At 45.0% G+C, this 144179-nt stretch overlaps 1 protein-coding gene across 1 annotated transcript; it reads left to right on the top strand.

The window, feature by feature from the left end:
• The first annotated feature begins 80620 nt into the window (after window positions 1-80620).
• LOC147700623 (NKG2-C type II integral membrane protein-like) lies at window positions 80621-124053 on the top strand. The gene is made up of 4 exons (XM_086929144.1): window positions 80621-80879; window positions 99554-99634; window positions 112919-113112; window positions 123946-124053. The coding sequence occupies exons 1-4, from the start codon at window positions 80621-80623 to the stop codon at window positions 124051-124053; spliced, it is 642 nt and encodes a 213-aa protein (XP_086785270.1).
• Window positions 124054-144179: the final 20126 nt, after the last annotated feature.

Below are 144179 nucleotides of genomic sequence, written 5' to 3'. Positions count from 1 at the left end.
TTGAACAGAATAACTCCTCAAATTGACATTTGGCTGCACTTTTTGGTGCAAGGAGTCCATTTTTGGAGGGGGTGGGAGGGAGTCTCCAACTTCCTGTCCCTATCCAGCAGGCTCCTCCCAGTGCTTTGTCCATGTCCTGGTCACTTTTGATTTGTATCTGGAGCTGGAAGGATTACTTTTTGTGGCTGCTGCTGGATATTTGGATTTGAGGACTTTTTCGACTTTGGAGTTTGGATCACTTTTGGACTTGAGATTTTACAAGTAAGTTGGTGTTGGTTGTTTGGGGCATTGCAGTTGCTGCAACTACAGTTTTAAAACTTTTTTCATAACTTAAAAAAAATATATATCGTGGGTAGCCACAGTATCCAGTAGGCCCAGGGTTAGTCATGGGTGCATGATACAACTGTTTCTGTGATTGTTTTTTAAACTTAATTCTCATTTATGTCATGGAATTTTAGCTCACTGTTATATGTTGTTGTTTTTTTAATTTTGGGGTGCCTGTAAAGCCTCACTAGCCAGTAGCCCCAGGGGTAGTGAGTGGTGCATGGACAAAGTCTTTCTGTGGGGTATCTTTAATTTAGACATCATTAAGGGCATGGATGGCATTGGATTGTGGTGATTTTTGTGTGTTTTTTTTACTTTTTGGGGTGGTGTTGGGACCTGGCCATGTGGGTGGGGGCTATTTTGAGGCCTGGTCCAGGCAGGGCCTGGCCAAGTTGCTGGGGGTCAAGGGGCCATTTTGAAGCCAGGCAGTGTGCTCAGGCCTCTACCCAGTTTGCTTTGCTTTCTTACATTAGGCTCAGGGGTAGTGAGTGCTGCATGGACCAAGTCTTTCTGTGGGGCGTCTTGAATTTAAACATCATTGAGGGCATGGATGGCATTGGATTGTGGTGATTTTTGTGTGTTTTTTGACTTTTTGGGTAGTGTTGGGGCCTGGCTATGTAGGTGGAGGCCATTTTGAGGCCTGGTCCAGGCATGGCCTGGCCATGTGGCTGGGGGTCAAGGGGCCATTTTGAAGCCAGGCAGTGTGCTCAGTCCTGCACCCAGTTTGCCTTGCTTTCTTCCATTAGGAACAGGGGTAGTTAGTGGTACATGGACCAAGTCTTTCTGTGGGGCGTCTTAAATTTAAACATCATTGAGGGCATGGATGGCTTTGGATTGTGGTGATTTTTGTGTGGTTTTTTTTCGACTTTTTGGATTGGCGTTGGGGCCTGGCCATGTGAGTGGGGGGCATTTTGAGGCTTGGTCCAGGCTGGGCCTGGCCATGTGGCTGGGGGTCAAGGGGCCGTTTTGAAGCCAGGCAGTGTGCTCAGGCCTGCACCCAGTTTGCCTTGCTTTCTTCCATTAGGCCCAGGGGTAGTGAGTGGTGCATGGACCAAGTCTTTCTGTGGGGCGTCTTGAATTTAAACATCATTAAGGGCATGGATGGCATTGGATTGTGGTAATTTTTGTGTGTTTTTTTACTTTTTGGGGTGGTTTTGGGGCCTGGCCATGTGGGTGGGGGCCATTTTGAGGCCTGGTCCAGGCAGGGCCTGGCCATGTGGCTGGGGGTCAAGGGGCCGTTTTGAAGCCAGGCAGTGTCCCCAGGCCTGCACCCAGTTTGCCTTGCTTTCTTCAATTAGGCCCAGGGGTAGTGAGTGGTGCATAGACCAAGTCTTTCTGTGGGGCATCTTGAATTTAAACATCATTGAGGGCATGGATGGCATTGGATTGTGGTGATTTTTGTGTGTTTTTAGACTTTTTGGGGTGGTGTTGGGGCCTGGCCTTGTGGGTGGGGGCCATTTTGAGGCCTGGTCCAGGCAAGGCCTGGCCATGTGGCTGGGGTCAAGGGGCCATTTTGAAGCCAGGCAGTGTGCTCAGGCCTGCACCCAGTTTGCCTTGCTTTCTGCCGTTAGGCCCAGGGGTAGTGAGTGGTGCATGGACCAAGTCTTTCTGTGGGGCGTCTTGAATTTAAACATCATTGAGAGCATGGAAGGCATTGGATTGTGGTGATTTTTGTGTGTTTTTTTTACTTTTTGGGGTGGTGTTGGGGCCTGGCCATGTGGGTGAGGGCCATTTTGAAGCCTGGTCCAGGCAGGGCCTGGTCATGTGTCTGGGGGTCAAGGGGCAATTTTGAAGCCAGGCAGTGTGCTCAGGCCTGCACCCAGTTTGCCTTGCTTTCTTCCATTAGGCCCAGGGGTAGTGAGTGGTGCATGGACCAAGTCATTCTGTGGGGCGTCTTGAATGTAAACATCATTGAGGTCATGGACGGCATTGGATTGTGGTGATTTTTGTGTGTTTTTTTACTTTTTGGGATGGTGTTGGGGCCTGGCCATGTGGGTGGGGGCCATTTTGAGGCCTGGTCCAGGCAGGGCCTGGCCATGTGGCTGGGGGTCAAGGGGCCATTTTGAAGCCAGGCAGTGTGCTCAGGCCGGCACCCTGTTTGCCTTGCTTTCTTTCATTAGGCCCAGGGATAGTGAGTGGTGCATGGACCAAGTCTTTCTGTGGGGCGTCTTGAATTTAAACATCATTGAGGGCATGGATGGCATTGGATTGTGGTGATTTTTGTGTGTTTTTTCGACTTTTTGGGGTGTTTAACTGATGTTCCTCTGGCTTCCATTGCTCTTAGGTGCACAAGAGAACCACCAGTGCCAGGAAGACGTCCTGCAGCGGTGTGTACAGCACATCGTCACATGATGTTACGTGTGGCCACAGACAAGACAACTCTGCAACTCGTGCAACTGCGGCTTGCTGTTCTGATATCTGAAGAAGATGGGCCCAAAGAAAGGTGGCCGTAGCACTTCAGTGAAAAAAGTTGTCAGTGCCACTGCCAATAAGAAGGAGCAGAAGAAGCAAGTGGCACCACCTACCAAGAAGACTGGTGGCTCACTGACACCTTTTTTGGTAAAAAAAAAACTACGCCTGCAGCACCAGCGGTGTCCATGGGGACCAAGCTGGAATCAGCACCTCCGCTTCATTGGGCTCAGTGCCACCACGCCAACTGAGGTCCAAGACCATGAGTGCTGCTGAGGCAGCCACTTTACTTTTTCAATCACCATCGACCAGTGATGTTGGCTCATCACAAGAAAGTACCATCCAATCAACACCGGGTGTAACTCAGCTGACGAGTTTTTAACAACCACAGCCGCAACGACGTCCACAGGTGCAACTAGTACAAGCGCAAGTACATGGGCAAGGAGAGGCGCAAGGAGAGGCGCAAGGAGAGGTGCAAGGAGAGGCGCAAGGAGAGGCACAAGTAAAGGCGCAAGTAGAGGCGCATAGAGAGGTGCATGGACAGGTGCAACTAGAGGTTCACGGAGCGGCACAACTGCATACAACGCTTGTTGCTCCAGAAGTAGGGGCACATCAGGAAATTGATATTCAAGCGGAGGTATCATCTGAGGAAGCCACTCCTCCTGATGATGATCCATTGTCTTCCAGATCCCCAGCAAGAAAAAGGTCAAGAAGGGCTACTAATACTACTACTACTACAAGTTTTTCTTCAAGCCCCCTTCATTCTGATGACCTTGATCTTGATTGGAACCCACCAATGCACTCTGAGAGTGAGGTACGCCATGAGCCGACAAAGGTAGCTAAGCCTAAAAGGAAGGTTCCCTCAAGGCTTCCACTTATGGGTGATGACGACGAACAAGAAGTGGTGTATTCTGCTGCTGATAAACCGTCTGACGATGACCCAGTCATCACAGTCGTCACTCCAGCCCCAGCGGGCATGCAGCAGACAGACATTTTCACCCTATCCCGAATGGCTGCTGAGCGTGATGTGGGCGGCCTGGCTCTGGTACCACCATCAATGCAGTTAACTACAACACCAACACGACCTACAGCTTCCATATTTTTTAGTCAGAAGGGCCGGCAGGGACCTCCATCCAGCTCTACCTCCATTACCTCAAGCAGTGGTGCTGTAAGTGAACAACAGAAACAAATTCAGCCACGCCAATCCTCCACTTCATCTGACATTGAAACTCAAAGTAGCACCTCCACCACCAGCAGAAATCTCCAGTCCCCAGTTTGGGACTTCTTTACTGTTAGCTGAAGGGCGGAAAACATGGCTGTTTGTTCAATTTGTAAAACATTAGTTAGTCGGGGTAAGCTTGGTACCAACTATGGTACCGGAGGCTAGAGAGGTCATCTAAAAAAACACCACACTATCGAGTGGGAGGCGCACCTAAGAAAGATCCAGGAAGCCAAAAGAAAAACAAATCAAAATGTATCCATCGATATTGCATCAGATGATGACGAGGGGCTGACCGTGCAGGGGGGAAGTGAAGAAGCGAAAGACATTTTTTTCTGGTATACCCAGTACCCCTGGCAGCAGCACTGCAGCGGTATCGCCCACACCCTCTACCCTGCAACATGTATGAGGCACACTAAGAGTCTGGGAGAGACACCAATGCGAACAAGCACATCACTGGGCCTAACTGGTTTGAAGAAGTCATCATCTTCATCACGTAAAATGGTCCAGCCCACCATTAGCAGAATGTTTTGGTCGGAGGCGCCATTTGAATGCAACCACCCAACGGCACGTCTGTATAACGCAAAGCTGGCTAAAATGTTAGCGCTGGACGTTCTCCCTTTTTCTTTCGCGGAAGGGGTGGGTTTTCTAGAATTTATGGCATTAGTCTGCCCTAAATAGAAGGTTCCTGGCCGGTCCTATTTTGCCAGAGTTGAGGTTCCAGCAATACATCAAGATGTGCTGGGGGTGTTTGGGGCAGCTTTGCAGAAGAGTGGTGTTCAAACTACCCACCTGACAACAGGCATGTAGACCAGTTGCCAAGCCCTTGATTACATGTGCATCACTGTACACTGGGTCTCTTTTGCTGGGGTTAAAGACAAGTCAAAAGTAGGTGTTGACACAGACACAGTTTTTCAAGCTACTCAGAAACATGCAACAATAGCGATGTTTGCCATTGAGAAAACTCATACTGCACCTAACCTTTTGGAGGAGTTTGATACGAAGGTCAATGAATGGCTGCCTCCAAGAAATCGCATGATTGGTTATGTTTCCACAGATAATGGCAGTAATATAGTTAAGTCCATGCAGCTAGGTGACTATTTCAGAGTGCCGTGTTTGGCACACAGTATTAACATTGTTGTGAAAGATTTCTTGAAAAAAGAAACCACAGTCAACAAGTTACTGACCACCTGCCAAAGAATATGCACACATTTCAGCCATTCTTTTAAGGCCCAGAAAGAGATGAGGAGCATTCAACATGAACGTAGACTGCCAGTCAAAGGACTCATCCAGGGGGTGGCAACGCGTTGGAACTCAACCTTTCACAAGCTTGAGCGTCTGTCTGAGCAGTGGGGGGTAATAAATGAGTATGTCTATAAACTGGGTTCTACTATGAAAGACATGAGGCTAGAGTTGGAGGAATGGAAGCTAGTTGCAAGCCTGACAGACATGCTTCGTCCTTTTGAGGTCTTCACGTGTGAAGTCAGAAGGGAGGACTGTTCCTTGGGCAAAGCTATCCCATTGTTGCGCATGCTAGAGCACCAACTGAAGGTGGTTGGTGTCTTCAACGTTCCGAAATGATGCTGAAAAGCCAGACACATATCAGTTGGTGGAGAGGTTATTAAGCCGCCTAGTTGCCAATGAAAGGCTTCACAACATACATACAGCACAACATTACATTTGTGCCACTATTCTGGATCCACGGTACAAAAAGGCAGTGGCCAGCAAAGCATTCATTCCTTTCGATGAAGCAGATGTTTTAAAGTACAAACAATGGCTAGCTGTGTCAGCCACTCTGTTCGAAAAAGATCGGCAGAAAATTGAAGGAGCCGGCAGAAGTACAACTGAATCAGCAGGCCATCCGGCGTCAAGTTCCCCTTCTGAATCTGTGGCCGGAGGGAGTCACTTTCCCTCAGAGCCCTTAACGACACCAGCAACCGTATAATCATCCTCACCTGCACCAGGCCCAGCCATAATATTGTCGGAAGCGGATTGGCTAACTCATCAAGGGTTTGCTTGTTCCAGTGCTGCAAAGGCCACAGATGGTATGCAAAGTGGAACAACCCTGGAGAACCTTGAGTCGATGGTGCAGGCCTATCTTGATAACCCAACAGAGGTCTTTGTTAATCAGAACCCATTGCTGTATTGGTATAGGAAAAGGCATCTATGGCCACTGGTCACCAACCTGGCTGTAAATTATTTGTCTTGCCCACTCGCAAGCGTGTCTTCTGAACGTGTTTTCAGTGCTGCTGGTGCCATTGTAACTTCAAAAAGGACCCGCCTCTTGCCCAAAAATGTGGAGAGGTTAACACTGGTCAAGATGATTCAGCACTTCATACCACCAGATTACAAAACAGGAAGAATAGGACACCAACTTAGGTGACGGAAGTTCTTCTCTGTTAGCTGACCTCCTCCCGTCTCAATTCATAGAGTTTGAGGACGAGCTCTGCTTCCCTGACACCAAGGCCTGAAAATGACTTCCTTTGTTTTCGTCCTTGTTCACTTTTATTCCTGTGTGTCTTTCTTTGTTTTGCAACTTTTACCACAACAAAACTCTAATCACCTAATCACAACAAGTCCATCAGCAGCACTGTCTTCATCTTATTTTCCTTATTGATTTGAAGGTGCCGCAGTCTGCATTCCTGAGGTTCACAAGTTCACAACTCAATCATGCTCCTCTATCCTCCTCCTCCAGACTCCCCCTATGGATTGGGAAGAATAAAGAAACTTTGTCTTCGTAGACGAGTCCCCTCAAGTGGGACCGAAATTACTGACTGACTACATGCTTGCTGATTGATGACAGAGTTACTTCTGAAATTGACAGGAGAGGCTGTCCTGTGGGCCCTCATTTTCCGAAGAAGATGCGGACAAAAAGTAGAATAGGTAATGAATAATGAGAAGATGGCATGCAGTGGACAGCAATGGCTGTCTGGGTCTGATGAAACCAATTGCTGTTTGTTTTTTGTGCATGAAATGAATCATATGTCTTGTCTTAGTATTATTTAATCTTTTACACAGGAATTGTAACTCATGTATACTACTCTGTTTTTTTTACCTTGTTTAATTCAAATTGTACTTCAACTTCAGGGGGCCACAATGTTGCATTTTCCAATATGCATAATGTACTTGGAGTGGACTCACTTACCAATATACCATGATGATTGATTAAATAATATAGGTTGCTTCACTCAGTGATGCCTGCCTTGACCGTCTGCATGGCCCTGCCTCAAGCTTGGGCCAAACATCCGTTATGTTTGCGAAATTTGCTGGTTTTCGTTTTTTCGTGAATCTAGCGAAATTACCGAAAATTCGCAAATTCTTGAGCGGAATGGATTTTTGGCCCATGCTTGCAGCAGGGCCATGCAGACGGTCAACACAGGCACCACTGAGTGAAGCATCCTGATGTAGCATACCTAGGCTCTTTGACTAAGACAGACAAAGCATATCTAAGGTTTAGGGTTAAGTGCGATGTACTAGGGTTTTTGGGTTTAAGTTGGTAGGGTTCCTGCTGAGTCTAGGGCTCAGGGCATGATGCAGGCTCACTCATAATGATGTTGGCAAAGTTTTAGCGGGGTTTGGCGTTCTTAGGTCCAGAATTGGCAGAATTTTGGCCTTTTTTAGTGTTTTGCGGGCGCGTGTGTTTGGGTGAAAAGTGAAAACTAGCGTAGACCTTCTTCTTCTTCCTCTCCTTCAAAGAGCTCAGTGGTTCGATTTTGTTCTGCCTTGCTGAGATGCTTGGGAATCGCTGGAACAAGTGTCCAGGTAAGTTTCAAGAGGATCGACGTAGTGGAAGTGCTGAAAACAGCAATTTTTTGTGAACAGCGCAATTTGCCATGTTTTGGATAAACCAGTATTGCATGTTTTTGGGGGGCTGTTTGGGGGTGTTCTAGATTTGTGGGGGCTGGGTCGGGGGGTCTTGGAACACTGCTGGGAAGGTCTAATTTTGATTGCAAGTGGTTTCAAGAAAATCCATGATGGAAAAGGGGGGTTTGGGCCTAGTGCGAACAGCGTTTTGGCACGATTTAAACGGAGGCCTAGTAGTATTGCGTGTTTTTGGGGGGCTGTTTGTGGGGGTTATAGGTTTTTGAGGGGTGGTCTGGGGGTCTGGGAGCACTGCTGGGAAAGTCTAATTTTGATTGCAAGTGGTTTGAAGTAAATCTATGGCGGAAAAGGGGGGTTTGGGTCTAGTTGCAGACAGCGTTTTGGCACGATTCAAACTGAGGCCTGGCAGTATTGCGTGTTTTTGGGGGGCTGTTTGGGGGGGTTCTAAGTTTTTGGGTGGGGTGTGGGGGTCTGGGAGCACTGCTGGGATAGTACAATTCTGATTGCAAGTGGTTTGAAGAAAATCCATGGTGGAAAAGGGGAGTTAGAGCCTACCTGCAGAGCGCGTTTGGAGTGATTTGTCAAGTAGGCCTAAAATTTTCTAAGTGTCACATTTTCCATTTCTGCTTTTGGCCTGTTTGGGGGCGTTCTACTTTTTTGCGGGTGGGTTGAGGGGTCTGGGGGCATTGCTGGGAAGGTATAATATTGGATGCAGGTGGTTTGGAGAAAATCCATGATGAAAAAGTTTATCCTGTTTTGCTCACCTGTGTGTTTTTGGGGGGCTGTTTGGGGGGGTCCTAGGTTTTTGGGGGTGGGTTTGGGGGTCTGGGAGCACTGCTGGGATAGTATAATCTTGATTGCAAGTGGTTTGAAGAAACTCCATGGTAGAAAAGGGGAGTTAGGGCCTACCTGCAGAGTGCCTTTGGAGTGATTTGTCAAGTAGGCCTCACATTTTCTAAGTGTCACATTTTCCTTTTTTGCTTTTGGCCTGTTTGGGGGCGTTCTAATTTTTTGCGGGTGGGTTGAGGGGTCTGGGGGCATTACTGGGAAGGTCTAATATCGAATGCAAGTGGTTTGGAGAAAATCCATGGTCAAAAAGGGGGGTTTGGGCCTAGCCCTAGTTGCAGAAAGCGGTTTGGCACGGTTGAAAGTTAGGCCTAGTAGTAGTGTTGCATGGTTTTGGGGGGCTGCTTGGGGGGGTTCTAGATGTTTGGGGGTGGGTTGGGGGGTCTGGGGGCACTGCTGGGAAGGTCTAATATCGGATGCAAGTGGTTTGAAGAAAATCCATGGTGGAAAAGGGGGGTTTGGGCCTAGCCCTAGTTGCAGAGAGCGTTTTGGCACGGTTGAAAGTTAGGCCTAGTAGTATTGCATGTTTTTGGGGGGCTGCTTGGGGAGTTCTAGATGTTTGGGGTGGGTTGAGGGGTCTGGGAGCACTGCTGGGAAGGTCTAATTTTGTTCTAAAATTGCAGTTTACACTTTACATCTAGCTGGAGGGGAAAGATCCGCAAATTTCGCCCACACTTATTTATCCTTGAAAAGGAGACTCAGAGTACGCACTTTCGAAATGATGCTTGTATGTATTGTGAATTTGTAATACTGTCGACTCTGAAAGTGTTATTTTTGCATTACACAGCGTACCTTATATTTTTTTCTCCGTGGTGTTTTAATATCACTTCCTGTTTTTCCATCAACAATTACAGGCCAGCTTTTACCCTGTGCAATGGCAAAAAGGATGAACTCAGGCTTACAATTAGCGACCTGCAATTCAGCATCTGCCAGGCAGGTAGTGGACAAGGTGTCTTCTGGTCCCCAACATTGATCGACAGAGCGTCAGATGGAATGGAGGAGTACCAAGAAAAAGAGGAATGACTGGATGCATGCAACTTCCCAAATTCAACAAGACAACTATAACAACATACAGTTACAGTATCCATCTTAATTTCTACTTATCTTTTAAGTAATGTTATTGCTCTGAACTTCTTTGAGTGTGACTCTGTGCATTTGTTTGCTCTCTGCTTCAATTCATCCCTCCAGCCATTGTATACTTTTGTCTCTGCTATTTTTTAAACTAATTTAATGTACTAAGTGGTTCTTCTCTCTGATGGCAGATAGGCAAGTGAAATTGCATAATTACTGCAGCCCTGTACTGTCACATTGTTTATTCATAGTTAGTACATTGTAGAAAGTACTACTTACTTTTCAGTAATCTATCCATTTAGCAAACAACTTCATGCATTCAGTAGTGCATGCACTTCCTTTATGTCCCTTAAAAGATTTATGGATAGCTTCGTGTCCAAAGATTTGTTTATCTTCATTTGTTGTTTGTCCATGCTGTGTTTTTTTCCCTCTCTCCACAAAACTTTCTCCACAAACCCCATTCCCATCCAAGTTTCAAACCCTAACCCTCTTCCCCCGGGCTGTGTGGTTTTCATTAAGGTGTGAGTAAACTACAACAATAATTCCACACACTTGCTGGGGAGGATTAGGTGCAAGCAACTTCCTCCAATCAATTTTAAGGCAGCTAGATGACTCCTAGGATATTGTAATTAAGGTGAAAAAATAAACAATGAGTATTTTAAAATAAATTCTGAATTTCATGCCCACCATCTATCGTATCCATCGTCAACATCATCCTCCTACATGTCAAAAAGACTTGTTGTTACGCTGCTGTGTCACTGTTCTTGTTGTAGCCATAATCATCCATGCAATTTTTTTCCCCATACTTATCTTCAGCATTGCTTAGGCTACTGTTCCTTCTTATACTACTCTCAGGCCACTCAATGTCTCATTTTTTTAATTTTGTTTTTCATATGCTGCTACTGCTAGTGTGGTAACACTCCTACTAACACCACAACAACGGAATTTCGGTCTGGGAATTTTCTGATTGACCCACACAGGCAGTCATTTCTTATTTCTCCTCCAACCATCCTTGCTTCAAGCAGCCATACATCTGATTCCTTTCTATCAGCCACCTCTGCCTGCATTCAAAAACACGTATCATTCTTTAGTCATACATTTTACGCTCGTCCTTCCATTGACCCTAAGTTCTTTCCCTTTTCATTCATCACATCCCTCAAGTTCATCTGATATGACTTGGCTTCACGATAATAGTTTCCCAGCTGATTTGAAGTCAAATAGAGGGGGCCATTACGTACTCGAGAACTACCGCCGCTAATGCTATTGCTAAGTCAAGGGTGACTGTCTTCTCCGTGATTGGCTAATAAAATGTAGTTCTAAATCAGTAACTGTTCTTAACAGTACAGTGTACTTGTAGTAGTGTACTGTCTACTGTACAGTACATCATACACTCCTTTGCAAGCCTACTCTAAAATGTCAATAACTAAGTAGTATAATAATAACTTACGGCTGTCCGCCGCTGGTGAGCCATCCCCCTCAGCTCCTCCTGGTGGCGCCGCCGCATCCGCTGCTTGAGTGGACCCCTCCGTGCTGCTGGCCCCGGCACTGGTGGTGGCAAGTGCTGTATCTGATGTTGTGATGCCTAGAAAAAACATGTCATATTTTTAAATGCCATACACCACCCCCTACTTCGTCTCGTAATGGAAGAGAAAATGTTGAACAATTTTTAATTATTGGGACTGAAAAGAAGTCACGGTTTTGGGATGGGTGCCAACTTATATGCTTAGCCATGACATGCAACTCTTTTTGGCACAACTGATGAATGCTTTCTCTTTAACGTGCAACATTTTTATAATTACAGACAGAACCAACTACTCCTCATCACCACCAGGAGAACTTGAAGTTCCAACAAGGTGAGGGCTCCCGAGTCCAGCACAGTTACATCTAGCTGAGGTATTTGGAAAGTCGAACTGTACCTATCATCAACAATGTCCTATTTCTCTTGTCCATACTTTTGTATGTGCAGAATAGTCCATGAAACACTAGCGGTATGGTATGTGCTACTATCAAATCAAAAAGCCAACTACTAGCTTATTCTTGGTGGACATTGACATTTTGTTGTTGGAAATTGTCAAAGCACTAACATTAGGAAGACTAGAATAGACAGCAAGGGCAACCCAGAGGACTGCACTGAGTGCTTCTAGAGCTATTGCTGGATCAGAGTTTTGTTTAACACTGTTTGCCGACTGGGCAAGCTTAGCTACCTACACAGACCGACTCATAAATAATAGTAAATAGTAGTAGCACAGAGAGTGATGGTAGAGAGGCAGTATAAGAAAGTAGAAACAGTCTACAAGTAGATCAAAGACTATTTTGTAAGAAATAGAATTAGGAAACAGTTTGGAATGAATAGTAGCTGTAAAAGTTAGGGAAGTATAATGATATTAACAACAGAACAACTTACTGGGGCCAGCAGAAGAGCCTGCAGAGGACCGTTCCTGCCCAATCTGTTCCGCCGGAGTCTGGGATTTTGCTGCCTTGCCCTTGGGAGGTGCTGATGATCATGAAATAAACACAAACATGGATGATTGTTTTTTGGAAATATGTGATTTCTTTGACCACAATCTAAAATTATCTTGGGGAAACAAATTAGCAACAATTGCACTACATGTATTGACCTATCTGATCTGGTCAACTAGGAGGATACTAGTACAGTATTGCTGGATTCGGAGACCGTCCACTTGGAAAGTTATGTAAATCACTAACTAAACCAACAACAAAAAGGTTCTACTACGACTGCCAGCACTCAGCAGCACGCGACGTGACAGACACAGTCCGTCATCATGATTTCAGAGCACTAAAAAATGTCCTACTACTAATATCAAGTCATAATATACTCAATCTATCAATCCATCACTATCTCTTCTTCTTAGTGGCAGCAGGAGTACAAAGTAAGGACTAGACTTGAGTCTCTAGTCTCTCTAGCATTACACATGGCCACCACTTGCACCCCCCTCAAACTCCCGCATGGGAGCCGGGTGCGGAGTTTGGGACCCTTCCCTTACTCTTCCCGGCTGCCTTTGGCATGGTCCTGGACAGCTGAAGAAAAAAAATATGAAAGAATAGGGAAAAAGTAGCTTTAAAAGTAACGAAAAGTTGAAAAAAACACAAAATATAGATGTAGAAAAATAGAGGGATTGATAATGAGTAAAAAAGACCAAAAAAAAGTTCAAAGAAACAAAGGATTGCAGAGATTAGGGGAGGATAGGAAAAGACATGCCCAGAACCATACCAATGAATGAAAAACAAGATAGCCGCGCCCATTGAGCACTGTGTGGGCCAGTTCGCGCGATATATCCCCTGCGAGCATGCAAAAACACACACAAAATCGTAATAGCGCGCCGCACACAACGCAAACTTGCCAAGTGCGCCCGCAAACGGAAATACGAAACACGCACAAGATGGCCACGCCCATATACGACCGCATAGGTAACTTGGCGGTCGGTGCGCTGCAAACGGCCCGCGAATACACAAAAAACCCTGCGAACACACACAAAAAAACCCTGGAAATTTGCACAATTTCGTGGATTCTGCAAATCGCGAATTCGATTGTGCATGAATTCGCGGACCGCAAATTAGAAAATTTCTCCCATACTTAGGGGCCCATTAGGATGTCGGGCGGGCGGAGGCATCCTTCCCTGCATTCCCCCCGCCATATTACGATGGCGGAGGGGACCGCAGCGGTGAGAAAGACCGCCCGCCTGTTTTCCGCCCCGGTCGCATAGCGGCCGGGGCGGAAAAGTGAGAACATGGTGGCGGTGTCTATCAGACACCGCCAGCCATATTAGAATAGGCATTTGTCAATGCCTTTCCGTGGCGGCAATGCCGCCACGGAAAGGCATGCGGTGTTCACTCTGGGGGGCCCCTGTGGGCCCCCAGAGTGACGGGCAAAGGGGGGTGGCACACGGGGGTACCTGTGGTACCCCCCTGCATTTGCATAATCGCAGCGGCAGGCACCGCGCGGTGCCTGCCGCCTCGGTTATGCAAATGCGTGCATTTGTTTTGAACATTGTGGCGTGCGGTGCAGTGAGCACCGCCCGCCACAATATTAACTTGAGGAATGCGCCCGCCACTGTGGCGGGCAGATCCTAATGCCATTGTTGGGACCCCCGCCCTTTAGGCGGGTGGTCCCGATCTCCGTTAGGGTGGCGGGCGGACTGTTTCCGCCCGCCATCCTAATGGACCCCTTAGTATTTTCACATTTGCAACTTCAAATTTGACTACACCATAAGTTGTAATTTGAAATTGGGAGTTCTGAGACACCTAACTTGAAAAGCCTGTCCTTTCAAAATTGGGAATTACAATCAAAAGATGTAATAAGGAAATTCTAATTTGATCCGGTGAGATAGATTGGCCTTACAGTAGTGAAAAACAAATTTGGGAGTTTCACTAACAGGAACTGTAAATCTTAAAAAGTATGTGTCTTGACTTTTAAATACATTCCACCCTGCCCTCTGGGTTACCCAGGGTCTACCTTAGGGGTGACTTATATGTATATAAAGGGACGGTTTAGCCCTGGCAAGAAGTTTATCTTTTAATGTAGAAAAATGGGGGATTAGATGCACTCCGGTGTACTCAATATTAATCATTTTGCACTTCATTAACTTGCTGAATGCATGCAAGTTGCTGCAATCAAACTGAACGGATCACTGACATAATATTGATAACATTAATATAGAATTACACAAATATTGAAGTAAAAATATTGAATACAAACATATCGAATTCCTATCCACAAACAGGTAAGTACAAAAAGGTCGAATCAAAAATATTGTTTAAAAAAATATAGTTAGTCAAAATATCGAATTTTTTTAAATGTCTTAAAAATAATTTAAAATTAATGCAATATTAAAAATAATTAACTAAAATATACTTAAAAATACTTAACCTTAAAATTAATAAATAATTGATTTAAGTTATAAAAAAACATAAAATGTTATTTTTCAAAACATATATATATATATATATATATATACATATATATATATATATATATATATATATATATATATATATATTAACATAATATTAATAAACAAACATACAATATCTTTACCGTAGGATAGCGGGAGGGTAACATTTACTATTACCACTCCAGTGAGTACAACATTAGGGAAAGTGTTGGATAACGTAGGAGTAAAAATTACTATTCCCACTCCAGTGAATGCAATAGTAGGGAAAGCGTTGGATAGCGTAGGGGTAAAAATTACTATTCCCACTTCAGTGAGTGCAACAGTAGGGAAAGCGTAGGATAGCGTAGGGGTAAAAATTACTATTCCCACTCCAGAGAGTGCAACAATAGGGAAAGCGTTGGATAGCGTAGTGGTAAAAATTACTATTCCCACTCCAGACAGTGCAACAGTAGGGAAAACGTTGGATAGTGTAGGGGTAAAAATTACTATTCCCACTCCAAAAAGTGCAACAGTAGGTAAAGCGTTGGATAGCGTAGGGATAAAAATGACTATTCCCACTCCAATGAGTGCAACAGTAGGGAAAGCGTTGGATAGCGTTGGGGTACAAATTACTATTCCCACTCCAGTGAGTGCAACAGTAGGGAAAGCGTTGGATAGCGTAGGGTAAACATTACTATTCCCACTCCAGTGAGTGCAAAGGTAGTGAAAGCGTTGGATAGCACAGGGGTAAAAATTACTATTCCCACTCCAGAGAGTGCAACAGTAGGGAAAGCGTTTGATAGCAAAGGGGTAAAAATTACTATTCCCACTCCAGAGAGTGAAACAGTAGGGAAAGCTTTGGATAGCGTAGGGGTAACAATTACTATTCCCACTCCAGGGAGTGCAACAGTAGGGAAAGTGTTGGATAGCGTAGGGGTAAAAATTACTATTCCCACTCCAGAGAGTGCAACAGTAGGGAAAGCGTTGGATAGCGTAGGGGTAAAAATTACTATTCCCACTCCAAAGAGTGCAACAGTAGGGAAAGCGTTGGATAGCGTAGGGGTATAAATTAATATTCCCACTCCAGTGATTGCAACAGTAGGGAAAGTAAATACTTCATATATTAATAAAAATAATTAAATATTAATATCAATTACAAATTAATTAAAAGTAATTACCAATTTAATATAATATAATAATTAATCAATTAAAAATACAAATACAAAGGAATTTTTAAAAATCATTACCTATTAATACAAATTAATGACCAATTAACAATTAATTAGTTAGTAATTGAAAAATAATTAACAGTTAATTCAAAATAAATACCAATAAATAAATTAAAATATTTAATTAATTACAATTAAATTACTTCCCACGCTATTCCCCTATAAACTCACAACCCGCTAGGGGAAAAAAATGTATACAATTAACAGAATTATCACTTAATCAATTAATACAAATTATTTCCCAATTAAAAGTGTATTACTTACCAATTAAAAATTATTAACAATAATTCAAGATAAAGACCAATAAATAAATTTAAATATTAAATTATTATTACTAAATTACTTCCCACCCTATTTCCCTGTAAGCCCATAACCCGCTACGGAAAATAAATTAATTAAATAAACATAATTATCAATTAATCAATTAATAAAAATTAATTACCAATGAAAATGTAATTAATTACCAATTAAAAATTAATTAACAAATAATTCAAGAAAAATACCAATAGACAAATAAAAAAATGTAATTAATTATAATTAAATACTTCCCACCCTATGCTCCTATAAACCCACAACCCGATACGGAAAATAAATAAATAAAATTAAAATAATTATCAATTAATCAATTAAGTAAAATTAATTGCCAACTAAAATATAATTAATTACCAATTAAAAATTAATTAACAATTAATTCAAAATAAAAACTAATACATAAATTAAAATATTTAATTAATTACAATTAAATTACTTCCAACGCTATTCCCCTATAAACTCACATCCTGCTAAGGGAAATAAATGTATACAATTGACATAATTATGACTTAATCAATTAATACAAATTACTTACCAATTAAAATGTAATTACTTACCAATTAAAAATTAATTAACAATAATTCAAGAAAAATACCAATAAATAAATGTTTTTAATTAATTATAATTCAATTATTTCCCACCCTATTCTTCTATAAACCCACAACCTGCTACGGAAAATAAATTAATAAAATTAAAATAATTATCAATTAATCAATTAAGTAAAATTAATTGCCAACTAAAATGTAATTAATTACCAATTAAAAATTAATTATCAATTAATTCAAAATAAATACCAATAAATAAATTAAAATATTTAATTAATTACAATTAAATTACTTCCCACGCTATTCCCCTATAAACTCACAACCCGCTACGGGAAATAAATGTATACAATTAACATAATTATCACTTAATCAATTAATACAAATTAGTTACCAATTAAAATTTTATTACTTACCAATTAAAAATTAATGAACAATAATTCAAGATAAAAACCAATAAATAAATTAAAATATTACATTAATTATTACTAAATTACTTCCCACCCTATTACCCTATAAACCCACAATCCTGGCTTGCCAAGAATCACCTCAAACTCAATGCGCTGAAGACTGAGTTCCTCCTGATCTCACCTCCCGCAAAAAACTCTACGACCCAAACATGGCTTAAGCACTTAACGGCTCTAAATGTACAACCTACCGTCGTAGACTCAGCAAAATCTTTAGGCATAACACTTGACGCCAATCTCAACATGCAGCATCACATCGGCAAGGCAACCAAAGGAGCGAACTTCCAAATCAATACCTTGAGAAAACTTAAACCCTTCCTTTCTGCCAAAGACTTCCAAACTGCAGTACAATCTATAGTCATCCGGCATATAAAATATGGTAGCACCGCCCTCTGCGGGCTTCCCCTAACTACAACGGCACCCCTAAGAGCGTCCCTTAACGCTGCAGCGAGACTCATCACTGGTTCAAAAAAACACTCGCATATTTCCCCTGACTTTAAATCCCTGAACTGGCTACCTTTTGAAGCCAGAATACATCTGAAAATCGCCTGCATGACACACAAGGCTGTACACATGAACTCACCCGCCTACCTCTCTCAAAAGCTAACAATCTCGGGTGGCTCTAGAACTACTAGAAGCACAAACAATCTTCTGCTGAAGCCTCGAAGATTTCAGAAAGAAAAAACCTATAAACGCTCCTTTTCAGGACTGGCACCCAGGATCTGGAACTCACTCCCACCTGAATCCAGGCTCATCTCCTCCAACAAACTTTTTAAGAAAGAAGTAAAAGCGATCCTCATGGCTAAATACACATGATCTACTATTCTGTATCTCTCATGAATCTGCTCTGTAAGACCTGCTTGACCCCTTGGTCTATCTGTATTATTTGTATTATCGACTTATTTGATTGTATACGTTCCCTCGTTGTATATTGATTGTATACGCTCCCTCTCTGTATATTTTTATATTTTTGACGCACCTTTCTGACTTTGCACACTGTATATATTATCGGCGCAACTGCTTGTATATGCACCTTGTATCGACACTACCTCACCTATGACCTACCTCATGTTTTTGACCTACCTATGTATCTACGCACCTTGTACCTAACTACCTCAACTATTACATTGTATTACTCTATCACCCCCGTGTCCTGTAAAGCGCTCTGATATCTGCAAAGATCTTGTTCGCGCTATATAAAACTTTCAAAATAAAATAAATAAATAAATAAAAATACATAAACATAAATATCAATTAATCAAAATTAATTACCAATGAAAATTTAATTAATTACCTATTAAAATTAATTAACAAATAATTCAAGAAAAATACCAATAGATAACTAAAAAAAATTAATTAATTATAATTAAATTACTTCCCATCCTATTCTCCTATAAACCCACAACCCGCTACGAAAAATAAATTAATAAAATTAAAATAATTATCAAGTAATCAATTAAGTAAATTTAATTGCCAACTAAAATGTAAGTATTTACCAATAAAAAATTAATTAACAATTAATTCAAAATAAATACCAATACATAAATTAAAATATTTAATTAATTATAATTAAATTACTTCCCACCCTATTCCCCTATAAACCCACAACCCGCTACAGAATTAAATCACGCAAAAATTAAATACCATAACATTCATTACTTAAAATAAATTATAAAATAAATATACACTTTTCACACATATACTAACATATAAAACACTTTAAAAATGTGATATTATTAAAACATCAATATATTTAATACCTATATTATTTACTTCGATATTTTTACTTTCTATATTTATGTAAATCGATATTAAATTACTTACCTTAAATTCGATATTTTTGTTCACTATATTCTGTTCATTCGATATTTTGTCCATTCTATTTTTTGACTTCGATATTAGTGCAATTCTATAGTTTTGATTCAATATTTTGTCTGTGTACCAAACTGGACAACGGAGTGACCTGAGTTAGGTACCAAATCAAACTGCACAGCCACGACTATTGTAGGATGAATCCAATCAATGAAAGCTACATAATTCTTCATTGTTTTCGTCTTTGATTCTTCATAATCTTTTACATCTTGCTCAAAAATATTTTTCAATTAATTTTATTCATCCAGATGCCATAAACAGATGTAAACAAAGCGCAGTAGACGAAAAAACCAATCCAAATGCAACGATTTTATTAAAACATATCTTCGTTGTTCAGTTTGATTGAAGCGCATTTCGGCGGAGGCGAAGCAAACTTGCACACATTCAGCATGTTAATGAAGTTCAAAATGATTAATATTGAGTACACCGGAGTGCATCGCATCCCCAGTTTTTCTACATTAAAGGATGTTCTGCCCAAAGAAGAGATGGCACCCAATGATACAGTGTTGATGAACAAGAAATAAACTTAAGAAGTGAAAGCAAAATTATACACTGGTCATTAAGACTGTCCTGATTTCCACAGGAGTCGAGTTTTTTTTACATGTTTCCACCATCAACATTTTAAATGAAGTGGCATCTGCCTGTAACATCGATTGTAATATTGATATTACAATTGCCTGGATTCATGTTTAAATCCTGTATGATACACTCATGAATACGAATTGTGTATACCTTATGAGAGCAATTATGTACTAGTATACTTTCTTCTAATATCATGTGAAGGATTGTTTGTGGGTAGTTTCAACATTGAACAGTTTTTTCTTCTTTCTGGAAGTTGACAGACAAGACAATTTGATACTGAACAGAAGATGTTGTTTATGATATTTCTGGAATAAATGTGAACACGTCACTATAATCAGAATCTGGTCTGCCGATTTTTCTTGGGATAAAACTCAATTATGGACTGATATAATTATGTATACTTAGATGTAGCAATTGAATATATTTGTAACTAGGCCTGAGCGAAATTAAAATGGCGCTGGCATCATTTGTGTAATTTTTTAAATGTTGTGTTATGATTGTCATGCAAAATACCTGAATATTGCAATGTCTATTAATTACACTCCATTTGTGTAAAAAACTTACTGTAATTGCACAATTTGTGGTAAAAATTTACAGTGAATGCATAGGAAGAACAGAACGTGAGCTGCTGTTTGCTATGTTTTTGTATTTTGCACTCTTCAATCAATCAATCAATACAATTTGTAGAGCGCACTACATACCTGCAAGGGTTCCAAGGTGCTGGGGTGGAAGAGGGGTGCTGTTGCTACTGATCGAACAGCCAGGTCTTGAGTTGTCTCCTGAAGGTTAGAAGGCCTTCGATTCGTTGTAGGATGAGGGGGAGGGTGTTCCAGGTTGTGGCGCTGCGGTAGGAGAAGGATCTGCCTCCGGCTGTGGCTCTACGGATGCGTGGGACGGTGGCCAGGGAGAGGTCTGCGGAGCGGAATTTCCTGTTGGGTGCATAGAAGGAGAGTCGACTGTTGAGGTAGGCCGGGCTGGTCTTGTGGAGTGCCTTGTGTGCGTGGATCAGGAGCTTGAAGGAGATTCTTTTGTCGACAGGGAGCCAGTGCAGGTTCCTGAGGTGGGGGGTGGTGTGGTAGCAGCGCGGGACGTCGAGAATCAGGCGTGCAGATGCATTTTGGATTCTTTGCAGTCTGTTGATGAGCTTGGTCGGTGCGCCGGCATAGAGGGAGTTTCTATAGTCAAGTCTGCTGCTGACTAGGGCCTGGGTGACTGTTTTCCTTGTGTCTGTCGGGATCCATCTGTACATTTTGTGGAGCATACGGAGGGTGTTGAAGCAGGTGGAGGAGACAGCGTTGACTTGTTTGGTCATGGTGAGTTTTGAGTCGAGGATGACTCCCAGGTTGTGTGCATAGTTGGTGGGTGCGGGGGGGTGTCCACAGTGACGCGGACCACCAGGAGTCGTCCCATGCTGAGGGGTTGGGCCCAAGGATGAGGATCTCCGTCTTGTCTGTGTTCAGCTTAAGGTGACTGTCCTCCAACCATTCGGCGATGGCCTTCATTCCCCGGTGGAGGTTGGATTTGGCTGTGAGGGGGTCCTTGGTGAGAGAGAGGATCAGTTGCGTGTTGTCGGCGTAGGAGATTATGTTTAGGTCGTGATGTCGGGCGATGTGTTTGAGGGGTGCCATGTAGAAGTTGAACAGCATCAGGCTGAGGGAGGAGCCCTGCGGGACGCCGCAGATGATCTCCTAGGCTTCGGATCGGAACAAGGGGAGGCGGACTCTCTTGGTTCTGCCGGAGAGGAAGGAGGAGGTCCAGTCCAGGGCCTTGTCTCAGATCCCTGCGTCGTTGAGTCAAGTGCCTAGTGTGCGGTGGCAGACGGTGTCGAAGGCGGCGGAGAGGTCCAGAAGGATGAGGGCTGCCATTTCGCCGTTGTCCAGTACTGTCCTGATGTCGTCTGTGGTGGCAATGAGGGCGGTCTCGGTGCTGTGGTTGCTGCAGAATCCTGACTGGGAGGGGTCTAGCATGTTGTTGTCTTTGAGGTAGCGGGTAAGCTGGATGTTGACTATCCTCTCGATGACCCTAGCTGGGAATGGAAGCAGGGAGATGGGCTGGAAGTTTTTGAGTTCGCTTGGGTCCGCCTTGGGTTTCTTCAGTAGGGCGTTGATCTCGGCGTGCTTCCAGCTATCAGTGAAGGTTGCGGTCTCGAAGGAGAGGTTGATGATGTTGCACAGGTGGGGTGCGATGGAGCTGCCAGCTTTGTTGAAGATGTGGTGTGGGAAAGGGTCAGACGGTGAGCCGGAGTGGATTGTGCCCATGGTCTTGATTGTGTCTTCGATGCTCATGTAGGCCCAGGTTGTCAGGGGGTCGTGGTCGGTGGGGTGAGGTGGGTCCGGCGTGTTGGGGCCTGTTTGGGTCGTCCAGGGGTTGAAGCTGTCATGGATGTCGGCGATCTTGCGGTAGAAGAAGGTGGCAAAGGTGTCGCACAGGGCTTGCGACGGCGGGATGTCGTTGGGGTTGGAGCTGTGGTTGGAGAGTTCTTTGATGACGTTGAAGAGCTCCTTGCTGTTGTGTGCATTGTTGTTTCGGCGGTTTTTTGAAGGAGGTTCTCTTGGCGGTCCTGATGAGGTGGTGGTGGTTGCGCATGGCGTCTTTGTGGGCGGTGCGGCTGCTTGGTGACTTCTCACTGTGCCATATGTTCTCCAGCTTCGGGCAGGTGCGCTTAGATGCTAGTAGTTCCCGGGTGAACCAGTGGCTCTCTTGCTGGTGTCCTTGAGGGTATGTTTTTTCAGCGGGGCAAGGGTGTTGGTGCAGTCATCCATCCATCGTCTGACGGTGCGTGCACCGTCGTTGGGGTTGGCGGGGTTGGTCAGAGGATTGAGTGCGAGGTTTGTCTGTAGTTGTGCTTCGGCGATTTTGCCCCAGCGGCAACAGGGGATCTGTGGGGTGCGGTGATGTGCGACGGGTTTCCAGAAGGTGAAGTTGATGCAGTGGTGGTTGGTCCTGCTGGGTTGGGCGACGTGGCTGAAGGAGACGTGGGGGCTTGAGGAGTAGATGACGTCTAGAGTGTGTCCGGCTATGTGGATCAGCGTCGTGACGAGCTGTTCCAGTCCGAGGTTGGTGAGGTTGTCTATCTGGGTGGAGGAGTAGCTGTCGTTGTTGTTCTCCAGGTGGAAGTTTAGGTCTCCGAGGAGGATGTAGTCGGTGGAGGTCAGTGCGTGCGTGCTGATGAAGTCGGCGATGGCGTCGCAGAATTGTGGTCAGGGGCCAGGTGGTCTGTAGACGAGGGTGCCTCTTAGGGCGGTCTTGGGGTCCGTGTGGATCGCGTGGTCTCTGCGGGCGATCTTGTATCCATTGGGGATGGCTATGGCGATGTCTGGAGAGGAGGCTTCGTTCATTCAGGTCTCGGTCAGGAAGTTGTCGTCTGGTGATGTGGTGTTGAGTAGGTCCAAGAGCTCAACGGCGTGTTTGCGTGCAGTGCGGGTGTTGATCAGGATGCATCGGAACTTGTTGTGTTCTGTCGTGGCGGGAGTCTTTGTGTCTTTGATGCAGGAGAAGCTGCAGTTCAGGCAGGTGAAGGGACCGTGGGTGCGCTTTGGGGTGGCCCTGCAGCAGGTGGGGGTCCGTCCTAGGTTGAGAGCAATGATTGTGCTGGCGTCGTTTCTAAGGCAATCATCGTGGTTGGTGAGGGGGCCAGGGGTTCTGGCACTGGGCGCAGTCCAGGCACGGACAGGCGCAGACGGGCTTGTCTTAGGCGAATCTTTGGTGCGCCAGCGGCGTGCCCGCTGAGCGCTGCTGCCATTAAATGGGGAGGCGGGAGGGAGGAGCAGCTGGGAGGCGGGAGACGGGTGGCATGGGTGAGACGAATGGGCGCGAGGGGGGGCAGGGCCGCAGGGGCAGCAGCAGCGGGAACTGCGGGCGGCGAGGGAGCGGGGGTGCGAGGGACAGAAGGGAAAGAAAAAAAAATGGAAATTGGGCACCCAGGAGGAGAATGGGCCCACAGGAGCAGAACACTGGACACAGCGGAACGGAGCACAGGGAAATACAGGCGCTGGTGGAGCTGCAGCGGGAGTGGGGGGCGACCCACCTGGCAAGGTCAAGGGTCACTCTCCTCACCGTGCAGCGGCCGCCATTAAATGGGGAGGTTGGAGGGAGGAGCAGCTGAGAGGCGGGAGGAGGGTGGCAGGCGTGAGATGAATGGGCGCGAGGGGGGGTAGGCCGGGCCGCAGGGGCAGCAGCGGCGGAAACTCTGGGCGGGGAGGGAGCGGGGGTGCCAGGGACAGAAGGGAAAGAAAAGAAAATGGGCTCCCAGGAGGAGAATAGGCCCACAGGAGCAGAGCACTGGGCACAGCGGAACCAAGCACAGGGGCACACAGGCGCTGATGGAGCTGCAGCGGGGGGAGGGACCTACCTGGCAAGGTCAAGGGTCGCTCTCTTCCGTTAACGCAGAATGCACCCTTGCATCAGCAATTGATGAAAGGAAGCATTTTGCGCAAAAATATAGTGCAAAATTCAGCATTTACATTTCATGTAACTTTGCAAAAGTTTCATAAAACTAAGCATAAGCTCCCTCAAAATTCTGAAGGCTCAGAAATCGGGATTTCCTACAGATCCCCATGCAGCCGGACTCTTGGCCTCTGTTTCAGATTGTATTAACCCAGAGGTCTATCTGATCATTAACATGTCGCTGCGGGAGGCCCTTGTTCGTCATCCTGGAAGCAGGCAAAAATTCTTTCCCTCCTCAAAGAACGATCTCTGGACCTATCTATTCCTGGAAACTACTGGCCCATCTCATTGCTCTCCAGCCTGGCCAAGGTCTGTGAAAAGGTGGTTACTAACCAACTCACCGAATATGTAGAGACCTTTGGCCTGCTCCACCCTGCGCAATCGGGGTTCTGGGCGGCCCATAGCACAGAGTCTGCTCTATTGGAGGTGGCTGAGGCAATTTGAGAGTGCCTTGATGCTGGCGAGAGGGCAGCTCTGGTCATGCTGGACCTCTTGGCAGCCTTTGATACTGTGCCCCATGCCCTTTTGCTGGATTTATCTCCTGGAGATCGGAGTTTCTGGGGCCGTGTGGGGTTGGATTAGGTCCTTCTTGGAGGGCAGGTTTGGATTCCACCGTGTGCCTCTGCTCCTCAAGCGATGGCCACTGGTGTCCAGCAGGGGTCATCCCTTATCCCCTTTCTCTTTAACATCGATGTTACCCCGCTGGTCTATCTTGCGGAAGCATTAGGGGCTAAGGTGATGGCCTATGCTGACGACACCCAACTGCTGTTTTCCTGGGGCCGTGACAAGGACTCGGTGCTCCCCGCCCAACGTTGTCTGTCCTCGGTCTTTCAGTGGCTTGCACAAGCACAGCTCAAATGCAACAAGGAGAAATCAGAGATCCTCTTGTATGGGGCTTTCCCTGCCGACTTCAGAGAAAAGCTATGGCCCCCTCCTGGTTCCCCTCTTCCTAGCTCTACAGGTAATTCTATAAAAACTCTTGGCATTCAGCGAGAATCTGATCTTCTCATCGCAGGTTAAGAAACTGGCAGGCTCCTGTTTTAGCATCCTTAAGTCTCTGAGGAAGTTTCTTCCTCTCCTCCCTCAGTCGGCGAAGGAGACGTGATTCATACTTTAATTCTCTTGTGCCTCGATTATGCTAATGTGTTGTACGCTGGCATTCCGGGCTACCTGTTGGTTAAATTGCAGGTGATTCAAAACTCAGCTCCCGGCTCCTGTTGGGTCTTCCCAGCAGGTGCAGTGTGCGCTCTCATCTGCGATCTCTGAATTGGCTTCCGGTCAAGTCTCAGATAAAATGTAAAATCTTGTCCATTGCTCAGAAAGCCCTGTATGGGCTGGGTCCCATCTATTTACAGAATACGCTGGCTTTCTACAGTCCGGCAAGACTGCTGCGTTTGGCTTCCCAAGTCTTGGTGCTGATTCCTTGTTTCAAGCGGCAAAGGTTTGGTGGAAGATGTTTTGGATGGCTGGCGGCGCAGGCTTGGAATGCTCTGCCATTGGCCAGCTCGCAGGTCAGGCTGCTTCCTACGCTGCACAGCACCACCAGGGAGCCTGTGTCTCTTCCCCGCTGCTGCTGCTAGTTTGCCGCTCCCCCATGCCTCCTGTGCATTGTTGCTCCCATGTGCTGGTAACTACTGTCTGTATTTGCTGATTTTGTAGTTTATGTTGTAGTATTATCTGCTGTGTGCCTTTTCTCCTACTGCTGCTCCTGCGTTGTTTATTGTTTGCACCCCCTTCTTTCCTTCTGTACCCCACCCCCTTCACCGTTCCTGCCGCTGCTTCCCTGCGGCCCCGTCCCCCTGCCTGCCCATTGGTGCCCGCTCTTGCCTTCCAGCTGCTCCTCCCTCCCACTTCCCCTGTATATGGAGGCTGATGTGTGGCCAGGCCGCTGGCGCACTGAAGGCGCGCCAACGGTAAGCCCATCTGCGCCCGTCCGCATCTGGACCGCTCCCAGTGCCAGAACTCCTGGTCCCTGCGGCTGCCTCAACGCCAGACTCCGCTACGACACCAGCACCCTCCACGCACTCAACGCCGGTCGAGACCGCAGCTGCTTCCAGGCCCCCCCCCGAAACGCACCCCTGGTCCTTTCTCCTGCCGCAAATGCAGCTTCACCTGCGACAGAGCCGCCAAACCACCAACAAGGACCGGACTCAAACACCTCCGCTGCATACTCCTGAACACCTGCTCTGCACAGAAACACGCTGTTGAACCACCGCACCCAATAGATGCCCCGCCACTGCTGGAGCAAATTCACCAAAGAACACCTAACCACAACCCTCACACAGAACCAACCCACAGACCCCGACACTGCCGCACACAACCTCAGACAATAGATTGACGACTGCGCCAACACCCTCGCCCCTCTCAAGAAACCCTCCAACAGCCACACCAGCAAGAAAGCCAACTGGTTCACCGGAGACTCCAGGCCTCCAAACGAGCATGCCGGAAACTGGAGAAGAAATGGCTCCGCGAACGAACACCGGACAGCTGCACAACCCACAAGACCGTTACCCTCAGATACCACCACCTCATCAGATCAGCCAAAATATCCTCATTCAAAGACCGCCTAGACAACAACGCACACAACAGCAAAGAGCTCTTCAACATCGTGAAGGAACTCTCCAACCCCAGCTCCAACACCAACAACATCCTACCCTCACAAGACTTGTGCGACAAGTTGGCCACCTTCTTTCATCGGAAGATCGCCAACATTCACGACAGCTTCAACGTTACGACCAGACCGACAACAACAGATTCCATCCCCCCGCGTCCACCACCCGCACCAACCGCCTGTTCTCCTGGACCAACATCAGCGACGACGACACCCGCATAATCATGAACTCCATCCACTCAGGATCACCATCAGATCCATGCCCACACCACATCTTCAACAAAGCCGACACAGCGATCGCACCTGAACTCCAGAAAGTGATCAACATCTCCTTCGAGACAGCAAACTTTCCGGAAAGCTGGAAGCACGCCAAGATCAATGCCCTGCTCAAGAAGCCCAAGGCTGACCGCAAGGACCTCACAAACTTTACGCCCATCTCCCTGCTCCCGTTCCTAGCGAAGGTCATCGAGAAAATCGTCAACAAACAACTGACCCACTACCTCGAGGAGAACAACATCCTGGACCCGTCCCAATCTAGTTTCCAAAGCAACCACAGCACCAAGACTGCTCTCATCGCCACCACCGATGACATCCTGACCCTGCAAGACAATGGAGAAACAGCAGCCCTCATCCTCCTAAACCTATCAGCCGCCTTCAACACAGTCTGCCACTGCACTTTACAAATACGTCTCCACGAATCCAGGATTCAAGAGAAGGCCCTGGGCTGGACCACTTCCTTCCTCTGTGACAGAACACAGAGCATCTGCCTCCCCCCCTACCACTCCGAAGCCACCGAGATCATCTGCGGCGTACCCCAGGGTTCATCCCTCAGCCCGACGCTGTTCAACATCTACATGGCTCCTCTCGCCCACGTCATCCGACAACACAACCTCAACATCATCTCCTATGCTGACGACACCCAGCTGATCCTCTCCCTCACCAAAGACCCTCAGACCGCCAAGACCAACCTCCATGAAGGAATGAAGGCCGTCGCAGAATAGATGAGGAACAGCCGACTGAAGCTGAACTCGGACAAGACGGAGGTCCTCATTCTCGGAACCACCCCCTCAGCCTGGGATGACACCTGGTGGCCGACCACACATGGGAACAGCACCAACATCCTCCGACCATGCACGCAATCTAGGAATCATCCTCGACTCCACTCTGTCCATGACTAAGCAGGTCAACGCCGTCTCCTCCTCCTGCTTAAACACCCTCTGCATGCTCCGCAGGATCTAGAAGTGGATCCCCACCGAAACGAGAAGAACGGTCACTCAGGCCCTCGTCAGTAGCAGGTTGGAGTACGGAAACGCTCTCTAAGCAGGAATTCTGGCCAAACTCCTGAGGAGGTTTCAACGCATCCAGAACGCCTCGGCACCTGAGACACCTTCACTGGCTCCCCATCAGCAAGAGGATCACCTTCAAACTCCTCACCCACGCACACAAGGCACTCCACAACACCGGACCAACATACCTCAACACACGACTCACCTTCTACACCCCCACCTGCCATCTCCGCTCTGCCGGCCTCACCCTCTCTGCAGTCCACTGTGTAGTTTTCTGATGGCTTGGGAGGCAGATTGAAATGTAGAGATTCCTAACAGCAAGCGTGTAGTCCCATTTTGCAGCGTTTGGAGTTTGTTCACGAATTGCTGTTGCATATTTAGGTATAGACCATTGCAATATTCTTTTTAGGAGAACACTAAGGATATGACAACTGTTTATAGTGAATCAGGGGGAATTTATGAAAGGGTTTCGTTTTATTATCTTTAATTTGTGAAAAGAGAAAGAAATTACAGCATCGACCTGATCACCATAGGTGAGCTTCTTGTCAAGTAACACTCCTAGATTTCTAGCCTTCCTGGCTAGAGTCAGGAGAATGTCCTGCTCCTGTAGCCACCAGGACGGGGATCAGGACTTCCCAGAATTAAATTTCAGGCGGTTGTTGTTCATTCAGCCACTCACTGCCCTCATACAGTTATGGAATCTTGTTCCAGTGTCATTGTCACTGTTGGAATGGTAGACGACAATCTGTGTGTCTTCAGCAAAGGATATGAGTGAGAATCTGAAGGTTCTGACCAGACTGGCCAGATAGGTGACATACAGGTTAAACAATATTGGGCTTAGCGAAAGTCTCTGAGGGACACTGCATGACACTGAAAGGGGTTACGAAACAAACTCTTCAGAGCCATCAATGGTTCTTGTCCAAGAAAAAGGCCAGCGTGCCCCTCTGATCCCTCCTTTATGAAGACGGTTAATCAACAATTCGTGATTGACCATATCGAATGCTGCTGACAGATCGAGTAAGACAAATGTTCTTCTCTGCCCAGGAACACCCACAATTGGGTGCACCCAGCACAGACCTACATAATATGCCATTTTACAAACAATGTGCTGTCCCGAAGACAGGTGCTAGCTTTTAGTTGTTAAAGGGAGAGTGTAGAACCTAAAGGCAAACAAGTGGTTTGACGCAGCCAGTCCACCTTTCAAAGTTGATGGCCAAAAAGAGGAACTTAAAAGAAAGTGCAAGGATCCCTCCCACAGATGGATGCAGTGTGTAACTGCACACGACAGTGGGGTTGGCCTGGTGAACCCCAGAAACCTCTGCCAAACGATGCCCATAGGTGGCACACTAATTGTTCATCATGTCATATGTGGCATACAATCAGAACACCTCTACACAGCTTTCTTGCCCTTACTCCACAACTGTAATATGGTGCAGAGGCAAAGTAAAGGTCACCCTCATTTCCAGAAGCCCTCGCTGCCTTTGAAAATGAGGGAACATCTCTTGAGGATGAAGATGGTGCACATTTCGCTCTTGCATGATCTATATTATAGAAGGAACATCAGAAGCATCTCCAGCTACTCCTGTAATTGCAAATGCTGAGAATCAAAATATCCCCCGCATAGCTCTGTAAAGTGTGGTCCCCTACTTTGTGCTACATTTTTAATGAAGTCACTTATGCTTTTGTAGGAATTCAGACGGTAGGATGCCTTCTTGCCTCTCCTGTAAACATCCCATCTAGTCCTCTTTAATAGGCACATTGCTTCATCTATGTGGGATATTAAAGGAGATTGCTTTCTTAACCTGCATGCATGAAGGAGGGTAGAGAGAGAGCAAGAGTGTGTGTGTGTACCTATGTTGTTTTGTATGTGCCTTCGTAGTGACAGCAATCCAGATAGTGACTCCTGTGTATGCATTTCTGACAAGATGGAGACTGGTAGTGAGCCAGTTCAGTTTCACTGTTGATAATGGAAGGTCCTTCAACATTCCACAGCAGCCGATTTGCAGTCAGACTGGATCCTGCAGAGTGGATGTGATGGATAAACCCTAACCATACCAGGGTACCAAATGGATCTGCAGCCTCAGGACAAGTCCACTCTAATTCTCCAAGGAAATCGTGGAAACAGGTCTACCCTTTTGTTGTTACTCAGGCAAGGCCACAGGAGACATAAGCAAGATACACATTGGCTTTTCAAACATTCATTGAAGCAATGTTAGTATTTTGTATAAAAAATGTGAGCAGCAATTATTAGTAGGATGAAATATAGCAATGTAACTAGCATCACAAGTATGGTGAAAAAGAAAATACAGTTCAACCTCTATACCAATACTTTGTGATTATATGATTATTTGCATATATAATGATGTAGAAATATATATCTTTATATCTATATATATCTATTCATATAATCATATAATCACAAAATATTGGTATAGAGGTTAAACAACCTACAGTAATGACCAAATTTGTGCTGGGTGCGTGAATCCGGGTGAGAAAAAAAATGTAAGAGCTTTGTTGTAGTTAAGCACCCAGGTGGACAAGTCCTGGGATCAATGCTAAAGTATGTAGCAAGGGCCCACAGGTGCCCCCCCCAGCCATTCAACGTGAAATCACCTTTTTACAAATCTACATGTAACATCCGACTAGTTTCCATGATCATGTCTCTATCTTTTGCAGATGCACCCACTTCTATATCTGAAGTAGGGTAGGGTAGATGTCACCTGTTCCCCCTTCTCTTTAGCGTCGTGAGACCCAACCAAAGATGTAACAATCACTACAGTTATGACAATAAGCACCACAACAATAAGGGTACCAATTATACACTTCTGCTTGCATACTGAGTTTCCAGACTTCATTTTGAACCACTGTTGGATTTATTGAGGCACAAACCAAAATAAATAAAGTCTCTTTGCTTCTTTCTTTGCCTTATCTTGTTATTTACAATGTCTTACTATTTCGGTTTTTCATACGATTATTGCAATTGTCAGTCCAACAATACTAATCTATTGAAGAGATGTAGTCAGCGCTAGCCCTTAATGCTTCTTCTACTGAAAGTCCCTACTTTACATCTTCTTCCACTGGGGTCTAGGTTATCTTGTTTCTAAGGCTAATAGGTTCTTCTTTCAGAGTTCAAGCTTCATCGTTAATGATATTACATCCAAGCATAGCCAGAACAAGCTGTAGGATTTCAGCACAAATCTCTCCCATTTCCTGTGCAGTGGGCTGTCGACCAAAGGTAGGGAAAGCAACCTGTTTAAGGATCAGAAATCACAAACTACTCAGCTTTGGTGGATCAGGAACTGTCAAAGACAGAATTCCAAAAGCATCAACTCCAGAGACCAGCATCTGAATATCAATTTTTTTGAGAAGGTACTCTCTCTCTTCTGGATCGTCTTAGACCATCCGGTCTCTCTTCTGCTTCACTTTGATCTGATTCAGACGTTTTAGCAATCAGAGCTAGATTTTTCTCAGGTGCAAGCCTTATATTCAGCCTCTCTTTTCTTGCTGGCCAAATTTCTGTTTCGGCACTTGCTCTCCTCTCTTCCTCTCGATCTGATCCCTCTGCACCAGACTGTTCCCTCAGATTTGGTTCAAAGTTCACTCCTGCAATCTCATCTATTTCAGAATCTGAACTCAACTCTGGAGCAGTGTGATCTCTTTTCCTTTGCTCAGTGGATTGTTCAGCCTCATCAGGAATTCATACGACTTGACTCATTCCGTCCTCTCCTATTGCATTTTCAGTTGCACTTCTCAGAACAAGAGGAGTTGTTTTTTCCACAGGCTCTGGAACTCGAGGAGTATGAGAAGGGTGTATCCAGTTTGGCAATCCTCCACACTTCACCGCTGTACTTGTGACCAAAATCACTTGGTATGGTCCTCTCCAGCGAGCATCAAGGTAGCTATTCCTCACATGCTTTCGTACAAGCACCCAGTCACCAGGTCATGCAGCAGGTCTCTCGAGGTGGATGCAGTTGCAGCCTTGACCTGGTGGGACTCAGAATTAACCACATCAGCCAATCCCCTACAATAATCCAGAACCAAATCATCTATGATGTTTTATCAATGCTGTAGCTGGCACCGTAGGCAATCGCATAGCTCTTTCCATTAATATCTCATGGGGAGAAAGCCCTGTCCTTTTATCAGGAGTGCTACGCAGACTCACCAATACCAACGGCAGCGCATCTGGCCATTTCAAAGAAGTTGATGAACAAACCTCTGACACCCTCATTTTGATTGTGCCATTTATCGGGAAACAGCCATTACAACGCAACTTTCACATTGCACTACCTTTACAACTAAACTTTTACAATGCAGGATCCATTACAATGCATGCCATTGCTACGCATGCCATTACAACACAGATGCTATTACAACGCATGCCATTACAACGTAAGTATGGGTAAGTATTTAATTTAATTTTAACCCCTACACTATCCAACACTTACCCTACTGTTACACCTCCCTGGAGTTAGAATAGTAAGTTTAACCCATACACTATCCAACATTTACACTACTATTACATTCACATGAATTAAAATAAAATAAAATACTTACCCATACTTACGTTGTAATGGCATGCGTTGTAATAGCATCTGCGGTGTAATGGCATGCGTTGTAATGGCATGCGTTGTAATGGATCCTGCATTGTAAAAGTTTTGTTGTAATGGTATGTGTTGTGAATGTATGCGTTGTATCGTCATACATTCCATTTATCTGCTCCACAAGACAAGATGCCTCAGGCCTGTAGCTACAGTGCAATCTCTGATCAATTTTCAAAGCTGTGCACAACAATTTAATGAGTTCGCTATGGAAATGTGTTCCTCTATCTGTCTCCACTGATGTTGGAAATCCAAAAACACAGAATCAGTTCCGGTAATAGCAATTTTGCCACTGTGAGACTGTCACATCGTCTAGTTGGATATACCTCAACTGAACGTGAATAGAGACACACCACCACCAGAACATATCTCAGACTGTTACACCTCGGCATCTCAATAAAACCCAACTGTATCCTATTGAAAGGTCCACCTGATCTTCCAATGTGACTCATCGCAACCACAGTTCTCTTTCCAACATTCATTTGTTGACTTGTAACACACCGGTGGCACACTGCTTCAGCATTCACACCAAAATGTGGGTTAAACCAGGTTTGCCTAAATACTCGCACCATGCATCTCTCCCAAGATGAACTGCTCCATGAATCTGCCTTGCCATTGGGCTCAATAAACAGTTAGGTAGTACTGCTCTGCCATCCGTCAACACCCAAATGCCAGCTTCTCTCTTTTCACCGCCTGCTCTAACCTATGAGCGAGCTTCCTCTTCTGGGACCTCATCCTGAAACTGCTTTATCTCATCCCAAGTATTGGCTACAGCTAACATCATGCTGAGCTCGGTCTCTTCTCTGCTCTTTTCTACATATTCTCCATTGAAAACACAATCATGTGTAGCACAAAATCGAGCTACTTTGTCTGCATAGTTATTGCCTTCTGTAACAAAGTCCTCTCCCTTTCCATGGGTTGCACATTTCACTACTGTAATCTCTTCAGGGTTCTGCAAGGCATCCGATAATTGGCTCACATATTCTCCATTACCGATTGGGGATCCCGAGGAAATTAAAAATCCCCTCTGAGACCACAACGGTCCAAAATCACGAACCACTCTACACCCATATTGGCTGTCCTTATAGATAGTCACTCGAACTCCATTCGAAATGGTACAAGCACGTATCAGAGCAATAATCTCGGCCACCTGAGGAGAGTATACTCTTTTCAAACAGGCAGCTTCCCCGACCCCCAAGATAGTGCACACAGTAAACGCTGCTCTCAAACACCCTTCATTGTCTCTTAAGCATGATTCATCAACAAAAAGGATCAAATCAGATTCAGGCAGATGTTCATCAACAATGTCAGGTCTGGGTTTGGTAGATAGCTCAGTAACATCTAGACAGTCATGCTCCTCACAATCCTCTCCTTCCTCTTGCGGAAGAGGCAACAACGTGGCAGTATTCAAGGTGGTACAGTGTTTCAAAGTGACATTTTCAGAAGCCAATACAACCTGCTCATACTTTGTAATACAGTTATTTGTTAAATGCTGTGTCTTGGTTCTTGTCATTAACAGTTCTATTGAATGTGGCGCATAAGCAATAACTGGACGACCCATCACTATGCTTTCTCATCTCTCAATGCTGACACCTGATGCTGCAACAGATTTGAGACATCCCGGCAACGCAGAAGGGACTGGATCTAATGTAGCTGAAAAATAAGCCACTGGTCTACGGGCACCCCCATGTATCTGTACAAGGACTGCTAATGACCATCCCTCCTTCTCACAGCAGAAAAGCGAAAATGCTTTGTTTTAATCTGGCATTCCCAAAGCTGGAGCACAATACAGGCTCTCTCTTAGCTAGTGGAAGGCTTTCAAATATTCATCGCCCCATGGTACTGGATCACTAACATCCTTTTGAGTGAACCTCAATAGTGGCTTTGCTTGCAATGAAAAGTTTGGGATCCACTGTCGACAATAGCCAACCATTCCCAAAAACATACAGACTTCTTTCTGTGTTTGCGGAGTTCCCATTTACAGAATCGTCTCTTTGTGATCTGGTGACACTCTTCGCTTTCCCTTCTCAATTCGGTGATCCAGATACTGAACTTCAGTCTGACAATACTGAAGCTTGTTTGGGGACACTTTGTGTCCATTCTCTGCCAAATGATTCAGCAAAGTCACAGTGCTGATCCTGCAAGCATCCTCAGTCTCTGAAGCGACCAACAGGTAATCTATATACTGAACCAGAACTGAACTCTGGGGAATCACAAGCCCTTCGAGATTCTTTTTCAAACTCTGTATAGTTTAACAGCTGGATTTGGTATCACAGGACAACATGGGATCACGATTTCATTAACCCTTCGTAAATCCTGCACTATTCTGTACTTGCCACTAGGCTTCTGTAGTCTCATAATAGGTGAATTGCAGGGACTTCCTTTTATCTCCTTCAGAATGCCTTGTGCAATCATAGACTAGATTACAGGTCTTAATACAGCCACAGTTTCTGGAGTCAATTTATACTGCAGAGTTCGTGTAAATACAGCATTTGGTTAGATCTGTATCTTAATAGGTTCAACTCCTCGAATCAATCCTATCTCCTCACCCGTGAAATCCCACACTCTCGGAGAAACCGAGTCCCTCAAATCATGTGGTAAGTCCTCTGTCGTAAGAACCACAAACATTTCTGTGTACAAGCTCATATTGTCCATTTTGAAATTGGCATCATCATCAGAGGTTTGCAGCTCCACACCTCTTGGATTGCAAGATATGGTACAGTTTAGCTTACACAAAAGGTCTCGTCCCAATAGACAGACTGGGTTTGAATCGCATATCACGAATTGATGTCTACCTCGGAACGGTCCTATTCTCACAGGTAACTCACCTGTTAATGGGTTAGTCATTCTCTGAATGGTAACTCCCACCACTTGAATCGATTGTCCTGAAAGGGATAAATCGGGGATCACTTCTGTCCTCTACCAAAAAGGTAACAGGATGACCATCCACTTCTGCATCTACAAACGGTCCACTCTGATCTACTTCAAGGGCGACACTTAAAGTGCATTCCTCTTGCACCCCCCCTCTGACACTCTTGAGAATCTTAAGTTTGGTCAAATCTGTCTTGAATTTCAAAAAATGGCATCTGATGATACACCTGATTATTTATTGGTATTCTCGGAGGATGAGGTATCTGTATGTGTGACTCAAAACCTCCTCTATACATGGCTTAGGTCGAGTCACAATATTCAAACCCTCAGACGTCTGTCCTTCTCCTTCATAATGCATTTGATTTGCAGGATTTAATCGACACTCAAGCTTCCAGTGCCCGATAGTGTGACAATAATGACAAGCAGTGACCTTCTTTTGATTCGCCACGCAATCACCTCCTGTAATTGCATCCATTCCCCCTCCTCTTCCCTGTCCAGGTTGTATTACCATATGTTGACCCATTAACCTGCCACTTCCTCTTCCTCTACTCATCGATCCTCCAACCCCTTGCAACAGATCAGGCCTTTCAGAATTCCTCAACTGCACCAACATCAACTTGTCTTTTATTTTATTTTGTGCCGCCTCTACCTGCTCACTGCAGTATTTTGCATAGCGCAGAATCTCGTCCACCGACTTATTCTGCCAGCGTATCAGGTGATGCTGTACCATTAAGCTAATATCAGATTTCAATCCCAGCACAGACTTCGAAACAAATGGTCCCATATATTTCTGCTCAATAGTGTCCAAACCACTATTCTGTTTAAAAGCCACTAAAAGTCTTGCATAATAATCAAGTACCGACTCTTTAGGATCTTGGGTGGTCCGATCGATTTTAAGCCAATCAACAGTCTGAGGAGCTATTCAGATTGTAACCATGTAATCACCTGCTCATATTTCTTCATTATCTCGGGTGAAGGACCTTGAGTCATCGAATCTCTATCTGGTTCTTCAACAGGCCACTCAATGGCTATTTTACATGTCATCCACTAATCACCCGGGACCACTATATCAAAAAAAGTATTCAAATCAATCCATAAGGCCTTCTAAATCTTGACAAACCGGCCTATTTGTTTATACCATTCGGCAGGTTTTTCTCTGAGCTGAGGAATATCATTAGTGAATGCTGCCAAATCACCCCTGCTCCATGGCACATGTACATATCCCCCATTTTGCACTTCTCTTAGAGGCAAATGTCCTATTTGTCACGTCCTTCCACTCGGAGGCGGAGTATCTCCTACCACCTTCTTGGTACTTTTCTTTCTGGCCCATATCTCTTCCTATTTGTCTAATTCTCTCGATGGTCACATCGCTATCACCAATTCTCTGATTTGTGCCTTTAATCCTGTCGTTCACTTTTCTTCCAGGTCTTTATCAGTATAGTTCAATCTGCAGCTTCCCTGCAACAATTTTGTCTTTGTCAAATCCAACTCATACCTTTGTGCCACCTGTATCAATGCTTTTTGAGCTCGCTTTGTCTTTCTAGTAACGTCTCTAGCTACGAATAACAACTCACTTGGATCATGTTTCAATTCTGTCCAATGGTTGATTCCCTTCTATCTCTTCATGCATTTCTGCTTTTAATTTTAACTCATCTAACAATGGTGCTTTCATTGCGACTTGTTAACTTTCACTTCCTGATTCCTCCCTGTCACAACTGTGTGTTCTCCTTGGACCCTCACTCTCCTCTATTCTCATAACTGGGCAACTTTCTCTCTCACAACTTCGGCTTCTCCAGTGGTTGCCCGCACACAAACTCTGTGGGTGATTCTTGTCTCATCCCCATTTCATCTTTCCGTATCATTGACTCCCTCACCGGTGGAACCCATATTCTAATATCTAACCTAGAGTCTGCCAAAGTTGCTGTTCATCTTGGTTCCGACCCACTGTCCATCCTCAACGGGTCAGCTGTAGCTGGCAGTTGAGTACTAGTTTCCACTGGTACCTACACCAGACCCATTCCACTCATTATAAGACTTCCTTCATATATAGTCTCTTCCCCTTCTCCTGTTTGCTGTTGACTTTCAGTGGGTCTTTCTCTAGGGTTATATATTGCAACAGGTCCAATGGTAACTGGTACTGTAAGAGATTCTGGTAACTGCATGGTAAATGCAATTTCTCCTGTCTCATGATCTGTGTACCCTATCCCTCCAGATCCTCTTGGAATTCTAGTTCCCACTGAAATCCTCCCTCTTACTCCTGTTGTCTACTCCTCTGAACCCATTTGCCCCGTTCCTAATATTTCCCCTATGTGGTGCGTCTTCTCGGTCTCCAACCTAGAGTCACAGGGAGGAGGACATTCTGATAGCAATCTTTCAAGAAAACTTGAATGATTGCTGTACCACTGTCCTCTTCTGTCTTACATTTTCCTCCAGACCCTCCTTCTAGCATCCAAAATGGAAACAATCATTCTCCCTCTATAGTATCTATTCTCTATCTCTTCAACTGTGCATCCTACTTGGCATCCTGATATGCCTTCATTGTTTCCTTCATTCTTTGATGTGAAGCTTCTCTCCTCTTAGCCATTGCTACTCTCATCCATGCATCTAATGCCTCAAATTGTGTTGGTCTGGGTGGAGGTTTCAGAGAAGACATCACTCCTATCAGCTGGTACAGCACCTCCATACGAAATGACCCATAACGAGAGAACGCCAGTTCTACCTCTTTCTCTGTAATTTTAGTCCAATTTTTAAGCCACACTATGGTATGGAGTCCTACACTTCTTGCCATATAATGTGCCAGGGTATCCTCTGGTGGAGCTTATTCTCCTACCTGAGTCACCACCCCTGTGTCGCCTCTACACAAATCTCCCAACACCTTAAAACATCGCATTGTTAAAATCAATTAGTTGCAACCCAATTTTCACTGTTCAACTTCGGACGAATCCCAACCAATCCCAGTGCGGCATTACACCAACCGACCAATCCCAGCGCGGCGCACACTAACGTGACTGCACCTTCTTCACAGCGGTTTACCCTCTCTTACAATTTCACCTTGTACACTCGCTCACACATTCGTACTAACAAGTAACTGTATATCAAGAAGCAATTTAACCAAGTAACTGCTCCTAATGCAGCAACTTACAGTCACATAAAACAAGTAATTGTCTATCCGCTAAAAGATCGATAGAACACACTTATAAGAACATTCCTTTGCTGTGACCCCCGACCAACATTATTCACTCAATCGCAGTAGTCCACCTGCGGTACATGAGGCTTTCTTCCCGTAAAATACTCCTGCATTCACAAAAAGTTCCCTGTCAGATGTGAATCGTCTATAGTGCTTCACGACAGTATAGGTCAGACAATTACAAATACAAAACTATCACGGGATCTTGGACTCGTCTTGAGTGAGCTAACCAAACTTCCCGATCCGCACATGTCCGGACCAGTAAACCGATAAACCCACACTCACTCAACGTACATTCCACCTTCGCAAGACATCACACAATTAAGTCATCACCGCAATCTAACACACCACACAGTTTCATATTCACGCTACCACTGTTTCCGCCTCACCGTCAATGTCCGCTGACTTCCATCTTTCTTCGCCATCATCTACTCCGTTCAAACATGTATTTTTTTTATCCTACTCCTAATTTCTCTTTTCTCCCCTCACTTTAAGAGGCTAAAACATCATCTGCTACCATTTGATTATGCTAAATTATACTCCTTGTCTTCCCTACTAAATTCAAATCAGATGGTCTTTTTATAGCCGCTAAAAGTGTTTGAGGGGAGCAAAACAATGCAAGGTTATACTTTCAATTAGTCATGATTTTAAAGGACCAAAGACTCCAAATTTCAGTTTTGTGGATTTATAATAATGCCAAAAATAATTGAATATAAACACACCTTAATATCAAAGTGTACAGACATATTAAAATCAATACAGAGCCGAATCTATGCATATAGTTCATTGGGCACAAAAGGCTTAATATGATGACCTCCAAAATCAGAATGCAACAAAGAATAGAAGCTGAGTCTAATTCTCTTTTCATTAGAGAGGAAAAGAAAAGTATCGTTCCCTACACTGCTCTGCATGGAAATCCTACCTATTTCCCTGACTCTATCCCAAGGTGTCAGCACGTGTTAACTTCCTAAGAAGTACTTACATCAAATGGGTCTGATAGATTAAAGCAATGGAGCTTGTTCTAAGATGCTCCTTCTCCTCCTCCCAAAAATAAGCAGAAGCCTCTCAAATCTGTTCCTGCGCATCATACAAAAAGGCCATGTTCAACGCACAATATGTCATAAGATAAACCTTTCCAATTGCAACATGTTCTGTAGGTTTCTACAGAAGCTCTAATTAAATTTGTTCAATGTTCAGTGGCCTTGGGTTTCAGATAGGCCCGACACGAAACGCGTCCTCCCTTTTCGCCTTCCAGCCTTCTTCAAAGACATTCCAGGTATCTCCTAAAATTTAAGAATAACAAGGTCGAATTCCTGCACCTGCAGTAGGATGAGAACATACTGTCTTCGAACACAAAAAGGATTCAATTAATTATAATTCTTGAGCAATCCAAGGAGAAACGAAACTCAAAACAACTTGCAGTTTGGGCCTATAATTCAGGTAACTTAAACTAGACACAAATTACATTACATGAAGTAATATTTCATCCTGCAAATCATTCATACAGGAATTATAGGTTTCTTTAATACATACAAAGTCCCACTTAAATGTGCACACTAAATTTTGATACGAATATAACTTTGAATAAATGCATGGTAATAATCGTGAAATACTACAAACTATAAAATACATGTGAGTGCGTTTAAACCATGAGTATAGTGCACCTATACAATTTAGAGTGCTGTAAGCGCTCTATCCGAACTAAAACATCTATTTTTTGGTGTGATTGTGTGAACATAGACATCAAAGAAGTCTGGCATTGCCATTCGCACTACAACAAAGAAAACAAAGCAGAAAACAGCTGGCACTACAACTCACATCTGTTATCGTAACCATTTGCTAAAATGATTATGGCGAGCTGCGTTTTGCCTGCAGTACTGTTTTTACTCTCAGTGGCATTGTATGTACATGCTATGACTTCTTACTAGGTTGCCCATTCTGTCCCCCTCTTTCTGAGTGACTTTACTTAAAAACCTTTTACCAGGCATTAAAGAATTGACCTATTTATGAGGAGCTATTTTTGCTACAGTACACTCAATCATACTGCTTCGCCCGTAAGTTTCCAAGTGAACTGAGACCATAGAGGGTTGAAGGAGCAAGATGTTGGGCTGACACCGCCACGGAGCACACCGCACGGGGAAAGCCTCTCCACACTCGGCGGTGTATTGAATTGCGTTTATTCCCAAGCGGGGGAAATAGCGGTGGAGTAATGGATTGAAAACTGCTTTATTCATCAGATCTAAAGGCTGACTTGCCCGCAATATTCTGGGTTTGAAGAAACCTTGAGGACTCGAGGACGTATGCAAGTGATTGGTACTGCTAGAGGCAGACGCGGGCTGCTGGCATTCAGGCTGCAACGCTGGCTGTCTGGCTGCCGCTCGACATGCAACTGGCCAGGGCTGCTTCTCAGCTTTCCAACAACGCTGCTTACGAAGTGGGACATGGTGCCCCCAAAGAATCCACTGAACGGAACATGGGCTGGTCGTGCCCTTGTCAATTCCAACACAGGAGGGGATACGAGTAAGTCTGCTGCTGCTGGGAGTAAGGCTGGAGGCTCGGCTGTCGGTAAGCCAATACTGCGTTTATTTCAGACAGGGAAAGCTGCTGAGCTGCTTGCAACCGGGTCAGTGAGTCAGATGGACAATAGAAACAAATTATCTGAGACATTGCTGGAGGCTATACCGACGTGTCTGAGTGAGATTAAAAATATTTCACTGCCAGGGACACAATGTAGCACGGAGACAATGGGATACAAAAAGAAGGAGAGACTGATCTGTCTATAGAGGGTAGCCAGCCTACTCCTACGTCAGTAAGTTCGCCAGACATGGATGAATTAATGAGTCAGTCTCTAATGGAGTTGAGAGGCAGAATTTCTGATAATAATAATCTGGTGCTTGTAGTTAATATTGTAATCAACAATGATGGTGTTGACAGTGGAGAGACACATAATAACGCCTTAGAGCAATGGGAAGAGCTGGCATCTCATAGCGATGATACTCTAGCAGACACCCCAGAGGTAGGAAATTTTACAGCAGAGCTCATCTCAAACTAATATGTATGGGAATTGGTATACGACGTTTACAACGCGAGCGTTACAACGATGTACCATTACCACGCGGTTATAACAACGAAAGTTGTTACAACGAATTGCGCTGGGTGGCGCTCAAGGATAGTAAATCATTTAATTTACTATCCCAACACCTTCCCTACTATCCACGGGGACTGGTGTTGGAATAGTAAATACATTTTTTTAAATTTGCGCCCCCCCCAACGCAAGTCGTTGTAACGACTTGCGTTGTTACAACCGCGTTGTAATGGTACGCGTTGTAAAAGTGTGCGTGGTAGTGACGTACATCCATGGGAAATGTAACTCAGAAAATAGCTCTGTCCGTAAATGGGTTCAAGCTGGTCTCCCGAATCACTGACAATTGTCCTAACGAAAATAATACAGTGAGTAATACGTCTAGTGATAATCTAGTCGAAAACAAGTGGAGAAAGGGGACAGCTCCACTGAAAAACGAATGGAGATGGGAGCTAACACTCAACTAACATCTATCACAGCAGCAGCCACAGTAGCATCATTTCCAGTGGAAACAACTCAGCCTTCGGATACTCTGGCAGACTCCGACCCGACACTTGCCTTGATAAGGCAGTTTTTGAGAGATCAACGAACTGAAGCTCAAGATCACTATATACAGGTGAAATCAGATACAGATAAAATGTCACAATTGTTGCAGGAGATGTCAGTGAAAGTTGGAGCTCTTGCTAATTTACAACAGAGAGCTGGAAAGACGGAACGAACTGTAAGCCTTACAGACACCACGGTTAGGAAACAGGCCACTCAAATTTCAGTCCTTCAGCTTAAGCTTGAGGATTTAGAAAATCACCAGTGCCGCGATAATCTGCGCATATTTAGTATTCCTGAAGGAGTGGAGGGGGTGGATCCCAGGGCCTACCTTGTACAGTTATTCCAGAGGGCTTTCCCTGAACTATCCAACTGGGACTGGGATTGTCACCTGCAGAGATTACATAGGCTCCCAACTGTTAAATGCAACCAGGAAAGCAGATACCCTCGTCCATTCATTGTTGGTTTTTGGGAGAATTTTTTATTAAGGCAGACAGTTGCTCTGAAAGCTCTACCCAATATACCGGTTACTATGGAATCTCTTACTTTTTTTGTTAGATCAGATCTCTGTAAAATCACTATGGATAGGCGTTGGCAGCTCTGCCAGTAAATCGATCTGCTTAAAGCTCTTGGGGCCCAAGTGTTTCTACAAGAACCAGCACGCCTGAAGGTCTTCAAAGATGGACGGCCTTACTTTATTAATGATGATCATGAGGTTAAGTCGGCCATTTCCAAATGGCAAACGGAAGCTGCTCAGAAGTCTCCAAAAATGATATATTTGTTTCACTAGTGATACAATAACTATTTTTGGGATTAGTGTAAATGATATTGCTCATCTTCAGTTTTCTCTTTTCATTTGGGGTGTGTGTTCGGGTGTGGGGGGGGCTACCATAGAGGCGGTGGCTCTGGAGTGCTGCCCATTCAGGGGCAGCTGGTTAAAGGGAGGATTCTTCCTTCAAGTAACCGGGAGGGGGTGGGGTTTTCTAGGGTCTCTCGGGTCAAAGGGAAGACTGGATGGGGTATGGGGGCGGGTGGGCAAAAATTAAAAAAGGACATCACTAGGGTAAAATGTAGCTATTACAAGAGATCACTAATAAGTCATCAGGTTTTGCTTTCTTTGCAATTTTTTTTTAGGTTAATTTTTGTTTGTAGGGGGATATTGATAAGGAATATAATTCAATATGGCTAAGATAAAATGTATGGTATGGAATGTGGCCAGACTTAATCGTTCCAATCAAATTGGTGCAGGAAGAGTTCAAATTGCATCAACTGCACTTGGTTTTTATAACTGAAACTCATTTGGCCTATAAAGACCGTCATTTGTTTAAACATCTGGGATATGATACAATTGTCTGTACTTCCCAAACAATATCCACGAAAGGGACTGCTATATGAAAAGATAAAAGGTTCTTTTGCAAAATAGCTAAGACAATGGCTGACTCAAAAGGTCGATGGGCATTAGCTCAAATAGAAATCTGTGGCAACAAATATGTATGTGGCTCAATATATGGACCAAATACTGATAATTCTGGTATATTTGATTTTCCTAATTTAGAGTTGCTGAATTGGGATGGGGAACATTTGATAATGGGTGATTTTAACAGTGTTAGATTATAACATTGACTCTACAAAAAGAGGGGGTACTAGTAGAATGTGAAAAATTAGGGCAGCTATACTTGAAATGGCGCAATTACAATTTTTGCAGGATGCTTGGAGGCAGATATATCCACTTATTCAGGGTTATACTTATTATTCGGCCTGCACAAATCTTATTCTGGAATCGATATGGCCTGGGTCTTTGGCAGTCTGGTATTAGGATTGGACATTGCAATATGCCCTTGGGTGGCATCAGCCCCTAACCCTATTCTGCTATCATTTACAGCTATTCTTGAAGCCAAAAATGTTAGGCCATTTTATTTTCCTAGATATTTGCTTACTGATGGGGAATACGTATGCAGTATGAGGCAACAACTAGAGGTTTTCTTTGAGGAAAATGCAGGGACAGCTTCCCCATTGATCGTCTGGGATACCATGAAAGCATATGTTAGAGAAATGACCCAACAGTATATTTGGCGTCGGAATAAGCAAAGGAAAATAACATAGATAAACTGATTATGGCCTTACAAAATAGGGAAAAACAACATGTTGAGGCGGTAATATGATATCAACCCATCTTCGCAAGAAACCTCAAAACCTGGCTCTTCGACAGACCCCCTCCTTGATGGAATGGAACCTGCACATTTGCTCTTTATATAGAGCCGTTTATACATACCCTACAAGCTAACAAACATATCAAATCATTAAGGACTACTTCTAGCAGTCTGAAGATAACAGCATACGTGGATGATTTGGCAATTTTTTCTATTAATCCTGTAGAAGCTGTTCCAGTTATTGAGAGGGCTGCAATTAAATTTGGATTCATTTTGGGATATAAACTGAACATTAATAAAACACAGGTTCTCATTAATTTTAAACCCAGCTCTCCAATTTCGGGGAGTTGTTCTACAGCTACTTATTTGGTGGTCAAGGTTTCTGCTAAAGCAGGCCAAATAATATCTCTAAATTATACTCCTTTATTAGACGAAACTGTTAAAATTCTAAAACAAAATGGCACAAACTCCCTATGGGGCTTTTGGGGAGATGCTAATTAATAAAGATGTAAATACTCCCCAAATTCTTATATTTGTTTAGATCTATTTTCTTACGTCTTCCTAATATATATTTTTTTAATTGGATGGAGTCCTGAGTAGTTTTATTTGGGGCTTTAAGAAGGCTCGGCGGGTCATTGACTTGCTTAAATCACTCTGTAAACAAGGTGGCCTTGGTTTATCAGACTTTAGATTTTATTTTTGGGCAGCGTTCGCCGGGCGCTTCCGTAGTCTCCTGGGGATGGATCAGAAAGATTCTCTATATAGACTGACCTTGGGTGAGGATAGTTTATTTTTTTCTATATCGCATCAATGATCTAAACTATTTTAAACGTGTCAAATTTAAGAGAGTTAGAGACAGTGTTTTTATATGGCGGGCTATGGCTGCCAAAAGTAATTTGTCATTAATCCACACCAAGTTCCCATTCTGGGGAAACCCAATGCTACCAGAAATATTTCCAGATTATAGAGGCAGATCGTGGTCTAAGTATGGGATTTTATGCTTGGGCGATCTGTACGAGGCAAGAGGAATTAAATCATTTGAAGTCCTACAACTTCAATACAAAATGTCTATTAATCTCCTGTTTAAATACCAACAGACAAGGGATTATTTACAGAAGAATGTGGACTCAAATATGATAACTAAATCGCTGATTTGGGATCTTTTATATGGGGAGAAAACTAAATCTCTTATAGGCAACTTGTATAAATTGCTGACTAGCTTCAAAGTAGATGGGTGTGTAAAATTAACAGTACGATGGAGCCAAACGTTGAATACAATGATAATACCTGGTATGATCACTCAGGCTTTGGGTAACATAGGTGGCTCAGTCCATTCTGTGAGTCTGCAATTACAACAATTTCGCAAAATCGATATGTTGTATTATACACCTGAAAGGATTAATAAATGGGCAGGAGGCAATAGTGGTGGTGAAAAGACTAAGGGGCATATTACCAAGCAATAGCGATAATTATCGCTATTGCTCGGTTAGAGACAAAAATTTACCGCTAAGCTGCGGCGATTTTTATCGCAAATAAACCTTGGTATTACCAATGTTTATCGCAAATGCGATAAAAATCGACCGCAATGCATGAATATCGCTGAAAAGTCAGCGATATTCATGCATTAGCGAGCTAATGCTCTTAGCCATGTTATCCACCTCCCATTGGATAACATGGCTAAGAACTGCTCAGGGCAGGTGTTAGCTTTTGGAGATATTCGCGCTTAGCGCGAATATCTCCAAAAGTTGGTAATAGGAGATAGCGATGTTAGCGACTGTTTCCAGTCGCTAACATCTTGGCACGCCCACTTTGCATGTCATTAGTGATAAATATCATTGACATGCAAAGTGGGGCCCAAGATGGTCGCTATCTCCTACTAGCTGTCGCTAACTGGTGTTAGTGACAGCTAGGTAATAGGGAGATAATCTTATCTCCGCTTTCTTGGCTTTTAAAGCCAAAAAAGAGGAAATAAACCCCCTTGATAATATCCCCCTAAATGCCCTAAATGTGGGACTCAGGCTGCAAATCGTACTCATATGTTCCTAGAATGTTCGAAATTGCAACCTTACTGGCAGAAGATCAGTCAAGTGTTTTATAGTAAACTTGGAGTCGGACCTATAGTTACGACTTTAGAAATTATGTTGGGTTATAAGGTAGATGAACCAGCTTTGGCATGGTCTTTCTCAATCATGATGGTGGCAGCTAGGTTGGCTATCGCTCGTATGTGGGTCTCCCCGCTGCCGCCTACTATCTGTGATTGGTGATCCATTATAAAAGGAACTTATGACATGGAATTTGCCCTGGTCAAGGCTAGGGGTATAGGTTCTATGGTCAAGAATGAGAACATTTGGGGTCCTATGGAAACCTATTTATTTATTTTATTTTTGGTGGTTTTTTGTGCTATTTATATGTTTAAAGGATTGACTTTTATTTTAAAGGTTAAATATTGGCATCTCTCTGATCGGGTGCACTAGTTGATGATTATGAATATTTTTAAATACTTGGATATGTTCAATGTATTTTTGAGATGACTATTCATATTTATCTTGGTTAATGTTATGAACTGCTGTATATTACCCTTATGAGATCTCAATGAAAATAAAAAAATTAAAAAAAGTTTCCAAGTGAACTTAGTGTGTTGTCTGTTTGTACAAAGAGTTCTAAATGGATTGGGTCGGACTGTGTTGGGTTTGCAAATATCATAAGAGAGCGCCTTTTCTGTTTTTGAAGGCACATTTCCAGCTCTAGAGGTAAAATATTCCTGGCATATCCCTTTTGTCATATTGGATACAATATTTGTGATTTAGCAGTGCTATGAAAAATGTATTTATCTTTTTTTAAAACAGACATATTCACATCCCTTGAAGTTTGCCTTATTACATGCACTTTTCCTGTTTGTAAAAGAATGATGATAACAGATAGTGGATATTTCGGCAAAAGAGGGTTTGTTGTTTTAATAAATGCATTAACAGTGTACTGCCTATGCTATTATAAATGTTTCTCTCTATGAGGTAGGTCACTTTTAGCACCAAACAAAAACATGTGCTCCTTCACAAGGTAAACACTGCTATTTTTTAAAACAGAAAATTACCACAATGTAGCTGACTGTACACCATATCTTTAGTGTGATGCCGTTAGGAAGTAAAATAGCTTATATTTTTTCATTCATCCCACTCCACATAATTCCAGTACACCCAATCCCACATAATTACTACCCACATTTCCGTTACACATTATGCCACATAATTCCACTACACAAATCTGCACCACCCAACACAATTCCACAACCCTCAATTTCACAACTAACAATTCCAAACCAACCACATAATTCCACTCCACCCCACACACATCCAATCCAGTCCAAAACACATGGCTAAAAGATATCATCATTTACAATGCCAATACCTTGAACTCTCTCAGATGCGAGACTAATTTGCATTGCAAATCCTTGCTAAAATTGGAATCATAAACTCGACTTTACAGTTAAAGAGGATTTATCACTACAATTCGATAGTTACTAAACATGATAGCTCTACCTCCTTCCAATTGGGAATTACAACTTATTAGATGTAACAAGGTATTCCCAATGTTAAATTATGGGAGGGGAAGGCCTCACAGTAGTGAAAAATCAAATTTGGGAGTTTTTCACTACCAGGACATGTAAAATGTACAAGTATGTGTCCTACCTCTTAATTACATAGCACCCTGCTCTATGGGCTACCTAGGACCTACCTTTGGGGTGACTTGCATGCAATAAAAGGGGAGTGTAGGCTTGGCAAAGGGTTTGAAATGCCAAGTCGACATGGCAGTGTAAACTGTACTCACAGGTTCTGCAGTGGCAGGTTTGAGACCTGCTTAAGGGCTACTTAAGTGGGTGTTGCAATCAGTGCTGCAAGCCCAATAGTAGCATTTAATTTTGAGGCCCTGGGCACGTCGTTCACTTTACTAGGGACTTTTAGGTAAATTGAATATGCCAATTGGGAATGAGCCAATTGTACAAGGTTTTAGAGAGAGTGCACATGCACTTTGTGCATTCCCGTTAGACAGCCACAAGCACAGGAACTCTAGGCGTGTCTGAGTACCCATCTACATATGTCTGCATTCTGATGGCTCTACCTGAGCAGGAAGGGAGGAAAGGGCTGACACTTACAGTTCAATAGGTAGTAGCATGGCTCCACACAAAACACTGATTATCCCCTACTGATAGTATGAGGCCAGGGCTGGGATGAAAGGACCATGTGCACTTCAAAGACCCTTCTATGAAGTCACCCATACTTCAAAGGCAAATTTGGGTAGAAGTTCTGGGTCTCTGACCCTACCAGAGTGGTACACTTCTGGACCTGTGACCATCCTGGCAGGAAGAAGATGAACCACTGCACTGCTAAAGGACTGTCACTCTGCTGGATCTGCTATTTTCCTGAAATGTTGCCTTGCTGAGTTTCCATCCAGCTGCCACTCTCTCTGCCTGCCTCTGTGAGAAGGATTGGACCTGCATCACCTGCACCTAGATTGACTCCAAGGGCTTGCCTCCTGTTGCCTAAGTCTCAGGGACACAAAAGACTTAGAACACTCCTTTTCTAACCCTTGGACTCATCTGCAGGTAAGTATGTCCTGCCCAGAGGTGCCAACCAAATCCTGAACCCTTGGACGTGGACCCAGGGGTTTTCTGTAGTGTTATCGATATATGCTGGAATCGGATTGGCGCATCGCGCCCAGAGCGGCACTCTGAACTGCTGCACTTCAGAACTGACACTTCGCTCAAAGCCCTCTTTGCATCGCCGCTACTGCATGGGGGATTATTGAAGCATTGCTCGGCTGCACCCCTCCTCTGTCAACGCGAAGCTAGGATCAAGGTACTTTTTTTCAGTGGACCTAAGTGGGTCCCTGCATCAAGGCCTTGACTCCTCGCAGTCAGCCTGAACTCTTGACTTTGGCATGGTCCATCGCGACCAGTTAACCCTTTAAGCGCTGTATGCTTCTAGGCACTACTTTGACATTTATTCCTTCAAATTCTTATCTCAACTCCTACATATTAGATGTTATCTTGTTTTATTTATAAAGCCATACTTTCTTTTCCTAAACTGTTGTGAAGTCCTGTTGTGGTGTTTTCAGAGACTTACTGCTTAAGTGTTGTCCATATACTTTACACATTGCCTCTTAAGTTAAACCTAACTGCTGTGTTGCAAGCTACCCAAGGGTGAGCACAGTATAATTTAGTATGTTTAGTGACTTTTCCTGAGTAGAATTGTGCCGCATGCTTGGACAGGTTGCATATTAACAGTATTAAACTGATTGATACCAAAGCAAATAAAGAAACCAAGAAAAGAAATTCAGTTTCACTGTTTTTCTGCATTGTAGAGAACACAACCCCAAGGAAATTATAATGGGGATGGTACTTTTTGACCCTTCTTTTTTTTGGTCCCGTGTAAAAAAAAAAAAAAAATACTTTTTGGGGTGGACGAATACCCACCTCATGGAATAATTTCAACCCTTGTCAGGGTCAACCTTGAAAATGTCTAAATTAATCTATGCTCAACTTCCTGGTTGCTATGGTACAGAACAGATAGACTTAGGCTACTGCAAAGTATTTATGCAGTGCCAAAACAGTAATATTGTCAAAACATCAAGCAACAAAAACCCCAAACTAAACTATAAACATAGTGTACAATTTAATGAACAAAATGACACCACACCAACACAAAATCTAATAAGGGGAAAAGTAGATATGATTCTTTATATTTTTGAGGGAAACTATCACCTAAAAGCGGCAATGATAATCAATTGTTACTGTAGAGCGGGACTTAGGTGCGATTTGAGGCTGAATATGATGAAGCACGGTTTGACTGTACCAACCAGGTTCGTCCTGGTCAAAGCTTTTACCTTCTCACTTAGTTTTTTAAGTCCCAACTAACCATAGGAGAACACTTTTAAGGACTCCAGGAACTCAGGGGAATACCAATAGATAGTATCGGGCAGAGGCAAACAGCAAAGTCTAGTCCAAGTCCAGTTGCCACTGATCACCTGGGAATTTCCCAATTTCAGTTTTTTGTCTTGCTGTATCCACACAGGAGGTCAGGCAGCTTACCGCTGGAGTCCACTTCTTTTTCCTGGGTATAAGAGGATGAAGGTCCTGTACTTTAGAGCTCCGCCCAGGTCGCAAAGAGCATGTCCAGTCCTTGTTCGGCTCAGGGACTATGAGTGCCATGTTTATGCCTGGCTACTGCTAGTGTGTGCAGATGACTCCTTAACATTCCCTAATCTGGCTATGCTGGACTAACGTGTGTCTTTGTAAAGTGCATCTTCATCCAAGGGTATCTTGGCACTGAATAACATATGTTTATTGTTACCCAACTCAATGGTACTCATGTTATCAACCTCAGAAGGATAAAGGGCTGAGTCTACCAGCATTGATTTGAAATTGTGACCATGAGGTCGAACACAGGCCCCTACAATGGACGCATTCGTTCACGGAGCTTCCAGACCTGTCTAACAGGTCAATGTGAGGGATGTTTTCTGTCTGTCGTTCTGTTTTTTGGGTTGGTGGGTTGGATTTTACTGTTGACTTTCCTGATATTACCACAAACATTGCCTGCAGCAAATACAAATGCATACAGTTTCCTGTACTTTACAAAACACTTCTGTAGCGTGTCTTTAAAAATCCCAATGTAGTAGCGCGCACTAGTGTACGCACGTCACGTAAGCCACGTGACGTGCCGCGCCCGCGCAAGGATACGCGGCTGCGTAGTGGGTTGGCGCGGAAGACCGTTAGGTCAGTTGAGGCGCGGCGCTCTTCAGGGATAGACGTGTCTGAATAAAGACTGTTAAACATACATGATTGCAGCGTCATCATTGCTGAGTACTACACGACATTACAATGGCGATGAGGGTGGGATCAGACATCCCTACCCCGCAGTGAACCGACGACAACCAAGCAACCACCTGGAGAGCGCGGCAGGGCCGAACAACTACAACCTCCTCCAGAGCCCAGAGAAGGGAACGAGGAAGACACGTGCAGCAGCTAGCCACGAGGTATCGTCCACTAATCAAGGAACGATCTGGATACCTTGGTAAAGATCGAGGGGGCGGACACAGGTGGTCCCCAGAACCACGCGTACAAAGCTGAAAGTGATAGCGCCCCGGGAAGCCCCAAAGGACAAACAAGCCACCAGCCCACAATCAAGAGTGAAAGAATGAGCATCCAAACTGGATACGCGATGGCGCCGGTGCAATTCCTGCCCAGGCCAGGAGAGCCGCTAATGAAGTGGGACGATTGGAGGGAATACATCGACAACTTCATTGGCGTGCTAGAGGACGAGAGCGAAGACACGTTCAAACCAGCAAGAACAAAATGTATCCTGCTATTGAACTTGGGCCCGGAAGGTTTGAGAGTATACAAAGGTCTGGTGCCGAAGCAAAGGGACGACACGGATGACAACGTATACGTCCAGGCTATTGAGGACCTGAATGAACATTTCAAACCGGCGGTGTGTGTGTCGGTGGACAGGTTCAACTTTCAGCAAAGAAAACAGCGGCCAGGAGAGACGGTTGAGGAGTACGTGGCGGCGTTGAAACGGCTGGCCGCCGCATGCAAGTACAACAACTGGGAGGAGGAATTCATAAAGGACCAAGTGATTATGCACACCACGTGCGTTTCTGTGCAGGACAAGTTGTGGGCCAGCGGAGAAACCACCCTGAAAGATGTAATGGTCATTGTTAAAAGAGCGGAGCTGGCGAGGAGATGTGCGGATGCAACTAAAAAGGAGACGGCAACAAGTTCTATGGTGAACAAGATCGATGAAGACGTGATCCGTAAGGACAAATCGACTAAAAAGGCCACGGAAGGAAATGGCGCCAAATGGAACGGCAATGGCGGGCCCTCAGGAAGGCACGTGGGCGCCAACCGGAAACCATGCTACAGGTGCGGAAACTGGTCGCACGAGGCGCACAATAGGAAATGTCCGGCGTTCCGGGCCAAGTGCATGTACTGCGGTATAATAGGACACTTCGAGAAGGTGTGCAGAAAGAAAGTCTCCAAGAACACAGTGAGACTAGTCGGCCAGGACAGTGACACACAGGAAGACACACCGGAAGAGGAAGTAACCACAGTACTGGGCATATATGATCAGGTACTGGGAGCGGATGTGCAAGTCATGAGCGTGGATGGGAAAAGATCGATGAAACCGGTGCTGGAGATGGCTAAGGGAGGAATCACGATCAGCGTAATAGCGGACACCGGTTCACCGTATACCATTGTCCAGAGGGCTGTGTGGGAGGAGAAGTTTGCGCCACGACTAGGCCCGGAACTGGAGAAACTAGATATACGCCCGGTCACGTACAACGGGGACCGCATACCCATGGTAGGGTTCCGACCACTGAGGTTCGAATTCCGAGGCCGATCGGCCCACTGCAAGCTCTACATAGCAGAAAAAGGACCATCGGTATTGGGATGGCTGGACCAGGGCGACCTGGGCATCAAGCTGGACCCAGGAGGAGTGGAACAGATCTTGTTAACGGAACATGAGGAGTGGCCTGACCAAGACAGGTGGAGGAAGACGTTCCCCAAGGTGTTCGGAGGCACGGTGGGGAAGCTGGAGAAGTTTGCACATAAGATCATCCTGAAGGACAGGGCAGTACCGGTAGCCCACCGAGTCAGAAACATCCCCATAGCAGTACGTGAGGCTGTACGAGAAGAGCTCCAAGAGCTGGAGAGGAAGGGGATCATTCAACCCATCACATGTGCCGAATGGCTATCGCCCTTGCTGGTGGTCAAGAAGCCCAACGGGAAGGTACGGCTGTGCGTGGACCTCAGGGAGCTGAATAAGAATATAGTTGTGGAAAACTTCCCCCTGCCAAGGATAGAAGAGATGCTGACCAACACCCGAGGCATCAAATGGTATTCCACCATCGACCTGACATCCGCCTACCACCAAATAGCCCTGCATCCAGAAACCCGCCGGCTCACGTCCTTTATCACCCCGTTCGGGTGTTACCAGTTTCTCCGCATGCCATTCGGACTGGCGTCTGCAGCGGCAGTGTTCCAAAAACTGATGCACCAGCTCTTCCATAAGAGCACTGACATCCAGTACTATCAAGACGACATCTTGATAATGGGCAGAGACAAGCTGGATCATGATGCAAAACTAGGGAACGTGCTGCGGATTTTGGAAAGAAAGGGTCTTACAGCGGAATGGTCCAAGTGCCGCATTGGAATGTCGTCAGTGACATATCTGGGTCATGAAATAGGCGTAGATGGAGTGACCCCCAAGACGGAGAACGTCAAGGCGATCCGTGAAGCACCGCCTCCAACCAGCAAGGAGGAGATAAGATCATTTCTCGGCATGGCCGAGTACTATGGAAAATTCGTGCAACATTTCGCTTCCAGAACCCATCACATGAGGCAACACACGAAGGAGAACACTGAGTTCCGGTGGTCAGCAGAGACACAAAAAGAGTTTGATGACATCAAGAAGGCGATCACGGAAGCCGTTCCCCTTCAAGGGTATGACCCCCAAGGCAAAATGGTCCTAACCACGGATGCCAGTGATAAGGGCTTGGGAGCAGTCCTGATGCAGGACAGAGGGCAAGGACAGATGGAAACCATAAGTTTTGCCTCGCGCACGCTGTCGGACACGGAGAAACGATATAGCGTAATAGAGAAGGAGATGCTGGCAGTAGTGTGGGCCACCGCGAGGTTCAGGCAATTTCTATGGGGGATACGGTTCCTATTGAGAACAGACCATAAACCCCTGCTCAAGGTACTGACGTCAATTGGGCATGCTGAAGCCACACCGAGAATATCAAAAATGTCATTGAAACTAATGGAGTTCCGGTACGATGTGGAACATGTACCCGGGAACCGAAATCGTGTGGCAGACTACCTAAGCAGAGCTGCTGCGATGGAACCCGGTGAAGGAGATATGGAAGGATCAGAGGAATGGGTGGCACTCACAGAGGACCAAGAAAGTGCTATCAGCCTCGCAGAATGGAGGAAGGCGTACGAGGAGGACGCAGTGCTGCGGGAAGTGAAGCAGTTTGTGACACAAGGCTGGCCTGAGAAGAGAGTGCTGGTGAGGGAAATCAGACCCTACTACGAGGTTAGAGAGGAACTGTCGATAGGAGATAATGGAACATTTGTGCACAGGGGAGAGAGAGTGATACCACCCGCCAACCTCATAGACCCGTTACTGGACACACTCCATGAGGGACTCCTGGGAATCTGCAAATTGAGGCTGAGGACCAGGCAAAATTACTGGTGGCCGGGAATGGACTTGAAAGCAGAAAGACATGTCAGGAACTGCACCAGGTGTCAAGGAGCAGATAAAACCTTGAAACTTCTCAGACCTGAGATGGGGAAGTTTGAAATACCAAAGAACCCGTGGGAAGAACTGAGCGTGGACATACTGGGCCTGGTTCTGGACATACAAGGAGTACAGAAGTACGTGTGTGTCATGATGGACAGGTATTCGAAATGGCCTGAAATTATGATAACAGAGACCATGGACACAGATGCAATAATCAAGTTCCTGGCAGACACTTTTGTGAGAGAAGGCATCCCCAAGGTGGTACTTAGTGACAATGGACCCCAGTTTAAATCCGAGAAGTGGAACAGGTTCATGGAAAAGAATGGCATAGATGCTAGGCACACGGCTATCTATCACCCAGCCGGCAACGGTTTGGTCGAACGCTTTAATAGAGTGGTGATGGGCTCAATCCAGGCTGCCATAACTGATGCCAGAGACTGGGAGGCGGAGATTTGGCACATGATTTGGGCGTACAGGATAACACCTACCAGTACAGGATACAGCCCGTTCCAAATACTCCGAGGCAGAGAGCCCTTCACACAGGACAATCGAGTGTGGAAGGAAAAGACAATTACCAGTGAATGGTCGCCCGCGGTGGTGCGAGCCAACCTTGAGAAAGCCCAAGCAACTTACACGGAACACTACGATCGCAGACGGAATGTACGTGACACAGGATTAGAGAAAGGAGAGTGGGTACGTGTGAGGTTGGCTAACGTGCAGAGGAAGGGAGCGAGTAAGTACAGCAAGCCGATGCAAGTGAGAGAAGTAAGAGGCAGAGGGGCCCTACTAAGTGATGGCAACGTCTGGTCACAAGACCGCATGGCAAGATGTAACAAGGTTGTGAACTGGGATCAGAGAACCACAGACTGGGAGGATGAAAGAACAGAGTTGGCTGAGCAAGAGGCTCCGGAGGGAGCACTCGAGGAGGAAGGAGTAGAAGCACAGGAGCTAGAGACAAGAGAGAACGAATTGGAGTGGATGACCCGAGGAAGTAGCGGAGAAGGAGAAGGAGGTGCGGCCGCGCAGGAGTCAGAAGGAAGTAACGAATGTGAGAACACCAGCACCCCGGTAAGACTGACCCGAAGTGGAAGGGTGGTGGTTAAACCAGTGAAATACAAAGACTATGAGTTGAACAGTGGACAATGAGGGACTATCTCCACGTTGGGTAAAAGGGGGAGATATGTAGTAGCGCGCACTAGTGTACGCACGTCACGTAAGCCACGTGACGTGCCGCACCCGCGCAAGGATACGCGGCTGCGTAGTGGGTTGGCGCGGAAGACCGTTAGGTCAGTTGAGGCGCGGCGCTCTTCAGGGATAGACGTGTCTGAATAAAGACTGTTAAACATACATGATTGCAGCGTCATCATTGCTGGGTACTACACGACATTACACCCAAACTGCCCAGATTTGCAAATGTGGGCCATGTTTTTAGCTTCTGGTTCGCTAATGTGTTTGTACCAGTTTTATTTTCGTGACCATTTCCATTTTCTGTCCTAGCTCTCCCTTGTTTCTTGTCCCACTTGCCAGTGTACTGAGTAATGATTATCAACCATGCAACTGCATCAAACTCTAAAATGAACTACCACCTCACCTGGCACGTATACTGATGCAGGAGTTTATATGCAACTTATAGCCGTGAAAAAGTCTACCAAAAATGCAATGTATTCAGACCGTACTTTTCAATTTACACTAATGTGAAATTACTCTGACACGTAGGAGACAAAGGGGTTTTGGTATTCAGAAATGCGAGGAAGGCTAGTATTTAATTTGTACACGTTTTTGTTATTTTCAAAACATACCTCGTATAGTGCTTAAAATAAGGCGATGGGGAAGTTACGTATATTTATCGAGCATCCAAAGCCACCTATCGCTGTCATCAGTATTACAAGTGCGGTGTGCCAGAGTCTGACCACTTGGTGGTGCAGTTGTCCCAGAGATGAGATGCTGATTGTAAACAGATATGGATTGCAAAGTCACAGCCCTTTTAACACCATTGTGACCCATAGGTATGAGCACAATGTCTCTGGCATGTTCCCACTTTGGGATTATGGAGTTATGTGGGATGGAAGCCTGGGCTTAAGTGTTTGTGTGTACGTGTTTGAGTACAATATTATGATGCAATGTGTATAGACTTCGCTAGGCAGAGTGGGGGTCCGACAGTATTGTATTTTAATCAGTGGTCGAAGTGGGGGAAAAAAAGTAGGTGAACTGTGGGCGGAGACTCCGAGGGCGGAGCTAACCCAAGGATTCGATCAGTGGGAGGAGTCAGAGGTGTGGCCAGAATGTGTCAAACATCCCAATTTGTAGTATTTGGCATTTCACCGACCAGTTACAGCTTATTGTGTTATTTAATTCAACCAATGGATTCACTTGATTATTTAAGGTTTAATAGGAGTTATTGGCATGTAAATACATTCCCAAAGTGGGATAAATTTCCAATCTCACAATGCCCCAAATACACTTAAAAGTGGAATCATAAGCCATTTGTCTCCAAGCCATGCAGTTTCTCTAATTAGCACTTCTCCTCCCTTCTTCCACAAGAGCAGTTCAAACATGAATGGCAAAATATCCTAGTTTATATAATTATGGTTCTGCCATATTTGCCACATAATACACCATCCACTGCATAATCTTACAGTTTTAACTAATCATTTGTGAAGCTCAAACTGATAAAAAGTTACTAAAAAATGTGACTTGAGTTGCTGCATAGTGGACGACCCTTTGCAAAGATTGACTGATCACTTTTCTCACTGATGCATTTGTATGTTACACTGATACTAATGGGGCAGAATCTTTGCAGAGACTTAACATGTGTAAAAATGTCTAAATAATAAAATATAAGAAAATATATTGAATTACGCTGCAGACTTTTTTTTGTTGCATAATTTAGTCAACACTGCAGCATCATTTTGTCCCCCTTTGCTGCATAATACCAGTGGCTCCAGAGCAGGCAGCACATGTTAAAAGTGCTTGTGCATGAAGCAGAGAGACTGTGAAGTTTGCAAACTTAGTTTGATGTGAATGCAAATACTGCATTCCTGATCCTTGGTGAGTTGCAGCTACTACTGTTGAAACAAGGCCAATGGAGGTACCAATGGTTGAGGCGGACTGGCCACGATCGCAGAACCCGGCTTTAGTGCTGGTGGCGCCCTGTGCAACAATGTTTGCTGGTGCCCCCAATGATCACCTACGCCTCGGACTCCGTCACTACCACCCTTTAACAGTCCCCTCAAGTCTCCATAACCACACTCTTTTTCAGATGCATTTAATATGACTTACAGTGCCACTCGGTGTACAGTGTCAGAGCACTTTACATCACACACACTACACAAAGACAATCATTTATACGTGTGTAAATCTCTGTATAGGAAATTTTACATAAGACAAAGGACTACAAGGTGTAGAAGCCACATGACAACCATACTGGCAGGCAGTATAATTTAATAGCTCACTGTTCTATGTTAGGATTTTAACTTCTAAAATGCAAGTAACAAAAGAATCTCTCTGACAAAAGCAGTAACCTACTAACCTAGTTAACATTATGTGCTCTTTGTGATCTGAATGGTACATGTTCTTGGCAGCAGGCACATTAACCCTCTGTGCTACCTTTCCAGGAGTCAACCCTTCCAGTAGAAAAAACTCTGATCTCGCTCTAGGAAGAACATTAAACACTAAAGTTATCATGACATTTTTATTGTTGCTGAAAATTGCTGGAGGCCAGGAAGGAGGCTGCAATTTCTTTTAAAACCATAACATTCTTGCAACACTACGCACACACCCAAAATAGGTACCCAGTGCGATCACACCGTTCGCACCGCCCTAACCTGCTCAAGGTTCATGTGACCTCAGTGACAGAGTCACAGTGACAGGATCACTGTTTCTCTAGGGTGTTCTGCTTCGTAGGCCTGCCCGCAAGACTGGAGATGAACTTTAGTATGGATTGTGATGGACAGGGGTTCAAGGTTAACCCACAATCGACACCACAAGGTTACAATTGCCTGTGCCAAAACACCAGGCCGTCTAAGGTCTAGTGGGGCCTTCTAAGGTCTAGCATGGGAATATGCTCCCTCAGGAGAGTGGTCTGGTAGACTGGTCATGAAGGCTGAACCCAGTTCCCCAGTTCCAAATTTGACAGCTCTGGCCATAGTGCCACCTCCTCTACCCCAGGGAACACCATAATGCCCCATTGGGAGAAACCTGCAATGCCTTCAGCTACAACTTAATTGTGCCCGCTATAAACACTTAGATGTGGCTCAATTCAAGTTATGCACTTGATAAGAGTAATATGCTGCCTAAACAAAAAAGTAAAAGCAAAGTCTCATAGGGAATGCAAGATTATGTAAAGCATGTGCAATGTAAGAAGAAACAACATGGTTACCTTAACGATCTCTCACTCACTATTCAGAAATCAGTGAGTGGTTTTACCTGAAAAGTTAAGAACATGACTGCCGTTTCAATGTCCATTGCTTATATCCTTACAAAACGTAAGCAATATGGTTTAAAAGGACCACATCCATCCACACACAGAGCCATGTTCCACATTTTGTTTTCCAATCCACCCATCAACCAGGTATTGAAGTACCTCCAGGAATGGTGCACTTCCCCACCTGGGGACAACAATGCAGTTCAAAGAATGACGAGAAAACAAAAGTAGTGCTTCACTGCAAAGTCTGTAAAGTGAGGCGTTTGGATGTGAATTTGCAACCACTCTGTCTTGCTTTATTTAGTTATGTATTTATTTTTCATATTTAAAACCTTTTAATTCTCTCCATCCCGAGGCTGCACTTTGAAATAGAAAAATGTCAGAAAAAGGGCATTTCCCACAAGAGTGTTTTTCTTTTTTGGATCCATTTCACAGGGATGCAACTAAATAAAAAAAGGGAAGAGAGGTTGTGAATTGTTTCTTCAAGTCACGGTTTTCAGTAAGTGAGGAGCAAGATAGAAAGAAAGGGAATAATAGGAAGCAGGGGGGCAGCTGCCAGCACAGAAAAGAAGAGGACATTGTATGTGTCTTCGCTGGGCAGTAAGGAAGAGACAGAGTCCTATTCCTTCTCTGCCCGTCCCCGAACGTCCTCGAAAGCAAGCCGAGCCATACCTGAATGCCTTTGCTATTTCTGTCATCCTGGGATACAGTTTTGAAAAGAAAAAGTAGGGGAACAGAATTGTTTTAATAAAAGAAGTAGGGGCACGCCGTGCCCTTCCGATTCCTCCCACTTCGACCAATGATTTTTATCCTGTATATCCCTTGACCTATTTTTTCTGCTGCTTTCAGCATGGTGCATCAGCCACTCACATCTGCTTAAACATGGATTGAACCTGTGTGGGTGGGTGCAGTGGGGACGGGGCTTCACGGAAAGGGTTTTAATTGGATCCCATTCTTTCTATCGGGTGTGGTCATACCTCAAACAACCCTATCTGAGGAACACTTGCTCTGTTGTACCTGGGGCTGCACAATAACACCACTGTTCTTTAATGCACACCTCGGCTCACTTCACTTAGTCAACACCTCTGATCTTCAAAGGTAATAACATGTTGATATAAGCCAGTTTACTAGCGCCTTGATGCCCAGTGGTAACTGTGCGCTTTACAATTCTGTCATTTAATTTCAACATAAAACGTGAACATCAGACCTCCATTAACACTTCGTCTTTGCCTTTTGGGGATGAAAGCCATGTTATGTTGTTTATTATTCGTAAGCTACATAGTTATTCACCTGAAAAATAAATAACACTGTTGGCCAATCAGTGCAGCTCTGTCCATGGCGTCTCGCGCCTTGGGAGGGGCCTTCCATCATGTAAAGCTGATTCCCAATCAATCAATCAATCAATCAATGCATTTAAAGAGTGTACTATTCACCCGTGAGGGTATCAAGACACAAGAGGTTGGGGGGGGAGGTGCTGCTACTTCTTGAACAGCCAGGTCTTGAGAAGTCTCCTGAAGGTTAGTAGGTCTTGGGTCTGCCGTAGAAGGATAGGTAGGGTGTTCCATGTCTTGACGGCAAGGTGGGAGAATGATCTGCCGCCTGAGGTCGTTCGGTGGATGCGAGGGACAGTGGCGAAGGCGAGGTCAGGGGAGCCAAGCTGGTGGTTCGGGGTGTAGAAGGTGAGTCGTTTGTTGAGGTATGCTGGTTTTGCATTGTGGAGTACTTTGTGAGCGTGATTGAGGAACTTGAAGGTGATCCTCTTGTTGACGGAGAGACAGTGCAGGTCTCTCAGGAGGGCAGGGATGTAGCTGTGATGGGGATGTCGAGGATGAGGTGAGCGGAGGCGTTCTGTATGCGTTGAAGTCTTCTCTGGAGTTTGGCCGTGGTTCCCGTGCAGAGGGCGTTGCCGCAGACCAACATGCTGCTGACGAGGGCTTGGATGACCGTTCCTATGGTTCCAGTGGTGATCCATCTGTAGATCTTGCGAAACATGCAGAGGGTGTTGAAGCAGGAGGAGGAGACGGCGCTGACTTGCTGGGTCATTGAAAGTGTAGAGTCCAGGATGAACCCCAGGTTGTGTGCGTGGTTGGTGGGTGTTGGTGCAGCTCCCAGCGTGACTGATCACCAGGAGTCGTCCCAGGTGGAGGGGGTAGAGCCGAGCATGAGGACCTCCGTTTTGTCAGAGTTCAGTTTCAGGCAACTGGTCTTCATCCAATCTGCGATGTCCTTCATTCCTACGTGGAGGTTGGTTTTGGCAGTAGTGGGTCCTTGGTGAGGGAGAGGATCAGCTGGGTGTTGTCGTCATACGAGACGATGTTAAGGTCAGGTGATCGGACGATGTTGGCGAGCGGTGCCATGTAGACATTAAAGAGGGTAGAGCTGAGGGATGATCCTTGGGAATGGGAGAGGCAGACTCTTTGGGTTCTGCCATTGAGGAAGGAGGTGATCCAGTACAGAGTTTTGTCGTGGATCCCTGCATTTTGGAGACGTGTGCGTAGGATCTGGTGGCAGACGGCGTTGAAGGTGGCCGAGAGGTCCACGAGGATGAGGGCCATGGTTTTACCACTGTCCAGAAGGGCCCTGATGTCGTCGGTGGTGGCTATGAGGGCGGTTTCATGTGCTGTGGTTGCTGTGGAAGCCAGATTGGGACGAATTGAGGATGTTGTTCTCTGCTAGGAAGTGGGTTAGTTGCCTGTTGACAGTCTTCTCGATGACTTTCGCCGGGAACAGGAGCAGGTAGATGGGCCGGAAGTTCTTGAGGTCTTTTGGGTCTGCTTTGGGGATTCTTGAGAAGGGTGTTAATCTCGGCATGGTTCCAACTCTCCGGGAAGGTGGCAGTCTCAAAGGAGCTGTTGATGATCTTCCGGAGTTGGGGTGCGATGATGGAGCCCGCTTTGTTGAAGTTGAGGTGGGGGCAGGGGTCGGATGGTGATCCAGAGTGGATGGTGTTCATGATTTTGATGGTGTTGTCATCGTTGACGTGGTTCCAGGAGAGCAGGAGGCCAGTGCGGTTTGGGGACACTAAGTCTGAGGTGTCGGCGTCAGTTAGGGGGGTCTTGGTGTTGAAGCTGTCGTAGATGTCTGCCATCTTGCTACAGAAGAAGGTGGCTAGGGAGTCGCAGAGGTCGTGCGACAGCGGGATGTTGTTGGAGCTGGAGCTGGGGTTGGCGAGTTCTTTTACGATGTTAAAGAGGTCTTTGCTGTTGTGCGCGTTGTTGTTGTTGCGTTCCTTGAAGGAGGTCCTTTTAGCGGTTAGAATGAGTTAATGGTGCTTGCAGCTGGCGTTTTTAAGGGCTGCATGGTTGTGCGGTGTCTGTTCGTGGCACCACTTCTTCTCACGTCTTCGGCATGTCGGCTTGGAAGCCTAGAGGTCAGTGGTGAACCAGATAGCCCTTCTGTTGGTGTGTCTGTTTAAGGGTTTTCTGATCGGGCGACAGTGTTGGCGCAGTCATTAAGCCATTGCCTGAAGTTGCGGGCTGCTGTGTCGGTGTTGTTTGGGTCGGTTGGTGGGCCTCGGGCGAGGGTGGTGATTAGCTGGTCTTCGGTGATCTTGTTCCAGCTGTGTTGTGGGATTCACTGCAGGTGGTTGTGCATGGTGTGTTTCTTGAAGGAGAAGTGGATGCAGCGGTAGTCTGTCCAGTGGAGTTCTGTGGTGTGGCTGAAGCTGAAGTGGTTGCTGGCGAATAATATGGGGTCGAGCGTATGTCCGACGTAGTGGGAGGGTACCGTGACGAGCTGGTCGAGTCCGAGGTTGTCGAGCAGGGTGGTGGAGTTGCTGTTGTTGTTGTTCTCAAGGTGGAAGTTCAGATTTCCGAGGATGATTTAGTCTGTGGATGCAAGGGAGTGCGTGCTGATTACATCGGTGATGGAGTCGCTGAACTGTGGTCGGGGTCTAGGGGGTCTGTAAATGAGGGTTCCTCTGAGGGTGGTGTTGTGATCGATGTGGATCTGGAAGTGCAGATGTTCACCCGTGCTGAGGGTGTCTTCGGTGCTGGTCGAAATTCTGAGGGTATTCCTGTGGACGATGTCTGATCCTTTTCCTGGTTTGTTGGTGGGGTTCCTGCGGGAGATCCGGTAGCAATCCGGGATGGCTATGGTGATGTCGGGCGCCGAGAAGGGGTTCATCCAGGTCTCCGTCAAGAAGGTGACATTCAGGGAGGATGAGCTACGTCTCAGAGTTCAAAAGTGTGCTTGTGGACTGAGCGAGTGTTGAGTAGTATGCATCTGAGATGGTTGTGGCCTGCCCTGGCTGGGAGGGCAGGCATGCAGGTGTTCGCTGGCTTGTGAAGCTGCCATTTCGGCAGGTGAAGGGCCCGTGGGTGAGCTTCAGGGTGGCCTGGAAGCAGGTGGCTGATCGGACAGCATTGAGTGCGTGGAGGAGGTTGGCCTCGTAGCTGTGTCAGGTTTCGTGGTGCTCGCAGGGGGACCAGGGGTACTGGCGCTGGGTGCGTCCAGGCACGAATAGGCGCAGACGTGCTTGCGTTAGGCGCGACTTTGGTACACCAGCGGCCGCCATTAAGAAGGGGAGGTGGGTGGGAAGAGCAGGTGGGAGGTGAGTGTGTGTCCGAATGGGCAAGCGAGGGGGGCGAGGCCGCAGGGGACACAGAGGCGGGAAGGGGGAGTGAGGGAGCGGGCAACTGAAAGAAAAGGGCAGAGAAGGCTGAAAAATAGGCTAAAAAAGGCAACAAAAACCAGACAAAAACAGCAGAACAGCAACAAAACCAGAACAAAACAGCAGAACAGCAAGACACGGCAGACAACATGAGCCAAAAGAGGAAAGGCAAAAAAGGAAATGGGCAGGGAGAGTGGGCACAGAGACCTGGTGGCGCAAACTCACAGCAGCAGCGGGCGGAAAACGTGGGCAGAGTCAGGTGGAGCTGTGTGGCGTGGGGGCAACCTGCCTGTGAACAGGGTCAAGGGTCACTTCCCCTGTTTTCATATGTGGACACAAGACTGCAATATGTTCTTGCTGCACTTTATGACTTTGATTTTTATCCCTTAAGAGGGTCTACATCCTCTGTACACAATATGCCCACTTTAAGAAGTTTGGTTAGACATCTGATTGTTGGCCTGTGAGAGGGTCTGCAGCTGCTGCACACCATGCGCCCACCTTAAGAAGTTCAGTCAGACATCTGGTCGTTGGCCTACAAGAGGGTCGACGATGGGGAAGTAGAGGAGTAGAGGGGTAGAAGAGGGGTAGAGGGGTAGTAGAGGGGTATAGGGGTAGTAGAGGGGTAGAAGGGTAGAGGGGTACAGGGTGAGAAGAGGGGTAGAAGAGGGGTAGGTGGGGTATTAGATGGGTAGAAGAGGGGTAGTAGAGGGGTAGAGGGCTAGAAGAGGGGTAGAGGGGTAGAAGAGGGGTAGAGGGGTAGTAGAGGGTAATCAGGTAGAGGTATAGAAGAGGAGTAGAAGAGGTGTAGGGGGGTAGAAGAGTAGAAGAGGGGTAGCGGGGTAGAAGAGGGGTAGAAGAAGGGTAGAGGGGTAGAGTGGTAGTAGAGGGGTAGAGGGGTAGAAGATGGGTAGAGGGATAGTAGAGGGATATAGGGTTAGAAGAGCTGTAGAGGGGTAGTAAAGGGGTAGAGGGGTGGAATAGGGGTAGAAGAGCTGTAGAGGGGAAGAAGAGGGGTATAGGGGTAGTAGAGGAGTATGAGGGTTAGAGGGGAGAAGAGGGATAGAGGGGTAGGAAAGGGGTAGCAGAGGGGTAGTAGATGGGGTAGAGGGGTAGAGGGGAAGTAATGGGGTAGAAGAGGGGTAGAGGGGTAGAAGGGTAGAAGAGGGGTAGAAGAGAGGGAGAGGGGTAGAAGAGGGGTAGAGGGGTAGAAGAGGGATAGGGGTAGAAGAGAGGTAGAGGGGGAGTAATGAGGTAGAAGAGGGGTGGAGAGGTAGTAGAGTGGTAGAAGAAGGGTAGAAGAGGGGTAGAGGGGTAGAAGAGGGGTAGAGGGGTAGTAGAGGATAATCAGGTAGAGGTATAGAAGAGGAGTAGAAGAGGTGTAGAGGGGTAGAAGGGTAGAAGAGGGGTAGAGGGGTAGAAGAGTAGAAGAGGGGTAGCGGGGTAGAAGAGGGGTAGAAGTAGGGTAGATGGGTAGAGTGGTAGTAGAGGTGTAGAGGGGTAGAAGATGGGTAGAGGGATAGTAGAGGGGTATAGGGTTAGAAGAGCTGTAGAGGGGTAGTAAAGGGGTAGAGGGGCGGATTAGGGGTAGAAGAGCTGTAGAGGGGAAGAAGAGGGGTATGGGGGTAGTAGAGGAGTAGAAGAGGTTTAGGGGGTAGAAGAGGGATAGAGGGGTAGGAAAGGGGTAGTAGAGGGGTAGTAGATAGGGTAGAGGGGTAGAGGGGAAGTAATGGGGTGGTAGAGGGGTAGAAGGGTAGAAGAGGGGTAGAAGAGAGGGAGAGGGGTAGAAGCGGGGTAGAGGGGTAGAAGAGGGGTAGGTGTAGAAGAGAGGTAGCGAATAGAAAAGGGGTAGAGGAGTAGTAATGAGGTAGAAGAGGGGTAGAGAGGTAGAGTGGTAGAAGAAGGGTAGAAGAGGGGTAGAGGGTTAGAAGGGTAGAGGGGTAGTAGAGGGGTATAGTGGTAGAAGAGGGGTAGAGGGGTAGTAGAGGGCTAGAGGGCAGGAAGAGTGATACAGGGGTAGAAGAGGGGTAGAGGGGTAGAAAAGGGGAGGTAGAGGGGTAGAATATGGGTAGATTGGTGGTAGATGGGTAGAAGAGGGGTAGAAGAGGGGTAGAGGAGAAGAAGAGGGGTAGAGGAGCAGAAGAGGGGTAGAGGAGTAGAAGAAGGGTAAATGGGTAGAAGAGGGGTAGAGGGGTAGGGGATAGTAGAGGGGTAGAGGGTTCATAGAGGGCAGGAAGAGTGATACCGGGGTAGAAGAGGGGTAGAGGGGTAGAAAAGGGGAGGTAGAGGGGTAGAATATGGGTAGATGGGTGGTAGATGTGTAGAAGAGGGGTAGAAGAGGGGTAGAGGAGAAGAAGAGGGGTAGAGGAGCAGAGAGGGGTAGAGGAGTAGAAGAGGGGTAGATGGGTAGAAGAGGGGTAGAGGGGTAGGGGATAGTAGAGGGTTAGAGGGTTCATAGAGTGGTAGAAGTGCTGTAGTGGGGTATAAGGGTAGAAGAGGGGTAGAAGAAGGGAAGAGGGGTAGTAGATGGGCAGAGGGGTAGAGGGGTAGTAGAGGGGTAGAGGGGAAGAAGAGGGGTAGAGGGGTAAGAGAGGGATAGAGGGGGAGAAGAGAGGTAGAGGGGTGGAAGGGTAAAGGGGTAGAAGAGGGGTAGAGGAGTAGCAGAGGGGTAGAAGAGGGTTAGTAGAGGGGTTAAGGCCTAGAAGAGGGGTAGAAGAGGGGTAGAAGAGGGGGTAGAGGGGTAGTAGAGGGGTAGAATAGGGGTAATCAGGTCGAGGGGTAGAGTGATAGTAGAGGGGTAGGGGGTAGTAGAGGGGTAGAGGGGTAGTAGAAGGGTTTAAGTCTAATAGAGGGGTCGAGGGGTAGAAGAGGGATACAGGGATAGAAGTGTGGAAGAGGGGTAGAGGGGAAAAAGGGGGGTAAATGGGTAGAAGAGGGGTAGATGGGTAGAAGATGGGTATAGAGGTGGAAGAGGGGTAGAGGGGTGGTAGAGGGGTAGAGGAGATGTAGAGGAGTAGAGGGGTAAAAGATGGGTAGAGGGGTAGAGGGGTAGTAGAGGAGTAGAGGGGTAGTATAGGGATAATAGAGAGGTAAAGGAGTAGAAGAGCTGTAGAAGGGTAGATGGTTAGAATGGGGTCGAAGTGGGGTAAATGGGTAGTAGAGGGGTACAAGAGGGGTAGTAGAGGCCTAGAAGAGGGGTAGTAGAGAGGTAGAAGAGGGGCAGAGTGGTAGTAGAGGGGCAGAGGAGTGGGGGGTAGTAGAGGGGTAGAGGGGTAGTAGAGGGGTTGAGTGGTAGTAGAGGGATAATAGAGGGGTAGAGGAGTAGAAGAGCTGTAGACAGGTATAAGAGGGGTAGTAAAGGGGAGGGTAGAGGGTTAGAAGAGGGGTAGAGGGAAAAGTAGGGTAGAGGGGATGGAATAGAGTAGAAGAGGGATGTACGTTGTTACAACGCATGCTTTTACCACGCATGCTGTAACAACGCAAGTTTTGAAACGCATTCCATTACAACGCATTACACTGGGGGGTGCTGGATAGTGAATAGTTTAATTTACTATTCTAACACCAGTCCCCGTGGATACTAGGGAAGGTGTTGGATAGTAAATTAAAACTGTTCCCTATCCTAAAGCGCCCCCCAGTGTAATGCGTTGTAATGGTTTTCGTTTTAAAGTCTACGTTGTAATAGCACTGCGTGCTAAAAGTTGCGTTATAAAGGTTGTTCCCTGTAGAAGAGGGTTAGAGGAGGGGTAGGAAAGAGGTAGAGGGGCAGAAGAGGGGTAACGGGGCAGAAGAGGGGTAGAGGGGTAGAAGAGGAGTAGAGGTGTAGAAGAGATGAAGAGGAGTAGAGAGGTGTAGGTGGGTAGAAGAGAGGTAGAGGGGTAGAAGAGTAGAAGAAAGGTAGAGGGGTGGAAGAGCGGTAGAGGGGCAGAAGCGGGCTAGAGGGGTAGAAGAGAGGTAGAGGGATAGAATTGAGGTAGAGGGACAGAATAGAGGTAGAGGGATAGAATAGAGGTAGAGGGGTAGAAGTGTGGTAGATTTATTTATTTATTTATTATACAGTTTCCTATAGCGCGAACAAGACCCTTGGGTATCAGAGCGCTCACAATTAAATGATCATGATAACATAAGACAGTTATAGTTAAAAATAATATCATAATTATTGATAAGGATTACAAAGATATTCAATACAATGTTGGCTTTTAGGTAGGTTATCTAAATGTTATAAGGAGTAATCACTCTTCCTCTATATGCTTGTTTAAGTGTCTTTTCCTTTGTCTTCTTTGTTCTCCATTAACTGGAACCTCTTGGACATCTCTTATTTGATTAATTAGCGCCTAGAAAGGATGATTAAGGAAGGAACTTACTCATTAGAAATATCTTGGTCTCTTTCTTAAAAATTGCTAAGTTCAGAATTTTTCTGATGTTCGTGGGAAGTGAGTTCCATATTCTAGGAGCTGCTCCTGAGAATGCTCTATCGTAGGTTTTTTTCTTCCTGAAAATGGGTGGTCTCAATACCAGATCTTTGGCACTTCACCTCCAGATATTTCAATTTTTTGGCAAGATAACTAGGAGTGTTGCGATGAAGAGCTTTATGGGTGATACACGCCATCTTTAGCTGTATCCTGGCTTCGTATGGTAGCCAGTTTAAGGTTTTCAGGTGAGGGGTGATATGGTCGAATTTCCTTGATCCTGTGATAAGTCTTGCTGTTGCATTGAGGCATGCTTTTAATGGTGCTGTGGATATTTTCGGTAGCCCTGCCAATGTCGAGCTTCCATATTCAATCCTCAAAATGATCAGTGCTTGCACAGCTTGTTTTAGATCCGCGTCAGTTACATATGGTTTCATTTTTCTTAAGTAGTTCAGATGAAAACGGGCGCTTTTTGCCATTGTTTTGATGTGGGCTTTCATGTCGAGGTTTTCATCCAGTGTGATCCCTAGTGATTTCGCTGAATCGACTAGGGTGGGAGTGCAATTAAGTGCCGTGATCGAATTGGACCATTCCTTCACTTCTAATTGGTCCTTTTGTGGAGATATAAGTAGAAATTCTGTTTTATTTGCGTTTAGTTTTAGATGATTACTAGTTAGCCATTTTAGAGTCATTTTAAGGGCCTCGTTCATTACATTGATGTCATCCAGGGATGAGATCTTTATGTAATTCTGCATATCATCCGCGTACATGTGGTATGATATTTTGGAATTTCAGAGAATCTCTGTCAAGGGTTCGATATACAGGTTAAATAATGAAGGAGATAAGGTAGATCCTTGTGGAACTCCTATTGTGTTAGGGCTTGATGGTGATAGAGCTTGGTTGATCAGAAATCTTTGGGTTCTATTCTGTAGGAAGGATTCAAACCAACTTAGCATCTTACTAAATATTCCCATCCTTTCCCGTAGTCTGATCAAAAGTTTTTCATGATTAACGGTCTCGAAAGCCGAAGATAAATCAAAAAGGATAAGCAGACAAGATCGATTGTGATCTAATGCCTGAAGTGCATCATCGACTATGTATAAGATCGCCGTTTCCGTGCTATGTCCCGCTCTAAATCCCGATTGACATTCATCCAATAATGAGAAATTGTCAATGTGTTGACTCAATTGATTTTGCACACATTTGTCTATTAGCTTGGCAAGAAGAGGAATGTTGGTTACTGGGCGGTAGTTTTTTGGATCTGCTGGGTTCGCTGTAGGTTTTTTGATAATCGGTACTACTTGTCCTGTTTTTAGACATTCTGGAAGACTCCCCGGGGATAGGGAGGCGTTTACAATTTCTGTCCATATAGGAATCACTGTATGGCAGATTTCTTTCAGGGATTTTGAAGGTAGTGGGTCATTGTAGTGATTATGGGTTTTATATCAGATAGCGTTTTTGCAATACTTTTCTGATCCAGACTATTGAAAGTGTCCCATTGCGCCTTGTTCTTTATCAAATTATCCACCCTTTTTGTTGTGTTAATGTCTAATGATGGTGCATCGAGTTCGAGGTTGTCTGCTGCATTCTTGAGTTCTCTTTCCATATTGTTAGCTTTGTCGGTGAAGAAGTTTGAGAATTCTTCGCAGCTTAGTTGCGTTTTGGTGATTTCTTGGGCAGTTTTGGCCAGCTTATTTGATTGCTGTTTTAAAATCTCAAATAATTTCCGTGCTCTGTTTTTGGCATTGTCTAATTCGGATCTAATGAATTCCTTCTTGGAGTTAAGGATCTTTTTGTTGTATTCATTTCTAATTTTTCTGAGGGATTTCATATCCGGGGATGATGGGTGTTGTCTCCATTTTCTTTCTGCAAATCTCAATTTTCGCCTGTCCTCGTTCAGTGTCCCATTAAACCAAGGATTTGTAGCCTTTTCTGTAACTCTTTTCAGTTTTAGTGGCATGATGAGGGGTAGTAGAGAGGTAAAAGAGGGTTAGAGGGGTAGTAGAGGGGTAGAGGGGTAGAAGAGGGGTAGTACAGAAGTATAGGGGTAGTAGAGGGGTAGAGGTTTAGAAGGGTAGAGGGGTAGAAGAGGGGTAGAGGGGTAGAAGAGAGGTAGTAGAGGGGCAGAAGAGGGGTAGAAGAGGGGTAGAGGGGTAGTAGAGGGGTAGAAGAGGGGTAATCGAGTAGTATGGGAGTAGAAGAGGGATAGAGGGGTAGACGGGTAGAAGAGGGATAGAAGTATAGAGGGGTAGAAGAGGGATAGAGTGGTAATAGAGGGGTAGAGGGGAAGGGGTGTAGTAGAGGGGTAGTAGAGGGGTTGAGGGGTAGTAGAGGGGTAGAAGAGGGGTAGAGGGGTAGATGGGTAGAAGAGGGAAAGAGGGAAAGTAGAGGGGTAGAGGGGTGGAAGAGGGGTAGAGGGGAAAAATAGGGGTATAGGGGTAGAAGGGGTAGAGGAGGAGTAGTAGAGGGGTAGAGGGTAGGAGAGGGGGTAGAGAGATAGAGGGGTAGAGGGGAAGTAATGGGGTAGAAGAGGGGTACAGGGGAGGTAGAGGGGTAGAGGAGGGGTAGAGGTATAGAGAGGAAGTAATGGGGTAGAAGAGGGGTAGATGGATAGAAGAGGGGTAGAAGAGGGTAGAGGGGTAGAAGAGGGGTAGAAGGGTAGAGGGGTAGAATAGGGGTAGAAAAGGGTAAGAGGGGTAGTAAAGGGGTAGAAGTGGGGTAGGGGCTAGAAAAGGGGTAGAGGGCTAGAAGAGGGGTAGGGGAGTAGAAGGGTAGGAGAGTAGAAGAGATGTAGAGAGGTAGAAGAGCAGTAGAGGGGCAGAAGGGGGCTAGAGGGGTAGAAGAGAGGTAGAGGGATAGAATTGAGGTAGAGGGATAGAATAGAGTTGGAGGTGTAGAGGTGGGGTAGATGAGTAGAAGAGAGGTAGAGGGGAAGAAGAGAGGAAGAGGGGTAGAACAGTAGAAGAGAGGCAGAGCAGTAGAAGAGAGGTAGAAGAGAGGTAGAGGTGTGGAAGAGAGGTAGACGAAAGGTAGAGGGGTAGAGTAGAGGTAGAGTGGTAGAATAGATGTAGAGGGGTAGAAGAGAGGTAGAGGGGTAGAAGAGAGGTAGAGTAGAGGTACAGGGGTAGAAGAGGAGTAGAAGAGAGGTAGTGTAGAAGTAGAGGGGAAGAAGAGAGGTACAGGGGTAGAAGAGAGGTAGAGTTGATGTAGAGGGGTGGAAGAGATGTAGAGGGGTAGAAGAGAGGTAGAGGGGTAGAAGAGATGTAGAGGGGTAGAAGAGAGGTAGAGTAGAGGTACAGGGGTAGAAGAGGGGTAGAAGAGAGGTAGAGGTAGAGAGGTAGAAGAGAGGTAGAGGTAGAGAGGGAAATAAGGGGGAAGGAAACGTTGGGAGAAGGAAGGCAAGTTAAGATGAGGACAGGCGTGTGGCAGGAGGCAATACATTAAGTCAGGGGTAGGGGGAGTGCGGCCCAGAGCACACACCGTGTTTCCCTTGAGGATGCAAGGAGCACCACCTGTTTGAAAGTTAATTACAAACAGATGGTTTCAAAGCTCGCTCCCATAAGGGAATTGCCAAACATGCACGCATTGCCATTGAAAGCAATGCAATGCGTGCACGTTTTTGGCCTCAAAACTGAATTGATTACAAGAGGGGTAGAAGAGGGGTAGAAAAGGGGTAGATGAGTAGGAGAGAGGTAGAGGGGAAGAAGAGAGGTAGATGGTTAGAAGAGAGATAGAAGAGAGGAAGAGGGGTGAAAGAGAGGTAGAGAGATAGACGAGAGGTAGAGGGGTAGAGTAGAGGTAGAGGGGTAGAAGAGATGTAGAGGGGTAGAAGAGAGGTAGAGGCGTAGAAGAGAGGTAGAGTAGAGGTAGAGGGGTAGAAGAGAGGTAGAGTAGAGGTACAGGGGTAGAAGAGAAGTAATGTAGAAGTAGAGAGGTAGAAGAGCGGTAGAGGGGCAGAAGAGAGGTAGAGGGGTAGAAGAGAGGTAGAGGGGTAGAAGAGAGGTAGAGTAGATGTAGAGGGGTGGAAGAGATGTAGAGGGGTAGAAGAGAGGTAGAGGAGTAGAAGAGAGGTAGAGTAGAGGTAGAGGGGTAAAAGAGAGGTAGAGGTAGCGAGGTCGAAGAGAGGTAGAGGTAGAGAGGAAAATAAGGGGAAGGAAACGTTGGGAGAAGGAAGGCAAGTTAAGATTAGGACAGGTGTGTGACAGGAGGAAATAAATCAAGTCAGGGGTGCGGGGAGTGCGGCCCAGAGCATACACAGCGTTTGCCTTGAGGATGCGAGGAGCACCATCTGTTTGAAAGTTATTAACAAACAGATGGTTTCAAAGATCGCTCCCGTAAGGGAATTGCCAAACGTCCATGCATTGCCATTGAAAGCAATGCAATGCGTGCACGTTTTTGGCCTCCAAACTGAATCGATTACAAGAGGGGTAGAAGAGGGGAAAAAAAGGGGTAGAGGTGTAGAAGAGTGGTAGACGGTTAGAAGAGGGGTAGGAGGGTAGAAGAGGGGTAGAGGGGTAGAAGAGGGTTAGAGTAGTAGTAGAGGGGTAGGGGGTAGTAGAGGTGTAGAGGAGTATTAGAGGGGTAGACGAGCTGTAGAGGGGTAGAAGGGTAGGAGAGGGGTAGGAGAGGGGTAGAAGAGGGGTAGAGGGGTATTAGATTGGTATTAGAGGGGTAGTAGAGGGTAGAGGGGTAGAAGAGGGGTAGTAGAGCGGTATAGGGGTGGTAGAGGGGTAGAGGGGTATAAGAGGGGTAGTAGAGGGGTAGAAGAGGGGTACAGGGGTAGTAGAGGGGTAGAAGAGGGGTAATCAGGTAGAAGAGGAGTAGAAGAGGGGTAGAGGGGTAGAAGAGGGGTAGAGGGGAAGAATAGGGGTATAGGGGTAGAAGGGGGTAGAGGGGTAGAAGAAGGATAGAGGGGTAGAAGACGGGTAGAGGGGTAGAAGATGAGTAGTAGAGGGTAGTAGAGGGTGTAGAGAGGTAGAGGGATAGAGAGGAAGTAATGGGGTAGAAGAGGGGTACAGGGGAGGTAGAGGGGTAGAAGAGGGGTAGAGGTATAGAGTGGAAGTAATGGGGTAGAAGAGGGGTAGATGGATAGAAGAGGAGTAGAGGGGTAGAAGTGTAGAGGGGTAGAGGTATAGAGGTATAGAGGGGAAGTACTGGGGTAGAAGAGGGGAAGAGGGGTAGAAGAGGGGTAGAGGGGTAGTTGAGGGGTAGACAAGTGTTAGAGGGGTAGTAGAGGGGTAGAGGGGTAGACGGGTAGAAGAGGGGTAGAGTGAAAGAAGGATAGAAGAGGGGTAGAGGGGTAAAAGAGGGGTAGAAGAGAGATAGAGTGGTAGTAGAGGGGTAGAGGGGAAGGGGTGTAGTAGAGGGGTAGTAGAGGGGTTGAGGGTTAGTAGAGGAGTAGTAGAGGGTAGAGGGGTAGATGGGTAGAAGAGGGATAGAGGGGAAGTAGAGGGGTAGAGGGGTGGAAGAGGGGTAGAGGGGAAAAATAGGGGTATAGGGGTAGAAGGGGTAGAGGGGTAGAGTAGGAGTAGTAGAGGGGTAGAGGGTAGGAGAGGGGGTAGAGAGATACAGGGGTAGAGGGGAAGTAATGGGGTAGAAGAGGGGTAGAGGGGAGGTAGAGGGGTAGAGGAGGGGTAGAGGTATAGAGAGGAAGTAATGGGGTAGAAGAGGAGTAGATGGATAGAAGAGGGGTGGAAGGGTAGGGGGTAGAAGAGGGTAGAGGGGTAGAAGAGGGGTAGAAGGGTAGAGGTGTAGAATAGGGGTAGAAAAGGGTAAGAGGGGTAGTAGAGGGGTAGAAGTGGGGTAGGGGCTAGAAAAGGGGTAGAGGGCTAGAAGAGGGAAAGAGGGGGTAGGGGAGTAGAAGGGTATGAGGGAAGAAGAGATGTAGAGGGGTAGAAGAGCAGTAGAGGGGCAGAAGGGGGCTAGAGGGGTAGAAGATAGGTAGAGGGATAGAATTGAGGTAGAGGGATAGAATAGAGTTGGAGGTGTAGAGGTGGGGTAGATGAGTAGAAGAGAGGTAGAGGGGAAGAAGAGAGGAAGAGGGGTAGAACAGTAGAAGAGAGGCAGAGCAGTAGAAGAGAGGTAGAAGAGAGGTAGAGGTGTGGAAGAGAGGTAGAGAGGTAGACGAAAGGGTGAGGGGTAGAGTAGAGGTACAGGGGTGGAATAGATGTAGAGGGGTGTAAGAGAGGTAGAGGGGTAGAAGAGAGGTAGAGTAGAGGTACAGGGGTAGAAGAGGAGTAGAAGAGAGGTAGTGTAGAAGTAGAGGGGAAGAAGAGAGGTACAGGGGTAGAAGAGAGGTAGAGTTGATGTAGAGGGGTGGAAGAGATGTAGAGGGGTAGAAGAGAGGTAGAGGGGTAGAAGAGATGTAGAGGGGTAGAAGAGCGGTAGTAGAGGGGTAGAAGAGGGGTACAGGGGTGGTAGAGGGGTAGACGAGGGGTAATCAGGTAGAAGAGGAGTAGAAGAGGGGTAGAGGGGTAGAAGAGGGGTAGAGGGGAAGAATAGGGGTATAGGGGTAGAAGGGGGTAGATGGGGTAGAAGAAGGGTAGAGGGGTAGAAGATGGGTAGAGGGGTAGAAGATGAGTAGTAGAGGGTAGTAGAGGGTGTAGAGAGGTAGAGGGATAGAGAGGAAGTGATGGGGTAGAAGAGGGGTACAGGGGAGGTAGAGGGGTAGAGGTATAGAGGGGAAGTAATGGGGTAGAAGAGGGGTAGATGGATAGAAGGGGAGTAGAGGGGTAGAAGTGTAGAGGGGTAGAGGTATAGAGGGGAAGTACTGGGGTAGAAGAGGGGAAGAGGGGTAGATGGGTACAAGAGGGGTAGAGGGGTAGTTGAGGGGTAGATAAGTGTTAGAGGGGTAGTAGAGGGGTAGAGGTGGGGTAGAGGGCTAGAAGAGGGGTAGAGGGGTAGAAGAAGGGTAGAGGGATAGAAAAGGGGTAGGTGTAGAAGAACGGTAGACAGGTAGAAGAGGGGTAGGGGGTAGAAGAGGGGAAGAAGTATAGAAGAGGCATAGAGGGGTAGAAGAGGGTAGAGGGGTAGAAGAGGGGTAGAGGGGGTAGTAGAGGTATAGAGGGGTAGTAGAGGGGTAGAAGAGTAGAAGAGGGTAGTAAAGGGGTAGAAGATGGGTAGAAGTTGGGTAGAGGGGTAGTAGAGGGGTAGAAGAGTGTTAGAGGGGTAGAGGGTTGGTAGAGGGTTAGTAGAGGGTTAGAAGAGGGGTAGTAGAGTGGTATAGGGGTAGTAGAGGTGTAGAGGGGTAGAAGGGTAGAGGGGTATAAGAGGGGTAGAGGGGTAGAAGAGGGGTAGTAGAGGGGTATAGGGGTTTTGGTGGTATAAAGGGGTAGAAGGGTAGAGGGGTAGAAGAGGGTTAGAGGTGTAGAAGAGAGGTAGTAGAGGGGTAGAACAGGGGTAGAACAGGGGTATCGGGTAGAACAGGAGTAGAAGAGGGGTAGAAGGTTAGAAGAAGGGTAGAGGGGTAGAAGGGGGTAGAGGGATAGATGGGTAGAAGAGGGGTAGTAAATGGGTAGAGGGGCTGAAGAGGGGTAGAGGGGAAGAAGAGGGGTAGAATCAGGGTAGAGGAGTAGAAGAGGAGTATTAGAAGGGTAGAGTGGTAGTAGAGGGGATAGAGAGGTAGAGGGGAAGTAATGGGGTAGAAGAGGGGTACAGGAGAGTTAGAGCTGTAGAAGGGGGTAGAGGGTAAGTAATGGGTTAGAAGAGGGGTAGATGGGTAGAAGAGGGGTAGAGGGAGAGAAGGGTAGTGGGGCATTGGGGTAGAAGAGGGGTGGGGGGTAGGGGGTAGAAGTGGGGTGGAGGGGTAGAAGGGTAGAGGGGTAGAAGAGGGGTCAAAAAGGGGTAGAGTGGTAGTAGAGGGGTAGAGGTATAGAAGAGGGGTAGAGGGGTAGAAAAGGGGTAGAGGGGTAGAAGAGGGGTAAAGTGGTAGTAGAGGGGTAGGGGTAGTCAAGGGGTTGAGGGGTAGTAGAGGGGTACAGGGGCAGTAGAGTGGTAGAGGACTAGAAGAGCTGTAGAGGGGGAGAAGGGTAGAAGAGGGGTAGTAGAGGAGTAGAAGAGGGGTAGAAGAGGGGTAGAAGAGGGGTAGAGGGGTAGAAGAGGGTTAGAGAGGTAGTAGAGGGGAAGTAATGGGGTAGAAGATGGGTAGAGGGGTAGTAGAGAAGTAGAGTAGTAAATAAATAAATAAGTAAATAAGCTAGGCTCTCTTATCACTTCCTTCTCCCAACTTGCAGCTACCATTTCACTTTTAAGCTCCAAGATTTCCACTTTTCCCTACACCTCAATTCCTTTGGAAAACACCCACCTTCCCACGAGATGCACCTCGCCCCACACCCCATAATAGCCAACCATAATCTGTCGTCTGCAAACATCGCAAACTCACACAAGCCCTCGAACACCACCCTTCTTCTACTTTCATCTCCAAGCAACCCTACTATCGACACTATTCCGACCATCTCCTCTGTCAGAACCACTCATCCACCTAAACCCTCCCGAGCACCCTCGTATAAGTACAATATCCCTATCACCCTTCATAGCCCAAGTGCCCCATCACCAAAACAGTCTCGACAAAGCTGCACTGTCTGCTCCACAACTAGAGATCTGCAATAAAACACAAACTTGAAATCTCCGACACCCTCGTCCTTTTTAATATTGACATGCTCTTCCTCACAGAGACCTGGTTCAACGATACTTCTCACTCTATGTTTGATCTCCAAATACCCACAGGCTATTCTATACTTAGAAATGATAGAATTGACAAAGTTGGGGGAGGTGTTACAGTCATCTTTAGAAACTCTCTTCAATTTAAGGCTTTTCCTAACAGCTCCTTCCGCACTTTTGAATGCCTATCTCTTGAGCTTTAATTGCATCACCGCTCACCCCTCATATTCCATGCCATTTACCACCCCCTTGTAGTGACCCCTCATTTATGGAGGAACTCACTGACTTCATTAGCGACCAATACTCGCAAAGTGACAATCAGATCTTCGTGGGTGACTTCAATCTCCACTGGGGCTCGTTTCAAGACTCTTCTGCGAAATTACTGGCAACGTTCCTCTCTGCAAACAATCTTATCCAACACTGCACAGAAACAAAACACTCTAAGGGCTCAATCCTGGACCTTGCTATTTCGAAAGCAGGCATGCTTACAATCGCTACCCCTATTCATGTGGACTGGTCTGACCACCTCCTCATCCCATTCTCTCTTCACCTATCACACTCTATAACTCTCTGCAAACCTAAGAGGGCTACCTCCTGGTTCCGTGATACTAAAAATATTGACCTCAGTACCCTCTCTGAATCAGCTTTGCTATCACTTCCAAGGCTATACCCGAACCTAGATGTTAACAAACTCACATCCCAATGTCTCACAGTCCTTGCTGTCGAAATCAATAACGTTGCTCCTCTCCAAAGCAAAAAGAAAAGGCCTACTCCCTCAGCACATTGGTTCAACAAATCCCTCTATGAAGAAAGGAAGTACCTAAGATCCCTGGAGAAACAATGGAGACAAGCGCCCTCCACCGATAATTTGGCCATGCTTCGTTCAGCAAGATCCAAGTACCACAAGCACATCTTCATTGGAAAAGCGTCGCACTTCAGAACTCCCCTCGACTCAGCCAAAAATAGACCCAGAAAACTGTTCGATCTCATAAAGAATCCAAACTGCTCTCCCCCAACCTCCAAGTTAGAGGGTCCTACAAAGAAAGCAGTGGAATTTGCTATATTCTTTGATGAAAAAGTGAAATCACTTGTGGATCAGGTCGCTCATCTTACCCCTCCAGAGGAGCACAAATCCTTAGCCATTTGGCAGAACGTTGACCCCATCTCTGAAGATGCCCTCCTCAAATGCATCCTCGAAACAAAGGCCTCCAACCATTCTCTTGACCCCATCCCTAGTGCCATTGCCACTGACTTCTATTCCATTCTCTTTCCTATTGGAACACTCTGGTTAACCTCTCCCTCTTGCAAGGCTACCTTCCTGTGTTCTTCAAAACTGGGCAGGTCATCCCTCTGCTTAAAAAACCCACTGCTGATACGAACGACCTCAACAACTTTCGCCCCATCACCAACCTACCTTTTCTTGCGAAAATCACAGAAAGATGTGTAGCGAAACAACTCTCTCGTCATATCGAGGACAATGATCTTCTTGACAATTTCCAGTCCGGCTTCATTCAAAACTGCAGCACGGAAACAGCCCTGCTACAAGTGATTGATGACACGCTGCGGATACTCGATTCGGGGGAGTCTTGTCTTCTTATTCTCCTTGACCTTTCTGCAGCCTTTGACACTGTCAATCACAACATTCTCCTTAACACTATTCAACAGAGAATGGGCATGGAGGGCACTGTGCTTAAATGGTTTGCTTCCTTCCTCTCTGATAGATCCCAAATGATTAAAATAGCGAACAGTCTTTCATCTCCTTTGGCAGTAGGTCAAGGTGCTCCTACTTAGAACCACTGGGAAATCTCCTAAGTAAATCCAGGATCCACTATCATCTCTATGCGGACGACACTCAAATCTACTTTAAGGTGGCCTCCACTCACGATCTCTCCATCCTAAACTCTACTCTCGACTCCATTCAAAACTGGATGCTAACTCATCAACTGATTCTGAATCCCTCTAAAACTGAATTCCTCCTCCTCTCCTACCCCGGTTCAATCATGGATGGATCAGATGAATCTACTTAACAATAAACCCATCATTGTCAACAGCGCGAAATCCCTTGGTGTCATACTCGACAAAAAACTCAATCTACTCTCCCACATCAATTCCATTGCAAAGTCTGCTCGATACCAACTGCGCCTTCTTTGGGGGATTTGTTGCTTCTTCCCAGAGCAAGACCTTAAAACCTTTGTCCAATCTCTGGTTCTCTCCAGACTGGACTACTGCAACTCTCTTCTTACTGGCCTCCCCAAATCCCACCTGTCCCCTCTTAAATCTGTTCTCTATTCAGCAGCTCGTTTCATATATGGGGCCAAAAGAAGCGACCACATCACACCCATTTTATCCACCCTCCGTTGGCTTCCCATCGAGGCAAGATCTATCAACAAGAATGCCTGTATCACCCACAAAACCTTGCACTCCTCCTCTCCTCGCTACCTGGCGAATAAACTGAAACTCTCTGGTGGCTCTAGACCATCACGTAATGCGGAAAACGTATTGCTTGAACCTCCCACCTTCAAGAAGGAAAGATTGATGGCCCAATCCTTTTCAGTCAACGCAGTGAGAATCGGGAACTCACTTCCGCCTCAGCTTCGGACCACCACCTCTTCCCAGGCCTTTAAAACTGACCTCAAAGCTCTCCTCCTTCAAAGACACTTCCAAATTTATTTCACACCCTCTCTACTTTCTGAAGGAAGTCCTTCTATCATAGGATATTCTGTTCTACATGACTATAAGAAGTGCCTTCCCAGTGTGTTCTTGTAGTTTGAGTATCTGCCATTTAGTGCAGTATTATTCCTCTACTTGTACTTTGTAAGCTTTTGTACACACGTCACTTTTTTTCCTCTAGTAACGTATTGTTTGCTACCTCTTGTATTTTGTTTGCTCTTGATGCTTCCACAATTGTCACTATTGCCTTATGCAACGCAACGTTTGCTTTTGTAATATGCTCACTTGTAATTTTTTCCTCATGTACCACTACTGTTCCTATTGTGAAGCGCTCTGACACCTTCAGGTAAAATCTGCGCTATATAAAAACGCATAAAATACATAAATAAATAAAAAAAGTAGAGGTAGAGGGGTAGAAAAGAGGTAGTGTAGATTTAGAGGGGTAGAACAGAGGTAGAGAGGGGTGGTAGAGGGGTAGCAGAGAGATAGAGGGGTAGAAGAGAGGAAGTGTAAATTTAGAGGGGTAGAAGAGAGGTAGAGGGGGTGGTAGAGGGGTAGGGGGTAGAAGAGAGGTAGTGTACATTTAGAGGGGTAGAAGAGAGGTAGTGTAGATCTAGAGGGGTAGAAGAGAGGTAGAGAGGGGTGGTAGAGGGGTAGCAGAGAGGTAGAGGGGTAGAAGAGAGGTAGATGGTTGATAGAGGGGTAGAAGAGAGGTAGAGGTAGGGCTGCGTAGGCGAGACCTAAAAATAGACTATGCCCCAGTAAAATGCCAAAACTGTGCACAAAATGTTAGTTTTCTGACAAACATCTTTCCTGAAAGCTGGGAAGATGGCGATGGTAGCACTGCAAACCTTTCGTTGATCTCATTTGCAATAAATATACTGGACTTCGGCATCTGTAGTGCATCAGCGATTCTTTGTTACCTATAAAGACAGTTTTAAAGCACTTAATATGTGTCTAAATCATTCCTAAATGATCATTAAAGCGGGCAGTGGCAGATATGAGATTTTAAAAAACAGATTTTATTTTACATCTTATTGAAGTTCTTGCTCATGGCTGTCAGCAGTGCACAACATGAACGCCTGCGTGAAACTTAAGCAATCGGATCCCAAAAGTGAGTCATCCCCAAGAGGGGTGTGTCAGAGCACCGTTACCACCTTCTCCGAGATAGAGGTAGGACGGTCGCCTGCGTATGACGTGCGCTAGGGGGCGTAGCGCCTCTTGCTTTCCAAGTTTGCTTGTTATTAAGCGCTTGATGCCGGGCAGCGCTGCAAACATCATGCCGGGAGACCCGGGTCCCCGGTCCATCCAGGAGGGTCTTATTCCAGACTATCAGCGCGCGCCTGCGGCCGACTATCTCGAAAAGAAGATCCCCGGTACACCTGAGGAGCCACTCCAAGCCTCAGCGCCAAGAAACCCCAGCTACAGGCGCTGGCTCCGCTGCCGGCAGCGTAAGTACCATCAGAGAAGCTTGTAGTTCTGATAAATTCTTCATCCACACGTGACAACGCGGCGCTAAGGAGGGTGCATGCGGCGCGCGCGTTCGCCGTGCTCTGCTGGGATTCTAGCCCCATTACATTGCATTATGGGATTTGTAGTATCACGCTTAAGGAGCCAAACTACTAGTCCCAGAATGCACAGAGTTGGAATTATTGGTGGGGTGAAGCTGTAACAACCTGCCACTGGGGCCGCTGGCCAGGGAGGTCAGCGCGGGAATCAGTTTCTCCGAGAGCTGTGTGTGTTTTTAAGCATATTATAGGAAGGACTACACACGACTTGAACTTGTCCCTGAGATCAAACGAATCCTACTCTATACAGCTTTACCTCTCCGTGTTAACATTCAAAGCCATCTCCGGAAGTGACTTTACTTGACTTCCAGTGTCCACCCAAGCAACCAAAGACAGTGACTGGTCAACACATCCAGTCGTACATGTAATTGCTGTAAAACATCACTGCAGCCGCTTCGCAGCTCTCGAGTTTGCAGGTTTATTTACCAGTCAAGTTTTCTGCTTTAGCATTTTTCAACTTGAAATCTATACATATAATTGGTAATTTGGTACGCATAACCAAAAGTACCAGAATCCAAGAAAAAGCATTGGTAAAGCCAATAAGACTGCCTTAAATGGCCGAATGTTGGGTTTCTCGATTCTTGTTAACACTGTCGTGTTAATTAACGCACAGGATGAAAGGAGACACCACACACACAGTAAGCTAGAAACTAAGGATGGGCGTAGTTCGCGTAGTAGCGCTACGCGAAGTGCACTTCGCGAACTTCACGTAGCACTACGCGAGCTGCGTAGTAGCGTGTTCGCACTGTGCAAGAAGTGTTTTCAATGATTGCACAGTGCGGACAAGCATCCGGCACTGTGCAATCATTGAAAACTGCATCTTGCACAGTGCGAGCTGTAGTTTTCTGCTGCTCGAGTAGATTAATACTCGAGCTGCAGCTTTCTCAACGCGAACTGGTAGTTTCTCATTGAGAGCGGTCGCGAGCATGCGCAACCACTAACAATGAGAAACCTTACCTCCCTGCGTTGAGAATCTCGCCGGGATGTAATTTTGCTTGGTCGCGAACATGAAGTTCAGGACCGCGAACAAGCAAAAAATTAGCGCTGCACTACGCTATGCTGCACTACGCATGTTCGCACTGTGCTACGCGCAGTTCGCGTAGTGCGAAGTTGCGCAAACTTCGCAAAATCCGGGAGCGTAGCTAAGTGCTTCGCCCAGGCCTACTAGAAACCCTTGCACAGAAGAGGTTCCCAGCTTATGTACGAGTCCTCTGCACTGCTGCACTCTAATTATACTCACTAGGCCAAGGGATGTGGCACCAGGTGACTTCCATTATTGTTGTCATTTCCTATGAAAGGAAACCTATTCCAAGAAAACCATTACATATTTTGACGCTTATGTACCCATGTGTTATGACATATGCAGCACGTGCGTCATCGAGCCTACAAGATCACAGAAGCCCATCTTGGTGCAGTATATTAAAAATAATTATTAAATGAATGCAGAAGCACATTTTAAATAAGGGGATGACCAGAGAGCAAATTGCTGCCCCCGAAAGTAACTAAAAACAAACGCGAGGGGTGGGTGAAAGTTAAAGCTTGCCAGTGGTAAGGTAGGGAGAGCGACAAAGGGAGGAGCAACATTTAAAACAAAGAATTTGCAATGCATAGGTCTCACATTTGTGGGAGTCAGGGCTATTGGCATTGTAAATGACGTGATTTACCCTTGTGTTTTGGTTTGGAGTGTAGTTGATGTATGAAGAGACACATAGCTGCAGCTCTGCCTGGAGGACTGAGAATGGGGAATTCCCACTGGCAACATAGACAAAGCTGCAGCACTGCCTGGAGGACTGACAATGGGGAATTCCCACTGGCAACATAGAAAAAGTTGCAGCACTGCCTGGAGGACTGAGAATGGGGAATTCCCACTGGCAACATAGAAAAATCTGCAGCACTGCCTAGATGACTTAGCATGGGGGAGTTACTGATGGTACTAGAGAAGCAGCTAACAGCACTACCTAGGGTACTAAGAATGAGGAATTGCCACTGGGAACAGAGACACAAGTGCAGCAGTGCCTAGAGGACTTAGAATGAGGGAGTTACTGAAGGGACCAGAGACACAGCTGCAGCACTGCCTAGGGGAATGTATGTATGTATGTAAATGTATAGGCATTTATATAGCGCACTACTTACCCGTAGGGTCCCAAGGCGCTTCGACCGCTGCGAAACCCTTCCTGGCTTCCCTGAGAGATGGTCCCTTAATGGGTATCTCCAGGGTGAGACCAGGCATCCCCGGCGGTCTGGTGGGGCCGTTAGTGAAGATGAGGCAAGCTAATGCCCAGAGTTGCCGAGTGTGATCGCTGATCAGAGTGGGCACCGAGGCGAGAGAATTATCGAGTCCGCTGACCCTGGTCCAGAAACCTGCCGCGCCGGGAATCGAACCCTGGTCCCGGGCCGTCCTCTGCTCTCGGGTCTGCCGCCTCTAAGAATGATGAATTACCAATGGGAACAGAGACACAGCTACAACACTACCTAGATGACTTAGAATTGGGGAGTTACTGACTGGAGCAGAGAAGCAACTAGCTGCACTGTTTAGAGGACTTAGAATGAGGAATTACCACTGTGACCAGAGAGACAGCTGCAGCACTGCCAAGAGGATTTAGAATGGGGAAGTTACCCAGCGGGAGCAGGGAAGCAGCAATGTCTAGAGGACTTTGGATGGTAGAATTACCAATGAGACTTGAGAAGCAGCACTATCTGGAGGACTTGAAATGAGGAATTACCACTGGGACCAGAGAAGCAGCTAGCAGCACTGTCTAGAGGACATAGAATGAGGAATTACGGACAGGACCAGATCAGCAGCTAGCAGCACTGTCTATAGGATTTAGAATGAGGATTTACCACTGGGACCAGAGAAGCAGCACTGTCTAGAGGACTTAGAACGCAGAATCACCAATGAGACCAGAGAAGCAGCTAGCAGCGCTGTCCTGAGGACTTAGAATGAGGAATTACCAATGGGACCAGAAGAGCAGCTAGCAGCTCTGCCCAGAGGACTTAGCATGAGGAATTACCAGGATTTAAAATATGGTATTACTGATGGTATCAGAGAAGCCAGTAGCAGTGCTGTTTAGAGAACTTTGAACGAGGAATTACTTTCAGGACCAGAGAAGCAGCTATCAGCACTGCCTAGAGGGCATAGAATGTTAATTACTGATGAGACCAGAGAAGCTGCTGGCAGCACTGTCTAGAGGACTTAGAATGAGGAATTACGGACAGGAACAGAGCAGCAGCTAGCATCACTGTCTAGAGGACTTAGAATGAGGATTTACCACTGGGACCAGAGAAGCAGCACTGTCTAGAGGACTCAGAATGAGGAATTGCCAATGGGACCAGAAGAGCAGCTAGCAGTTCTGCCCAGAGGACTTAGCATGAGGAATTTCCACTGGAACCAGAGAAGCAGCTTCAACACTGTCTAGAGGATTTAGAATGTGGTATTACCGATGGTATCAGAGAAGCCAGTAGCAGTGCTGTTTAGAGAACTTTGAACGAGGAATTACTTTCAGGACCAGAGAAGCAGCTATCAGCACTGCCTAGAGGGCATAGAATGTTAATTACTGATGAGACCAGAGAAGCTGCTGGCAGCACTGTCTAGAGGATTTAGAATGAGGAATTACGGACAGGAACAGAGCAGCAGCTAGCATCACTGTCTAGAGGACTTGGAATGAGGATTTACCACTGGGACCAGAGAAGCAGCACTGTCTAGATGACTCAGAATGAGGAATTGCCAATGGGACCAGAAGAGCAGCTAGCAGCTCTGCCCAGATGACTTAGCATGAGGAATTACCAGGATTTAAAATGTGGTATTACTGATGGTATCAGAGAAGCCAGTAGCAGTGCTGTTTAGAGAACTTTGAACGAGGAATTACTTTCAGGACCAGAGAAGCAGCTATCAGCACTGCCTAGAGGGCATAGAATGTTAATTACTGATGAGACCAGAGAAGCTGCTGGCAGCACTGTCTAGAGGACTTAGAATGAGGAATTACGGACAGGAACAGAGCAGCAGCTAGCATCACTGTCTAGAGGACTTAGAATGAGGATTTACCACTGGGACCAGAGAAGCAGCACTGTCTAGAGGACTCAGAATGAGGAATTGCCAATGGGACCAGAAGAGCAGCTAGCAGTTCTGCCCAGAGGACTTAGCATGAGGAATTTCCACTGGAACCAGAGAAGCAGCTTCAACACTGTCTAGAGGATTTAGAATGTGGTATTACCGATGGTATCAGAGAAGCCAGTAGCAGTGCTGTTTAGAGAACTTTGAACGAGGAATTACTTTCAGGACCAGAGAAGCAGCTATCAGCACTGCCTAGAGGGCATAGAATGTTAATTACTGATGAGACCAGAGAAGCTGCTGGCAGCACTGTCTAGAGGACTTAGAATGAGGAATTATGGACAGGAACAGAGCAGCAGCTAGCATCACTGTCTAGAGGACTTAGAATGAGGATTTACCACTGGGACCAGAGAAGCAGCACTGTCTAGAGGACTCAGAATGAGGAATTGCCAATGGGACCAGAAGAGCAGCTAGCAGTTCTGCCCAGAGGACTTAGCATGAGGAATTTCCACTGGAACCAGAGAAGCAGCTTCAACACTGTCTAGAGGATTTAGAATGTGGTATTACCGATGGTATCAGAGAAGCCAGTAGCAGTGCTGTTTAGAGAACTTAGAACGAGGAATTACTTTCAGGACCAGAGAAGCAGCTATCCGCACTGCCTAGAGGACATAGAATGAGGAATTACCGGCGCAACCAGAGAAGCAGCTATCAGCACTGCCTAGAGGATTTAGAGGACTTAAAATGTGGTAATTACCAACAGGACCAGAGAAGCCGCTGCAGCACTGCCTAGAGGACAGAGAATGTTAATTACCGATGAGACCAGAGAAGCAGGTAGCAGCGCTGTTTAGAGGACTTAAAATGTGGGAATTACCAACAGGACCAGAGAATCAGCTGCAACACTGGCTAGAGGACTAAGAATGACAACCTTTGCACCAAAGGCCTTGGACAACCTTTTTATAAATCCATTGTACCTTGCTGCTCTCCCACAGTTGTCGACAAAGTAGACACCCTATGTGAAGCTAGGCCCCTTTAATAATGAGGCTTCTGCTGGAGAACCTTCTAAACGGGCTGGGGTGCCATTCTTGCTGAACATAGGGATGACCTGTCCAGACTGATGCACCAAGCACATACCATGCATCTACAGACAACACCTGCAACAAAGTAAGTGCAGCAAACTATCAAAGTGGACTGCATGTTCTGAGCCAATCCTGCACTTTTCTAAGGCAAAGATGACCTTGGAACCCGACCAGAAGCCTAAAAATGTATATTAGATCCGCAGACATAAGTTATCTTCAGATATGCGGCAATCAATTACTGAGTTTCCCTGTGTAATGGAGACACGTTTTCCGAATTCTTCGCTTGCACTAAGGGTTGTGGAAATGTAACATTAAGATAAAGTTGGATTTCAGTAAAGTAGCATGTTTAAGAGACAGTAGTGTCTCATTTCAGTGACCAACCATCTCTAATTTAAACCAATTTGCTGTTTTCAAGATGATAGCTACCACAAAAACAATGTAATTGCCAATGTCAGATAAAAAACAAACCAAAGAAAACATGAGCAGCATATACAAAGCTGTAATGGATCTGGTCTTAGATCATACGTGTCAAAAACACGGCCATCTGTAACGTATGTGCTGCAAGTAAAATACATTACTGGTCCTAATCGAAAGCCTGTTTAACACTATACAGCTTGAACTATAAATGTTATCTATGATTTATTTTCTGGCTTCGTGTTTGAGATATAACACTACCCGCAGAAAGCATGACTGCTCATGCAGTTAGCATCCTTTAGCTTGGTATATTAAAATATGCACAAAACAACAGGATTGGTCATGCTAAAGCCTTCACAGGAGACCACGCTTTTACTTTCAAAATTAATTTCAACACAAAGCTGCTTTAAGAACTAGAAGTGCTTCTTCGGGGCCTTTTCTCTCAGCACCCCTACTTACTAACCCCTTTCCCTAAGCTCACAAACTTCAGCTTCCATGCCTAACAGGCACGTAAAAAATAAATAAATACATAAAAACCCTCAAATATTTACTGGACTACGTTTCAATAAAAAAACGAGAGTTAGAGCTTTTAGCATTGTAAATGAGGATACCTTTTACCAATACTGTCAACCGGCTCCAGAGTGGGACAGATAGGCGTGGGGGTCAATAAACTGCATCCGTAAGTTCACCGAAGCGGGAGTGAACCGGACTGGAGACAATCGCAGCTCACACACGGATGCCCCCCCCCCCCCCCCCCCCCCATGTCACTCCACCATTTGCTATGGGCCAGGTCTCTAGAGATTTCCTGAAAGGATGATAGTGCGAAGTAGAGACAGGAAGCTTAGGATGCAGAGCCATACAATCTGGAGCAGCAGCGCTGAATCATTTATGCAAGGGACCCACTGTTTTGTGTATAAACAGATGCCTCAGTAGCATGGAAGTTGCAAAAAAAATACTAGACAATGTTTTTGGCAATTAATCGTGCTAGTTTCTTTCTGAAAAAAAGGAGAAGGTACGTGCACGTTCGCCTTCTGTCAAACTTCTGAAACGTATGTGAGATAACATTTTGTCCGACCTAAACTTGCAGAGGCCGATCTTGAGATGTGAGGTTTGAAAACAAAATGAATGCAATTAATTTGTAAAATTACTGAGCCTATGGATAAAAGGATATACTGCAAAATAAATGCAGTTTTACGCGACATTAAAGCCTCTTCCTGAAACCACCACTTTTAAATCAGTCACAATATCTTATCTCTTCTGCAGACCACTTGCTTGCTTGCATTTAACCATAGCACACTAAGGAGTATTTAGTAACCATGTGTGCACAACAGGTTGTCTGGTCACTTAGTAGACACTCTTGCTTAGCTTTAAATTTAATAAGGAATGAGTTTACACCAGGTTTTGAAAGATACAAGTCAATTGCTGGGTTTCCAGGGCTTTCGTAGCAATACTGAGTGCACAACCCTAAAGGTATGAATTAATTTAGTGTCGCCCAAAGTTGGCGGCAAACCGTGCCTTGTTAAGAGCCCCTTCGCAGGCTGATCTGTCCAAGGGAAGAGATGACTTTTTAGGGCTCGGCCTACGTCACCACTGCTTCAGCAGTGGGGCGGAGCTCCGAGCCGTATTGTTACAGGGCGCAGAATAGTGAAGGAAAAATTCCTCAGTGCTCGTGATTTTTCAGTGGTTTTTTCTGGTTTTTCAGAAGGGAGCTGTTCCCTGCTGCAGCCGGGGCATGTTATCGTGTGCACTCCAAGCACACAAGGCATGGGATGACAGTAACATTCCTGCTCGGCTGTTCACAGACAACTACTTCCAGATGGTGGGCCTCTGAAGAAGGCAACGTTTGTTGGGTTAAATACAGAAACACAAGGCATCAGACCTGATAGATTGCTTTAAATAAAAGGCCTGTTTTCAATTGCACACAACATCGATAGGCAGAGGGAGCAGCTGTGCTGACTTCCCATGCCTGTTTACAGAAAGTCAGAGCACTGAAAAGATAACAAAATGCAAGCAGCTATAGCGCTGAGCAGGAAACCAGAACACAATAGTCCCCCAAAGGACATGTATACAACCAAAGCGTAATGGTACAGTACTTGGTCCCTGCTGCCTGCCTGGGAGGAATGAAAGCGAGTAAGGAGGGACACAGAGACAGAACTGACCACTAGCGATCAAGGATTTTTAAAAGACACTAAAACAGAGGTCTTCAAACTTTTGCAGGTTGAGCCCCCCAGCTCAATTTTTTTTAGCTGTTGGGCCCCCACCACCTGGCAGAAGTTTCTGGAATCTAGTACACTACATAATTGACCGCCGCGGCATATCCCGGGCCATAACCAGCAAATAATGTTCAACACAATAAGAGCGTTTGGTAAAGTGCAGGTTTGTGAGTGGGTGTACTAAAAATGACAGGTTATTACACGGCTCAAACACCAATTTTCCTAGTTAAAATGTGCACAAATTGCTTTTACTAGGATGCTTTGTTTTACACATGACATTGATTGATAACACCACCAACATGAATGTGACGGGTGTGCCTGTTTTTTCGCCACAGACGGTCAATCTGTGGATGGATTTTTGCTACTGCCTTCCTCAGGTTGTGCTCCATATCCAGGGGCAGATCTACAAGGAAGTGCCGCAGCGTGGCACCGCAAGCCCTTTGGCTGTGGTACTTCCGAAGCACAGGGATGCAACATATTTATAAGAATATGACGCATATCTGTGCTTCCCCCTGCGCTGGTGCACAACCTGCAGCCATGTGCTGGCGTAGGCATTCTTGCACCATGCCTGCGTCATGGGGAGAGTGTTTTTGTGCAGGAAGGTGCCCCTTTTAACCAAAAGTAAACGAGACGCGCATGTTAAGTGGCCATATTGAAATTGTTAATGACTCGAGTCGTTGGTAAAGAACTGAAGTGCACAATGTGAGTTTGTAAGGAAAAAAATGCAATTTTAATTACTATAGAGAATTATTTTTGGAATTCTCGTAGTATAACACAAAACGTGTTGTCTGATATTTCACAAAGCCAGAAAACAGTGAAATAATACGAACAATATTTTAGAGGCTTCTTATTATTTTACTGAATAGAAATCTGTGCTTGTGGTTACGCTCACGCCTTCTTCTCTTTACAAAGCATCGGAGGACTGAGAGGTTCCTTACTTTCAGTTCTACAAGGAAGGACAAAGCCCTTTTTCCGATATTCAGTTTATCCTGGTTGCCGTCTGTTCTCTGTATCGCTGCGCTCTCGCCGTTGCCAGGGTAGGAAGGCAGTGTCATCATAATAGAGTGACGTCATTGAACTGCAACTAATTGCAACTAATAATTACCCTGAAATTACGAAAATGTCACACATGGCAATCTGAAACCTTGGCAGCTACGCAGGAGGGGGTTAATTCAGTGAGAGGCGAGGAGACTCACTGCAGCTGAAGCATTTCAGCTATATGAATTAACCCCCTCCTGGGAGGTTAACATAACAAAGCATGGGCACTTTGTGCCCTGTCGATTTCCCCTCCCTCCAGCCATACCAGAGTTCTCTAATATGCAGGGAACAATAGTAAAATTAGAGTGGATTGCGCGCCCCCCCCCGGGGATGGTGTTGCTCCCCCCCAGGGGGGTGCGCCCCACAGTTTGAAGAACTCTGCACTAAAACAAACAAATGGAAAGAATGGGATGGTTTTAAGCCCTCAAGAGAAGTTATAACAGGTCTCGAATGCTCGACTTAAAAAAAAATAGAAGGGGCGGGGAAGCAGCTTACAAGCTTGGGGAAACATTACAAATTGAAGAGAGCAAAAAACACACACACACTTCGCCCAAGGAGTTAAAAAGTAGCATTGGTAAAGCATATGGCTCTCACCTTTGAGACCTATTGGCTATGTTTATGAAGTGATGCATAAGGAAAGAAAGAAAATATGAAATAAGGTTAGGTGCACATATGCATCACAAGAAGGTGTTATTCAGTAGGCATGCTTGATGACGTGCAAGCATACGTCACCACACATGAGTGCACTTAGTAAATGGTTCAGTGGCCATTTTAATTATTTTTTATTTGTTGATTCAAGATGACGGATGCAACTCGGAGCAGTAAATAAAACAAATATATCATTTTTAGTAGCCCAACGTATTTCATAAAACCAGGTGGGCTTGGCAGCAAATCAGAACCGCCGCACACTCCCAACAAGCCGGACAAGAGGGGGAGAAGATTTGGAGGAAATGGGAAGTAATACAGAGGGTAGCGGGTGTATATTTGGTGGGTAGACGGCACTAATGGGAGGAAGCTAGAAAATGTGCACTCTCATGGAGTGCAGAAAGAAGTAGTAAAAACAGTAGCTACTTAAATGTGAGCAGAGGAAGGGTACACTTCAGCCAATTAGAAGGATTTTAAATCTGAAGTTCTCCTGGGGAGGGACAAACATAAGAAGGGAAAGGCACATTATGAAATAAAAACCTAGCAACGAAGAGTGACAATAAAGCCAACCAATGATAGCCAATGGGTGAGTCGTTAGCTCTCCAAGTTTTTGGTAGGGTCCACAAACTGCTTTCACCCACAAATAGCTAAAAGCTATTGGGTAGGCAAGACCAAAAAAGCAATGTTTTTTCCACTGCAAAGCTCTTTTGTTTACTTTGACGCAACACAAATGAATTGCTTTGAAATCTATCAAAAACATATTTAGCTGTGGGGCTACTGGTTTTAGCGCATTCGGCAGCTTCCCAGCTCCTCATTGTAGGATGATGCTAGAATATAAATTCAACTCGCCCTGCAAATTTGGTAAATCTTATTGTTTGGAATTTCATAGATAATTTAAACCATACTTCTTTCGTTTGTCAATGTATGTTTAATTTTCTAGTCTGATCAGGTTAGTGTTTTTTTTGTTTTTTTTTTTGGATCAAACCTTAGTTCAGTCCTGGGTATCTGTGGCACAGAGAAGTCCGGCTTAACTGAAAGAAAAAGAAGTGAAAAAAATCACGCGATACAGCACCGCCACTCCAGATCAGGCGAAGACCTCCTCGTTGACATAGTCATGGTCAGTGATGTGGAATAAACACTCCACCCTGAACCATAACCCGCCCACCCTCAACACTTCAAAGATCTGTGGCATTAATGACCTCTTGGGCTCAGCATCCCTAGGTCAGGCACCACTTGGTAATAAACGGCACATATTGCCGTATTTGTCCGCTTATTACTACTTGCAGCTGGTGCTTCGCTATCTCCTTACAGTTAGTTTGACAGGCATAACCACTAGGTGGGTATCCATGCGAGGATGGAGTGCCTGTGTAGTGTTCTTCGCTCACAGCCTATTTGGATAATTGATCTTTAGGCAAATTGCAACCTGAATAGTTCTCTTTTCAAGAGTTTCCTGTGATGTAGGAGGCTGGGTTTTGCCCTCATTCTAGGGTTGGGATAATTCCATAGACCAGGACCTGGCCTTAAAAGAGGCCTGTCTCCATGCTCCGTCCTTCTGGAGCCCTGCTTGTTAATAGGATTGCAGCGTTTGAAAGATGGGTGCTGATGTGGTCTCAGGTTCTGTAAGTAGCCCATGCCCGCGCCACAGCATTCCTAGAACACACCCTAGCTTGATTTACATATGAATGGTCCCTGCCTGGGCTCAGAATAGTGTAAAATGATGGAGCTACCCAATAATCCTGGGAACTTGGATAGAGTAAACCTGTTCTTTAGAATAACATAGGAAGCAATCTCGCCTACCTGATTGCGTGTCTCCTTTATGCAATTGAATAATTGCCTATAAACATTCCATCCCCCTTCAAGTTTCTCTTTGCTAAGGTCTCATTAGAGTTCCCCCAAGATGAGAGAAGCAGTGTCTTTGAGATGTGTAGATGGGACTTTTCTATATTAATTAACTGGAGAGGCACCTCGCATTCCCAACACCATTGTAAACATTTGGAATCTCCATTCTGGGAAAGTTCAAATATCATATCAACCTCTCAGCCCAGAATATGTCTGAGTTTAGCACATGGGCAATCCCCTGGCCAGGGATAACGAGGGTTGAAAACAAGAGCCACTAGTTCTTGAATGAGTCACAAAAATCGATATTTGCGTAAGTTATCTCGTAGGCTAATAAATTTGAGGATGTACGTCATATGCTTCCGTATTTTATTTAAATTCTTTTTGTTGAAGCATCAGCAGTGTTAGCAGACAACATTCCCACAGAACAATCTTGACAGTACACATCATGCAGTACATTACACATTCCAGGACATATTATCTCTTCCAATTGGACTGGACTCCAGGCGCACTGTCCCGCAGCAATCGAGATCTCCCACCCCCTCCTGCCATATCCTCTTGGCTTCCTTCAGAGACCCCTGTACATTTCCCACTGCTTCCATATCTTTTTACATTTCTTTGGGCAACCACGGCTCTCATATATCATTTTCTCTGCAGCGCAGCACCAGACCATGTCTGTTTTCCAGCGTGCGACTGTCGGTGGGTGCCTAGCACCCTAAGCCCCTGCAATATTTCCCTTGGCCACCATTGCAGCCACTAGGAGCCAGATTAATTGATATTTGGGCCATGTTTGTTCCCCGGATACACATAGAACATGCCACAGTTCCTCCAGAGGTATTACAGGTCCGAGGACCTCTGACATTACTCGCGTCACCTTCCCCCAACATTGTTGTATAATTGGGCAGTCCCACAATATATGGAAGAAGGTGCTCTTCAGTTTACAGCCTCTCTCTCTGGCATTCGTCTGTGGGGATGTGTCCCAGTCTGTACATTAGTGTGCTGGTGGAGTAGAACAGTCAAAATCTCGCCCTGATTGCCATATCCCTGGGGCTTTGCACCACCTCCACCCAGTCGTCATCTTCAAGCAGGCCCACATCTGTTTCCTATGCCTCTTTTAACTTCACAAGGGGGGGTCAGGTGAATTGTTAATGATTTTCATGTATGTTTATGACTGTGCCTTATCGGGTATCGGGTCCAGCAATAGTCTATCTTCCAGTGGGCCGTATTCAGGGAGATGTACCCCTTCCTTGATATGTCTGTGTATCGCATGCCCTAAATGTAGGTTTCTATACTGCTCTGATTCTGCTAATTGAAACTCCTTTTGAAGTGTAGCGAACGGGAGCAGGGGCTGGCCCCGCCATGCATCTCCCAAACGCATAATATTAACCATTTTCCACTTACCCAATTCCTGCAACCTATCTACTTCTTTGAGCAGGTCACTAATCCCACGGGGGAGTCTGCTCCGTCAACTTATTATCCCACCCAAGATATCTAGTGACTTTTGCCCACACACTGATCACTGTATGAGTGTGTGGTGACATATGTTTGTTTACAATGTTTGAGTATAATGCCCTCATATACCCTCTTGCACCCATCGCCCAATGGTCCACTCGATATGCTGGGTTGTTTCTGTCCAGGAACACCCGGTCATTAATGACCATCAACTGTGAGCCGCAGTGATATTTTCGAGCGTCTGGTATGGCCAGACCACCATCATATACGCCTCTATGTAGCTTAACTAGTGCAATCCTTGCCCCCCCGCCATTCCATATTAACGTTCCTTGAAGAATTTATCTGGGACTGGACATGGCGTATTCTGTAGAATATACAATAGCCGGGAAAGGGACATCATTTAAAAAAAGAAATGCTCTACCCATGAGGGAGATCGGCAGGGTCCTCCAGTGGGCCACATCACATCTTAACCTGTCTAGTTGCGGTTGTGGGATCGTTGCGAGAAAGTCAGTATCTGTCTTTGTAATTTGTATGCCCAAATATTTCAAGTTATCCTTAATCTGCAGTTGGGTTCCTGTCCCAAATAGTGGTGGGGGAACATCTGACAGCATACACAACGGGGATTTGTCCCAATTAATTTGGTATCCTGAGTAACTACCGAATAACTTAAAGATCTGTAGGAGCCGGCTCTCAGTGAGTCTTGGCCGCATCGCGTACAGGAGGACATCGACGAAGAGCGAGATTTTTGCTTCCCATTGCCCCCCCATATGTACCGAACGACACAGGATCCCCTCTCACCCAGGCTGCCAACTGCTCCAGTGCTAGTGCGGATAATATCGGGATAGATGGCACCCTTGTAGAGGGCAAAAGAACGAGACACCAATCCGTTCATTCTAACCCTGGCCAAGGGGACCCTGTATAACAACTTAACCCAAGATCTGAAAAGGGGGCCATCCCCGAATCGCTTCAGAACTTCAAATAGATAGTTCCATCCTATGCTATCCAATTTGGGCATCAAGGCCATCAAGAGATAGTAGTGCCGCTTCTTCCTCCGGGTCCGTTTTCCCTAGATGCAATATAAACGTCTTAGATTGAGCCTGGTGCTCCTGTGAGGCATAAAACCAGACTAGTCTGGATGGATCATGGTTGTGATTGGTACCAGTAGCCTCTTCACTAATCCCTTAGCTAGTATCTTAACTTCTATATTTAGCAGAGATATTGGCTGGTGCGAGCCACAGTTACCGACCGCCTTGCCAGGCTTTGGAATCACAACAATTGTTGCCAGCCGCTGGTCCCGGTAGCCATCCCTGTGTTCTCATTTCCTTAAACATCTCCCAGAGATACGGGGCCACTGCACTCGTTGTACACTCAAAAAGCTCCACCGGTAGCCCCTTTGGCCCAGGCGCCTTCCCTGCCTGCAGATCTAGTTTCGCCCCGATTATTTCCTCTGTGGTAATGTCCTTGTCTACTTGTTCTGCGTCTTCAGCCGACAATTCCGGTAGCCGAATCTCGGCCAACCATTTGCTGCAATCTTCTGCTGTCCTTTCAGGTTGGGATGCATATATTTTTTTCATCATAACCTGGGAATACTCATGCCACTTCCTCCCCGGTGTTGTAAGTCTGTCTGTTCTCGTCACGCTTGTCGGCCACCCAGCTCCTATCTCTATCCCTCTTTTCGAGCCAGGCAATCATTTTGTTTGCCTTATCTCCGAGGTCATACACTCAGCATTGCGTGACTAGAGCTGCCGCCCTTGCTGCATTATTTGCTAGATCCTTATATTCTTGCCATTTGAGATCTAGACTTTGTGCCTGCTCTTGATCCTGCCGCCCCCTCTAGATTATTTGCTTCCATCTTGGTCACCTCCATTTCTAATGCATCTCACTGGAGTTTCTTTTCTTTATTGCTGGCCCCAATACACACTTGTACATATCCCCTCATCACTGGCTTGAACACTTCCCACACTGTCCCTTCCTTTTCCTGGAAGTTAAATTGGGCACGCTCCCTAATCTTATGCGCATTGTCTATATTTTTGAAGAATCATACGTTCAGTCTGGGCGGTAAAGTGAATTTCAGAGTAGGACCTCTCACTACTACTTCTACGGGGGAATGATCCGATATACCCCGGGGGCCAATTCTGGCACCAGTGAACCACTGTTTGTTCCCCCTGTGCATTAATATATGGTCAAGACGGGAGTAACTATAGTGTGCTGCAGAGTAGAAGGTATACTTGGGCATCTCAGGGTTATGCATCCTCCAAAGGTCCGTCAGCCCCAGCGCTTTTGTAAATGCTTGAAGTGGTTCAACACCCTCTCCCCCCCTCTCTTCAGCGGCGGATGTTGCTCTATCCACCTCTGGGTCCAACGCGGAGTTCATGTCTCCACCCAGCACCAGCAGCCCGGCCGGGAGATCGACCAATGGCGCTCCTGTGCCGCGTAGGCATCTGACCGCAGCGCCTGAGGGATGTAGCTTGACACAATGTTAAGTGTATGCCCCTTCCATTTCCCCGTGAGGTCCACTGATTGTCCCAGGGGGTCATACTAAATCTTATCTATTACTAATGGGAGACTCGCCTTTACCAATATTCCCACCCCCCTGGATCCGATAAGCTTCCTTATTTGATACCCCGATTCGAAGAGTAAACAAGAAAAAACGTATGCAGGCAACAGTGTGAAGGAAAAACCAAACGCTTTTCAATAATATATGAGGCCAGCAAAAATAAAAACAATCTGAACACATGATAGTCCCGTTCTTGGGGGTACTGCACAGTAGTCTGAGTGGCCGCCGGCTACCACTGGTGTCCCAGAGCCACAAGGCTATGGCATTCCAAGTGGACGACTGGAATTCCAAGGTGTCAAACTGATAGCTTATTTGAGAAGAAAAAAATCAAGGAGATCACATTATGTTAGACCATCAAGTTTGGCCTGGTCAAGGTGGCTTTGTTGTTTCCAATTCAAGACAGAGCTACACATCGGTTTCCGTTGCCTGACGGAACAGCAGAAACACAAGAAGAGGAAGATGAGTGGCTTTCACTATAGGAGAGAGATCCTTCTCTCACCAAGGGGATGCACTGGCAGCTGCCAATCACCCACTACAAAGAACAGGCACCAGCGAGACAGAGCATGGATGCGGCATGAACAAAGCCACACTGCTGATGGAGAGCCGCCATCTTGTGCAGAACAGACGCAGGTCCTAATTGACACTCCCCTCCCATCAATATCCAATGAAGTCCATGTCACAGAAAAACCAACAATAACTCAATCTGTTCCTCGGTGAGTCCTGAGACACATGTTTTTTCTAAGCCTGGGTGCAGAAACAAAACATTGCAGGGAAAAAATCATAATAAATTAAAAGATTACTACTATTACCAGTGGGCATAAATGGAAGACTTTCACCCGCCATGACCAGCTTGACAAAAGTGATCTTGGGTACTGTTGAAAGCAAAAAGTAACCACAGTTAAGTGTGTTGCGTTTTCTTCTCCTAACATCTGTTCATTTCTAGCTAAGCAACAGTTAGTTACTCAACTGTATGAGGTAGTTCCAAATATACATCGCAGCTGAACCACCACCATCGTTCCAAATACTCAGATAGGTCAACACATCCGAGTTTGTGTGAGTTGAGGTAATAAGACTCCACTATTTACCCAGCCTCCCCGGCAGTATAGATGATGATCATGTGAGCATCAGTTCTCCTCCGCTATATGTTTATGACCAAGCAAATTGCAGTGGCATCATTACATGGCTAGCAGCCAAAGGAATCATAAAAACATCTGTATAATTTAGCTGGTAGATGACTGAATAGCAAAGATTCTGCCTTCGTTATTCATCACCTGGTGGGTGGGACATCAAAAATAATAAAACATGAACTATTAGCTCATTGCCAGGAGTTGGCACAAAAGGTTCACAGTTTATCAGGTGGTTGGATAAACAGCAGAAAGTCAGCACGTTTGTCAGCAGAGTGTGGGAGAAAGAAGAAAATCCCAAAAAAACAAAAGTGGCCCACTGGCATTAAATGGTAACGCCTACTGGATTAATCGCCTCTCTGTTTTTTGGTCTTACACCCTTTCAGAAGGTGTTGTGTGCTGCAACCAAAACGCTGTATTCAAGTACACTTAGGCCTAAAATAATATGACTCTTAGTTAGAAATGTTGGCATTGTTCAAGTAGACATGTGATCCTCCGAGGCTTTTGTGAATAGAATCACATGACTTAATATATTGTGCCTACATTTCTGCCTTTCAAGAGATTTAGTAAACCTCCTACAAATTACACTTCAATCCCAGAGGACACCTCCTACTGCAACCCTCAGAGTGTAAGAGATCTTGTGACACAGAACATGTTGTACCAAACTCTTAAAGCATCCTCTCTCCAAAAAGAAAACGTACAAATATACATATTTATATATCTGGAGAATTCCTTACACATCTATTTCATATTTTGTTGGACTTTCTTTCTTCAATACAAGGTCATCCTTCCATAGCAGTCTGCAAACTGCATAATGCTTCCTGCTCTGGAAGAAAAATACCTAAACAGGGGATTCATGTTGTGCAGTGTCTGTACGTACAAGCTAGTGAAGATAGCAGTGTGGCTAGCTCTACACCTCCTTTAACACAAACCCTTGCTAGTTCTGCGGCATACAATTATATCAGTCAGCAGTTGAAAACGCGTGCATTTACATTGGTCGTGTGTCTGAGTTAGCCATACAAATTTACCATAACCTATTATTTTTTTGTGACAAAACGTAGGCCTTCCTGTGCATACAGTTGATAACCATTATTCTCTGATTGTATCGTATTACTCAACAGGGGTATATTTCCAAACATCTTTCTTTAATGACGCTTTCACCCCCTTGTAGGGAAAATACAAAGCAACACACAGAACCCGGCTGGCCGGACTCTGGCTTCTTTTCTGCTCAATTGAACATCTTTTATTTTTTTACGTTTAAGAACAAAATAACATTACAGTTCAGTAACTTGTCCCATTCCCCCACACTCCTAAACATTTAGAGAGATTAGAGTCACTCCTTGTGAAAATAGATTTATTTAAAATCAATTCGAAATGCCGAATGAGGGAGGCTTTCCTTTAAAGAAGGGTTATATTTAGCAGTCTAGTCCCACTTGCCTACACTGTCCTTTGCCTGAGAGCAGAACCTACAGAGGAGCTTAGGAATTCTTACACACTTCATAATTTCAGACCATGTACACACAAACATTGAAAGGGACACATTGCCCTTCACACACATACTCTCACACTCACACTCACATACCCTCTCACTCACACACACACACACACAGTCACACTCACACACACTCTCACACTCACACACACTCTCACACTCACACTCACACTCACACTCACACTCACACACACTCTCACTCACATACACTCTTGTCTGCTGCCACATTGGCAGCATCCTCTGGGATAAGTCTTCCATCGGTGCTACTCAGAGGGTGTCCCGGTGGTTCACGCATAATCCTGACACTATTTGGACCAACACTCAACTTCAGCGCCACACTGGTAAAGAGGTGGCACAGCGGAGTGGGGCCTTTCCCTTTTCTAAGTGGGACATGTAACTTTCTACAATTTCACTTCCAACTAAGGGGCGGCTAATTAGGATGTCGGCCCAGGTAACTCATTGCCCAAAGTGGTCGGGTATCTTCAAGAAGGACTTGTTGAGCTGCCATGTGAGGAACTAGAGATGTTCTAGGTGTGAACTGACACTCCTGGGAGCAAGAGGTCTGCCTGGAGTGATGAAGTGAGGTCGAATTACTCCTTCCATGAGCAATGATTGTTGTGTAGATAGAATGAAAGATGATGCTCCTGTCTCTTCTCTCTTAGGCTTAAAATCCAACAAAAAGACCACAGCGGTGGTCGGGCTGCTACTATTATTTCTTCTGGTGACTCCATTAAACGTTTATGGTGAGTATTTTATGTAAACTGAATATTAATAATCAATGGTACGTCAAAAAGCGCTGCTGATGATATTTTGTTGGACTTGATTCTAATGAATTGATAAGCTGTAGATGTGGGGTCTACAACAACAGCTAATCCTTCACTCATTCTTCACTGCTGTAACCACTGTCTCCATCCCTTCTACATCTGCTTTTTTAATTTCTGCTTCTCCCAATGCTCTACCTATAAAGACAATAGGCCACTCACATTATCTTTTGTTTGTAATATATAAATTTGCATTAGACAGTGTGTTTTGACAATACATGTTGTATAGTAAATCGGATCACTCTTCCACTTAACTCCTTTCGCTCTTTGCTTGTTTACCTTTGTCTCCTCAAACTATGTGTGTATTTTTTTTGTTCTTCTGTCTAAAGGGTTGGTAAGATCTAACTTCAGGAGTGTTTTATAAAAAAAAGCACAAAAAACTTTGCAATCTAGGTAAATTTCACAAAATTTATAGTACTAGATAGTTTCAGCTCAAATACGGCATGTAGTAGAACATTATTTTTGCAGTAGTCTGATCTTGCTGTAGCTAGAAAGTCCTCTCCAGTCATTTCACATAATTATTTTTGGGATGTAAATATTTTACACTTGAACAGTTGAAAATCTGAAGAAACTTGGCCAATTCTCTGAAGTACAGATTGTGCCACCATCAAAACACGTCCCACCCCTATTTGGGTAATTCCGTGTTACTCTAAGATGCAGACCTACCAATCATAACATGATTACACACCGAATGCATGGGCGTGTCTATTTTGGACGAAAGGGTGCATTTTGGACTAAGAATCTAGCACTAAACGCTGGGAATAAATTGAGGGGAAAATCCTACCTAAGTACATTTAGCGAGCGTGAGCTGTTGCTTACACTCGGTATTCATGTTCTGTTGCATTTAGCACTATTTATTAGCACGACATGAATCCTTGTGTCCATTTTGGGTGCAAGGGTGTATTTTTCTGGTAAGACAATAGCGCTAAATGAAATAATCTTGCTGAATTTTTAGGTAATTCCGCATGATTACGCTACACTGAGTTACGCCAATTATGCCCGACCCTAGTCTCGATAAGCACTGTTTGCTTAGGACTGGGACAGAACCCTGCAGCTCTGTAAGTGAAAGATCATCAGCAGTGTAAACCACTCTATTAAGAATAAATTAAAAAAATGAAATAAAAATGATACACATTTTAAGCAACTTTTTGCCAGCGTTTATTCGTGTGAATGCATTAAAAATGATACCTTTGGGGGAAAAAAACGTTGTCAAAGAAACAAAGGCGACCCTACTCGCAGGTAACAGGGCATACAGTATATATAGAAAGACAGGGGTTCTTGTGGACAAGGTAAGAATACTTAATAATAAACAAGCCCAATGGCCAATTAAACTGAAACCTGGATGTCAAAATGTTGCGTTAATACAGAACGCAATAAAGAGACCAAATACTATTTTGAACAAAACAGCATCTGTATTGAACAAGCATTTGCAATGCAATAGGTCTCGCATTAGGAAAGTTTGAGCTATTGGTATTGTAAACGACAAACGTCTTATTTATGTTTTCTTTTTGAAATAGCGAAATTAATAGCTTTCTCATTTACAATGCCAATAGTTATAACTTTAGCAAATCTGACACCTATAGCATTTGTAATGCAATATGTGTTGTATTTACGGGACTTACATGTATTGATATTACAAATAACAATGGCTTTTATTTTTTTTAAATAATGAATACTTAAAAGGTATTGTAATTTATAATGGCAATAGCTTAAACTTTTGTAAATAACTTTTGTGTAGATTATGTTTTATTGTGACGAAAATCCAAGAACAGAAGTGAAATATTAACATATTTTTGTTACATTTGTAATAAAGCTTGAAACATTGAGAGAACATATTTGAACCAGTTGTTGAATGGTTGCACAGATTGATGCTGTGGTGGCACTGAGTGATGTTGTGATGGCGAACGAGTGATGCTGTGGCGTTCAGTGATGCTGTGGTAGCGCATAGTGATGTTGTGGTGCCCCTTGGTGATGCTGTGGTGGTGCTGAGTGATGCTGTATGCTATGCTATGTTTTGTTTTGCTATCCTATGTTTTGTTTTGTGATGCTATGCTATGTTTTGCTAGCCTATGCTTTGATTTGTTATTATGCTATGCTGTGTTTGGTTATGCTATGCTATGTTTTGCTATGCTATGCTTTGTCAGGTTTTGTTATAATATGCTATGTTGAGTGGGTGTGAGGGTGAGGGTGTGTGTGGGGGTGTGAGGGTGAAGGGGTGTGAGGGTGAAGGGGGTATGAGAGGGAGGGGATTTGAGGGGGTGAGGGGGTGAGGGGGTGAGGGGGTGAGGGTGAGGGTGAGGGGGTGAGGGGGTGAGGGGGTGAGGGTGAGGGTGAGGGGGTGAGGGTGAGAGGGTTGAGGTGTGAGGGTGAGGGGTGTGTGAGGGTGTGGGTGTGTGAGGGGGTATGAGAGTGAGGGGGTGAGTGTGTGAGGGGCAGGGGGTGAGAGGGGGTGAGGGGGTGGGCGTGTGAGGGTGAGGGCGTGTGAGGGTGAGGGGGTGTGAGGGTGTGAGGGTGAGGGGGTGTGAGGGTGAGGGTGAGGGGCTGTGAGGGTGATTGGGTGTGAGGGTGATTGGGTGTGAGGGTGAGTGGGGTTGTGGGGGTTTGAGGGGGAGGGGGTGAGGGTGAGGGGTGTGAGGGTGTGTGTGAGGGTGAGGGGTGTGAGTGAGGGGGTGTGAGGGTGAGGGGTGTGAGTGAGGGGGTGTGAGGGTGAGCGGGTGGGTGAGGGGGTGTGAGGCTGAGGGGTGCGTGAGGGGTATGGAGATGTGAGGGGGTGTGAGGGCAGGCCTGCAGCCAATTGCAAAAGCCCACAGCGACATGATTGGGCCGGCGCAATACTTTTAATTATAAAGTGAGCCTGCGTGAGCTATCGCAGGCAGGAGTCCGCCGCTGTAGTTTGCAGCACGTTGTGCCGAGTGACTAAGGAAGGCCCGGCGGTGTCATTATTTGGAAGCGGTCTGGACAGTCGTTCACCTGTCACTGACCCTATAAAGTGGGAGTCACTTCACCTGTGGTATTGGGTTCTCCAGGCCTACATATTCCGCAAAACCCGCTACACCATAAAAAGATGTTGGCATGGAAACTGGAAAATGCAAAAGACAAGTTTATTAAGACCCCATGGGGTGGTGGTACATTCCTACAGCACCCTTCGGCAATGCAAGAAGTATCACACTGAACATCGGTGCGAGCCCTCTTTTATACAGTTTTACAGTAATAAAAAGTGTAGGCGGAACACATTTACAGAGTTTAGGTACATATATGGTCATTTTTGGAACACAGCCAACTCATGGGAGGAGTTACAACACCACTGGTCAGTTTGGAGGAACATTCCTAAGTGATGACTGTCCACTAATACAGAGGATTCAACTGCGCATGCGCGAGCTTGACCAACACTAAAAATAGCCTGTTGCTGGGCAAATTCATGTGGTCAGTGGTACAGAGAAAGGACTAGAGGGTATGCTGGCCAAGAGGCGACGCATTCATATAAAATGGCCGCCAGTGCATTCAAAATGGCTCCTGAACACCATAGTCAAGATACGGGGAAATACGTGTAGCAAAGCTTAACGCTAACCCGATCACCGTCAAATTACGACAGATTACCCTTTTAGCGTTTAGCTGAAGCTACCTCATAGTGTACATAATCAGGGTATTCATCCTCAATATCAATGGACATAATTTTCGCTACTTCTCTATGAATCATTTGTTCATTTTTTACAATAGCTCGTTTGGACGGGATACAAGCAGAAAGGCACATGGAACGTAACATAGGGCCACGTTGGATACAAAGACATAGGAAGAATAATATCCCAATTATTACACATAAGATTGTCAACAACTTCCAACCCCGAGTACTAAGTAACGTCCAAAACCACCCTGAAAGTGTCCAAGTACCATTATCAGGATGTATCTCAGCAGCTATCTTATGTAATTTAGATATTGCATCATATACAGAAGGTGAATTATCTGGCACGTATACACAACAACTACTTCCGATAATGCGACATGCACCTCCAGGGTCAGCTAATACTACATCTAGAACCATGCGATTCTGGAGCGTTACAATTCTGGTAATCTGAAGTTCCTCTGTTAAGTTTCCTAAGGCAAAAACTGTCTCATTAGCGACAGCTTCTACAACACATGTCAGTCGTCTTATTTTCCGACTATTTAAGGCAGCCCCAACAAATGAAAAGAGGCCTAAATTAAAATCAACATACTGTTGCAGAGAAGTGTCGGTTTGGTCAATATCGAGAACTAATGTTCTCTTCACTCTATTCAATATAAAGTCATGGTACAACACAAAATCATTATGATACATAGGCGGGGCAATAAACACAGGGGGTAATACAAAGGATATATAACATGTTCCTAACCATCCTATAGGGAGACGGTGATAACCTTTATTTCCACAAATAAAGTACGTGTTTCGTGAGGCCACAAATGTAATACCATTTGGAGTGTCAACGGTGAGAGTGGTGTTACATTCACTTCTTCCTACTGGGATTGTACCTTTATTACGAACGCATAAGTCGGCTTTCGTATCAATAACAGTAACCATGTGCAGATTAGACATATTTACATTTCTTTGGTTACTATAAATTTGTGGCGAGAATACATTATCAGGTCTATATTCTTCCCATTCGAACTTAGTTCCTTCAGCTTGTGGATAACCATCTCGATCATTAAAGCAGACCTTGTTAAGTCGGAAAAGTAGTCCACCTTTTGTTGGCCATCGCAAAGTAAACAAAAGAGTATACCAAGCATTGCAAGAACCATTATGAGAAAACGGGAGTGGGATAAGTGGTGTGCCTCTTTTCTTTTGATGTCCAGGCAACATCCCACATACCCAACAGTTCGAAGTATTTGTCATGTTATGGGTGTGATGCAGAATCTGGATAAAACTATTATTCAAATAAGTTTGTCTGTGTCGTTCTTCATGATGAGGCAGAGTAAAATGAAAATGTTCTGACGGAGTTGGGGTAGTTGGCAATAAATGTTCTCTTGCCGGCACCAGGAGTTCTACTACCCAAGCTATCACAGCTATCACCACAATTGTCATAACAAAGAGTACTGTACCAAGAATTCTCTTATTTCGCATTGTAGAAGATGCCATAGTTCAAAAGTTCAAAATGTCTCAAAAAGCAACTAAAAAATAAAAATATGAGTGCTGAGCTCCGAGGTAGCCATTGGTTTCTTCTCCGAGATTCAAGACGGGTGTCGCTACACTTGGCAGAACAGATCCCCCGCCTTGATATTCCCGGCTTCCGTTTCACAAACCTGGAGCGTTAACTCAACCAGTCTCGCACAAAACAACTGCTTTTCTTGGTCGTAGGTTGTATCTTTCTCTTCCAGAGACAGTGTGGTCTGGGAAGGCTCCCTCCGATTCAGTAGACGCAACAGCTGGGCTCTTCTCCTCGTCCAAGATGTCTCGATAATCAGACAGCACGGCTGGATTCACCAGGTCCGGAGAGACACGACGGCAGTGGGTGGAATGCACCCAGCGCTTCCTGTTGGTAACTCGCACAGCCGTTCGAGTTGCGAGTAGCACCTGCTCGGGGCCACGCCACCTCTGCTCCAAGCTGCTTGTTCTCTCAAAGGATCGGACCATCACATGGTCGCCAGGACGAAGATTGTGAGCCTCTCCAATGGAATTGTCGGGGAGCGCTTCTCGAACCTGTTGATGAATAGAAAGTAAATCATTTGTTAATTGTGCCAAATAATCGTTCATCATTATACAAGGCACATCATGTAACAATCGAGGCTTAGGAACTCCCCATATATTCATAGGCCTTCCAAACACCACTTCATAAGGTGTGAGGCCAGTTCGAGAATGGGGCACTGATCTGATAGATAGCAATGCCAGAGGCAGAGCATCCGGCCATTTCAAAGACGTGGATGCCACAATCTTTGCTAGCTTTAATTTCAGAGTAGCATTATACCTTTCCACGAGACCTGCTGATTGCGGATATGAAATACAGCATGAAAGGTCTTTAATCGAATCAGCCAAACCGGCACTGTACGACAACTCGAACGAGCAGGATCTCAGTCGAGGACCGGCGCCACCTGGAAGGTCAGATCAGAAGGAAAGGAAGAAAACACCGTGGGTGCCAAGACTCGGGTCACTCAGTGGCAGCGTACGCGTCCATGGCGAGTTTCCAATCCTTCGTCACGACCTCTCCTTTGGGCATCCGAGTCGCCGAGGAGTCCCTTCGTTCGCCAATTTGTGGTATTGGGTTCTCCAGGCCTACATATTCCGCAAAACCCGCTACACCATAAAAAGATGTTGGCACGGAAACTGGAAAATGCAAAAGACAAGTTTATTAAGACCCCATGGGGTGGTGGTACATTCCTACAGCACCCTTCGGCAATGCAAGAAGTATCACACCGAACATCGGTGTGAGCCCTCTTTTATACAGTTTTACAGTAATAAAAAGTGTAGGCGGAACACATTTAGAGGATTCAACTGCGCATGCGCGAGCTTGACCAACACTAAAAATAGCCTGTTGCTGGGCAGATTCATGTGGTCAGTGGTACAGAGAAAGGACAAGAGGGTATGCTGGCCACGAGGCGACGCATTCATATAAAATGGCCGCCAGTGCATTCAAAATGGCTCCTGAACACCATAGTCAAGATAAGGGGAAATACGTGTAGCAAAGCTTAACGCTAACCCGATCACCGTCAAATTACGACACACCGAGCACACCAGGTGCCGCCTGACGAAGGTAGGCATATCTGCCATTCCAAGTGTGATGTAATTGCGTCCACGCGCACGGCAGCAGGAGTCTCCTCCTCTACTGCGCACCACTTTTTGAAGTCAATGAGGCCTGCGGCTGCAGTGGAGTGGTGCCAAGTACCTCAGCAGCCTGGCATCCCTGCCATTGTAGAGTGCAGCCAAGTGAGAATGCAGCCAGGCAATTCACTCTAGTCCTCTCCACTTGTGATTCGCTACCACCGTGCGTCGCAGCTTGGCCTGTCCTTTACGCTCCTTCACAATCAATCTGTGCTCGCTGATAATCAGCGAGGAGTGACTGGCACAGCACAGCCCCTGGCAATTACCGGTGTAAAATAAATAAATAAAGTGGTTGGTATTTGCAGAAAGCTCAGCTGGGGGCATCACACCCACCACATGTGGACCCCTGAGCCAGCAATGTGCTGCCACCACGAGTGAAACTACAGCGTGTGATTAGGAGGGCAGTGACATCAACAATGCATTGATGGGGTAAGTGTTACTGAGCACAAGTTACATAATACACAATCACAATACATTCATTTTTAAAGCTATTCACCCCGTTTTTTATCTCTCTAGGTTTCAGTTTCCTTCTTCGTACTGCTTTATACCTCCTATAACCTGGATTGTTCTTTCTTGTGTCACTACTTACCTGACTACCTACATTTCTTGAGTCACTACTTACCTGACTACCTACATGTTTAATTCACTACCCTTTCCTGTTCATCTTACATGCTTGTGTATAACGCTCTGATACCCTGATGAGTCATGTTCATGCTGTATAAAACCTTTCTAAGAAGATAAAAATACATACATTCTTCAGGGAGGGCTGGGGCCCCGTATCTGCCCATGCTATGTCTGTGTACTTGTGTGTGCACCCACTGTTGCTGTGAACGTGCATGCCGATGAGTTCTGTGAGTACTTACATCGACACCCATGTTGGTTGTTCCTAGGTATGTACTTATCATGTCTGTGTGTGTTTGTACGCTTCTGGTGTGTGCTGGTAGGATCTCTCCCTGCCTGCAGGTGGTGTGTGCCTTGGGATCTCTCTCTTCCTGTGAGTGGTGTGTGCCTTGGGATCTCTTCCTGTGAGTGGTGTGTGCCTTGGGATCTCTTATCCTGTGAGTGTTTTGTGCCCTGGGATCTCTCTCCTCCTGTGAGTGGTGTGTGCCTTGTGATCTTTCTCTGCCCGTGAGTGGTGTGTGCCTTTGGGATCTCTCGCTCTGCCTGTGAGTGGTGTGTGCCTCGGGATCTCTCTATTCCTGTGAGTAGTGTGTTCCTTGGGATCTCTCTTCCTGTGAGTGGTGTGTGCCTTGGGATCTCTCTCTCTCTTCCTGTGAGTGGTGTGTGCCTTTGGATCTGTCTCTCTCTCTTCCTGTGAGTGGTGTGTGCCTTTGGATCTGTCTCTCTCTCTTCCTGTGAGTGGTGTGTGCCTTGAGATCTCTCTCTGCCTGTGAAGTTGTTGTGTGTGCCTTTGGATCTCTCTCTCTCTCTCTTCCTGTGAGTGGCGTGTGCCTTGGGATCTCTCTCTCTCTCTCTTCCTGTGAGTGGTGTGTTACTTGGGATCTCTCTCTTCCTGTGAGTGGTGTGTGCCTTGGGATCTCTCTTCCTGTGAGTGGTGTGTGCCTTGAGATCTCTCTCTCTCTCTTCCTGTGAGTGGTGTGTGCCTTGTGATCTCTCTCTGCCCGTGAGTGGTGTGTGCCTTTGGGATCTCTCTCTCTGCCTGTGAGTGGTGTGTGCCTTGGGATCTCTCTCTGCCTGTGAGTTGTGGTTTGTGCCTTGGGATCTCTCCCTCTCTTCTTGTGAGTGGTGTGTGCCTTGGAATCTCTCTCTTTCTGTGAGTGGCTATCTTCCTGTGAGTGGTGTGTGCCTTGGGATCTCACTCTCTATCTTCCTGTGAGTGGTGTGTGCGTTGGGATCTCTTTCTTCCTGTGAGTGGTGTGTGCCTTGGGATCTCTCTTCCTGTGAGTGGTGTGTGCCCCAGGATCTCTCTCTGCCTGTGAGTCGTGGTGTGTGCCTTTGGATCTCTCTCTCTCTCTTCCTGTGTGTGGTGTTTGCCTTGGGATCTCTCTCGCTTTCTGTGAGTGGTGTGTGCCTTGGGATCTCACTCTTCCTGTGAGTGGTGTGTGCCTTGGGATCTCACTCTTCCTGTGAGTGGTGTGTGCCTTCGGATCTCTCTTCCTGTGAGTGGTGTGTGCCTTAGGATCTCTCTTCCTGTGAGTGGTGTGTGCCCCGGGATCTTTCTCTTCCTGTGAGTGGTGTGTACCTTTGGATCTCTCTCTCTCTTCCTGTGAGTGGTGTGTGCCTTGGGATCTCTCTCTGCATGTGAGTTGTGAGTACTACTCCGGTCATTTATGCCGTAACAATCAGCTGAGCAGCGGGTGCAGTGGCACCGAGTCCCAGAGGCCAAAGAGACCATTCAACCCTTATAACGTCTTTATTTCACTGCAGAAACAGAGGCCATGGTGTATTCCGTGCTTGCACAAGGGTGCTTGACCCTCTTGGTGCGAGCTGGGGCCCTCTCAGTCCGCCCCTCCGCTGCAGCTTTGAGCTCTGTGCTCGGGAGGGGTCACACCGCTAACAATAGATGGAGTTTCCCCCTCCTCATCCTCCAGGCCTAGTCCCTCCAACCGCATCGTTTGGGCCTGGAGTTCCCTCCCCCTACTCTCTTTCAGCACACATACAAATCATGGAGGATATTGATAACCATTCAGTGGGGGCACTGGATCTGAGGTGGTGCGGGTCTGCTGTTAAATCCATGCCTGCACTTCCTGTATGCAGGCTGTACAGTGCAGGCACAGGCTGGCTGCAAACGGTACGGACAGGTAGTGTGTGTTCATAGTGCACACACAAGCTGCAGGTCCAGTCTGTGCACACTAGGCTCCGAGTATATGGCCCACACAACGTGTGCAGTGTGTACTCATCAGTAATAAGTCTAGGGCAGTGTGTACGCTAGTCCTTGACTGACTGTACGTGTGCACGAGCGATCCGTGCAGCGCACGCACGATGATCACGCTTTCACTTCACTGGTTATTTGAACTGCAAGGATTTAAGTGTGTGTGGTGCGAGGTTTAAGTTCCATCTTTTGTGTTCTCTGTGAGTGCAGGCAGTGCACACGGAGCAGGCAGACCTTGCAGTGCACAGAGTGCGCTCTGCAGTTATTTGCGCACCGCACTCAGGCACGGACGGTCGCTGAGCCCTGCGGTGGTGGCAGACCGAGGCAGCCGGGGAGGGTGGACGGAGCTCGGGAGACGGGCGGCGGGTTAGCACAGATCCAGGGCGGCAGCTGCGAGTTCCCCCGTCAGACCGCAGCGCGGCGCCCACTCCCCAGCTGGGTCCTCCGGAGATGGGCAGAGCGGCGGCTGTGGATCCCATCCGGCCAGCAGAAGCGGCGCATCCCACCCCGGAGAAGCTCCCGGACCAGCAGCGGAGAGGATCCGGTGAAGTCTGTGGTTAGGCGGCTGGCAGGCAGCTCGGCGGCAACCTGCCTGCTCCTGGTTCGATGGCAGGGCAGCGCAGCTCCCTCCGACCCGCGGCATGATCCCGCCTGAAGCCTCGGAGCGGCAGAACCGCGACAAACTAAGGATGAACCTGAATAAGGATCCGCTGCCTTCTGGGCGCTAGCAGGGAGCGGGCCACGTCACTCGCGCCGGCCGGCCCAGGATGCACACCCGGGCGCGAAACCGAAACCGCGTAGGGAGCGCACAAGACGCCCCTACTTCCAATTCAATCTCTAGAAAACACTCACTGGAAAATTTGTCAATTGAGCAATAAAGTTGTGGTTATTCCTTATTTTCTAGTACATCACATGTGGATGTACTAGAAAATAAGGAATAACCACAACTTTATTCATACATGTTAATGGTGAAAAGGCTTGCAGGTAAGCCTGGTAATCATATATGTTGTTAACGCAAAGAATAGAGTGATAATGTAACATTTATATGCCAGAATGTTGACAGTTTCCCTATATACCTCCACAGGATCCATGCCAACCTGTTTTTATGAAATACTATTTTTAGAACATATGCTGCTCAATTGACACATTTTCCGGTGAGTTTTTTCTAGAGATGGAATTGGAAGTAGGGGCAAGCAGTATGCATTGATTGGCATACTGCTAGCTTGACTTATTAAATCAATAGGACATGCGGTATCTAGGTAGCATGCCTTTGGGTACATGAGAACTCTAGGCAAATTTATGGGTGTGTTGGTGAAGGTGGGGTTTGCCCTCCGCGCGATAACTTGTAGCAGAACAATTAAAAACTGGAGTGTCAACTCTCCTTGTGCGAGGTGCGCATTTAAACCATGCTGGTGGTGGTGGCACAGTGACACTTATGTGTTAGACCTATGTAAATAGAAAATGAGAAATCGAAGGTGTACCATGGATTATGATTCTGATATGGGACTATCTTTTGTATATAAATTACAGCCTTGAAAAAGCCCGCGAAGGGCGAAACACGCGTCAGCTGTGACAAGATAAAGGACTAATAAAAGAATATTGTGTACTATTGGACATTGTGCGTTTTCCATTTTGGATTGAGAGAACATTGGTTGTACGACAACAAGAGACTTAGGATCAACGAGGCTGACTGCCCACTGGATAATAGTGACTCAATGAGATGTGCACTGATGTTTTTGGGACCAGTATTTTATGATAATGCAAAGAACAACCATCAGAACTGATTACCTCTAGCATGTGATGCCAGTATTATAATGCTATGACATCAACCACCTCCCGTATGCCACTACCTTGTCACAGATGCCTGTCATGCTTAAAATTGCCTCCAGTATGTTAGTGCCTGCATGGTCCACCAGGGACTTTATTTCTTGTTTTGGTGCCAGAGTTGGATTAGATGTTAAAGGAACGTAATTATTCTCATCGGCAAGTAATCTACGGCACTCTGCTTGATAGGCTATCTTGTCCTGAACTACTATTCCCCCACCTTTGTCTGCCTGTTTTATAATGATATCACAATTTCTCACTCTCCAAGGCCAGGTTCTCACCCTTACTCATGTTGAAGAAGGGTTGTTTTACTTCCAAGTTCTCAATGTCATCAAAAACAGCTTGTTCGAATGCTAATACCTCCACAGAGATAGTGTGGGGGTAGGTGCGTACGTAGATGTTAAACCTAAGCCCGTCTCGCATTGATCTTGGTTTTCTACTCTGTCGCCTTGTTTTTTGAAGGAAGCTTTAATATTTTAAAGGAAAAAAATGTATCCAATTTTACTGTAGGGATAAAGCCTAGTCCCTATTCAGAACCCCTGCTTCTATTATGGAAAGGGGTCTAGAGGCTAGGTTGGTAATTAAACCCTGCTGTTGCTTGTCCCTGCCTATGGCTCCCATGTTTTGCTCCTCGTGTAATTACCCACTGGATTCTCCTCCTCCCAGTGTACCTGGTTTTGTCCCTTTCTTCTGCCCCGGCCTAAAAAAGGCGGCCTGAATGTGTTTTGTGGGAATAGGGGTTGTGGAAATGATGGTTGTCATCCATACATTGGATAGTGTTGGTGTGGATTAAAAGGACCTTGAAACCCCCCCATCATCTGGGCATTGTATGCGGGCCACGTGTTTTGGGGTCTTTTTTTACCTCTTTGTCTGAACCTTCCAGTGCATGTGCTAGAGCCACAACTGGCTTAGGAATCAACACTCAAGGCATCTGAATACCTATCAGTTCTCACCGAAGATGTGTAATCGGGGTCTGAGTAGGGGTACGCTTTTACGTAAGAAAAACATTTAAGGTCTTTCTGAAGTTTTTGGACTTTCTGCTGGGTTCGTTTGTCCTTGTATTCATGAATTTCCTTATTAAGATCGTCTAGTTTCTTCTTGTAACCAGTGATCGTGGTTTTAATATGACTTTCTGTCAATTGTGTTTCTACCAGCATGATCTCTGATAGTCTCAGTGCTGTCTTGTTGATCAGGACAATCCAGTCGTGTGTACAGTGCCACACGATCTGGGCCCAGTCCTTACTGAACACTGGATTGTCAAAGTAGATCCGTGGAGCATTTGTAACAAGTAAACCCTTAGGTGCAGTGTTGTTCCTCAAATACTGTTTGAGAATAGTTCCATGTAATATTGTCCTGATCCTATTCCTTTTCATTTCCTTTACCTTGTCCCAATCATTTCTGTGAGATATTGCTTGTTCTATGCTTGCATCTGCAAATAGGGAGAGATCTCCCAAGATAGCATTCGGCTATTCGGGTGGGACCCCAATGATGAAGCATGTCACCAAATAGGTTTGTGAGTGAGGGGTCTTCCTAAAAAAGGGAAAATCATTTCCTTTTGGTGTCCTCTTTGTATCTTGCTGATCTATTTTGTTATCATCGGGGTATACTCCTCCATTTGTTTATGATAAATATAAATTTCCCCCAGGCCTAGTAAAAACAATCCTTGAATGGAGTACATCTTGAGGTGTTGCTAATACAGAAGACTTAGTATAAAAATAAATTCAGTGCATTGAAAATAATGAATATATTTTTTGGTGTTTTTCAGTGTGGTTCCCATTTTTCCGTCAAGGCCATCATGAAATATCTTGTCCTGTCCGACCTCACTGTCCCGACTACTCTGTCCATTTCAAAGAGAAGTGTTACTACCTAAATGAAACACGAGAGGACTGGCACACAAGCAACAACTCCTGCTCCCTCAACAACGGCTCTCTAGCTGTGTTCAAGTCACCAAAGGACCTGGTAATAATTAATCTTTTTCTTTTATACACTAGGAAATAGAAGGGTTAATAGAGAACACAATTCTTTTCTAATCAGCAAGGAATCGCTGCTCAATTTCAGGGTATTTCAAGTCACCTTATCTAGTCCTATAGTCGGTTATAACCGTCAGCATCATTTGAGGCTTTGTCTTTAAAATCAATATTGGGCAACATGTCCCCCATGTAATATATGCTATATCCTTCTATCAGACCTAACTGCAGTATGCTACTATATCATTTATGTAGTTCTGCATACTGCCATTGTGACCTCTAAGTGTTTCAATGATCAAATCCTTTCAACTTTACTGTCTGAAACTATGTGAGAATCGCATCTGCAGTGTTCTGTCAGCGCACCTCAGTCAACAAGTCCAACATGCATTGGTATTTGTGTATATATTAAGCATCTTCATTAGACACGCTGCTCATGGATTCCCAATGTATTGTGAACATAAGGCTGGACATTTAAAGTGTGTCTAGGTCATAAAACATTGGTAGGTAAAAGAGAGGGAGAATAGTGGACAAGCCAATAGCAGGCCACATATGAGACACTGAACCCCTTAAAAGGAAAAAACAGAAGCCCCTCTGAATGTCCCATATGTACACTCACCAAAAGTAGTTCCTGCTGCAATTTCAGAGGGCTAGTTTTGCAATGACTGAGAGGAATGCGTGATTACAAGTGCACCCCTGGTGCAGCAGAAAGCGTGTCCAGTGATCAACAAACAATTGCTCGCTGTTCCCTTCTATATGCAGTTTATGTGCATGTGTTGCACTGTGTGTCCCAGTGTTCTTGGCTGTAGGATCTTTGCATGTTTGCTTGGCTTCGTGATGTAGGGTGAAGGATCCCATGCACTCAGTAGTAGGAACTTCCATTCTGGGCAGCCAGCCATGCCCAGACCTAATCACACAGAACCACAGTAACTGATCTTGTCCCCCCAGACACCCTCCTTAAGATAGTGCTTTGGTGGACTAAACCGAGAAAGGACCCCTCATTACTGTCTCATCTTAGCACACTGTATTCAGTAGTGATTAATTTGTAAAATAATGAGTTCCGATGCCCTGCACCTGCAACCACGAGCTCAAATAAAGCACAGTGTGGTTTAGTTACTAAAACCCATTGCGCTCTATAATCTGTGGGAAAAGGTGTTGGTGCTGCGGTCAAGTGATGTGCAGACTGATGTAGGACTAAAGCTTAAATCATCTGAGACCAGATTGTATGTATGTCATAGTGTCTAGCGCCTTCTCCTATCGCAGTGGGGTGCCATTGTTAGACCTGGCTTCCTTCGTATGACTGTTCCCTTAACCTTTTGCCTTCAATACTACTGGTTTGCTTATTTTCTTTTTGCATGTCCTTAGTACTCTGCACACTTTACCATTGCCAACTAGTGCTTTTTTTTATTTATGTATTTAATTATATTTTTTCACAAAGCAGAATCTCAAACAGAGTTACAAAAGAAAAGAAGATTCAAGGCCCCCCCAGCCCCCCCACCCTCCCCCCATCTCTCATATGTATTGGTGATCAATGATACAGGTACAAATAAACATACACAATGAGGAAAAAATAGTAACAAATAATATCATAAAAAAGAAATATGGCAAAGAAGGTATTATGGGTATCTGATAATCCTTTTATGTCTCGGAGTCCCCTTGTCCTTGTTGATCAATCCATTTAGAAAATACTCCCCAGATTTCAATCCCCATCCTCCTTTTCCTTCGTCCTTTCTTGGCATATACAGACTTTTCTAAATGGTATGTAGCGACTAATCTAGCCAGCCATTGTGCATAGGAGAGAGATTCAGAATCTAGCCAGCCGGAGGAGATACATATCCTCCATATTGCCATTGCAACAAACATCAACCCTTCCTCCTTTACTCTTAAAGAGTCAGATTGTGTTCCTAAAAGAATGGTCTTGGGGTTTAGGAGCATTGATTGGTTAGTTATTTCGCAGAGTAAATTCTGTATTCTGAGTAGGGTGGAATTGATAGTTGGACCTGTTGCAAATATGTGTATAGAGTCTGCCCCTAATGTTCCTCTCCCAGATCCCCATTTAATGATTTTGCTAGGTGTCATATACAAAAAGAATATAGTTTTGAAATGTTGTGCTTGGAGTTTAGCAGAAATTAAGATATGTTGTGATAATCGCAGGGAATTGTAAAATATACTTTTGGGGGAATCAATTTTAACATGCCATTTGGTAGTAATGGTTTCTAAGTCATCTGGGGTTTCCTTATTTATTATTTGATAGATAGTCCCAATGCATACAGAGGTTACATTCCGGAGGGTGTTCATAAGCTCAACCTCAGCAAATCCGTTGGCGCCTCCCACCTTTCTTGCTAAGTAGTCGCGAATGGCCATGTATTTAAATAATACTTGACTTTTTAGTTTAAATCTCGTCTGTAAATTTGAAAAGGATTCGATCCCCCTGTTTCTTATAAAATCTCCTAGTTTTATTATCCCTGCTCTGTGCCATTCAGATAAATAAGATTAACTAAATATAGCAGGTAAGTTGTTGTTGTTAGTTATTGGGGAATAAAAATTATATCTGCCGAGTCCCAAAATTCTCCGGACATAGCGAAAAACTCTGTAAGAATTCATTAACCTCTTAAATTTAACGCAATTGTAGTATCCATAAGCTGTTTCTCGTAGTAGGCAGCCCCAATATTGTTCCCCTACCAGAGACCGAAAGGGTGAGAGTAAAGACGGTTCGATTCCAAAGGTGGAATCTCTTAGCAGAACTGATCTATATTGCAGGACCGCCGCCCAGTAATATAAGGTAATGTTAGGATAAGCCCATCCCCCTTTGTCTTTTGGTAATGTGAGATGTTTTAATGCACGTCTGGGCTGAGCGTATGCCCAAATGAATTGAGTAAAAATTTGTTGGAATTTAAGTAAGTCTTTTTTACTAAACTCAAGGGGGATGCAAAGACAAAGATGAAGTAATTTGGGAAAATAAATCATTTTAATGACATTGCACCTACCGACCAACGTTAGATGTAAATTATCGATTTGTTTTAGTGTCTTCTTCATCTGGACAGCAAGGGGAGCCAAATTAAGTGCGACTATTTCCTCCAGTCTAGGTAAAACTAGTACACCCAAGTATTTAGCCTCTGGTACAACTCTGGTGTCAGTCCAGATGATTTAACTATTTATTAGTATCTGTGTTATGTTTTTATTTAGGGCGTATCCAGATAATCTCCCAAATTTGAGGGCTTCCTCCTCTAATGCCAGTATGGAATTGACAGGGTCTGGAGTGGTAATAGCAAGGTTGTCAGCGTAAGCCAAGATTTTTACAGCTGTTTTGAAAGTATGTTACTGGAGAAATGTTGTGATTTTTCTCTATTTGTTTGATGAGGGGATCTAGGTAAAGGGCGAACAATAATGGGAGAGCAGGGGCATCCCTGCCTGGTGCCTCGTGATATTTTAAAGGGTTCCATCAATTGTCCATTTATGGTAACACTAGCAGTTGGATTATGATAAAGTGCCTGCATAAATCTACCACCGAACCCCATACTGTCCATTACCCTCCAAAGAAATCGCCATGAGACCCGGTCAAAAGCCTTCTCGGCATCGAGTAATATAAGTGACATAGTGTCTTCGGCTACTTGGGCAGCATCAAACAGATTAATAACTCTCCTGACATGTTCCGTAGTCCCTTTCTTAGGTATAAAACCGTGTTGCCATTTTGAGACAAGGGATTCCACTATTCGGGATATTCTGGAGGCTAATACCTTAGAGAATATTTTGGAATCACAGTTGATAAGAGTTATTGGTCTATAAGAACTCATTTCTAGTGGGAATTTATCCTTTTTAGGAAAGATAGAAATCCTAGCACTGGACCAAGAGGCTGGAGGCGAGGTGCCATTGAAGATGGAAGTAATTACCTCTGTAAATAGAGCCTTGATTTGACTGGCAAATATTTTTAAAAAACTCAACGGGGATGCCATCAGGTCCAGAAGCCTTCCCATCTGGGAGGCTATTAAGGGCATCCAGGATTTCTTCCCATGTAGGAGTAAGATCTAATAGTTCGCTATCTCCTAGGCTCAATTTGCTTAATTCTATCGCTGAGGTATTCAGAAATCTCTCTGTCTAAAGCGTCGGCTGTGCAACAGATTTCTTCCTTGTGTAGCCTAACATAAAACTCCTGAAACTCACGCTGAATATAGCTAGGATCCGTAACCTCTGCTCCTGAAGCAAGTCTGATTTTGTGGATTTCACTAGAAGTAGTTTGTTGTCTTGTCCTGACAGCTAAATGATGTCCAATGTACACTACACTCATACGTCTTCTCCCTTGCTGCTGCCCACTTAGCCGCAATTTTGCCCATAAACACCGCCCCTATTTCTGCCCGAACCAAAATTGCTTCTTGTTGAATTGGTTGACAATCTAGCCCTGCGTGTATTGTTTGGGTCAGCTTTATTTCAGTTTTTCTTAATTTTTCTTGGAGATATTTGATCTGGGTTTTTTCTGCTCTATTTTTTTGTACAGAGAACCTAAGGGTCTCGCCTCTGATCCCTGCCTTTAGGGTATCCCAGACTGTCATTTGGGAAGCGGAGCCAATGTTTATCTCTAGGAACACCTGGATCCATCCTTGCATGTGATTTATATAGCTAGGGTCGTATAATAAAGCTTTTTCAAAACTCCATCTGGAAGCCTCTCTGGATTGCCCGAACTCCCTTATGGTAAGAATAATAGGGTTATGGTCAGACATAAAGCGGGGTGCGATATCTATAGTGAAGCTGGGGGCCAGTGATGCAGAAATGAAAAAAATAATCTAATCTGACCAGTACTTGGTGCGGGGCTGAATAAAAAGTGTATCCAGAAAGTGATGGGTTTTTGCTCGCCCAGCCATCCATCAGACCGTGAGTTTGAATGAGGTTAATTAAAGCTTGAAAGACTTGGGGTTTCCTTCCTTTATATCTCCAGGTTGTGTTGGCATCCCAATTGCTAGGTAAATGTATGTTAAAGTCTCCGCATAGGACTATCTGGGTGGGCCAATGTACTAACTCACTGGAAACTTGGTTAATGACCCCCGGATCATCAGCGTTACTACCATATAGTGAGCAGAGAGTGAAAGAGATGTTATTAGGGAGTTGAATCTGGGTGATGACCCACCTTCCTAGTGAATCTGCTTTGGTTCGTGGATTGCTAATAGCAAATTTTCTATCAGTTAAGATTCCTATACCCTTTGTCTTAGCTCCTTGCTTAGTAGCACCCACTACTTTAAACCCTAATGTATGTAGTAAGTGTGTTTCTGACTGTTCTACATGGATTTCCTGTAGGCATATGATGTTTCCCCCAAGTGTTCGTAGCCCCATCGCCACTTTGTCTCTTTGACGCGTCATTCAAACCACAAACATTGACAGAGACGATACGTAATGGTTCTATCCTAGCCATCTAAAGGATATGGCAGTACCCATCTACATACCATAAAGAAAAAAAGGACAAAACTAGTCAACAACATTTGAGGTATGTGTGTATGGTTAGTACCTGTATGTGTCTTTTGTGGCCCTACCCACCCTTCCCCCCGAGGCCCAGTACCCACCCACCCACTCCCCCCTTTGTGTGAGCAATCAGGCAAAGCCTGAATGATGGTGATCAGTCATAAGCCGCAACCGCCAACCATGCCAGGCGCCTAAGATAAGTGTGCTTGGTCATTCTCTCTCCAGACTAGATAGGAAGGAGGGGAGGGGCGGAGGGATTGCAATTGCGATCAAAGCTCCGCTGGAATGTTCTCTATCACCCCTGCTGATTGACCACTGTGAAGCTGGTCTATTCACAATTATACTTGGGCCTCAACATTCCATATCAGGTATTCTTGTATATGGCAGCCCACCTAGCCATAAGAAAGAGCAGAATTATGGTACTAGGAGACATGAATGTCCATTTTGACGATCAACTCGACAAAGAGGCAAAGGACATCAGGCAAGAGCTACAGTCCCTACAATTAGACCTAAAAAATTGTGCTCCTACCCATAAACTTGGTCATCTTTTGGACCCTGTTTTCGGGAACTGGACTGGAGTGAAAGTTCATTCACTCTTACCGGTACCCTGGTCCGATCACTCTCTAATTCCGTTCCATTTTCGGATATCGGAGCCTGAGATAAAAAAAGACAATGAACACCGTTACCAATGTCGAAAATGGAAAAACTTCTCACAAGAAACCTTTAATAAAATACTCAAGCTAGGAGGACCGCCAGGGGGCATGGACTGCGAAAGCGCATATAGTAGGTTAGAGGAACGTATTTTAACTGCCTTAGATAGCACTGCCCCTATACGTACTATTAAAATACCTAATAGCAGGAAGACCCCCCCCGTGGTTCACACCTGAGTTACAGGCTGCGAAATCCTCTTGCAAAAAATTAGAACGACAATGGCGCCTAAACTTCTGCCCTACAATCAAAATTCAATGCAAAAAAGCTCAAAAGGAATATAACATCAAAATACGTACTACTAAGGCCATGCATTATAAATCTCGCATCGGGGAAGCAGAGAACTCCTCTAAGGAGCTCTTCAAAATTTTTAAGGAGATCTCAGTGCTAACCAATGACAACACCACCCAAACCGACTCAGTGGAAACATGTAATAAAATCGCTAACTACTTTTCTGGAAAGATAAAAGATATTTATGCTACTTTCTCTGGTAATATGACATCTGGCCATGATTTTGTAGAAAGGGAAGGAGTAAGCTCTATGGAGATATGCTTACAATGTTTCTCGGTCCCCCCTCCAGAAATCCTCAATAGCATATGTAAAAGTATCAAGTCAGGCTCCCCTCGTGACTCTGCTCCTCCTAAGGTACTAGGAGAGAGCTTGACAGTACTGGAGCCGTTCTTTAGACATGTGCTCCAGGTCTCCTTTGCCTCGGCCAGACTCCCAGAAGTATGGAAGAAAGCAATTGTTCTCCCGATTAAAAAAAAAAAAAAGCCTAATGTGAGCCATGATACCCTTGAAAACCTACGTCCTATTTCCCTGTTACCCTATTTAGCGAAGGTGGCGGAGAAAGTAGCTAACATTCAGTTAGTGGCCCATCTGGAAACTAACAATCTCCTTCACGCTTCTCAGTCTGGATTTCAGCCTGGCTACTCCACGGAGACTGCCCTTTTGAGAGCGACTGAAACCTTACAACTAGGAGCAGATGCTGGACATACCATGGCACTCATTATGCTGGACCTCAGTGCCGCGCTTGACACTGTAGCACATTCCATCTTGCTACAGTGCCTAAACAAAGCCGGGGTCACTAAGTCGGCACTGGGCTGGCTGAAAGCGTTCCTTACTGATCGTAGCTTTCAGGTACAGCGGGGAGCTTTCTCCTCAGACCGCATAGCCTTAGAACAAGGGGTGCCTCAGGGCTTTGCCCTGAGCCCCACCTTGATCAACTTATACATGGCGCCTCTGGCAGATGTGGTGCAATCGTACGGTGTAGAATTAGTTTCATACGCCAACGATACCCAACTGCTAATCTTTCTATCCCAAGCTCCTACCACGGCAGCTGCCAACTTTAAGGCCTGTATGCAGGATCTAGCAGGTTGGATGAATCAACACTGCCTGAAGCTCAATGGCTCCAAAACGGAGGTACTGGTGATAGGATGGAATGATGCAAGCTGGACAAGAGACTGGTGGCCAACCTGTCTTGGCCCTCTGCCTACTCCATGTAAAGAAGATAAGAATTTGGGCATCTGGATTGATCCCAAATTATCTTATGATGGCCATATTCATAGGTTAGTGGGAAAATGCTTCGGGGTATTAAAGACTCTTAATCGCACCCTGGACCTACTTCCCTTAGAGGCTAGACGGACCATGACCCAAGCTTTAGTGACCTCCCCTATAGACTATGGCAATGTGCTATTCCTGGGAACCACTGAAAAAAATCTTAGGCGCCTGCAGGTACTTCAAAATACCGCAGCACGATTGGTCCTGAGACTACCCAAAAGAGCAGCATCCAAACCAACTCTCGCTGCTTTACATTGGCTACCTATAAAAAAAAGGATCCTATTCAAAGTGCTCTTAATGTGCTATAGGATTACATCGCACAAAGCTCCTCAGTATCTGGCGGACCTAGCCCTCACTTATGAGCCAAGTAGAGCACTTCGCTCTAAAGGGACTGGCCTACTAAAAATCCCCGTGTCCAAAAAGCCAGAATGGGAGGCCGCTCTTTTAGAGTGCTAGCAGCCAACAAATGGAATTTACTTCCAGCGAACATTAGGCTAGCAGACACTGAAACTAAGTTCAGAAAACTTCTAAAGACCTACCTGTACACCTTATAGATTCTGTTTTCGGTCACGGTAATGCCTCTCTCTCTCCACAGCGCGGGGACACGCCGAGATGGCGTCACCATACGCTCTACAAACTCCTTTATTATTATTATTATTATTATTATTATTATTAATCATTCCCCAGTTCCTTTCTTCCCTCTTCCCCCCCCCCTCCTTCCCCTAACTAGCTAGATCATAATTTAAGAGATACTAGAGGGTAAATGGGAAAGAAAAGGCCAAAGAGAGAGTAACCATTATCTTTAAGTGATTTTCTCTTTTTTTTTCCCCCCACCCTTATCTCTCTGTAAGATAGCAAATAGCATAGTTTTTTCCCCCCGTTTTTCAGTTTGCTCCTCTATGTCCCCTCTTGAGTCTGATCTCTTCCAGTTGCTCTTTAGCTTTAATCTCAGATGTAAAGACCTTGGTTGTGCCGTGTAGAATAACCTTTAACCTAGCCTGGTTCATAAGATACACCTCTGCACCTAGTTGTTGGAAGGGAGAGATCAACTGCTGCAGATGCCATCTGCGCTCAACAGTCTGATGGCAGAAATCCGGTTTGGGAAAAAAGGTAATTCCATGAGCCCCTTTTTTTGAGTTGGGGCGTGCCTTATCATAAACCAGTTGTCTCAGGAGGAAGTTGCCAAAGTAAACAAGGAAAACCCGGGGTTGTCCTTCAATCAAATTACCATTTTTGTATTTTTTTTTTGAAAGAAGGGAAACCTGTATGCTCGCTGTACTTCGTGGTCCCAATCCCATTCAGTATTTTCTGGGAAAGAGTCTTGCAGTAGTTTAACAATGAACTGTCTAGGGTCTTCCCCCTCCTTTCCTTCTGGAATCCCCAGCAGGCGCAGGTTATTCCGGCGTTGTCGGTTTTAATTTTCTTCGATTTTCGCCATTAGATCCATGAGGCAGGCAGAATTAGAGTCAGTGGCCTGTTTGGTTGCCGCTGCTTCAGTTTCCAGATGTTCGGTCCTAGCGTTGACCATGCCCACTCTCACACTGATGTCTGTACAGGTCTTATTCAGTCGTCTGAGTCCGCCCTGTAGTTTTTTCGCTGCGTTTTTAGATGCCCTGTTTTCACCTCTCACCTCCTCCTGAAAGTCTTTGATCGAGGCGAGAATGGCAGCAAGTGAGGGCTCCAGTGTCCCGCTATCTTTAGCTTGCAATCTTCTTGGTCTGTGTCCTTGTGGTATTGATTGCGATATGGTCGGTCCCTCTTCTTCTAAATGGTATGACATCTGCGAATCCGAATAATCCGATTTAAGCTGACTCCTCCGTTTGATCTTATTTCTTGGTTTTTTAGGACGAACAATTGTGTCAGTGTTATCGCGGGAAGCCTCGCTTTCCCCTTCACTGGAGCTGTTAGTATTGTCTTCATCTTCCTCAGTCTCCTCTTCCCCTGATGAACTCTGAGTACTGTCTGATACTGCATGACACATCTTCGACTCCGACCCTCTTAACGCTCTGCAAATGAGTATGTAAGATACTTTGTTCAGCTGGCCTGACTGGGTCCTGGTAGTCAGCCCGTGCTCTATTGTGGCCGGCCTGAAGTTCTGACTTTGTCCCAGGTCGGAGCGACCAGACATCTACAGTTGCCGCTTTGTGCTTTTTGGTGCTATTTTCACTTAAATTTTCAAATTTGCATATCTCCACTTCTACTGATTTTAATGTTTGTTTGTTTTAGTCTTATTTTATTTATAAAAAAATCACTGTTTCCTATTTGGCGTGGTATCCTTTCTGAGTGGTGTTTTCGGTTTTTTGCTGTTTGAATTATTGCACAGATACTTTATGCATTGCCTCTAAGTTAAGCCTGACTTCTCTGTACTAAGCTACCAGAAGGTTGAGCAAAGGGTAATTTAGGATTGGCTTTAGCCTCACCCTGACCAGGATTGTGGTTGCTGCTTGACCTACTAAACCAGCAGCCCAACTGCTTACAGCTACTATAGAGACACGCACCATCAACAACCTTACAAGGGTTGCATATACACAGTTGTGCTCTAGGGAAACCAAAAGGGTCTGGCTGCCTGACCTTTGTGTAGAGGAAGCATTAGTCAGTTAGGCACAAAATAAGAGGCTGAAAATTGGGTCTGAGCAAAACAATAATGCATCCATTCCGTCACAGTATTGTTTTACTACCTCTTTCAGAAGACCAGCGGGCATGTGGAGGGGAGTAGATTAGTGTAGCTTTCTTCGTGAAGTCATCATTTATCATTTGACTTCTAGCAAGACTGTTTTTTAAAAACAAGATCTTCAAACAGTCCTGTCGAATGGCCTCCTTCCGCATCGGCACCCTTGCAGTAGTGGCCAAAATTGCCAACTTGACACAGTTCTGGCAGCCAAATACAGCTGTGTGAATCTCCTTCCATCCCCAAGAACCTTCTCAAACAATTATCAAATTCTTGTTAATGCGCCAGTCGAAAGTGACCAGTTTTGCCCATTCAAGATCTGTGAGGTGTAGGAAAATATATTATTCTTTAAACTCATAGATTTAACTGTCATTAGAAACAATAGCTAACCCTAGCTCTAAAATGGTGCAATATTTAGATATTTTACATATTTTTCTTGTAAAGGAATTTTTGGTGGCGACATTTGCTCATGCTGTACCATGGATCGGCCTGTACAAGGAGAGGGGCGGGTACCTGTGGGTGGACAGCCAAGCCTTTAATGAGAGCACGTAAGTTTTCATTACTTTTGTTAAGAAACAAAGATAGTCAAAATGTTTTCAAATTCTCAACATGTTACATAATTTCACTGTTACTACAGGTCTACGCATTGGTTGTACCCATCAAGGACTACAGCTAGTCTTTTCATCATGCCTTTCATTGAATATGTATTGTAGAACTGTGCATGGGTATAAGTGACAGAATATCAGAAATATTGTGTGGCCAGAATATATATATATATATATATATATATATATATATATATATATATATATATATATATATATATATATATATATATATATATATATTTTTTTTTCTTCAAAAGAAGAATCCTGAGCCGCTGATTTCCAAGCAGGTAACGACCTCTTCCCCAAGAATGAAAAGGCTTAATAACGGGCCATCCAACACACTGAAGTGCAAGCAGTCATATTTTATTCAGTGCAATTACGGGCAGCTGCCCTCCCTGACGCGTTTCGCTCTGACAAGCATGATATATATTTATTCACTAAAAAAACATAGGTTTTAGGGGTGTTATAGTTAGGTGGACATTTCACTCATACAAAACCATTGAAATTCCTCCGATATAGTTAGTTGTACTAACTATAACTCGCACGCCCGCAATCCACCGCTGATGTCACATATTACATCATTCATGACATGGTCAGTGACATCACTAATGACATCAGTGATGCTATGTTATGTTAAAATAATTTCTAAAGTGCACTTACACCAAACGGTTTCATGGCGCTGTGGCCTTGAGGTCTAACTCCCTTAAACTCAATTCATGAGCCAGCCTCTTTTCCTCCCTCTCCTTCTCCAACCTAGCTAACTCTCACTTCAACTGCCTTTCCTCTCTCCGGTCAGCTAATTCGGCTTCGGTCAAGCTCCTTACAGAGACACTACTGCCCTCCCTCGAAAGTGTCCTAGGACCTTGTAGTAGGTTCCCCCCTTCGGTTTTGTACAGTTCATCCATTCCAATGACAGTTTCCCTATCCCCCTCTTCCTCCTCCTTCTTCCCATCTCGGTGAGCTGCCACCCATGCTCTCAAGCTGGTTTGGAGTTCCTCCTTTTTCGCACCACGCTTGAAGAACACCCCCTTTCTCTGGCAAAATTCCCTGAGTCTCCAACTCCTCCAATTCAAATTCCATTTTGCCAACAGGGTCCCAGACAGTCACTTTGAAAAATTCAAGGAAGAGACGTTAATTAAGGGCTACCTCCACCCACCACCAGAAAAGAATTTGGAAAAACAAAACTTCTAATTAGGGAGTCCGCCAGGAGAAAACTCCAGGTGTAGGTACATGGTGGGCACTAAGCTACTGCTAAGTGGACGCAAGCACAAGCTCTTATCCCACCACTGAACACCAATTATGTAGGACCTGGGGTTACCAGTCCACATAGGGTAGCCTGGCACAGAGTAGGAAGGTCTATTCTCAAAGGCAAATTTGTGTTATGCTTGCGTCACATCCATCACAGTAACCCAGCGCCCATCCACAGAAAAATGACACTACACCAGTTTAGAAAAATACGGATGACTTTTATAAAATATCTTTGTTATCTTGTTCCGTTAGTCATATTTTAGTTACACACATTAGGCACCTCCCCCATCAATTTCCTGCACCAATAAAGATTCAGCAATACATCGTTCCCTAGACTCAGTGCATTCAACAATTACACTTATTACTTAAAATTGTAGACAGTTTGTTGGTTGTTTAGGGAAGGTTCAATAGGAAAAACATTTTACATTAAATCTGGTTAGCGAAATCATGCATTAGAACAGTTTGAAGACCACTTTTTATACTTGTTTAGTTCAATTGCATTAGGAGCTTGCTCAGCAGGTGCCAGAGTAATTCCCTCCTGTTAAGATAAGAGCATGCAGGAATTTCAGTCCGTATCATAAATTGGTTTAGATGTCTCGCCATGCACTGGCCCCCTGTTTTACTTTACTAACCAGCGACAACTCTAGGTCTGGTAGATCTCCGGGTTCAGATTAATTGTCTTGCCAGATCGGGCTCCCTTGGCCAGCACAACAGTTTTAATAGGGTTCATATGGGTGACTAACCACTAGGATCTGTGGCTTCTGCTTCCGAATTCAAGTCCCTCACCAGCCCCCAGATCCCTGCTTACTTGTGGCCAAGGGCACCTATGTTCCGGTTCAGCCGTCTCTGGCAGCTGAAAAAGATCAGACCTCACTGTCAGCTCTTTCTGTTCAGCGTCGTCTCCCTCGCAGGCCAGCGGCTCTACATCATAGCCTGCACTGAGGGGAGGATGCGATTGCTGAGCGGTGTCGCCGGAATCACCTCGTTGTGGCTCCTCACCAGAGCGCTTTCGTTGTTTCCTTGTCAGGCCGCGCAACTGGGCCTGCGCGGGGGAACAGTGTCTTCAGTGCGGTGCCGCCCCTTTCCTCAGGCAGCCGGCAGGCCCTCCTCCGGACCAACTTACGAGCGGCTGATTCCCCGATGCCACTCCGCCCCCTGTCATTTATGGATAACCATCTACGGGGCCTGCGCGGGGGAACAGTGTCCCCACAGTTTCTCTCCGCCATCTACTCCGCCATCGCCTCAGAGCGGACAGCGGCTCCCGGGGGACCTCCGTCACCGGCTATTCCCTCCCCCTTCCTTAGTTGGGAGCCTCAGCAACCTCCTGGGTTACTGCCAGAATCGAGGCCACGAGACAGGCGGTCCTCACCTCAGCGGCCACAACATCAATCGATATGTCTCTGGGGGGGGGAGACAACCTCCCGGCAGCGCTTCACGGCACAGGTGAGAGGGGATAGATGGCACAAGAGTAGGTTGGTTATGGGATGGGGGGGGGTGTAAAGTTCCCTCAGTCCTGTCCCTACCCTTCTGTAACTTTTTAGAGTTCTTGGGCAGTTTCCTTCCACCGGATAGCGGGGCAAAAACTTTCCACTCAGCTCAACCCCCCAGCAGTCTCACAGGTTCACCCCAGTGCCAGGGGTCAGTTCCTCTTGACTCGTGAGGACCCTATGACCAGGGACATCAGGGGCGTAATTAAGCAGGGCAAGGTCTCCGTGTAGGGGCGGTGACAGCAGTAAGGAAGCAACCCTTGAAAAGAAGTCAACCCTCTGAGTGTCCGAACCCCTAGCGCCACAGCCTACACTCCAGCTAGCTACCCTGCCACACACAAAATGGCCGCCCTGGTTCTGTCCTGATATACCCCTAGCCCCTAGGCCCAGGTCACTAGAATGGGCCAGAAGGATCTAGATCCCTCTCACTAGTCTATGGGCCAGTCCCTGAGGTAAACATTTGGCAGTTACAAGCCTCCATTTTGTGTCTCTCTACTCTTCCATTTTAAAGGAGCACCTGTGCCTCAGGTTGTTGTAGGGATAAGGAGGCACCCAAAACCCTAAAGACAACACCAAAAACTGTAGTGGACACAAAAATAGGAGGGACCACCCAAAGGGCTGACAGGTCTAACAAGGACTAACTCAGTAGAATGAGCTGGCCTAAAGCCAGCTTGTTGCGGATCATGGAACTGGGAGCGTTCAATGAATGAACTAAAGAAATTAGTGACATGAGCCTTGAGAACCTTGCTGAGGTAAGGAAGCAACGAGATGGGACAAAAGTTGCACATTCAAGAAGGGTCAGCATTAGGTTTCTTCAGAATGGGGACGACCTCAGCTATCTTAAAGGAGTCGGGGACCGAGCCTAGTCTGAGAGAATTGAGGAGTGCCAGAGGGGCTTTGGGGAAAATGTCGAAAGCGTCTTGTAAAATGTGAGGTGGACAACAATCTGCAGTGGAGCCTGAGCCTACCTTTTTTAAAAGAGTGAAGAACTCGTCCTCGGATATTAGGGGTATCTGGTCCACTATATGGGAGTTTCTAATGGCAGGCGCAGGAATAAAAGGTGGTGTGGAAGAAGAGATGCTCCTTTTAATCTTGGCAATCTTATCCATAAAAAAAAGTTGAGGGAGTCACAGAGAGTCTGAGAGGGGAGGGGCTTGATAGTCACTCTATCAGGGTGTGAAAGCTCCTCAACTATGGAAAATATATCCTTGGTCTTAGTAGCAGAATCAATAATCTTTATGGAGAAATATGAAGTCTTAGCCTGGAGAATAGCTAGTTTATAGTCTTTAAGCCGTGCCATAAACAGAGTTTTTTTTAGCAGGGGCGTAGTCTCGCCTCCAACTGCGTTCAGCCTGCCTAAGTGTAAGTTTATTGTTTTTTAATTCATCCGAGAACCATCTCTGAGCATCATGGCAACACCCAGGCAAGAAAAACTGCTGGAACCTGCCTTGGTCTACTACGCACCACCCGAAAGATCCTCCCCCTGCTCCCTTTGCAGTCAAGAAAACTTCTTTTACAGGGCCTTATCCTGTCCAGACTGGACTACGGAAATGCCCTATACCTCGGCGCACCAAAGAAAGTTACAGCCAGGCTACAGGTTGTGCAAAACGCTGCTGCTCGGATTCTCACTGGCACCAAGACCCGCTGTTCAGCTAAACCAGCGATTAGAGCATTACATTGCTTGCCCGTGGAGCAAAGGGTGCATTTTAAGACCTTGTGCCTAACCCACAAAATCCTTCATGGAAAAGCCCCGCCAATCCTTAAGGACCGTGTGGTCCCGCACACCACGTCTAGAACCCTCCGATCCTCGAACGCTCATCTAACCCAAATACCCAGGATTAAGAAAGATCGCTCCGGAGGCCAGCGCTTTTCCTATCACGCGTCCAAGCTGTGGAACGCCCTCCCGCTCGACCTTCATGCCCAACACAATCTGCTGCCTTTCCGAAAGCTACTAAAGACTTGGCTGTTCCTGTAACCATCTGCTCCGCACTCGGCTGATCCATCTGATGCATCTGATAGCGCTGGGACGCTTACGGGTAGCCATGCGCTCAAGAAATCTCATTACAATTACAATTACAATGGGGGCGTTTTAGCTTAATTCTCCTAAATGGTGCAACAATATCACTGGCTGATTCGAGCCAGTGTTTAATACTGATGGCCTGACTAAGGAGTCTTGCTCGACGGGGGAGGAGGCACTAAGTAAAGTGTAGAACTCATTAAGATTGGCCCTGTTACAGTTTCTAGCCATGTGGTTCACAGTGAGAGCCTGTTTTATATGGGGAGCACAGGCTAGAGAGAACGTAATAATGTAGTGATCTGACCATGGGCACGGACAGATGAAAGGTTGAGTAATATCCAGGTTGGAAGTCCAAACTTGATCTAGAATGTGTCCTTTGACATCACTGATGACATCATCCAGTGAATTGGTTTGGTTTGATATTTAGGTAAGTATTATATATATAGAAATGTGCATTGAAGACTGAGTTGATGTATAAGTGTCTGGATGGAGGAATTATTAGCACTGGAATTGACTGTCTAAGTGACTAATTTAAAGTGTCTCTCTAAATATATGGGATAGTGATTAACCTCTTCGCTGCTGATGACGAGCTGAGCTCGTCATCAGCCACGGTGGTCGTGTGCCGATGACGAGCTGAGCTCGTCATGTAACGCGGCTTTTTCAAATTTGCCGCACACAGCGGGAAAAGCCGCCGCAGCGATGCGGTTAAACAGTGTGAATATCTATATCACTCTATCTCTTGTTGCGTAAACTACTACATTACCAGCTATTTGAAAGTCTATATTACTTATTAATTAGTTAAGTGAGTATTTGTATGGGATGGTGAATGTGTGTGGAGTTGGGTGGGAGGTGTGTGACTGTCCAAAGATGTGTAAATAGTTGATTTAGTAGGTATATGAAGTTAAGACTGTATGTGTAAACAGTTGTTTGGATGAGTGAATGTCTTTATGGGTGTGGTGATGTGTTCATATATTTCTCAATGATACACTGCCTTTTATATTTCTACTTTGTTGGAAATGTATGTGACAGTTGTTATATATAAATAAGTATACATAAGTCTCAGTGATTGTATGAGTGACTGTATCGAAAACTTTATACATGCAATCGTGATTTTATAACACACTAAGTATGAGTTACTATCTGAGTTACTATATGAATAATTAAAGTGGTGTTTGTATAAGTGTGTAGCTGAGTAAGTGTAAGTATGATAAATTATTTGCATAAGTGAGTAGGATGACTGCATAAGTCAATATGATGTGTGCTGGTGTGTAATGTTGATGTAGGTGTATAAGCATATTTAATAGTGTTCTATTGATCTTTGCTAGCATGTATGAGTGAATCTGTATGTGACATCATCAGTAGTGGATTGCGGGCGTGCGAGTTATAGTTAGTACAACTAACTAGATCTGTGGAATTTCAAAGGTATTTTTACGAGTGAAATGTCCAGCTAACTATAACACCCCTAAAACCTATGTTTTTTTCAGTGAATTTCGAAGGTTTTTTAAATGCTAATTCCTAACTATAAAATGTCTGAAACCTATGGTTTTTGCAGTGAATTTCAAAGGTTTTGTAAATGACTAATTGTAAATGTATTAATTGTTAAATTTATTTATTTTGATACTGATTTACTACATTTTTTTACACTATTTCTAGATATTTTATATTTTTTAATTACAGTATTACATTAAACATTACATTACAAAATATACCTTCTCAGAATGAATTACTTTAGTTTAAATACTTTGGAAAAAGGCAATAGACTTTTAAGAACAGTACTTACAGTTGTTGCAATGGACAACTCAACTTCAAATACAATGCAACATTGAGCTCAATGTGAATTTCTAGTTAAATGCAATTAGTTACTTTATGGATTACTTTTCTAACCACAGGACTGGATCCTAGATTCAGTCCTTGGACATCTCCTGTAAACAGTTGAGTAAACAAGTTTTGGCTACAGTAGTGATTTTTAAGGAATATTGTATTTTAAAAGTTGACAGAAACTTTTTCACATAGAATTTCCAATGTTATCCTATGGGAGGAAATTCACTTAGCTGGTAAGTAGTGTTATCGTTACTTTTTCTTACTCAGTAGTGGATCCTGGATCCAGCACTGATCTCCTGTAAACAGTTTAAAGAATGCGTTTAAGTCATACAGGCGATTTTTAAGGAATATTTGTAGTTTGTGAAAATCAACACTTAGAAAATTTTCTGGTGAAAACCAGACAATAGATTCCTATGGAAGGAAATACAAGTCACTGGTAAGTACGGTTAGAATTACTTTTCAGGTTCAGTGCTGGGCTAAAAGATGCAGCACTGGGTTCTCTCCTGATAACAGGTGAGTAAATCGGAATTCGTTGTTCGGGTGATTTTAGGTGAATATTTTCATTCGCCAGCGAATCGAGTAAGTGTGCTGTATAATCCACAGATGCCTTCAGGGATCTGGCCCTAAATATCTGGCTGAACTATTTCAGCTGTATATTCCTACCTGTTGATTGCGCTCTAGTAACCTATTATTGTTACAAGTCCCTCGGATCAAGAAGGCAAGACAAGGGGGCCGTGCCCTGACCTATAAGGGCCCCACTTTGTGGAACAATTTGCCCCTTGTCCTAAGACAAATTACTAACATACGGGCCTTCAAGAAATCCCTAAAAACTCATCTGTTTCCAGCTATATAAGATCTTGGCCTCCCTATGATTATGTTTCTGATCTGGCATCTTGGAAGACCATAAGCGCGGAGATACCCTCCGGGTCGATTCCTGCGCTATAGAAGAATACAAATAATAATAATAATAATAATAATAATAAAGTTCGAAAACTCCACACTTGGAAGAATTCCCAAGTGAAACCAGTCCATGTTGGCCTATGGAAGGAAATTCAAGTTACTGCTAAGTATGGTTCAAATTACTTTTCAGGATCATTATTGGGCTCAAAGATGCAGCACTGAGGTCTCTCCTGATAACAGGTAAGTAAATCGGAATTCGTAGTACATCCAGTAAGCACCACAGAGCTGCGTAGCAGAGAGATGTAAAAAGGGGCACGGCCTGCACCACCTCTCTGCAACGCAGCGCAGTGACGCTTCCTGGAAGCACCTGGTGGGCTACTTGGCCCCCACGGTCCCTCAGGTTTGAAGAGGAATTTTTTCCCCAAATTAAAACACACCACAGGGCGTGATTGCACACATCACATCAGGCCTCCCTCCCTTCACCATTGTGTAAACACACCCTGTCATCGTTCTAAGTTGAGTGATTAAGTCCCCTCCAATCCCAAGGATCCCTAGGGTCAAACTAGCCAACTAGTTACCTCCAGTAAGCGCCACAGAGCTGCGTTGCAGAGAGATGTAAAAAGGGGCACGGCCTGCACCACCTCTCTGCAACGCAGCGTAGTGACGCTTCCTGGAAGCACCTTGTGGGCTACTTGGCCCCCACGGTCCCTCAGGTTTGAAGAGGAATTTTTTCCCCAAATTAAAACACGCCACAGGGTGTGATTGCACACAACACGTCTGGCCCCCCCTCCCTTCACGCAGCGCAGCCTCCTGGCGCATACTGGAGGTACCTGATGGGAATTAATTCTCTAACTTAAAATGCGCCACAGGGTGTGTTTGCAGACATATCACCTCAGGCCACGCCCCCTTCCTTCACCACTGTGCAAACGCACCCTGTGGCACGTTTTAAGTTGGGGAATTAATTATCTTTCAATACGGAGGATCCCTGAGGGCCAAATAGCCCCAACAGGTATCTCCAGTATGCGCCAGGGAGCTGTGTTGCAGACGGGTGTTCAGAGGCCAGGCCCCTTTTTACAACACTTTGCAACACAGTCAGTGGCGCTTACTGGAGGTACCTGGTGGGCTAGTTGGCCCCCAGGGACCCTCAGGATTAACAGGGAATAAAGTCCCCAACTTAAACCGCGCTAGAGGGTGTGTTTTCACACATGTGAACTCAGGACCTGCCCCCTCCCTTCACCACTGTGCAAACCCGCCGAGTGGCGCATTTTAAGTTGGGGGATTAACTCCCCTTGAATACCGAGGGTCCCTGGGGTGCAACTAGCCCACCAGCTACCTCCAGTAAGCGCCACAGAGCTGCGTTGCAGAGAGGTGTAAAAAGGGGCGTGGCCTCAGAACACCTCTCTGCAATGCAGCTCCCTGGCACATACTGGAGGTACCTGGTGGGCTAGTTGGCCCCCAGGGACCCTCAAGATTGAAGAGGAAATAATTCTTCAATTTACAACGAACCACAGGGCAGTAGTGTTTAGGTAGTGTAGGGGGTCGTGCCGGTGGTAGTGTTTTAGGGTAGCGCAGTAGTGTTCGGGTAGTGTAGAGGGTCGTGCCGGGGGTAGTGTTTTAGGGTTTAGGGTAGCGCAGTGGTGTTTGGGTAGTGTAGGGGGTCGTGCCGGGCTAGTGTTTTAGAGATTAGGGTAGCGCAGTGGTATTTGGGTAGTGTAGGGGGTCCTGCCGGGGGTAGTGTTTTAGGGTTTAGGGTAGCGCAGTAGTGTTCGGGTAGTGTAGAGGGTCGTGCCGGGGGTAGTGTTTTAGGGTTTAGGGTAGCGCAGTGGTGTTTGGGTAGTGTAGGGGGTCGTACTGGGGGTAGATTTAGGGTTTAGGGTAGTGCAGTGGTGTTTGGGTAGTATAGGGGGTCATGCTGGGAGTAGGGTAGTGCAGTGGTGTTTGTGTAGTGTAGGGGCTTGTGCTGGGGTTAGTGTTTTAGGGTTTAGGGTAGTGCAGTGGTGTTTGGGTAGTGTAGGGGGTCGTACTGGGGGAAGATTTACGGTTTAGGGTAGTGCAGTGGTGTTTGGGTAGTATAGGGGGTCATGCTGGGTGTAGTGTTGTAGGGTTCAGGGAACCGCAGTGGTGTTTGTCGAACTATTTTTTCACGAACCCACACTCCATGTATGGAATTTAAAACCTGCTCCTCCCACCAGCCCACGTGTAAACACGCGTAGCTGGGGGAAAAGCAGGATCCCATGGCCACCCCTCTCTGTTGCTTCCAAACATCTTTTCCAAACATAAAATAATTGTTATTGAGACACCATTCAATTAAATTCAGGATAACCTTGTTGGGTTCATATAGATCTGCCAGCCTTTTATCCAGAAAATGTTTGACGGTCCTTAGTCCATCCAAATGTCCTATACTTGTATATAAGTATTCTACATCCAGAGTTATTAATAACATGTCCTCCTGCCATTCCAAGTTTTCAATTTTGTCCAGGAAATCAGCAGTGTTTCGGACATAACTGGGCAAATCCTTAACCAGGCTTTGTAAAAAATAGTCAATGTATTGTCCCACATTCTCGCTCATGCTGTTAATGGAGGATATATTGGGTCTGCCTGGGATAGGTATCGCACCTTTGTAGATTTTGGGAATTAGGTAAAATGTCGGTAGGACCGGGAACTCTTTGAACATAAATTTAAATTCTTCCCCTGAAATTCGGCCCTCTCGTCGATATTTATGTAAGAGTTTTTCTAGATTGGCTTTGGCAGTTATATTTTCTTTTTTACTGGATTTAATGTAGCAGGACACCTCTTGTAATTGTCTATTGGCTTCAGTTATGTATTTCACTTTAGACCAGATAACCAGGTTTCCGCCCTTGTCCGCAGTTTTTATAACTATTTCTGGATTATCCCGTAATTTTTTCATAAGTTTATGATAGTTAGCTTGTCTTCTATCATATTTTTTTCTTCGTTGATTGCGGGATGTGGTATATAACTGTTTAATTTCTGAGACAACACAATCATGAAATGTGTCCACGGCATCTTTGGCCATTAATGGAATAAATTTTGATTTACTTTTGAAGGGAGTGACACCTGCACCTTTTTGCAATATATTAATGTTACTTAGTCTCGTCTGGGTATTAAGGTCACTTTCACCAACTGTAGGTTGAGAATCTCTAGTGTTGGCAAGATCATGCAGCGCTAACATCATGGGAACATCCTCAGCCAAAATGTTAGCATTCTCAGTAGAAACACCTGCATTGCTTGAGTTGATAATGTCTTTATTAGATTTAAGTTGTTGGAGGGCAAAGAATTTGTTTAGTTTCAATTTCCTTATGAAACAATAGATATCATTCCGGGTTGTGGCGTAGTTGAAGGTTTGTGATGGACAATAATTTAAACCAAGGGAGAGCAGTTGTTCTTCTGCCTTGGTTAAATTCACACTCGATAGGTTGACAATGGATTTATTGTCTATTACTTTCTCTTGTGCCAAACTTTCTTCTGTTTGTTGGTTTACAGAGGTTTGTTTGCGTTTACGCTGTTTCCTCCGTTCCCGCCTTTTTTTGGTTTCTCCGGTTGTTGCTATGTTTCCTTGCTCGGTCGCAATGTTCTTAGTCTTTCCTCGACTAAAAAATCGAGTTCCTCCTCAAGATTTAAAATTGGGGTAGATTGAGCACTGTCATTTGAATCTATACTTGCACCACTTGTGAGAGACGCGCTGTCAACACTAGTTGAATCCTCATCAGTGTTTTTTTCTTCATTGCGTACTGTGTTTGGGACTTCCGGTTTATTAGTTTTGCCACTATATTGTTGTCTTTTCGCTACGCTGTATTTTCTGGCGAAGGTGAATATGCGCCCCTCAGCATAATCTGCTTGGTCGCGGGCAAATTTGGACACCTTTCTTGTTTTGATTTTGTCCTCATGTTTTTTAAGTCTCTCATTCATTGCTTCCTTAAGTTGTTTACTTGCCTCAGATTCTTTTATTTTGTCAATATCCTCATTCAGCTTGTCGATTGTTTTTAAAATTTCGGCCCGATCGATGGCCGCGTATTTAATGAGGATATGTACCAAGTTCATGGACGCCGCTAGATTGCTTTGACCCCATTCCTTGAGCATTTGGGGATTAGGTTTGTCGAAGCTGGGTGCAAGCATTGTGCGAAGACCTCTAGGTACTCGTCCTGCATCTGCGTACTTAGTTAATGAATAGTGCTCCCACCATTTGGTGATCTCTATGCGCTTTTGCTTTTCCAGTTCTTTGTATAGCGCTTTAATACCACCATCGCCTTGAACCTCTGTATTCACCGGAGTTTTGCCTGAAATTCCTCTTGACAAAGATATTTGACCGAACAACTGTTCAGCCTCCACCTCTCTTGCATGGAAAGCTTCTGCCGACATGCTGTCACTACCACCAATCTGTGTTGTTGTTCTACTCCGAAAAATCACCCTTGATTGTCAATAAAGATTTTACTTTTTGCGCAAAGGGTGCTGCAGAGTTCCGTGTATACACTTTTAACCTCCCCACCTATGCACTTCCGCTCACTCACTGCATCACGATCTTCAACCCTGGGCCAGGTCGTCCGACCTCGCTGTCGCTAATTTTTCATGATGTGTACCGCGGGTCACTGGGCGGCTATAGGGGGTGCCTGTTTAGATTACGGAAAGGACTTTACGAAGATTTCGACTTGAAAAGCAGGCACCAACTTCTGGAGAGGGGGTCTGTGTCAGAAGCAAGTCGAACTTCCGTAATAATGCAAAGAATGCTCCCAGTCGCTACTTCCAATCTCCTTAGACCGGCCAAGCGAAGACAGAGACAGACCACAAATCAGGTGACAGTTTCTTTTTACTACAGCTTAAAGATGGTAGATAAGACAGCCATGACGCATTTCGGGCGTAGTTGCCCTTGTTCACATACAGTTAGTTACAAGCAAAAATCACTTTTTTATAATGCAAAACACTCCGCCTACTCCCCGCCTCTAACTTAGTCATGTGACCTAATAAACATGAACGAAATACTATTTGCCAACCAATCTCTGGGGCTGATAGCATACATTGTAAATTAAAAAATTCTTTTAAATATAACAATGTAAGAAATATATATATCTCCATTACAATTTAATTACTCTGTATTTGTATCTGCATCATTAAACTCTATGCGGACATATGTGTTGGATAAATGTGATCTGGTCCTCACAGGGTTAAGAATGGGCTTCACAAGTACTGATGCAATAAAATACCATGCAGTGCAATATTCCGAGTCTCATACTCTCTATGTGGTGCATAACCGGTATCTCTCCACTGCATGAAAAACAACTGCCTTTGCTTTCCTAGCAAAGCTTTGAGTGGTCGAGTTGTAGGGGCATTGTGGCACAAATTATATATCACTTATCATGCGTGTGGACAAGTCTAGGCAACAAATCCTGAAAGTTATATCAATTATGTAGTGGAACCACTAAAAACGACCCCTGTTAATGTAGCAGAATATGCCCTCGCTACCTCCTTCAGGATTTACAGTACCATAACGACATTGCTCCGGGAATAACGTATATTTCAGAGGGTTGGAAACCCTTGAGGACTAGTAATTTAATAATTTCATAATAAAGTTAGCTAGTAAACATTGATGTTGATTGGTTTGGGTATTCCTTTAGGTGTCACTTTAGCTACCCCACCACAGCGCACACCATTTCCACAAAAGACACCTCTGGCACTACATCAACGTGCAAGCTGTCCGTGATGCCAGCAGGTTCCTCACTGATATATATATATTGTACCTTTCCTGGATGCACACACAATAGCCACAATAGACAGTCACTAATTGCAGGTCAAATAGTGTTTGGGGCTTTTGGTGATACATGGCTCATTCTTACAAAAACGGGGAATGAAGGGTCTAAGGGAGTTTAAAGACTTGCCCATGCTATCATCCCCTAATCATCATACTATAAACTACAAAAAACCTGGGGGTCTAAGAAAAAGTCAACTATGTACTCTAAGTTGATAAGACTGAATGTCACAAATGTACAAGGTAAATAACCAATAAGTCTTACACAGAAATAATTACCCAACGCATCCAACCACCAGCAAACGTAGGTGAGACCCAAGATCCAGAGATGGATTCCCATCAAAATCTTGTAAGTGATCACATTTTATCATTTGGTCATCCAGAGGTTGGGCTGGAGTTTCTCTAGATCATTGAGACTGCTTATAAACCCACCATACAGGACTGTGGTGAAGCCCACGGTTACTTGTAGACCATGCGTATGATCACTAAATGGGACCAAGTGCAGCGCAAAAAGTGAGTATGTGTTAGGTGAGGATAAAAATAGAATAGAGGACGAACAGCAAGACAACTTTAATAGCTGTAAGCCTCTTTCTGATTAAAAACCAGAACAGCGCAAAAAAGCAGTATAAACAAATAACTGCTTGTGGGCCGACATGTTTCTGCCATAAGGGGGACTACCTCTCAAGGCTTTCTTCAGGGCCTCTGTTCTAATAAAGTTTTTATTCAACTGCTAGTGCGAACTACAATGAAAAAACCATATAAATAGTGAATAAAGTCAAACCATAAAGGATATGTATTCCTATTCCTCCATGTCAAATAGTGTATTGTTCACCTACAATAAAATGCAAAATGATGTAAGTACATTGGATATAATTCTGTGTATAAGTAAAACTTGAAATATAAGGGATAACAGAAATTCCTTACTCACCCATAATGACATGGGGTATCACCTCACCTCGCCTGGACCAAGCTCAGGATAAGGGAGGCCACGCTCTATAGAGGTAAGAAAAAAGGGTGCTCCCATTAGGGGAAAAGAAAAACTACTCCTTTCCACAGCTTGAGAGTCCCTTGTAACTGTCTTGACTCTAGAGCTCATCCTCGCAAGCAACTCTCTCCTAGGCTCACCCACATCCTCTCTGACTAAGCGATTTAAGTGAGAAGAGAAGTGCTCTCTTAAATATATGTCTACCTTCAACCAAAAAGGTTAACTGAATAGACCAACGGATTAACCCCTAGCTTACCTCTCCATCGTTACCTCTGACAATTTCTGAGGTTGGGGGAGGTACCGGAAGAGGAGCAAGGGATGTGTTATATTGGGCCTCTCTTTCAAGATCAGCTACCTGTCAGTCACGTTAGTTTGAATCACGTGTAAACCGGTGGCCAATCGGAGTGCTCATTATTCGTTATGTGGAATCTGCTAACTACTCGTTTTTTACACATTTGTCAGTATTAGGAAACCCGAAAAGCTCACCTTATAAAAGTGAAACTAAGCCAAGCATCATACTTCTTGGATGTATTGAAAACCCGACCGGCGAGAAAGTACCTAGCGGCATAGCGTAGTCTCACCGATTGAGTAGAGCCTAATCTCGCGAGAGAGTGGAGTACTACAAAATGACGTCACATTCATGGGAATTGTAGTTCTATCTTTGAAAGGACAGGAGTTCGATTCCCGGGTGTGTCGCATAAAGGAATGAAATTAAATTGATAAGTATGAGGACTCCTGTAAATGTATCCATGCTAAGTACGTTATTAAAGGTATTGCGTGTATAAGCGTGATATATTATATTCTATGTGCTATTGATACTGCAATGCTTAGTTATGCCATTTAGCTCACTACCAGTAGATAGAAAAGCTGGGGTGCATATTCTTCACTTATTCAGGCATACTTAACAAATAAAATAAATGAAAGCCCAAAGGTCTCTCTGAGCCTCCTGGAACAGACGCTTGCTCATTTCTGCTCAAGGCGAAATAAATAGAGCAGAAGTACAACAGGCAATCCGTTGTCTGTGAGTGTCTATTAACAAGAGGGGTATTGTTAAATGGACATTTTTTGGGTCTGACAATTTCAGGATGATTCAGTTGTCTAGCAATATAAGGATATGAAACTGGTATTCAAACTGATAGCATAACGGTGGTATATAAATTGCTGACAGATATGGAACTGATATCCCAATCGATAGCGTAACGGTGGTGTATGAATTGCTGACAAATAATACCATGGGGAGAATATCAATGAGGGATAACACTTACTTGTACTTTTGCTTATACTCGGTAAATGTAAATCCTAAAAAATAACGTTCTATAATTCTCAGTGCAGAATATAATACTCCTCATTGGAGTCAGTTATGTTGTGTTCTATGTCCAGATAGTCATGAGCTAATCACAACAGGGTCCAAGGTGTTTCATTGTTGAGACCCCGGGAGTCTGAAGATAATCTAATGATCCATTTTTGTTCTCTAACAAACAGAAATTTAGAAACATCCCCAGTATATGAGGGTATAAATTTAGAGACGTCACACTTGAATTCTCTCATTGTTTGTTTCCCTAAACCCCTGTCTCAGCAGTTTGTCTGGTACTTTCATATTGTGCTTTCCGAAACTCTTTTAATTCAATTTCCTTCTCCTGTTCCTTTCTGACTTTGTAAATCCTTCTCTTTTCCCTTACATGCCTCTTTTGGATCATGCAAATAATTTTTAACATAAGTATCACCATGACTATGATGATTACAGGAAAGAGTACTTTGCCAATGATTGAACTGCTAATCTCTGAAAACCAATCTTTAATTGCCTCAATCCTTTTGCCTAAATGTTCAGTGAAATTTTCATCTTCCAGGGGTTCAATCTCCGAATGAAATTCTGTGATGTTTTTAATAAGAGTTTCAATATTCTGACTCTTGTCTGGGATATAAGTACAGCAATGCTGGACATGCAAAATCCCACAGACTCATCTAAAGCAAGACGATTCTGCATAACCATGCTCCTAGTGGCAACAAGTTCTGTTTTGACTAATTGAAAACCAGGTATGTATCCTCACATTGATTAGCACCCACAAAAAGATTATCATACAGTGTATTATCTCTTCTGATGCAAAATTTTCCACTAACTGGTTCATCAATGTGAATAGCAGCATTTGTGTTAACACCGTTAAGCTTCTCATCCTCAAGCTGCCAAAACGTTGATTTAGCATGTTTCAGCATCTCATTCCTTTTGTAAATCGCTCTTCTTTCCTCACCCATGTTCAGGAAAGTTTTCTCTTCAGCTCTCATCTTGCATGTTAAATTGTTTCTGTAAGCATATTCATAGGTTAACTCATTAGTCACCAAAAAGAATTCCCTCTTCTGTTTAGCGGGTCTGACTTTGTTTAAGCTATTTACAACTTTTAGATTTGCAAAGATTTCATCCTAATCTGAGTACAAGTACTCCAAACGACCTGTTTGATAGAACAAGCTAGCTATAACACTGCATGTGATGCCATAAGTAAGGGGTAGCATGTTATAAGCAACCCCCTCTGAAACAGAAGCAGGAAGCTTCACACAAACGTAACAGTCTTTTACATTCATGACTCTTACATACTCTGACAAGAGTCTGGAAAAGGAATTGCTAGAAAAATCACCAACAGATCTATCTTGATGGATCTCTGGTTTGTGCTCAATTACTCTGTTAGTTTTGCCAATGTGTTTATCCTGTTTAGTCTCTACTCTACTTATCATGTTTGCCTTGAATTTCTCTTTGTCGATACCAAAAGGGAAAATGACAGCTAAGATTAACCAAACCAAGATTAATAGAATCACACAAATAGAAGACATTTTGCAACATCTTCTTAGAATGGAACACCTTGAAGTGTCAGAACTAGGCATTTTAGAAAAATGAAAAAATGAAAAAAAAATCAAAAACAAAAATGTAAAAATTGTAAATAATGTAAGTAACGTAAGTAATTAAACTAATACCTCCCCTTTTGATTTTTTTTAAAATTGTTTTAGTAACCCTCTAAAAGCTTTTCTTCGACCTTGCGTCACATGAATGTGTTTTTCCAGCTAATACAATTTCTTCGACCTTGTGTCACCTAACACAATTTCTTCAGCCTTTTGCCAAAAATAAAACCTCAATTTAAAAAGAAAACAACCCTAATCATTGTCACTGGCTTCTTCTAAATCCTCTTGACAGCTTCTACCAACATCCACTACTGGCGGGATGATGATGTAAGTCCACTCTGGGGACTTGTATTTTTGATTCGGCCTAATCACTCTTTTTGCTTTACCACTAATTACTTCTATTTTCTTTCCTGTCTGGTTTTTATTTTCAGAATCACCTTTTTGACTTGATATTTCGTTGATTTGCTCCTTTGATCTATTCACTAATTTGAATTTCAGGTTTTCTTTTGGCCAAATATCTCCTTTTCTTAAGATTTTCTTTTTTCGCACAGATTCATTACATTCAGCTTTCCAAGCTCTTTTTCTGAATTTTCTTATTTCAGACTCTTCATCACTCTCATTGAATCGGTTTCTGAGACTTCAAATCTGTGTCTAGGAACAATTTCTTTACTCTGCAGCTTCACTCTGTTAGGAACATCATCCTTGTAGCTGGTACTTGGTAATTCTTCCTCTTCTTCCGGAATTACTTTCAACTTCCCAGTTTCAGAATTCTTGTTCCTGCTTTCAGAGCTTCCAGTCTGCTTTTCAATACTCTCCTGGATTTGATTATCTTCTTGCTCAGATTCTTTTTCTGCTTCAGAATCCTTATCTGCTTCAGATTCTTCTTTTTCTGCTTCAGATTCTTTTTCTAGCAGATTTTCCTCATTTCCTGGATCTAGAGTCACAATTTCCAGGTCTTTTTCATTCAATGCCTGATTTGCATCCGAATTTTCCAGATGTCGACTTTCTTGTCGATCTTCAGAATCTGGATCTTCAGGTTCTCCTTCAGAGTCTGAATCAGTAGTTGTATCACTTTCTTCATCAGGATTATCAGGAGGTGGTACACGAATGGTGTGACTTGCATGCACCCACCTCTTCAGACCTCTACACTTGACTGCATTTGTTGTGACTAGTATCACTTGTCTTGCTCTTTGCCACCTGGGTACTAAACAGTTTCTTCTTCGATGAATTTTTGTTCTGACCCAGTCTCCTGGTAACAGATCATGAGCTTGGTCTTTTTCTTTTGAAATCACATCTGTTCCCACCTGATGGAATACAGAATTTACTACGTCAGAAAGGTTTTGGCAATACTCGATAATTGCACTTTCATTAATACTCAATAGCTTGCCAACTGGAACAAAAGCTTGCCTCATAACTCTGCCCATAAGAATTTCATGAGGACTAAGGCCTGTCTTTTTGTCAGGAGTACTTCTCAAAGACATCAAAACAAGAGGAAGGGCATCTGTCCACTTTATTCCTGTAGCTAGACACATTTTGGAAATTCTGTTTTTGATTGTGCCATTAATCTGTTCTACAACACCTGATGCTTCTGGTCTGTATGCACAATTTAATTTTTGTTTAGTGTTCAAGCCTTCACAAAATAATTGTAACAATCTGTTTTAAAAAAAATGCGTTCTGCGGTCACTTTCAATAGTGACTGGAAAACCATATCTTGGTATGATCTCCCTCAAAAGCAATTTTGCCACAGTAACTGAGTCATTGTGACGAGTTGGGAATGCTTCCACCCATCTTGAAAACAGACAAACAATCACAAGCACATACCTGAGCTTATTGTGTGGTGCCATGTCAATGAAATCCATTTGTAACCTGGTAAAAGGACCACCTCCCGTCCTATGGCTCCCAAGCTTACAACGATTTTCCTATTCTGGTTCATTTGTTGGCAGGTCAAGCATTTCTGGCAAAGTGATTCTGCAATGATACTGAATTTTGGATTAAACCAAGTCTCTCTGAATAACCTGATCATGGAGTCTCTTCCTAAATGCCCTGGACCATGGTACATCCATGCCATGTCAGCAATCATGCAATTTGGCATTACTGGTCTGCCATCTTTGTAAACCCAAATGTCATCCTCCTCTCGCTAACTGCACTCTGCTTTTAGCCATGTATCTTTTGCCTCATCATCTGCCTCATTTTGTAGATCTTTTACTTCCTGCCATGTTTCAACTACAGATATTAGCATGAGAGAGTTCAGAATGTGACTTTTGTCCTTTTCCCGATTGATTGAATAATTATTTTTCGCGCAGTACTTTGCAATTTCATCTGCGTAAGCATTACCTTTGGTAATATAGTCATTGCCTTTTTTATGTGCTGCACATTTCACGACAGCAATCTTTTCTGGTAACTGAATGCCATCAATCAATCTTTTGATCAATTTTGCATTCCTGATTGGTGTTCCCGCAGATGTTAGATAACCTCTTTGAGATCAGAGCTGGCCATAGTCATGGACTACACCATATCCATACGGACTATCAGTCACTATGGTAATCTTTTTTCCTTCTGCTTTTTCACATGCTCAAATTAAAGCAATTAATTCTGCCACTTGAGCTGAACAGATTCCTTCAAGAGGGAAACCCTCAACAACATCTGAGACTGTACAGACTGAATATGCTGCTCTCAGAATGCCCTCTTCTGTTCTTAGACAGGAACCATCAACAAAGTAAACCAAATCAGATTCTGGCAAGGGAACATCTTTTATGTCCTGTCTGGGCTTGGTGCAATAATCTAAAACATCCAAGCACTCATGATCAATGTCTGCTTCATCTTTGACTTCAGTAATAGCACCATCAGGCAATAATGTGGAAGGATTTAGATTCACACATCTTGCAATTGAAACGTTATCTGATTCCAGAATTGTTTTCTCATATTTGGTCAGCCTATTACTTGTCAAATGCTGGGTCTTGCTTCTGGT

This window comes from Lissotriton vulgaris, chromosome 7 (genome assembly GCF_964263255.1).
Source record: "Lissotriton vulgaris chromosome 7, aLisVul1.2, whole genome shotgun sequence".
Lineage (NCBI taxonomy): Eukaryota > Metazoa > Chordata > Amphibia > Caudata > Salamandridae > Lissotriton > Lissotriton vulgaris.
The sequence above is the reverse complement of the archived record's forward strand: the minus strand, read 5'-3'. Positions and strand labels throughout refer to the sequence as shown.

Excerpts from the sequence above, each read along its gene's own strand:
- LOC147700623 (XM_086929144.1), top strand. The coding sequence starts at position 80,621 with ATGACGTGCGCTAGGGGGCGTAGCGCCTCTTGCTTTCCAAGTTTGCTT. Across the intron at positions 80,880-99,553 it reads CTGGCTCCGCTGCCGGCAGC|GCTTAAAATCCAACAAAAAG; the intron begins GTAAGTACCATC and ends CTTCTCTCTTAG. Across the intron at positions 113,113-123,945 it reads TCAAGTCACCAAAGGACCTG|GAATTTTTGGTGGCGACATT; the intron begins GTAATAATTAAT and ends TTTCTTGTAAAG.